The following is a 116,818-nucleotide window of genomic DNA, read 5'->3' as shown; positions in this document are numbered from 1 at the left end:
TAAATAAGTCTCTAAAACTTTCAAAATTTGATGTAAAATATTTCAGATATAGAGAAGGTTATAAAAATAATAAAATAATGAAAACTCTTATACCCAATAAGTAGTTTAAGATTCCAGGGTCTGGACTGCTTTCCCCCTGTTTCATTCAGAGTTGAATTTAGTGTTTTCTATTTCATTTTACTTTTGCTACCCATGCCTGTTTCCCTAAATGAGAGTAACATTGTTTTGCATGTTTCAAGCTAATTGTAAATGATTTCTCACCATATGCATTTTCATATAATTTACTTTTTATATACTGTAGTAGTGGGATTCCTCTGTGTTAGTATATGTAACTCTGGCTCATGTGTGACCATGCCACAGTTTATTATCTCTTTTCTTGGTCAACACTGAGGTGCTTTCCAATCTTTGGCAATTAAAAACAGTGCTACCATTAGTAGTCTTTTTTCCCTCTTTTTGTTAGTATTTTATACGGGTTTCCTTGGGTACCTGGCAGGAGTTTCTCAGGGTCTAAATCTAGACATAGAATTGCTGCATTGTAGTATATATTCTTCTTTAATCTTATCATATATTGCCAAAATTCGTCTCCAAAATTGAAGCAGTTTATGACCTCGTGAGCAGTATATAAGAGTTCTAGTGGACTTCTCTGTGGTCCAGTGGTTAAGAATCCCCCTGTCAATGCAGGGGGACACAGGTTCAACCCCTGGCCCAAGAAGATTTCACATGCCATGGGGCAGCTAAGCCCGTGTGCCACAGCTACTGAAGCCCACGAGTCCTAGAGCCCTTGCACCATAACTAGAGAGTAGCCCCCACTCACTACCACTAGAGAAAACCAGTGTGCAGCAACAAAGACCCAGGGCAGCCAAAATAAACATAAATAAATGAAATTAAAAAAGAGTTCAGGTTAGTGCTATGCCTTTGCCAACACTTGGCATTGTCAGATTTTATAATTTTTGCCTAATACTTTGTTTATTAATCCTCCCAGTAATCTTATGAGGTAGGCTTCTTATTTCACGTGAGGAAATTGAATGTCAGATATTAAATAATTTGTCCAGTCACAGCAAGTCATTAATAGAGTTGATTCTCATTCAAGTCTGCATGCATGCATGTGGGCTAAGTCACTTCAGTCATGTCCGACACTTTGCTGTCTTATAGATCGTAGCCCGCCAGGCTATTCTGTCCATGGAGTTCTCCAGGCAAGGATACTAGAGTGGGTGGCCATGTCCTCCTCCAGGGGATCTTTCCGACCCAGGGATTGAACCCTCGTCTCTTACATCTCCTGCATTGGCATTTGGGTTCTTTACCACTAGCACCACCTGGGAAGCCCCACCCAGGTCTACCAGATGCCAAAGCTCTTGACTGACAGTAAGTTACAGTGTCGTAGAGCTTCTGAATCTGTGACTGGAGATGAACATCAGCAGGTGTGAGAGATGACAGATGGACAAAGGACCAGGATTTTGGAAGGAATAGGAGAGGCTGAGGTGAGAGAGGAAGTATATGAACTATGAAATGGTAATGCCTTGTCTGTTGCACCAGCGTGCAAGCTGACGTAAGGAAAGGACAACAATGGCAGTATAAGAATGGCCACAACACATCGGGTTGGGGGTGGGGTGAGGGAAGGAGAGGGTGGGGCGAGTTGACAGAGTAGCACTGAAACATATACGTCACCATGTATAAAACAAATAGCTAATGGGAAGTTGCTGTATAACACAGGGAGCTCAACCTAGTGCTCTGTGAGAACCAAGAGAGGTGGGATGGGGGCTGGTGAGAGGGAGGCTCAAGAGGGAGGAGATGTATGTACACTTATGGCTGATTCACACTGCTGTGCAGCAGAAACCAACACAACATCATAGAGCAATTATTCTCCAATTAAAAATAAATTTAAAAAAGGCATGGCCACAGATCCTTTGACCCTCTTCCCATAGACACCGACTCTCAGCATCCCTTCTCAAGTTTGGGTGGGCTGTCTCTGCTTTGAGTCATAGAATTTGGCAGAAGTGACTGCCAATTTCCAGACACAGTCCCTTAGATCCTGGCAGCTTCCACCTCCCATCTCTTAGAGTATTTGATCTGGGGACAAGGTACTCTGACTACCTTGGGGCCACTGTGTTGTGACATAGCCCAGGCAGATGTATGGAGAGGAGCCAAGGTTCCCAGTCTCAATAGCCAGCCCCAACTTGCCAGCCATGTGAGTGAGCCACATTGGAAACTGATTCTCTTTCCTCACCTGTTACTGAGTGGAGCAGGGAAGAGCAAATCAGTCACCTCCAAATTCCTGATCCTCCAAATTATGGACAAAATAAAATGCTTATTTTGAGCTACTAAGTTTTGGAATAGTTTTGTTATGTGGCAATAGATAGCCAGAGCTGTAGTGAAAACAGAAACCGAAGGGAAGATTTTTTTTAAACAAAATTTTATTTTTAAACATTTTATTGGAATATACCTGATTTACAATGTAGTGTTAGTTCCAGTGTACAGCAAAGTGAATCCATTATACACATACATATGTCCACTCTCTTTTAGATTCTATTCCTATGTTGGTCATTATAGACTGTTGAGTAGACTTCCCTGTGTTGTACAGTGGGTTCTTACTAGTTATCTATTTTATACATTCGGCCACCTGATTCAAAGAGCCGACCCATTGGAAAAGATCCTGATGCTGGGAAAGATTGAAGGCAAAAGGAAAAAGGAGTGGCAGAGGATGAGATGTTTAGATAGTTATTCTGTGGCCATTCTGTGAGATAGTTATTACAGAGAAAAGAGTCCTGACCATGAGATCCGTGACCTGGACTTTTGGGGTCTTTAAAGCCATCGAAGATGAGTGGCAACTGAAGGGGAAGGAAAATAAAGAACAGGGTGATTATTATTGGCTTTAGAGATGGTAGAGATGCCTCTGCTACCCATTTCTGGGGTTTTATCATCTTTATTTATTGGCTATTCTCGGTCTTTGTTGCTGCACAGGCTTTTCTCTAGTTGTGGCAAACGGGGTCTACTCTCTTGTTGTGGGGCATGGGTTCCAGGGTGCTCAGGCTTCAGTAGTTGCAGCAGGTGGGCTCAGTATTTTGCTGATCCTGGGTTTTAACGCACAGGCTCAAGAGTTGTGGTGCACAGGCTTAGTTGCCCCAAGGCACATGGAATCTTCGCAGACCAGGGATTGAACCCCTGTCTCCTGCATTGGCAGGAGGATTTTTTTTTACTGCTGAGCCACTAGGGAAGCCTCATTTCTGTTGTTTTTTTTTTTTTGCTGGGATCTTGTACTTTTGGAAAGAGTACCCATATCAATGAACCATAGTTCAGTTAAACGAAACACAGTCTGATTGGCAGGCATAACTGCAAGGGTATTGACAATACCGCCATTTTCTGAAACCCTGGCATGCAACTCTGGCATTATCTATGCAACCCCATGGTCTATGGCAGCTTGGCTGACCCTGACTGCAGTAGGAACCTTGAGGCATCGTGTTGCCGGAACAGGCTAAGTGTTGACTTGCCCTCCCGCCTCCCACCACGGCCATCTTTCAGAACTTTCTGTTAAACAGAGCAGAGTTCATGGGTAGGAGCCAGGGATCTATTTGATGACACCAAAGTGCTGGGACCAGCAGATGAGAAACATGTTTGGAGAAGATAGAGAGGCTGTTACAGGCATTGCTTTTGCAAAGCCACTGGGCTGACGGCAGGCCAGGGCTTGTTCCTTGCCTGCTTCTTCCCCAGCAGCCCTCCTAGCATCAAGAAGAAGCCGAGCATTTCAGGAAGGACAGTGGTTATCACAGACCAGCCTGCAGCACCAGGGCACTTTTTGCTATGATAGTTGCAGAGTGTTTCCTGGACAAAACACTGTGACATGGTCCCTATCACTTAAAACTTGTAAGTGCTCTTTATGGAGAGGCTGGACTGAACAGGCAGAGAGATGCTGGTTTTGTCTGGGGATCTAGTTCCTGATATAGGTCACATGCATTTTTCTGGGCACATTTACTTTTCTTTTTTTTTAAATTATTTATGGCTGTGCTGGGTCTTCATTGTTGTGTGTGGGCTTTCTCTAGTTGCGGCGAGTGGGGGCTATTCTCTAGTTCTGTGAACAGGCTTCTCATTGCAGTAGCTTCTCTGATTGCAAAGCATGGGCTTTGCAATGAGGTTGGGCTCAGTATTTGTGTCCCACAGGCTTAGCTGCTCCGTGGCATGTGAGATCTTTCTGGATAAGGGATCCAACCAGTGTCCCCTGCATTGCAAGGCAGATTCTTAACCACCTGATCAGCAGAGAAGCCCTATATTTCTTTTATTTGTTTTTAGCCACACTGAGTGGCATGTGGCATCTTAGTTCCCCGACCAGGGCTCGAACCCACACCCTTCTGCATTGGAAGCGTGCAATCTTAACCACTGGGCCACCAGGGAAGTCCCTGGGTCTACATTTTTCTTAGGGGCTGACGGGGTTTTTGAATGCTGCACTTGGGAAGAAATGATAAAGCGAAAATTGCTCACCCGTGTCTGACTCTTTGTGACCCCACTGACTGTAGCCCGCCAGGCTCCTTGGTCTGTGGAATTCTCCAGATAAGAATACTAGAGTGGGTATCCATTCTCTTCTCCTAGGGATCTTCCTGATCCAGCAATTCAACCCAGGTCTCCTGCATTGCAGGCATATTCTTTTCCATCTGAGCCACCAGGGAAGCCCTTGAGAAGAAATGATAAGGATGTTATAAAGAAAAATGATGCTATGAATCTAAGATGTAAGGGACAAATTTCTCTGATAACAGAAGTATTTCTTTCCAAATTTCAGACTCCAGACTGCGTCTCTCTCTTGGCTCATCCAGGGTTCCTGGTGCAGTGGGCACATAGCAGCTCTTTCCTCTTCCTTCTTCCCCTTCCCAGCTAGCCCAGATTTCCAATGGGGACTTAAGTGATCCCAGCTCTAAGCTGATTTAGAGAAGCCAATTCTACCCTTCTCTGGGGTGGCTCAGATGATAAAGAATCTGCTTGCAAAGTAGGAGATTTGGGTTCGATCCCTGGGTCAGGAAGATCCCCTGGAGAAGAGAATGGCTATCCACTCCAGTATTCTTGCCAGTAAAATCCCATGGGCAGAGAAACCTGGTGGGGTCACAAAGAGTTGGACACAATTGAGAGACTAACACACACCCTTCTCCCAGATGGACCTGTGAACAAGTATGGTCTAATCAAAGTGAACGTCAGGACTTTTGCTGGGAATTCTAGGGCGAAGAGTTTTCTGCTGTGTGATTATTAGCACAGTACAATGGGAACCAGGCAGCCCTCAGTATCCATCTGGGAGTTCCAAGCACTTAACCAAGGATGCCACTAACAGCGCAGAGCCCAGGAAAGAAGCAGGTCCTTGAATGTCATGGAGCTGCTGGAGGAAGCCTCCCTATGGACTTTCTGTCACCGGGGCCTAGAAATTTCTTTTATTGTCTGAGTCACGTTTCCTATTTCTTGCCACAGAAACCATCCTCAGTGGTACCCTTGGGATACCTGTCACCCGAGTCTTTGATCTGAGCTTTTTGTCTCTGATGTAGAGGGAGACAGAATTCTAGAACCCCTGGGCTGTTGGCTCCAGGGACGAGGCAGCCCTGACCTATTTATCCCAACAATAGTCCCGGCAGAGGTGGACTCGTCCTTCCCAGAGGTGTTTGTGCTCACGCTCAGTCCCTCAGTCATGTCCAACTCTTTGAGACTTCATGAACTGTAGCCCACCAGGCTCCTCTGTCCACAGGGTTCTCCAGGCAAGAATACCAGAGTGGATTGCCATTCCCTTCTCCAGGACATCTTTCCAATCCAGGGATCGAACCCAGGTCTCCTGCATTGTAGGCAGATTCTTTTCCGTCTGAGCCACCGGGGGAAGCTCTTAAAGAGAAGCATAGGTACCCTGTGCTGTACTTAGTTACTCAGTCGTTCCTGACTCTTTGTGACCCCATGGACTGTAGCCTGCCAGGCTACTTTGTCCATGGGGATTCTCCAGGCAAGAATACTAGAGTGGGTTGCCATGCCCTCCTCCAACGGATCTTCCTAACCCAGGGATCAAACTCATGTCTCCCATATTGCAGGCGGATTCTTTACCATTTGAGCCCCCAGGGAAGGCCAGATACTCTGTAAATAATCATAATTGTCCTGTTCCCCCACTTCCTTCCCTCAGCCCCACCTAGGAATACAGCAGATCAAAGGGCTGCCTTCTCTTCCTGATTTTATCTTCTGTAGCTTCTTCCCTTTGGGTCTCAACAGATGATCCTGGGGTTGTGACTTCCAGATCCTATTAGGCGCCTTTCCTCTTATCAGTTCCAGACAGACCCATGCCTGCCTGTTCCACCCAGTGTGGGCCTCTTTGACATGACGGGGGAGGAGGGGGGTGCCTCCCATGTCCCAGATTCCACTTGGGTCTCTTTTGTTCCTTTCCATTCAATCACTCAATAAGATAAAGTATCCTCTGTGAAGAATAGAAAAGAAACTGAAAAAACAAGAGTGTAAACTGATTAAAGGTTCATTCAAAACTGCAATAATGAAAACTGTTTGGGACTCTTTTTTATATAGTCTAAGAATAAACATCAAATAACTGGAACTGAATAGAAAGTTCTGAAATGTCACCAAGTGTATATGATATATAAGAACGTATTTTGTGGTCTATGTAGTATTTCAAATCATTTCAGGGGAAGGATAAATCAGTGGTTGTCAATTTGAGGTGATTTTTTTCCCAGGGGACCCTGGGCAACATCTAGAGGCATTTTTGGTTGTCACAACTGGTATAACGCTACTAGAATTTGATAGTGATCAGAAATGTTGTTAGACATCCTGAGTGTACAGGACAACCCCCAAAGAATTACCTGGCCCCAAATATCAGAAGTGCCACTAGTGAGAAACCTTGGAATAAATGAGATATTTGGAAGAATCATTCAGGAGGAAAAAGAAATATGAAATTAGATTCTGAATCATATCATAACAAAATTAATTTCAAGTTAGGTAAAATATAAATTTTTATAAGTAAAATCTTTAATAAAATTTATAAGAAAACAGAAAAATTTTTATCCTTGTGTAAAGACTTTTTAAAACCACACAAACAAATCTAAAACAATAAAGGAAATACTGGTAGACTTCACCCTATAATCATGAAAAACACCATAAGATCATAAAGGCACTATAAAAAATACCAACTAGAGTTGCAACAAATGTGACAAAAATTGGCACTTTTTCCCACACTTTTTTCTTCTTTTTCAGATTCTTTTCCATTATGTGTTTTAAAATTTAATTTTTATGCATATTGGAATATAGTTGATTTACAATATTGTGTTAGTTTCAGTTGTACAGCAAAGTGATTCAGTTACACATAAACATACATCCATTCTTTTTTTAATTCTTTTCCCATACAGGTTATCACAGAATATTGAGTAGAGTTCCCTGTGCTATAAAATAGGTCCTTGCTGATTGTTCCCACACTTTAGCATCATTGGAAGAAATGAAACATCATTTTACAATGATTTTTCCCTCAACCTTATTGAGGTATGAGTGAAAAAACAATTGGACATATTTAAGGCTTACAGTGTGGTGTTTTGATACATGTATACCTTGTATGGGCTTCCCAGGTGGCGCAGTGGTAAAGAATTTGCCTGCCAATGCAAGACATGTCACAGACACACCGGGTGGATTCCCTGGTGGGGAAGATCCCCTGCAGAAGAAATGGCAACCAGCTCCAGTATTCTTGACTGGAAAATTCCCTGGACAGAGGAGCCTGGTGAGCTACTGTCTATGGGGTCACAAAGAGTCGGACATGACTTAGCGACTGAGCACACACACATACCTTGTGTAATGATTACTGCAGTAAAGCTAATTAACATATCCAACACCTTTGTGTGTGGAGGAGGTGGTGAAGGGGGAGCCCTTAAGATCTACTCTCAGGAATTCCCTGGTAGTTCAGTGCTTAGGACTCCATGCTTTCACTGCCCAAATTCAGTTCCTAGTTGGGGAATTAATATCCCACAAGTTGTGGGGCATGGCCAAAAAACAAAAAAATTTCTACCCTCAGCACATTTTAAGTATGTGATCTATTATTAATTATAGTTGTCATGCTTTATATTAGCTCTCTAGAACTTATTCATTTTATATTTGAAAGTCTGTACCTTATGACCAACATCTTCCCATTTCCTTCACTCCCAAGTCCCTGGAAAACACCATTTCTTGTTTCTGTTTTCCTAAGTTCGACTTTTCAAGATTTTACTTATAACTGATAGCATGCGATATTTGTCTTTCTGTGTCCGGTTTATTTTACCTTGCATAACACCCTCCAAATTCATCCATATGATTGCAAATGACAAGATTTCCTATTTTTTACAATTAATTTTTTTTGGAGCATACTTGATTTAAAATGTTGTGTTAGTTTCAAGTGTACAGAAAAATAAATCAGTTATACATATTCATATATCCACTCTTTTTTACATTCTATTCCCATATAGGTCATTGAGTAAAGTTCCCTGTGCTATTCAGTAGGTCCTTATTAGTTACTGTTTTATATATAGTAATTCAGTTCAGTTCGGTTCAGTCGCTCAGTCGTGTCCGACTGTTTATTACCCGATGAACCACAGCACACCAGGCCTCCCTGTGCATCACCAACTCCCAGACTTTACACAAACTCACGTCTATTGAGTTGGATATGCCATCCAACCATTTCATCCTCTGTCATCCCCTTCTCCTCCAGCCTCCAATCTTTCCCAACATCAGGGTCTTTTCAAATGAGTCAGCTCTTCGCATCAGGTGGCCAAAGTATTGGAGTTTCAGCTTCAACATCAGTCCTTCCAATGAACTCCTAGGACTGATCTCCTTTAGGATGGACTGGTTGGATCTCCTTGCAGTCCAAGGGACTCTCAAGAGTCTTCTCCAACACCACAGTTCAAAAGCATCAATTCTTCAGTGCTCATCTTTCTTTATAGTCCAACTCTCACATCCATACATGACTTATTGAAAAACTATAGCCTTGACTAGATATACTTTTGTTGACAAAGTAATGTCTCTGCTTTTTAATATGCTGTCTAGGTTGGTCATAACTTTCCTTCCAAGGAGTAAGTGTCTTTTAATTTCATGGCTGCAGTCACCATCTGCAGTGATTTTGGAGCCCCCAAAAATCAAGTCAGCCACTGTTTCCACTGTTTTCCCATCTATTTGCCATGAAGTGATGGGACTGGATGCCATGATCTTCGTTTTCTGAATGTTGAGCTTTAAGCCAACTTTTTCACTCTCCTCTTTCACTTTCATCAAGAGGCTTTTTAGTTCTTCTTCTCTTTCTGCCATAAGGGTGGCGTCATCTGCATATCTGAGGTTACTGATATTTCTCCCAGCAATCTTGATTCCAGCTTGTGCTTCATCCAGCCCAGCGTTTCTCATGATGTACTCTGCATAGAAGTAAGCAGGGTGACAATATACAGCCGTGACGTACTCCTTTTCCTATTTGGAACCAGTCTGTTGTTCCATGTCCATTCTAACTGCTGCTTCCTGATCTGCATATAGGTTTCTCAAGAGGCAGGCCAGGTGGTCTGGTATTCCCATCTCTTTCAGAATTTTCCACAGTTTGTTGTGATCCACAAGGTCAAAGGCTTTGGCATAGTCAATAAAGCAGAAACAGATGTTTTTCTGGAACTCTCTTGCTTTTTTGATAATCCAGCGGATGTTAGCAATTTGATCTCTGGTTCCTCTGCCTTTTCTAAAGCCAGCTTGAACATCTGGAAGTTCATGGTTCATGTATTGCTGAAGCCTGGTGTGGAGAATTTTGAGCATTACTTTACTAGCGTGTGAAATGAGTGCAATTGTACAGTATTTTGAGCATTCTTTGGCATTGCCTTTCTTTGGGATTGGAATGAAAACTGACCTTTTCCAGCCCTGTGGCCACTGCTGAGTTTTCCAAATTTGCTGACATATTGAGTGCAACACTTTCACAGCATCATCTTTTAGGATTTGAAATAGCTCAACTGGAATTCCATCACCTCCACTAGCTTTGTTTGTAGTGATGCTTCCTAAGGCCCATTTGACTTCACATTCCAGGATGTCTGGCTCTAGGTGAGTGATCATACCATCGTGATTATCTGGGTCGTGAAGATATTTTTTGTACAGCTCTTCTGTGTATTCTTGCCACCTCTTCTTAATATCTTCTGCTTCTGTTAGGTCCATACCATTTCTGGCCTTTATTGAGCCCATCTTTGCATGAAATATTCCCTTGGTATCTCTAATTTTCTTGAAGAGATCTCTAGTCTTTCCCATTCTATTGTTTTCCTCTCTTTCTTTGCATTGATCACTGAGGAAGGCTTTCTTATCTCTCCTTGCTATTCTTTGGAATTCTGTATTCAAATGTGTATATCTTTCCTTTTCTCCTTTGCTTTTTGCTTCTCTTCTTTTCATAGCTATTTGTAAGGCCTCCTCAGACAGCCATTTTGCTTTTTTGCATTTCTTTTTCTTAAGGATGGTCTTGATATCTGTCTCTTGTACAATGTCACGAACCTCCGTCCATAGTTCATCAGGCACTCTATCAGAACTAGTCCCTTAAATCTATTTCTCACTTCCACTGTATAATCATAAGGGATTTGATTTAGGTCATACCTGAATAGTCTAGTGCTTTCCCCCACTTTCTTCAATTTAAGTCTGAATTTGGCTATAACGAGTTCATGATCTGAGCCACAGTCAGCTCCAGGTCTTGCTTTTGCTGACGTGTAGAGCTTCTCCATCTTTGGCTGCAAAGAATATAATCAATCTGATTTCGCTATTGACCATCTGGTGATGTCCATGTGTAGAGTCTTCTCTTGTGTTGTTGGAAGAGGGTGTTTGCTATAACCAGTGCGTTCTCTTGGCAAAACTCTATTAGCCTTTGCCCTGCTTCATTCTGTACTCCAAGGCCAAATTTGCCTGTTACCCCAGGTGTTTCTTGACTTCCTACTTTTGCATTCCAGTCCCCTATAATGAAAAGGACATCTTTTGGGGTGTTATTTCTAAAAGGTCTTGTAGGTCTTCATAGAACCATTCAACTTCAGCTTCTTCAATGTTACTGGTCAGGGCACAGACTTGGATTACCGTGATATTGAATGGTTTACCTTGGAAACAAACAGAGATCATTCTGTTGTTTCTGAGCTTGCATCCAAATACTGCATTTCGGAGTCTTTTGTTGACTATGATGGCTACTCCATTTCTTCTAAGGGATTCCTGCCCACAGTAGTAGATATAACGGTCATCTGAGTTAAATTCACCCATTCCAGTCCATCTTAGTTTGCTGATTCCTAAAATGTCAACATTCACTCTTGCCATCTCCTGTTTGACCACTTCCGATTTGCCTTGATTCATGGTCCTAGAATTCTAGGTTCCTATGCAATATTGCTCTTTACAGCATTGGACCTTGCTTCTATCACCAGTCATATCCACAATTGGATGTTGTTTTTGCTTTGGCTCCATCCCTTCATTCTTTCTGGAGTTTCTCCACTGATCTCTAGTAGCATATTGGGTACCTACTGACCTGGGGAGTTCATATTTCAGTGTCCTATCTTTTTGCCTTTTCATACTGTTCATGGAGTTCTCAAGGCAAGAGTACTGAAGTGGTTTGCCATTCCCTTCTCCAGTGGACCACATTCTGTCAGACCTCTCCACCATGACCCAACTGTCTTGGGTGGCCCCACATGACATGGCCTAGTTTCACTGGATTAGACAAGGCTGTGGTCCATGTGAAAAGATTGGCTAGTTGTCTGTGATTGTGGTTTCAGTCTGTCTGCCCTCTGATGCCCTCTCTCAGCATCTACCATCTTACTTGGGTTTCTCTTACCTTGGATGTGGGGTATCTCTTTATGGCTGCTCCAGCAAAGTGCAGCCGCTGCTCCTTACCTTGGATGTGTGGTATCTCCTCTTGGCCAGCCACTCCTGACCTTGGGCATGGGGTAACTCCTCTTGGCTGCTGCTCCTGACCTTGGACATGGGGTAGCTCCTTTTGGCTGCTGCTCCTGACCTTGGACATGGGGTAGCTCCTCTTGGCTGCTGCTCCTGACCTTGGACGTGGGGTAGCTCCTCTCGGCTGCTGCTCCTGACCTTGGACATGGGGTAGCTTGCCACACAGCCACCGCTTGTGTATTGCCAATTCCAATCTCCCAGTTTATCCCTCCCCCACTTTTCCCCTTGGTACCTGTAAGTTTGTTTTCTATATCTTGACTCTATTTCTGTTTTGTGAATAAGTTCATTTGCACCATTTTTCCAGATTCCACATATAAACTATATCATATGACATTTATTTTTCTCTACCTGACTTACTTCACTCAGTATAACAAGGATTTCCTTTAAGGCTGAAAAATATTTTATCATATATGTGTGTTTACCCATTTTATTAGCGTTGATAAAATATCTCACAATTTCTTTATCTGTTCATCCATGGACAGACACTTCTGTTGTTTCCAATATCCTGGCTATCATGAATAATATTGCAATAAACATGGGAGTGCACATATTGCTTTAAGATACTGATTTAATTTCCCTTGGATATATACTAAGAAGTAGGATTACTGGATCATATGGCAGTTTCATTTTTAAGTTTTTGAGGAACTTCCCTACTGTTTTCCATGGTGGCTTTACCAATTTACCTTCCCACCACAAGTGTAGAAATGTTCTCGTTTCTTTAAAACCTCATCAACACTTGTAATCTCTTGTGTTTTTGATAATAGCTATTTTAACAGATGTGAGATATCTCACTGTGGTTTCGATTTGCATTTCCCTGATGGTTAGGGACGTTGAACAAGTTTTCATATACTTGTTGGTCATTCATAAGTCTTCTTTAGCGAAACATCTATTCAGTTCCTTTGCCCATAAAAAAAAATAATTTTATTTATTTTTGGTTGAACTGGGTTTTCATTGCTTTGCTCCGGCTTCCTCTAGTTCTGGCGAGTGAGGGCCCTTCCAGGTTAGGTGCACGGGCTTTAGTATTTGCAGCACCCAAGCTCAGCAGTCGCGGCTTGTGGGCCCTGGAGTGTGGCACCGGCAGTTGTGGCACACAGGCTTTGTTGCTCTGTGGCATGTGGAATCTCCTCAGACCAGGGACTGAACCCGAGTCCCCTCCATTGGCAGACAGATTCCTATCCACTGCACCACCCTGGAAGTCCCCTTTGCCCATTTTTTAAATTGGATTATTACTGTTTCCAGTTGAGTTGTATGATTTCTTTATACATTTTGGATATTAACCCCTTATCTGATACATGGTTTGCAAAGTTTTTCTCCCATTCTAGAGGCTGCCTGTTCGTTTTGTTATTTGTTTCCTTGCTGTGCAGAAACTTTTTAGTTTGATGTTATCCCCTTTGTTTATTTTTGCTTTTGTTGTAGATGCTTTTGGCGTCATCAAATAAATCATTGCCAAGATCTGTGTTGGGGGGACTCATTCCATATATTTTGTTCTAGAATGTTCATTGTAGCATTTTTTAAAGTCTTTACTGAGTTTGTTACAATATTTCTTCTGTTGTTTATATTCTGGCTTGTTGGCCTAGAGGATGTGGGATCTTAGCTCCCCCACCAGGGATCTAACCCATTCCCCCTGCACTAGAAGGAGAAATCTCAGCCACTGGATCACCAGGCAAGTCCCTCTAGTATTGTTATAATGGAGAAAAACTAGAGGACGCCCCAATGCCCAATAATCAGGAATCAGTTTATTCAATGGAATACCATGTGGCCATTAAAGATAGTGTAATAATAGTGTAAAAGAATATTTCACTTGGAAAAATGTTTACTCTTTATTCAGAGAGAAAATATTTAAAATGTTGTATTAGGGGACTTCCCTGGTGGTCCAGTGGCTAAGATTCTGCACTCCCAATGCACAGAGTGAGGTTTCATCCTTGGTCAGGGAACTAGATCCCACATCACAGCAACTAAGAGTTTGCATGCCACAGCTATGACCTGGTGCAGCCAAATAAATATTTTAAAAAGTTGTAGTAGTATCATATTTTTGTAAAAGAAAAAGTACATAGATGTTTGTGCTCAGTCACTCAATCATGTCCAACGCTTTGTGACTCCAGCCCACCAGACTCCTCTGTCCATGGGATTTCCCAGGCAAGAATACTGGAGTGAGTTGCCATTTCCTTCTCCAAGGATGTTCCTGACCCAGGGGTCATACCTGTGTCTCTTGCGTCTCCTGCATTAGCAGGTGGGTTCTTTACCACTAGTACCACCTGGGAAGCCGCTACACATATGTTTACATATGCGTAGAAAAAAAGTAGAAAAAATTCTACTCTACATATGAGTATTCTACTCTACATATGAGTAGAAAAAAAGATATTTAAATAAAGACACTAAAAATTGATGGGATCATTTCTGTTTGGGGGAATTGGGTGATGGGATTTTTTTCTGTGTGTTTTCAAAAAATTCTAAAAAGATCTGAATAATAAATGTTATTTCAAAACTTTCAAGCAACGTGGTTGTAAAACACTCACCAGGGACGGACTGAGTGTGCTCCTGCTGCTGCTGCTGAGTCACTTCAGTCGTGTCCGACTCTGTGCGACCCCATAGATGGCAGCCCATCAGGCTCCCCTGTCCCTGGGATTCTCCAGGTAAGAACACTGGGGTGGGTTGCCATTTCTTTCTCCAAAGCATGAAAGTGAAAAATGAAAGTGAAGTTGCTCATTCGTGTCCGACTCTTAGCGACCCCATGGACTGCAGCCCATCAGGCTCCTCCATCCATGGGATTTTCCAGGCAAGAGTACTGGAGTGGGGTGCCATTGCCTTCTCCAGAGTGTGCTCCTAGGTGTCTACAAACTTGGCCTCTGGAATTGGGCAGCCCCTTCCCCTCCTTCTCTGTGACCTCCTTTTTCCCACTGACTAAATGTGGGTGGATGAGCTTAGAGTCTCAGATGTCCACGGTTTGCAGTTGCTGTTGTCGGCTGACAAGCCCTGTGAGGATTTGTGCCAAAGCATTCACTCATTCTTGTTATCCATTAATAGCATGTGGGACACACATGTCTCTGACAGATAACTTGCCTTCAAATGACTCACATGTATGTCTATTCCCTCACTGGGCCTCTGCTCCAAAGTAAACATAAGGTAAATGCTTCTGGTGTGTGTGTGCTCAGTCGTGTATGACACTTTGTGACCCCATGTACTGTAGCCCCCTGCCAAGGCTCCTCTATCCATGGAATTTCCCAGGCATGAATACTGGAGTGGGTTGCCATTTCCTTCTGCAGGAGATCTTCCCAACCCAGGGACTGAACCCTTGTCTCCTGTATTGGCAGGTGGATTCTTTACCACTAGTGTCACTTGGGTGGTTCAGCAGTAAAGAATCTGCCTGCCAATGCAGGAGACAAGAGTTCAGTCCCTGGGTTGGGAAGATCCCCTGGAGAAGGAAATGGCAACCCAATCCAGTATTCTTGCCTGGAAATTTCATAGACAGAGGAACCTGGCAGACTACAGTCCATGGGGTTGCACAAAAATTAGACCCGACTGAGTGACTAAACCACCACTACCACCAAACATAAAGTAAAGAGGGGACAGGGCCCATCTTATGTTTTTTTTTTTTTTTTAAACATCTGTTACAATTTATTTATTATTTTTGTTTATTTTCATTTTATTTTGGGCCATGCTGTTTGGTATGTGGGATCTTAGTTCCTCAACCAGGAACTGAACCCACACCCCCTGCACTGGAAGCATGGAGTCTTAACCACTGGACCACCAGAGAAGTCCCAGGGCCCATTCTAGAGCCCAGCAAGTTGAATCCAGGCAGACGAACATTACCTGTGTGTGGTGTTTTTTTGTCCAGGGCCACTTGAATTGGCCTTTGCTAACCCCAGGGCCTTTGTATGTACAGGGGACCCAGAGCTCCTATTTATTTATGTATTATTTTTATCAAGTGAAACTGTTAACAGTTTTTCTTTTTTTGATTGATGTATCATTGATTTACAATGTTGTGTTAATTACTGCTGCTGCTACTGCTGCTGCTGCTAAGTCGCTTCAGTTGTGTCCGACTCTGTGCGACCCCATAGACAGCAGCCCACCAGGCTCCCCTGTCCCTGGGATTCTCCAGGCAAGAACACCGGAGTGGGTTGCCATTTCCTTCTCCAATGCATGAAAGTGAAAAGTGAAAGTGAAGTCGCTCAGTCGTGTCCGACTCTTAGCGACCCCATGGACTGCAGCCTACCAGGCTCCTCCGTCCATAGGATTCTCCAGGCAAGAGTACTGGAGTGGGGTGCCATTGCTTTCTCCCGGTGTTAATTACTGTTGTATGGCAAAGTGACTCAGTTATACATATGCATACATTCTTTTTTATGTTCTTTTCCATTATGATTTATTACAGGATATTGAATATAGTTCACTGTGCTCTGCAGTTGGACCTTGTTATTCATCCATTCTATATATACTACTTTGCATCTGCTAAATGCAAATTCCCAAGCCATCTGTCTCCCACTTCCCCTCCTCCCCCTTGGCAACCACAAGTCTGTTCCCAAAGCTCCTTTATATTATTAGGTCACTGAAGAAAACCAGGCATAGACTGACATGGAGAAAGAATCTATGGGTGAGAGAAACAAAAGCAGTTTCTGGGACAGAAAAGTCCCCCAAACTCCTGGGGAGATTATCTTGCTGGTTGATCATCAGGGGTTATCTAATAATTTGCTCCAAATCTCAGATTCGTTATCTGCATTGGGTGGGTTGGGGAGGTTTGGATTCCATGGCCTTTTCAGCTGAAAAATTCCCAGACTGTTAGGTTTGATGGGGACTTTTCAAGTCCACGGTCTTTGAGGTGAGAAGACAGGGAGAAGAATGGAAGAGAAAAAACAGGGTAATGACTTTGTCAATCCAGACAGCTGTCCACTGTGCCTTCTTGGTTTTCTAAACTGGCACTCTCCAATAGAAGTATTATAATGCAAACTCATATGTAATTGCAATTTTTCTTTCTTTTTTAAAAGTGTTGTCTGGAAACCCAGGCTTGAGAGGGGGTGCCATTACTTTTATTTATTATTATTATTTTACAAATATTTATTTGGCCGTGCTGGATCTTAGTTGCAGCACGCGGAATCTGGAATCTTCAGCTGTGGCACGCGGGATCTAGTTCCCTGATCAGAGACTGAACCTGGGCACCCTGTGTTGGGAGAGCAGAGTCTTAGCTACTGGACCACCAGGGAAGTCCCAATTTTAATTTTTCTAGTAGGTACATTTTGAGAAGTAAAAAGAAATAGGTGGAGTTAATTTTAATAATATAATTGATTTAGCCCAATATATCAAAAATATGGGGGCTTCCCAGGTGGCGGGCACAGTGAAAGAACCCACCCCGCCTGCATATGTAGGAGGTGAAGGAGACAAGGGTTCTATCCCTAGGTCAGGAAGATGCCTTGGAGTAGGAAATGGCCACCGACTCCAGTATTCTTGCCTGAGAAATCCCACGGACAGAGGAGCCTGGCAGCCTACAGTCCATGGAGTCATAAAGAGTCAGACACAACCGAGAGACTGAGCACACACATAGAAAATATTGTGTGATGAATATATAAATCATTGAGAGATCTTATGTTTATTTTTTGATACAAAAATACTGGTGTGCATTTTACACTTAGGGCACATGTCCATTTGGACTAGCTACGCTTCAAATTCTCAATAGCCACACGTGGCTAGGGGCTACCATATTGGACAGTGCAGCTTTAATCCCTATGAGGTAGGTAGGGCTTATTTCTCTCCTTATATAGATGGGAAAAGAGAGGCTTAGAGGATCTACAGTGCATCTAGCAGAGCAGAGAAAGGGCCCCATGCCCTTCCCTCTGCCCCTCAGCTGATTCTCCAATTCTACGCCACCCTCCTCCACAGCCTGAGGCACAGTCCATCCTCCTTGGAGCTCAAAGACAAGTGGGGAGAGAGAACCAATTCACTTCTAGTGCAATGACATGCCAGATAGTGCAGTGGGGTTCAGAGCAGGGAGAGGGCTGTGAGGCCTGGAGGAGACAGGTCAAGTTATCTTTCACCAACCGAATGGCCTGGGCTGGGAGTCATGGCTGGGTAGGTCTCCCTGATAAGCTGCCCAGACAAATAGGTTCCTAGAGACCCATCTCAAGGACCCATGGGCCAGACTTCCATGACCTGTGACTTTCTTATCTGTACACAGAATTTCAAGTTTCACTGAGGCTTGGCCCCGCCAGAGAGGCTTAAAATGCCCAGTAGCAAGAAGAGAAGGCATCCATAAAAATAGCAATGATAATATGAACACTAATAGTGATGTGTGAAACCACCCAGGGAAAAGTGGTTCTGCCCTTGGCAGTGCAGTATTTCCCCCAGCATCCCTGGGAGGCACACCATTCCCATATTGGAGGCCCTCCCCTTATTGTTCCAGTGCTGACATTCAGGGAGACCACCCCCACGCCAGGTTCCTGCTGATCTGCAGGGGGAGGGGGGAGTCTCAGAATGTCTTTTCTTGAGTGTAGCCAACCAAGAGACCACTCCATGTGATCCATGAATTTAGGTGATTTTTTTTTCTACCAAAGACCCTATAATGAAAGCAACTACCTATCAAACACGAACTGTTCGCCTTATGGACAAAAGTCTAAGGGGACAGAGTAGGGTGTGGGTTACACAGGGACGGACTGTGTGGCTGAGCCAAGTAGGTCCATCTACAGAAGAATGGATAAAGAAGGTGTGGTACATATATACAAAGGCATAGTACTCAGCCATAAAAGGGAACGAAACTGTATCATTTGTAGAGATGTGGATGGACCTAGAAAGTATCATATAGAGTGAAGTACGTCAGAAAGAAAAAACAAATATCTTATATTAACACATATGTGTGGAAATTAAAAACACGGTATAGATTATCTTATTTGCAAAGTAGAACTAGAAACACAGATGTAGAGAACAAATTTATGGATAACAAGGGGGAAAGGCATGGGCTAAAGGAATCAGGAGATTGGGATTGACATACATACACTATTAACACTATGATAAAATAGATAACTAGTGAGAAACTACTGTATTGCACCGGGAACTCTACTTAATGCACTGCAGAGATCTGAATGGAAAGGAAATCCAAAAGGTAGGAAATATATATAGATGTATGGCTGATTCATTTTGCTTTACAGTTGAAACTAACACATTATAAAGCAACTATACTTCAATAAAAATTAATTAAAAAAAACAATTTTGAAAAGATTCTTTCCCATATAGGCAATTAGAGTATTGAGTATACAGTAAGTCCTTATTAGTTATCTATTTAATATATAGTAGTGTGTGTATGTCAATTCCAATCTCGCAATTTGTCCACAGCCTCTACCCCCAATCCTCTAGTAACCATAAGTTTGTTTCCTACATCTGTGACTTTACTTTTGTTTGGTAAAAATATGGAAAGCTTCACGAATTTGCATATCATCCTTGTGCAGGGTCCATGCTAATCTTCTTCTGTATGGTTCCAATTTTAGTGTATGTACTGCTGAAGTGATCCATCTTTTTCATTTAGAAAAGTCCCTTTAACATTTCTCTTAAAGATAGTTTGATGGTTTTATAGGCTCTTGCTTGTCTGTAAAATTTTTGATCGCTTCATCGAATCTGAACCAAAGCCTTGCAGATAAAGTATTCTTGGTTGTAGTTTTTTCCCTTTTATCACATTAAATATATTATGCCATTCCCTTCTGGCCTGTAGACTTTCTGCTGAAAAGTCAGCTGACAGACTTAATGGGACTTTCCTTGTATGTCACTTGTTGCTTTTTCCTTCCAGCTTTAATGTTCTCTTTGTGTGTGTGTTCAGTTGCTAAGTCGTGTCCGACTCTTTGTGACCCCATGGACTGCAGCACGCCAGGCTTCTCAGTCCTTTACCATCTCCTGGAGTTTGCTCAAATTCATGTCCATCCAGCTGGTGATGCCATCCAACCATATCATCCTCTGCACCCTCTTCTCCTCGTGCCCTCAATCATTCCCAGCATCAGGGTCTTTTCCAATGAGTTGGCTCTTCACATCAGGTGGCCAAAGTATTGGAGCTTCTGCTTCCGCGTCAGTCCTTCCAATGAATATTCAAGGCTGATTTCCTCTAGGACTGACTGGTTCTTTATCTTTATTCTTTGCCATTTTAATTATAATATGTCTTGGTGTTTTCCTCTTTGAGTTGATCCTATTTGGGAGTCTCTGTGCTTCCTGGACCTGGATGTCTGTTTCCTTTCCCAGGTTAGGGAAGCTTTCAGGTATTATGTCCTCTAATACGTTCTCTGGCCCTTTCTCTCTCTTTTCTCCTCCAGGGATCCCCATAATGTAAATGTTAGTTGTTTGATTTTTGTGTCAGAGGTCTTTTAAACTGTCCCCATTTTTTATATTATTTTTTTCTTTTTCTGTTCAGTTTGGTTGATTTCCACTACTCTGATTCTAGTTTGCTGATTTGTTTCTTTGTATCACTGAAGCTACTGTTGATTCCTTCTAGTGTATTTTTCATTTCTGTTATTTATTTATTTTAAAAAATTAATTAATCATTTTTTGGCTGAGCTGGGTCTTTGCTGCTTTTGTGTGGGTTTTCTCTAGTTGCGGTGAGCAGGGGGCTACTTTTGATATGGTTCGTGGACTTCTCGTGGATGCTTCTCTTGTTGCAGAGCACAGGCTCTCAGCAGGAGGCTTCAGTAATTGCAGCACAGAGTCTTAGGTGCTCTGGGATATGTGGAATCTTCCCAGACCAGGGATCAAACCTGTGTCCCCTGCATTGGCAAGCAGATTTTTTTTTTTTTTTAATCACTGGACCATCAGAGAAGTCCATCATTATCTTCTTGAATCTGCATTCCCCTTGATGTTGCTCGTTTATTTTCCCATAGAAGGATAAATGCCAAATCTTGAAACTGAAATGAGGCTGCGGCCAACTCACACACCTGGTGCTTTGCTGATGAAGATGTCCTGGGCTTGGGGTTGGCCAAGGCCCTGGGCTGGGCAGTTGGCCCTGCTCAGAGTGATGCTCTGTCTCACTCTCCTTTCCTGCAGGGACAGTGGCGAGAGGAGAGTTACTCCAACTGCTCACTTTTGCCTGGCATCCGTTGGCACCAGGCCAAGGATGTGGATGGATGGATAGAGGCCTGGTTTGCTCTTCTCTAACACTTGGAAACTTGGCTTCCGATTAGTTATGGCCTGTATCCAAATGGGCAACAGCAGGTTCATCACTCATAAATACCATCAAACACACATACTAGAGTAAATATAACCCAGCGTATAAGACCCTCACTCAAAACCCCCTCCTCTGTTTTTTAAAAAATCGACTTTATGGACTTCCCTGGTGGTCCGTTGGTTAAGACTCTGAGCTCCTAATGCAGAGGCCCAGGTTCGATCTCTGATTAAGGAACTAGATCCCACATGCCACAACTAAAAAAGATCCCATATGCCTCAACTAAGACCCAACACAGCCAAATAAATAAATATTTTAAAAAAATCAACTTTATTGAACCCAAACCCAAATCCCAACCCTAACCTTGCATACAATAAAGTGCACCCATTTTAAGTATACAGTAGGATGAGTTTTGGCAAATGTATACACCAGTGTGAGTATCAGCATAATCCAGTTAGAGAATGTTTCCATCACCCCCACCATCACCAAATTTCCTCTTGTCCATCTGCGGTCAGTCTCTCCCACTTCTGCTTTGTGTCACCATAGTTTTGCCTTTTCTAGAATTTCATATAAATTTCATCAAGCAGTGTGCACTCTTTTGTGTCTGACTTTTGCAGTAAGATAATGTCTGTGAGATTCTTGTACATTGCTGGGTATATCAGTAATACTTCAGTTTTTGTTGCTGAGTACTATTTCATTGTATGGATATATCACAATTTTAAATTTCCCTCCTTTTGACTTTGGTTTATTCAATGTCCCCTTCCGGTGCAGGTGACCCTCTGGGCCACTTCTATGTGTGAACTAAGTTTTTTTTTCATTAAAAAAATGTATGTATTCGACTGCACAGGGTCTCAGTTGTAGCATTCGGGATCTTTAGTTGTGGCATTCGAACTCTTAATTGTGGCATGTGAAATCTAGTTCCCTGACCAGGGATGGAACCTGGCCCCCTTTATTGAGAACGTAGAGTCTTAGCCATTGGACCATCAGGGAACTCCCTGTATGTACTACACTTTTATCTCCCACCTCTTGCTGCTAACCTGGGCCCTTTCTCCCTATCCCTGTCCCCTCCTTTGCCTTAAGTTTGCTGCAGAGCAGAGCAACACTTGAGAGGCTGAAGACTGTGTTAAAATAACCATTTCCCACACAAGTAATATAAAGTAACATAAAGAGATGCCAAATTAAAAAGCTAAAAAAAAAATGTGCAGTTCTGACAGCCTACCACATCAAGACTCTAGCAGACTGCCCAGCCCTCACCACCTGCTTCTTCAAAAGGCTATGCTTTTTGCCAGACTGCATATTTTACTTTATCTTTTCCCTTATGCAGACACTGCAGTATATTTGAGGATATATCACATTTCTTTCTTAAGTAATTATTTTAAATGTTAAAAACATTTTAAAATAATATATGAATATGGTTTTAAAAGATTCAAATAATACAGAAGAATGTCAAGTGAGAAGAAAAAAGTCTTCCTCCCCACATCATTCTCATTTCTCAGGGTTGCCAGTGGGAACAGGTTTGTGAGAATCTCTGACAACATTTACAGTGTCTGATGTGCATGTTGTACGTAACCCAAATAAAACTGGGCCTCCACTTTGCAGCAACATGGATGGATCTAGGGAGTCATACTGAGTGAAGTAAGTCAGAGAAGGAGAAATATCGTATGACATCACTAACATGTGGAATATAAAAAGGAATGATACAAATGAACTTACAAAACAGAAAGAGCCTCACAGACTTAGAAAATGAATTCATGGTTGCTGGTGGGAAGGGATAGTTAAGGACTTTGGGAAGGTCATATACACACTGCTATATTTAAAATGGATAACCAACAAAAGCCTATTGTATAGCAAATGGAACTCTGCTCAGTGTTATGAGCCAGCCTGGATGGGAGGTGGGTTTGGGGGAGAATGGATACATGTATATGTATGGCTGAGTCCCTTCACTGTTTACCTGAAACTATCACCACATTGTTGATCAGCTATACCTCAATACAAACTGTTTTTGGTGTTAAAAAAAAAAATTGGGCCTCCACGTTCTTGCCTTAGAACAGTGGTATGTCCATAGGAAACACAAATCTGGCTTCACTTGTTAAATAAAATATTTATTTATTTGGCTGTGCTGGGTCCTAGTTGTGGCATGCAGGATCTTTGATCTTCATTGTGGCTTTCAGAGTCTTTAGCTGTGGCGTGTGAACTTTCAGCTGTGGCACATGGGACCTAGTACCCCTACGGGATTGAACCCAGGCACCTAGCATTGAGAGGGCGGAGTCTTAGCCATTGGGTCACCAGAGAAGGCCTTGGTTTCACTTTTCAAAATTGTCTAGGTCTTTGCTAGGCTTTACTGAAGCTCTCTTGAGAGCACTACAGAGAGAGGCTCACAGCGTCCACACAAGCAAGTATCTCAGTCAGGATTCTTAACTAGAAGCAACAGAAATCATTGTTTTCTGTTATACTAGACAATACTGGGGACTCACGTCATCTCTGGATAGCTCACAGCTGGGAGGCTCTGCAGGTGAGACCAATCCCCAGGTCATGTCCCAGAATTGCTCTGGTTATAATACCATGACGACGGATGAGGACTATGGCTGGCAACATTGGCTATGGCTGACAATATCACCAATGCCCACTCTGGACGCTGTTGGCAACTGCCACCCTGGAGAGTGAACGTCCTGCCACCCCGGCTGCCTTATGTTCCTAAATTCTGATTCAAACTCTGGATGAGTCTGTCTGTTTGGTGGAGCCAAGAGTTCATACCCTACCTGCAAGATAAATTGAGAGAGTGAGCTTCTGGCCTCTCCTGCTTTTCTTATATAGAGGATTTTGCCTTCTATTTTTTAAAAATTTTATTTCCTTATTTATTTGACCTCACTGCAAAGTTTGTGGGATTTAGTTCCCTGACCAGGGGACTGAACAAGGGCCCTCAGCAGTGAGAGTGCAGAGTTCTAACCACTGGACTGCCAGGGAATTCCTGGGATTCTGCCTTTTAAAGAGGGGGTTCTTGGGACTTCTCTCGTGGTCATGTCCCCATAGACTGTAGCCTGCCAGGCTCCTCTGTCCATGGGATTCTCCAGGCAAGAATACTGGAGTGGGTAGCCTTTCATTCCCTTCTCCAGGGGATCTTCCCGACCTAGGGATCGAACCAGGTCTCTTGTACTGCAGGCAGATTCTTTACTGTCTGAAGCACCAGAGAAGCCCCTCAGTACCACCCTGAGAAACTCCTTAAGAACGGAGTGCCACATTATTGCAGGTAATCCAGACTATCTCCTTGACTCTCCAGCTTGTTCATCCCTCTTCTACTGCCTTTGTGGGGCTCTCTTCTTCCTTACGGTGTACTGGGGAAGCTCTGAATGCTTATACTTTTATAGTTTTGTTCCTGCCACATACATATATGAGAGAGAACAAAGTAGTGTGCATTTTTTACACAAAGCAGTGTCATACTCTGTATAACATTTGCCACCTTGCTTCTAATAGCATAGTTTTAGATCATTCTGTTTCAATACAAATAGAGAACTACTTGTTGCTTTTTGGTGGCCAAATATTCAATGTGCTGTGCTTGGTTGCTCATTCATGTCCAACTCTGCGACCTCATGGATTGTAGCCCACCAGGCTCCTCTGTCCATGGGATTCTCCAAGCAAAATACTGAAGTGGGTTGCCACGACCTTCTCCAGGAAATAGTCAACAAACCATGAATAATTTCATACATTGTCTCCTGATGGACATTTAGTTGTTGTCAGTCTTTCAGAATTCAAATGATGTTGCAGCCTGTGCTTGTCTATTACCCCCCTGTGTAAGGAGGGACATGGCTTGGTCCAGTTGGGCAAGAATTCTGGCCCTTCACACCCTGGGGTGTGAAGTGATAGTGAGCTGGGTGGGCCTCCCAAGGGCTGCTTTCAGCGAGGGTGCCATATGCTTTGTGGGTGGATATGGAAACCTGAGTGAGACTTGGCAGGAAATCTAGTGAGAAATGTCACAACCTAAACAGTAATTATATGCACAGAGCTTTCTCTGGTGGCTTAGTGGTAAAGAATCTGTCTGCCAACGTAGGAGACATGGGTTTCATCCCTGGGTCGGGAAGATCTCTTGGAGTAGGAAATGGCAACCCACTCTAGTATTCTTGTCTGGAGAATCTCATAAACAGGAGCCTGGAGGGCTACAGTCCATGGGGGTCACAAAGAGTCGGACTCAACTAAATAAACAACAACAACAACAGAGCTTTACATTTCTTATTCCACTGAGACTGGCTGCCATTACCCGGAGCCACAAGACTTGATGAAACGGCCAAATTAGAGGAAGTGGTTGGGACTCGTTTGGCAGTTTGGCACAATACCGTTTGGACATTTGGATAATGACCGAGCAATTCAAATTCTTAATTTTAGGGATAGATTTAGAGGCTGGTCCTTCCACTGTCAGACTGACATGAAGATTTTTGGTTGCCTGACCTCTCAGCATTCACTTCTTATTCTGGATGTGGCAGCCCCATCTCCTTCTAGGGAAATACACATCCAAGGTCAGGTGGCAAGCAGTCATCTCTAGCCAGAGTGTGAGGCCACGTGACTCCATCTGGGCCAACGAGAGCTTCTCTCCTGGACTTTGACTCCTGCATGAGGTGATGGTAGAACCAGAGAAATGTGGCTGGTGTTGACTCATGCTAGAAGGCACCCCAATAGATGTCAGCTCAGTTCTGGCTCCCTGGGTCCTTTACTCTAACCTTTCTACTTTTCGCTTCTTCTGCTTCATTCCACCTTCTCATCAATGCCCTTTTCTGCTGAGGTTGCCAGGTTGGCTCTGTTGCTAGAGACCAGCAAGCCTGAACTTGATCTCTGGCTTCTGCAGGAAGGCTACAACAGTGACCTCAGGAGCCCTTCCCCCAACTCCCCATAGTCTGTATCCACCCAGTTTCTCCTGCTTTGGTCCAGCCTGGTCCACACTCTACCCCTGTTGCCGGCTCCATCCCTCCATCATTCCAGGTTCTTCCTTCCTGCTGTGGACCTGCTTGACCCAACCCATACCTCCCTCACTCCTGCACCCAACCTAGGGGCTATGGTCAGAGCCAGCCTTGCCCATTTTCTCCCTTAACCTCTTGTGCCAAGCCCACTTTTGCTCTCCCTCCAAAGCTTCAGTCTCTTGGTGCTCCCCCTGATATCAGGCCATCTAATCCCCAGAGATAGGGCTCAGTTTCTCCTGGACCCTGTGGCTTTTCCCCTGGCCACCGTGGGGACAGATAGCAGGGTCCTCTGGTCTGGTTGCATGGGACAGAGGGCAGAACTGAGAAGAAGGAAGATGGAGAGAGAGTGAATCATGGGGAGAGAGAGAGGCCTGTGAAAAGGAAATGAATGCATGCACTTTGGTGAGTGCCAGGATTCTGTGATTCGAGGGTCCCAGAAAGCTCTCCTTACTTTAGTACAGTTTTAGCAGCCTGAGTTAGTACAGGATCTTCATGCAAATAAACACAGTAAAATTGCAAACCCATTAAACTCTAGACACTGTTATTTGCATTGGTTTATCAGTAAGACCTAACAAAGAGCCAGCACAAAGAGGGATAAGACACAGATGTTTTACTTACTTTTGTTTTATTTATTTTGGGCTGTGCTGGGTGATGGTTGCTGTCTGCGGGCTTCTCACTGCAGTGGCTTCTCTTATTGCAGAGCTCAGGTTCTAGGGTGTGCAGACTTCAGTATCTGCAGCATGTAGGCTCGGGCTTAGTATTCCATTATAGGGATATGCCACATCTGGAAGGGCTGGTGAAAGCCTGGCCTGGGCAGGAAGAAGTTGGGGTGATTTTAAGGAACAGGAGGCAGAAGTGTTTGGGGAGATGGGGTGATGAGAGGGGAAAGTGAGTTGGGAGAGGGGAGGAAAGGGTGGAAGCCGGTTGTTGACAAGCTGTTCTCTGGGCTTTGACAGTCTCCAGCTCCGTCTGCAGAATGGGTCCAGGCAGGCGAACGGAGCAACGGCTGTGCGGGGTAACTTGGAAGAGAAGCCGGATGGAGAGGCCAGAGAGGCATCCTCTCACCCACCTCTCATCCCCAAAGTGTCCCGCCTTCCAGCCCAACCAGCGGCTCTGGGGAAACAGACAGCGAGCCCTGTGCAGGCGCTCTGGGTTTTCCTTCCTCCCCATCTATCCTCCTGCATTTCAGGGAGAGTAAAGACCCAGCCAACCCGCAGAGCATGAAGGCCAATCTGGCTGTAAAGTGCGTGCTCACTCGCTAAGTTGTGTGGGACTCTTTGCAATTCCATGGACTGTAGCCCACCAGTCTCTTCTGTCCATGGGATTTCCCAGACAAGAATACTGGAGTGGGTTGCCATTTCCTTCTCCAGGGGATCTTTCTGACCCAGGGATTGAACTCGCAGCTCCCGCATTGCAGGCAGATTCTTTACAGCTGAGCCACTGGGGAAGCCCAGGGACTTAAATAGATTCATCTGTTGATATACCTATCTAAGTATTTACACATCTTCATAACAGCATCATTCGTAAGAGCCAAAAGGTGGAAACATCCAAATATCCATGAACAGATGAATGGATAAACAAAATGTGGCATATCCCTATATCGGAATGCTATTCATCCATACAAAGGGGTGAAATTCCAGCAACTAAAAAGTAAAAATGGGTAGATATAACAAAACAAAAACGGATTCAGAGATACCAGATTTAGATACAGAGAACAAACAAGCGGTTACTAGTGGGGAGCGGCAAAATAGGGGTAGGGAATTAAGAGGTACAGACTGTTAAGTATGACATAAGTAAGATACAAGCATGTTATATATAGCACAGGGAATACAGCCAACATTTTACACTAACTTTAAATGGAGAATAATCTATAAAAATATTGACTCACGATATTGTACTCCTGAAACTAATATAATGCTACAGATCCCCTTTAGGGGAAAAAAGTGTTATGGTATAAAGTCCTCAGGCTTGGTCATATAAAGTTTTACAGTATAAAAAGGGGATAAAATTCTGACACATGCTACAATGTGGATGAACCTTGAACAAATTATGAGAGAAATAAGCCAGACATAAAAGGACAAATATTGTATGTTTCCATTCACATGCAGTACACAGAATAGGCACATTTGTAAAGACAGAAAACAGGAGCATGGTTGTCAGGGGTTGAGGGCCGGAAGAGGTGAGGAGTTATTGTTTAATGGGTACAGGGTTTCATTTTGGGAAGATGAAGCGTTCTGATAATCATGATAATTACATAACAATGTGAATATATTTAATGCCACTGAACTGTACATTTAAAAGTAGAAATTTTATATTATGTGTATTTACCCATAATGAAAACAAAATAATATGTGGAATATTGTTCAGTTGCTAAATCATGTCCAACTCTTTGTGACCCCATGGACTGCAGCATGGTAGGCTTCCCTGTGCTTCACTATCTCCCAGAGTTTGCTCAAACTCATGTCCATTGACTTGGTGATGCCATATAACCATCTCATCCTCTGTCGCCCCCTTCTCCTCCTGCCCTCAATCTTTCCCAGCATCAGGGTCTTTTCCAATGAGCTGGCTCTTCCCATCAGGTGGCCAAAGTGTCGGAGCTTCAGCTTCAGTGTCAGTCCTTCCAATTAATATTCAGAGTTGATTTCCTTTAGGATTGACTGGTTTGATCTTGCTGTCCAAGGGACTCTCAAGAATCTAATACAATCTGTTCAAAAGACTAATGTTTTCTGATCGGTCTTCCCCATCTCTTCTCCTTGTCCCCATTCTTGGTGTCACTCCTGACCCTAACTCATCATTGGCAGATATCACTGGATGCTTCCAGACATATTTTATAGACATGCTTGTCCTTAATCATATTTCAACTTTAAACAAATAGAATTACAGTGTTTACTATCCTGCAACTTCTTTCACTTGCTAATATCATAGCCATCTTTTTGATATTTTAGAAAATTATTTATTTACTTTTGGCTGCATTGGGTCTTAGTTGTGATGCACAGGCTCTAGTTGAGGCATAAGTGCTCAGTAATTGTGGCCCATGGGCTTAGTTGTCCCACAGCACGTGGGATCTTAGTTCCCTGACCATGGAGCAAACGCATGTCCCCTGTGTTGGAGGGTGGATTCTTAACCACTGGACCACCACGGAAGTCTCCCGTCTTTTTGTTTCTGTATAGACTTCATTCTGTAGAAGGTTGCATTTTGGGACACCTCATCATTTAACTAGTTTTCTCTTGGTAAACATTTATTTTGCCCTATAAACTATGCTGCATAAAAATCTTTATAAGGCACATTAATCATCTTTTATATACCTGTGGGAATATATCTGTTGAGTAAATTCCCAGAGAAGGGAATTCTGGGTCAAGGACATGTGTGTTAAAAGTGTTTATAGATATTACAAAAGTATTGTGCAAAAAGCATTCACCTATTTACATTCCTATCTGTGGATTCATTGTTCCTCCCTTTGGCCCTTCCTTATTTTCTTCCCTGCCTTTCCCCTCTCTCCCACTCCCTTTTCCCTTTCTTCCACCTAATGAACAGGCAAGCAAAAGCTTTACCTTTTCCATTGTAACATGGCAAGAATAAAAATAAAATATATATTACAATGTCTCATAGCTTGTTGGTCTAGCTGGTTTTCTGGCATCCAACTCTCGGCTATATTCATCTTTTTGCTTTAATTCACATCATGTTACTGCTGTAGGACTTAAGATATCTTGAAATGTTTGGGGCTTGTGCATTCCTTTTGTCTTGCTGATGCAAGTTTTTTTTTTTTTTAATTTTTATTGGAGTATAATTGTTTTACAATATTGTGTTAGTTTTTACTGTACAGCAAAGTGAATCAGCTTTATGTATACATAAAGTGTACATAGAGTGAGTGAAAGTCATTCAGTCATGTCCAACTCTTTGCGACCCCATGGACTATACAACTCTTGGAATTCTCCAGGCCAGAATACTGGAGCGGGTAACCTTTCCCTTCTCCAGTGGATCTTCCCAACCCAGGTATCGAACCCAGGTCTCCCGCATTACTGGCAAATTCTTTACCATATGAACCACCAGGGAAGCCCCTCTTTTTTTGGATTTCCTTCCCATTTAGGTGACCACAGAGCACTGAGTAGAGTTTCCTGTGTTCTACAGTAGATTCTTATAAAGTTTAAAATACATCTTTCATCCTAAGCAATGACTGCTTTGCTCAGGATATAATTTATTTTTATTTTATTTTTGGCTGCGTGAGGTCTTCGTTGCTGCGCCCAGGCTTTTTCTATTTGCAGCGAGTGGGAGCTACTCTATTGTTGCAGTGCTGGGGCTCTAGGCACTCAGGCTCGGTAGCTGCGATTCTCTAGAGTGAGAGCTCTAGAATGCTGGCTCAGTGGTTGTGGCCCATGGGATTACTTGCTCTGAGGCATGTGAGATGTTTCCAGATCAGGGATCAAACCCATGTCCCTTGCACTGGCAGGAGGATTCTTAACCATTGGACCACCAGGGACATTCACTCGGGGTATAATTTTTGTTTTGACTTACAATCACACCTTCTTTGTATGAAAATTGCCCTTTAAAACTATTTAAAATAGTTTTAAATTTAATTTTATGAATAAGTGATACATTTACATGGCTCATAATCCAAAAATATAAGTCGGTGTTAAAAGTCTGTCTTTGTTCCTTATTTTGCATCTGCTATTTCTACCACCTTTCCTATCCTCTGAAACCTTGTGTTCAGTTTCTTATATATCCTTCCAGTATTTCTTTATGAAAATACAAGGAAATAAATATGGATTCTTACCCCTCTCTTTTTACACAGAATATAGTTTATTACTTCTGCAACATTTTTTCCTTGCTAGTTATTGGCATACCTTGGAGAAGATGGAGAGTTTTCTCATTCGTTTTCATGGTTGTGTGTATATATATATGATATTCTATTATGGAGGGACCTTATTTATTTAACTAGTCCTCTATTGCATAGGAACTTGGAATGTCAGGTCCATGAATCAAGGCAAATTGGAAGTGGTCAAACAAGAGATGGCAAGAGTGAATGTCGACATTCTAGGAATCAGTGAACTGAAATGGACTGGAATGGGTGAATTTAACTCAGATGACCATATCTACTACTATGGGCACGAATCCCTCAGAAGAAATGGAGTGGCCATCATGGTCAACAAAAGAGTCCGAAATGCAGTACTTGGATGCAATCTCAAAAACGACAGAATGATCTCTGTTTCCAAGGCAAACCATTCAATATCACAGTAATCCAAGTCTATGCCGCAACCAGTAATGCTGAAGAAGCTGAAGTTGAACGGTTCTATGAAGACCTACAAGACCTTTTAGAACTAACACCCCAAAAAGATGTCCTTTTCATTATAGGGGACTGGAATGCAAAAGTAGGAAGTCAAGAAACACCTGGAGTAACAGGCAAATTTGGCCTTGGAATATGGAATGAAGCAGGGCAAAGACTAATAGAGTTTTGTCAAGAAAATGCACTGGTCATAACAAACACCCTCTTCCAACAACACAAGAGAAGACTCTATACATGGACATCACCAGATGGTCAACACCGAAATCAGATTGATTATATTCTTTGCAGCCAAAGATGGAGAAGCTCTATACAGTCAGCAAAAACAAGACCAGGAGCTGACGGTGGCTCAGACCATGAACTTCTTATTGCCAAATTCAGACTTAAATTGAAGAAAGTAGGGAAAACCACTAGACCATTCAGGTATGACCTAAATCAAATCCCTTATGATTATACAGTGGAAGTGAGAAGTAGATTTAAGGGCCTAGATCTGATAGATAGAGTGCCTGATGAACTATGGAATGAGGTTCGTGACATTGTACAGGAGACAGGGATCAAGACTATTCCCATAGAAAAGAAATGCAAAAAAGCAAAATGGCTGTCTGGGGAGGCCTTACAAATAGCTGTGAAAAGAAGAGAAGCAAAAACCAAAGGAGAAAAGGAAAGATATAAACATCTGAATGCAGAGTTCCAAAGAATAGCAAGAAGAGATAAAGAAAGCCTTCTTCAGTGATCAATGCAAAGAAATAGAGGAAAACAACAGAATGGGAAAGACTAGGGATCTCTTCAAGAAAATCAGAGATACCAAAGGAACATTTCATGCAAAGATGAGCTCGATAAAGGACAGAAATGGTATGGACCTAACAGAAGCAGAAGATATTAAGATGAGATGGCAAGAATACACAGAAGAACTGTACAAAAAAGATCTTCACGACCCAGATAATCACGATGGTGTGATCACTTACCTAGAGCCAGACATCCTGGAATGTGAAGTCAAGTGGGCTTTAGGAAGCATCACTACGAACAAAGCTAGTGGAGGTGATGGATTTCCAGTTGAGCTATTCCAAATCCTGAAAGATGATGCTGTGAAAGTGCTGTACTCAATATGCCAGCAAATTTGGAAAACTCAGCAGTGGCCACAGGACTGGAAAAGGTCAGTTTTCATTTCAATCCCAAAGAAAGGCAGTGCCAAAGAATTCTCAAACTACCACATAATTGCACTTATCTCACACGCTAGTAAATTAATGCTCAAAATTCTCCAAGCCAGGCTTCAGCAATATGTGAATCGTGAACCTTCTGATGTTCAAGCTGGTTTTAGAAAAGGCAGAGGAACCAGAGATCAAATTGCCAACATCCACTGGATCATGGAAAAAGCAAGAGAGTTCCAGAAAAACATTTATTTCTGCTTTATTGACTATGCCAAAGCCTTTGACTGTGTGGATCACAATAAACTGTGGAAAATTCTGAAAGAGATGGGAATACCAGACCACCTGATCTGCCTCTTGAGAAATCTGTATGCAGGTCAGGAAGCAACAGTTAGAACTGGACATGGAACAACAGACTGGTTCCAAATAGGAAAAGGAGTTCGTCAAGGCTTTATATTGTCACCCTGTTTATTTAACTTCTATGCAGAGTACATCATGAGAAATGCTGGACTGGAAGAAACACAAGCTGGAATCAAGATTGCCAGGAGAAATATCAATAACCTCAGATATGCAGATGACACCACCTTTATGGCAGAAAGTGAAGAGGAACTAAAAAGCCTCTTGATGAAAGTGAAAGTGGAGAGTGAAAAAGTTGGCTTAAAGCTCAACATTCAGAAAATGAAGATCATGGCATCCGGTCCCACCACTTCATGGGAAATAGATGGGGAAACAGTGGAAACAGTGTCAGACTTTATTTTGGGGGGCTCCAAAATCACTGCAGATGGTGACTGCAGCCATGAAATTAAAAGACGCTTACTCCTTGGAAGGAAAGTTATGACCAACCTAGATAGCATGTTCAAAAGCAGAGACATTACTTTGCCAACAAAGGTTCGTCTAGTCAAGGCTATGGTTTTTCCTGTGGTCATGTATGGATGTGAGAGTTGGACTGTGAAGAAGGCTGAGTGCCGAAGAATTGATGCTTTTGAACTGTGGTGTTGGAGAAGACTCTTGAGAGTCCCTTGGACTGCAAGGAGATCCAACCAGTCCATTCTGAAGGAGATCAGCCTTGGGATTTCTTTGGAAGGATTGATGCTAAAGCTGAAACTCCAGAACTTTGGCCACCTCATGGGAAGAGTTGACTCATTGGAAAAAACTCTGATGCTGGGAGGGATTTGGGGGCATGAGGAGAAGGGGACGACAGAGTATGAGATGGCTGGATGGCATCACTGACTCGATGGACGTGAGTCTCAGTGAACTCCAGGAATTGGTGATGGACAGGGAGGCCTGGAGTGCTGCGATTCATGGGGTCGCAAAGACTCGGACACGACTGAGCAACTGATCTCTCTCTCTATTGATGAGTTTATCTGATTTAGACTGAGTGACTGAAATGATACACAATGTGGCAGGGTGGTCCATGCCCTTGTCCAGGTGGTCATTTGGATGTATACAGGTCAATCTGGAGTGTCAGAGTGGAACTGCTGGGTCAAAAGATTTCTCTTAATTTTGAAGATGCTGCCAAATTGCCTTCCCAGAGGGACTGTACCAATTTACACCATTGTGAAGGATGTGTGAAGTTTCCTCTTTCTCCACAACCTCACCAACTGCGTGTATTATCAACTTGTTGGAGTTTTGCCAATCCAATAGGTGAAAATTGGTGTCTGTAGCTTTAATTTGCACTTCTCTTGTGAGTGAGTTTGATGATCTTTTAAATTTAAATTTAAAAATTTATTATTATTATTTACTGAAGTATAGTTGATTTGAATATTACATTGACAATCTTTTTTTTTTTTTACATTTGAAAGTCATTTGTATTTCTGTTCTTTGAAGTATTTTGCATTTTTCTCTTTGGGGTTATTGATAGTCTTCTAGGAGCTCTTTCTGTATTAGGGAGGTTTGACCTTTGTTTGTGATATGAATTGCAAGCCTCCTTTCCTACAGTTTGCCATGTGTCTTTTGGCTTCCCACATGGTATATTTTATTGTGGCTTTTTTTTTTTATTGTCATTGCTATAATTTAAAATTTTTTTGGAAATAATTTTAAACTTCAAGTTACAAAGATAATATGGAGACATTCTTATGCGTGTTTCCCAGCTTCTTCCAATACTGACTTCTTTCATAATCATTATATAATTACTGAACCCAGAAAATTTATATTGACCAACTACTGTTAACAAGTCTATGGAGTTTATTCAGGCTTTCCTAGTTTCTCACCTAATGTTCTTGTTCTGTGGCTTTGTAGTGTATTTCTTTTTAGCACTGAATTATATTCCATTGTCTGGACAAAGGAAGAGACTGTTTATCTGTTCACATACTGAAGGACCTCTTGGTTGCTTCCAAGTATTGGCAATTATGAAAAAAGCTGTAATGTAAATCCATGTGCAGGTTTTTGTGTGGACATAAATGTTCAATTCATTTGGGCAAATACTAAGAAGCATGATTACTGGATTGTAGGCTAAGTATGTTTAGTTTTACACAAAACTGACAAACGGTCTTCTGAAGTGGCTGTACCATGTGGCATTCCCATCAGCAATGAATGAGAGTTCCCTCTGCTCCACAACCTTGCCAGCATTTGGTGGTATTAGTGTTTTGGATTTTGGTCATTCTATTTGGTGTGTAGTCATATCTCTTTGTTTTATTTATTTATTATAATTTCCGGCTGCATCACATGGCCTGTGGGGGTCTTAGTTCCCCAGCCAGGGATCAGACCTGGGCCCCCAGCAGTTGAAGCTCAGAGTCCTAATCACTGGACTGCCATGGAAGTCCCTTTTCTTGTTGTTTTAATTTGCAATTCTTAAGGACATATGGGAATTGCAAATTAAAACAGCAACAACAAAAAAGGGACAGTTAGAACCAGACATCGACGGTTAAAACTGGACTTGGAACAATGGACTGGTTCAAAATCGGGAAAGGAGTACTTCAAGGCTATGTATTATCACCCTGCGTATTTAACTTCTATGCAGAGTGCATCACTCTAAATGCCAGGCTGGATGAAGCACAAGGTGGAATTAAGATTGCTGGGAGAAATATCAATAACCTCAGATATGCAGATGATACCACCCTTATGGCAGAAAGCAAAGAGGAACTAAAGAAACTCTTGATGAAGGTGAAAGAGGAGAGTAAAAAAGTTGGATTAAAACTCAACACTGAAAAAAAAGGAAGATCATGGCATCTGATCCCATCACTTCATGGCAAATAGATGGGGAAACAAAGGAAATAGTGACAGACTTTATTTTCTTGGGCTCTGAAATCACTGCAGATGGTGACTACAGCCATGGAATTAAAAGATGCTTGGTCCTTGGAAGAAAAGCTATGACAAACCTAGACAGCATGTTAAAAAGCAGAGACATTACTTTGCCAACAGAGGTCCATCCAGTCATGTGGACTGGATGTGAGAGCTGCACTGTAAAGAAGGCTGAGCGCCAAAGAATTGATGCTTTGAACTGTGTGGTGCTGAAGAAGACTCTTGAGAGTCCCTTGGACTGTAAGGAGATCAAAGCAGTCAAGAAAATCAATCCTGAATATTCATTGGAGGGACTGATGCTGATGCTGAAGCTCCAATACTTTGGCGACCTGATGTGAAGAACTGACTCATAGGAAAAGACCCTGATGCTGGGAAAGATTGAGGGCAGGAGGAGGAGACAACTGGGGATGAGATGGTTGGATGGCATCACTGACTCAATGGACATGAGTTGGAGCAAACTCCAGGAGACAGTGAAGGACAGAGAAGCCTGGTGTGCTGCAGTCCATGGGAACGCAAAGAGTTGGATATGACTTTGCAACTGAACAACAAGAAGCTTGGTTTGGACTCCAAAGTCCATGCCTTCTAGAAAGCCGAAGTACTTCCCAGGATCTCCATTGTTTCTCTGGAAATTGTATTCTCATATTATCTCTGATGTAAGCTATTGTTTCTATGAATGCTGCCCTGTTCCATGGTTCCAGATGGTAAATTTCAGCCCTTTAGGTATCTACAAAGGGACTAGCTTGCCCCAAGCATGTGTGGTAGAGGGGGCTTTACAGAAGATTTTGAGCAGACTGGGGATGTCGGGAGGACAGAGCATGGGTTAGGGCAGCTGGTGGCACACAGGCAGCTCCGTCATTAGAGTGTCCTTACTTGGGGGCACCACTAGCTTCCTTCACAAACTTTATTGCCTTCCTTCTATCTCCTTTTGTCCCCATCTCTCTAGCTCCCTCCTGGGTGCAAGACTCCTGACTCCTGCAAGAGAATTATCCCCATCCTTCAACCTCACCTTGCTCCAAGGGGCTTAACTGGCCACCCATAACAGAGCATGACCTGCACAACTAGATTCGGGGGCCTGTTGCTATTTGCTTTTCTGGATTTTCCAGTGCTTTCTGGGAACTCTGCTTTCTAAAACTGAGGTATAGGAATTAGGGCATTTCCTGGTGTGGGAGAGATGAAGAAAGAACAGATGGGGAGTCTGTGTGACATGGGTGGGAGCAGATTGAGAAAGGACAATTTTAAAAGATTCTAATTAAAAAAAATCTGGAGGGACTTCCCTGGTGGTCCAGTGGTTAAGACTCTGCGCTGCCAATGCAGGGGGTGTGATTTGATTCCTGGTTGGGGAACTAGGATCCCCCATGCCATGCAACATAGCCAAAAGATTTATAAAAAAGTTTGGAGACGGGGAGGAAATATAAACACAAGGAAAAAAAATCAAATTGTAAATAAGAGTATACAGTGAAGAGTCTCCCCTCTCCACCCGCAGTCCCTTAGTTCACTTTCTTAAAATAACCACAACTACTGGCTTCTTACTGACTTTTGGGAAATGTTTTATGCATATATAAGCATAAATTGTATGTATTAAGTGTAAGTATGCTCCCTCTTTAAAAAAGAAATAGTAGCCTGTTATACATAAGGCTTTTCTTTTAACTTTTGAAAATATAACAGTATATCTTTACTATTTTTAATGGAGCCACTTATAAGTATATTACATAAATACACACACATACAAGCACATATGTATTTTCTTGTATTTGAAACCTAGGTGACCCCCTTCATGCACTACCGGTGATGCTTTCTAGGGCATGGGAGTTTCCACAGGGAGAGGGATTCTGGTTGTCAAACATTCCTTTTTTGTTTTTGGCCGAACTGTCTGGCTTTTGGGGATCTTAGTTCCCCAACTGAGGGTTGAATCTGGGTCCCTGGCACTGGAGGCATGGAGTCTTAATCATTGAACCACTGGGGAAATTCCCTGCCAAACATTCCAGAGGTCACATTCCAGGATGTGATGGCAAGCTGGGAGCCTTGTATCTGAGAGCTCAGAGCTGTAGTTGGCTATATAATTTTTATTTTTAAATTTTCTTGGCTGTGCCACACAGCACGATTTATGCACGAGGCATGTGGGTGCCTAGATCCCCGACCAGGGATTGAACCTGTGCCCCTTGCATTGGAAGTTCGAAGTCTTAACCACTGGACTGCCAGGGAAGTCCCTGGTCAGTTGTATTCTTGCTCCCAGTTATTTCCTGTCTACTCTGTAGAGGGTTCTGCACACTTGGATGTGAGCTCTGTCCCCGTGGGAGGAATATATTGGTACTTCTTCCTCTCACTGGCTCTGGATTGATCACCTTCCTGGGCTAACGGAAGTGAGAGTGATGCTCACCATGTCTGTGTCAAAGCCTCAAAAGCCAAGGTGGGCTTCTTTGTTCTGCCTCTTTGTCCTTGACCATGAGAATGGAGTCGGGGTGGTTCCTTCAGCCTGGGTCCTGGAACAAGATGGCATATGGAAGACAGCCACAGTTGAGTCGTATCTGATGAGTAATTCGGGCGAGAGGGAAAGCTTCCTCACTGTAAGTCCCTAAAATTCTAGGACTGTTTGTTACAGCAGCCTCATCTAGTGAAAGCTGACTTACGCCAGGATTGTGCTTTGTTACAAAGTCCAGGTGACTCTAAGGAAATGATACCTGCTGACACTGGCCTCTGGGTTGGATCTGAGTCTACTACCAGTTAATAAAGGAGTTCTGGTTGTTATTACAAGAATCAAGACATGCCACAGGCACAATGATGGCTCTAACTTTGCTCATAGCAGTGCCAATGGCTTCAAATGTTCAGAAAGCCCTTTGGTCATGTATAATGAGAGTCTTAAATAAATTTTACTTCTGGAAATCTAGCCCAAGAAAAAAATTCGAGATGTATGCAGAGGTCCACTGTAAAGTTATTTGAAAAACTGGAAACAATGTCAATACCCCATCACAAGGGAAGAGTCTATACATTATTCTATATGATGGACACTATGCAGTCATTAAAAAGCAAGTAGCTGTGGACTTCCTGGCAGTCCAGTGGTTGGGACTTTGCCTTCCAATGCAGGGGGTGTGGGCTCAATCCCTGCTCAGGGAGCTAGGATCCCACATACCTCAGGATTAAGGGACCACAGCATAAATCGGAAGCAGTCTCATAACAAAATCAATAAACACTTTAAAAATGGTTCACACACACAAAAATCTAAAACTAAATCAAGTAGCTGAATATTTAATGAGATAGAGGAGATGTTTGTATTTTAGTACTGAGTGAAAGAAACAAGATAGGAAACTATATCCCTATGACAATTCTAACAAATTTAGGATCACACTGTTTATTTTTGTCTCTTTTTTTCACTTACATTATATGAATATATATTCCCCCCAAAAGTCAAACGTGTAAATATTTCCATACCCATGAGGAAATAAGGAAAAACAGTGGCTATCTCTGGGTAGCATTTTCTTGTCTGTATTTTCTGTATTTTCCAAACGTGCTCTGATGAATATGTGCTAGTTTTATAATCAGAAGTAAGTAACTGCTGTTTAAAAATAAGAATTATTCCGGTCACTTCTAGGGCTGTGCCTTTGCGCTGTGGCTGCCCAGGGGCCTTAATTGGGGCTCCTCATCTAAGAATAAGCCTGTGTGTTTAATTAGGTCACTCTCCTGCCGACCTAGAATCTTTGCACAGGGCTTAGCTTGTGCTGCCCAAACTCCTGGGATGCACCCTGCCTGAACTTGGAGCCTCACAGCCAGGAGCTGGGTTGCTGCCTGCCTTTAGCTTAGACTGAATTTGAGAAATGTATGATGCCTGTCTAACGTATCTCCCTTAAAAATTAACTGGGACCTAGTTGTTTTATTGAAGAGAAAATGAAGACTCAGGAAGTAAGTGTCCTACCCATTTTTGAAAGAAAGTGAAAGTATAAAAGTGAAGTTGCTCAGTTGTTCCGACTCTTTGCGACCCCATGAATTATACAGTCCATGGAATTCTCCAGGTCAGAATACTGGAGTGGGTAGCCTTTCCCTTCTCCAGGGGATCTTCCCAACCCAGCGATCAAACCCAGGTCTCCCACGTGGCAGGCAAATTCTTTACCAGCTGGGCCACAAGGTAAGCCCCACAGTTGAGACATGGCTAGAGTCCAAGCCAATTCGTCCCTGGATGGGCTCGAACCATGAACCTTTTGATTAATAGCCAAATGCGCTAACCGATTGCGCCACAGAGACTATCCATTTTTGGATGGATATAATCTTAGCTTCCCAGGTGGTTCAGTGATAAAGAACCACTACCAAGCAGGAGATGCAGGTTTGATCCCTGAGTTAGGAGGATCCCCTGGAAAAGGGCATGGCAACTTACTTCAGTATTCTTGCCTGGAGAATCCCATGGACAGAGGAGCCTGGTGGGCCACAGTCCATGGGGTCAAAGAGAGTTGGACACAACTTAGTGACAAAAACAGCAACAGTGTTGGCTGAGGATAACTGCTGTGCCTGGCAGCTATTGTTCATGGTCCCCTGTGGCCTGCCGGGTCTGTCCTGGGTCACATACATGGAGGTCCCGAGAGACTGGTGAGCAGACAGGGGACATTGAATGTGCCTGAGAGCTGGAAGTCCCTTAGAGAGGAGCTCAGTTCAGAGGAAAAGGAGCCCAGTGTGACCAGGCTTGTCCTAGAGGACCTCAGCTGTAGTGGGCCAGCCAGGGCTACTCCACTGATATGGTGTCACTAAAGCCTTTATCCAGGTTTGGTCCTTGTGAGAGTGTGCCATGTGGTGTGCGGTGTGTGTGTGCACTGTGTGTGTGGGGAGGTGTCCACAGTGTTGCCCAACAGAAGCTGCAGTGGATTTGGGGGCCAGACCTGGGCCAGACAGGGAGGAAGCAGCTGGAACCGGCAGTTTCATTGAATAAACCATTAATAATACGGTTTTTCCTGTGGTCATGTATGGACGTGACAGTTGGACTGTGAAGAAGGTTGAGCACCGAAGAATTGATGCTTTTGAACTGTGGTGTTGTAGAAGACTTTTGAGAGTCCCTTGGACTGCAAGGAGATCCAACCAGTCCAGTCTGAAGGAGATCAGCCCTGGGATTTCTTTGGAAGGAATGATACTAAAGCTGAAACTCCAGTACTTTGGCCACCTCATGCCAAGAGTTGACTCATTGGAAAAGACTCTGATGCTGGGAGGGATTGGGGGCAGGAGGAGAAGGGGATGACAGAGGATGAGATGGCTGGATGGCATCACTGACTCGATGGACATGAGTTTGAGTGAACTCTGGGAGTTGGTGATGGACAGGGAGGCCTGGTGTGCTGCAGTTCATGGGGTCACAAAGAGTCAGACACGACTGACAGACTGAACTGAACTGAACTGAACTGAATACAGTGCCACCCACTTTGCAAAGTAGGTTTTCATAGCTGTTTCACGTCATGTCACTGTTTTATTTTTTGCTTTTGTTTTTTGTAAATTTTTGTTTGTGCCACAGGGCATGTGGGATCTTGGGATCTTAGCTCCCCAACTGGGAATCAACCCCATGCCCCCTGCATTTGACTCTCAGAGTCTTAGGCACTGGACCACCAGGGAAGTCCCTACAATCACGTCACTATTGAGGGGCTCAGTTGTCCAGGGGGCACGTGGTTCCCTCCTTTCTCAGACTCCATCAGCCTCCCTGGGATCTGCTTCAGCCCTGGATTGCAGGGCCTGGTCCTCTCCTACACTGTTTCTCATCTGAAACCCTCAAGTCCATCATCCTTAACTTTTTTCTTTGAGGTGTAATGTACAGACAGTAAAATATATGAGTTCCTTCTCTTTTTAAAATTTTTATTTATTTATTTATTCCTGGCTGCTCTGGGTCTTCGTTGCTGCACTCCGGCTTTCTTTAGTTTCTGCAGCTGGGGCCCACTCTCAAGTTGCAGTGCACGGGCTTCCCTTTTACACTAGCCTTTCCTGCTGCAGAGCACAGGCTCTAGGTGCACAGGCTCCAATGGTTGTGGAGCACGGGCCTAGCTGCCCCAGGGCATGTGGAATCCTCCTGCCCCAGGGATCAAAACTGTGTCCCCTGCATTGGCAGGCAGATTTTTATCCAGTGCACCACCAGAGGAGTCCCAATACATGAGTTCTTATGCTTGACATTGTGTCCGTGAAATTCCCAAGTTATTGTGGGCAATACAGTTTATTCTCCTTCTAACCCCATTGGATGGATAAGTCACTGTTTATCTTTTCTGGTCTTGATGGGCCTTCAGGTTGTTTCCAGTTTGGGATTATTGTGAATAAAGATGCCACGAACATTCTTATACATGTCTTTCAGTGGATGCCATTTGAAATTTTTTTATTGGAGTATAATTGCTTTACCATGTTGTATTAGTTTCTACTACACAATGAAGTGAATCAGCTATTGCTGTTGTTCAGCCATTCCTTTGTGTCTGACTATTTGGACCCCATGGACAGCAGCATGCCAGGCTTCCCTGTCTCTCAGTTATATGTATACATATATCTACTTCCTCTTGGACCTCCCTCCCACCCCCATCCCACCCCTCTAGGTCATCACAGAGCACAGAGCTGGGCACTCTGTGCTATACAACAGCTTCCTGCTAGCTATCTGTTTTACACATGGTAATGTCTATATGAGCTTCCCTAGTGGCTCAGATGGCAAAGAATCTGCCTGCAATGCAGGAGACCTGGGTTCAGTCTCTGTGTTGGGAAGATCCCCTGGAGGAGGGCATGACAACCCACTCCAGTATTCTTGCCTGGAGAATCCAATGGACAGAGGAGCCTGGTGGGCTACAGTCTATAGGATTGCAAAGAGTTGGACATAACTGAGCGACTAAGCATGCACGCAGTGTCTATGTGTAAATGCTCATCTCCCAGTTCATCCTACCTTCCCCTTGTCCACATATTTGTTCTCTACATCTGTGTCATTATTCCTGCCCTGCAAATAGGTTCATCTGTACCATTTTTCTAGATTCTGCACATTATGCATTAATACACAATATTTGTTTCTCTTTTTCTGACTTACTTCACTCTGTATGACAGACTCTAGGTCCATCCACATCTCTACAAATGACCCAATTTCATTCCTTTTAATAGCTGAGTGATATTCCATTGTACATATGTACCACATCTTCTTTATCCGTTCATCTGTCAATGGATACCCAGGTTGCTTCCATGTCCTGGCTATTGTAAATAGTGCTGCAGTGTCTTTGAACTCACTTTCTGTCCTTCATCTTCTCTGTCACTCATCGAGACCCCAGGTCCTGCAGCCGCACCATCAGTCTAATTCTGTAACCCAGTCTCATTGCTTTTTTGGCCAGATCAGATCAGATCAGTCGCTCAGTCATGTCCGACTCTTTGCGACCCCATGAATCGCAGCACGCCAGGCCTCCCTGTCCATCACCAACTCCCGCAGTTCACTCAGACTCACGTCCATCGAGTCAGTGATGCCATCCAGCCATCTCATCCTCTGTCGTCCCCTTCTCCTCTTGCCCCCAATCCCTCCCAGCATCAAGAGTCTTTTCCAATGAGTCAACTCTTGGCATGAGGTGGCCAAAGTACTGGAGTTTCAGCTTTAGCATCATTCCTTCCAAAGAAATCCCAGGGCTGATCTCCTTTAGAATGGACTGGTTGGATCTCCTTGCAGTCCAAGGGACTTTCAAGACTCTTCTCCAACACCATAGTTCAAAAGCATCAATTCTTCGGTGCTCAGCCATCTTCACAGTCCAACTCTCACATCCATACACGACCACAGGAAAAACCATAGCCTTGACTAGATGAACATTTGTTGGCAAAGTAATGTCTCTGCTTTTGAATATGTTATCTAGGTTGGTCATAACTTTCCTTCCAAGGAGTAAGCGTCTTTTAATTTCATGGCTGCAGTCACCATCTGCAGTGATTTTGGAGCCCCCCAAAATAAAGTCTGACACTGTTTCCACTGTTTCCCCATCTATTTCCCATGAAGTGATGGGACTGGATGCCATGATCTTTGTTTTCTGAATGTTGAGCTTTAAGCCAACTTTTTCACTCTCCTCTTTCACTTTCATCAAGAGGCTTTTTAGTTCCTCTTTACTTTCTGCCATAAGGGTGGTGTCATCTGCATACCTGAGGTTATTGATATTTCTCCCAGCAATCTTGATTCCAGCTTGTGTTTCTTCCAGCCCAGCATTTCTCATGATGTACTCTGCATATAAGTTAAATAAGCAGGGTGACAATATACAGCCTTGACGTACTCCTTTTCCTATTTGGAACCAGTCTGTTGTTCCATGTCCAGTTGGTTCCTGCAAAAGGAGGTCTTCACCTGTGGCTCCCCCTTCCCTGCCCTCTGCCCTCATTCTACTGCTACTACCTCTTGCCACTGACATCCCACAGGGTCCAAGTCTCCAGTCCTGTGACCTTGGGCCTTTTCTGCCCCTGGTTTTTCTGTAGCACTGTCACTGCTCATGGTTCCTTCTTTCCTTCTGGGGTTGCTGGGACAGCCCTTCCTCCTACTTCTTCCCTGTAAATCTGGCAGCTCCCTCTCAGCTTCTTTTGCTGGGTCCTCTCCTGCCTCGGCCCCCACATGGTTGTTGCCAGGACTCTGTGCTCAGCTTTCTTCTGCTCCTGTCTCTCTGAGGGGCCCACCTGCCACTGGGTCTTCAGCTACCATAGTTGCTCAAGCAACATCCCTCATCCTCAATCTCACGTCCCCAAACCCAAAGGATTTCAAACTCATTTGGTGGCAGCCTTGATTGACCTGACCTGAGGTTGTTTATTGTCTTTGTGGACCTACTTCGTGTGAATGAATATTCATGGCTTGGCAGCAGGAATGCTAATGTTTTAGATTATGGGCTGTTGCATCAGACCTCAGCAAGTGTGTGATCATGCATATATACAGTAAATCATGTGTTACCTCCTTAGACTCAGAAAATACTGACTTCTGAGATATATCAGGCCCCAAGGGTGTCAGGTCAGCGCTGGTGGAGCCCGAATGCTCTCTCTAGTTTGTGGACGAAGGCTTTGTCTTAACAAGCCCCTGCTCTTCTTGCTGATATTTCTGGTTTGGTGGTCATATACTTGCAGGTTTCTCAGTGTCTCATCCTCATTTCCCTCCAGAATCCCCTTCGGTTAATCAGTCCCCAGGTCCTGATGAGCCCAGTGACTCCCTGGCCAGCTCTCCCTTACCCCCTCCTCATGAATCCAGGCGCTCACAGCTCCTGCCTGGGCCATGGAGGTCAGCTTGGCAGCTCCCCTCATCCTAGCCTGCCCAGCCTCCCCTGCTCTGACACCAGAGCGGCTTTGACACCTCATCCTGCTGAAAACGCTGCCAGGGCTCCCCACCAGCTGCGGAGTCCAGGTCAAGCTCTTTTATTAGGGCACAGGAACCTTCTTAATCTGGTCTTGCCCCCTCCCCCACCCGCTGTGGGCCCTGGGAACAGTTGTGGGTTCATGACCCCTCTTTCCCCCTTTTACAGCTGCAGTTGCTTGGCTAGGAATTTTTCATATAATCTCCGGGGAAGCTCCTGCTTACTTTTCAAGAGGCTGGTGGGCATCACCTTCTGGAATTGCCCTTATCCCAACAGACGTGCTTTCCTGTCCCTCCGGATGGCTGTGTCTGGACATTGTGGGCAGTATTGATTGGCTTGTGTGGGAGGTTGTGGGGGGAGGTGAATGTGGAGGGGTTGGGGGGGATGGGCATGGTGGGGATGGGAGTGGTGGGGGTAGGGTGAATGGTACAGTCAGCACCAATGGGCTCATCCCTTAATGCCCCAAGGCAGTTCAGGGCAGGTGCTCACAATATGCATAAAGGAAAAAAAAAGAGGTTTTACTCAAAAAACAGAGAATCTTAATGTATACATCATTTTCTGTTCCTTTTTCAGTTAGCATAAACATTTCTTGAAATTTCTATGTCATTTTATGTAGTTGAAATTTTATTATTGAAATAAAGATACCAAAAATAAATTAAAATTAAATATGGTCCTGCATTTTACCCAGACCCTCCCCTGGGTGATTCATATGCATATTAAGCCACTCTTCATTTGAATTATTTTTTTCAGCCTTTGTGTATGCGATTTGTTAATGGTTGACAAGCCTGTGCAAATGCAATTTGGGGTTCTGATTTTCTTTTCCCCATGTGGGAAAAGCATTTTCACGTTTTCTGAGTTAATCTTGACCACAATTAGCAAAGTTTGTGTAATAATTTATAAATAACAGAGTCTCCTCTTCTCTAGATGGACATTGAAGGAGCCTTTGATTTTTCATGAATTCTCTCTCTCTTTTTTTTAAATTAAGGTAGAGTTGATTTACAATGTTATTTAGTTCCAGGTGTACAGCAAAGTGATTCTTTTTCAGTTTCTTTTCCCTGATAGGTTATTGCAAAATATTGAGTATAGTTCCCTGGGTTATACAGTAGCTCCTTATTGCTTATCTATTTTCTGTTGTATACATAGTAAAGTGTGTATGGAGTTTCTCTGGTGATTCAGATGGTAAAGAATCTGCCTGCAATGTGGGAGATCCTGGTTTGACCCCTGGGTTGGGGAGATCCCCTGGAGAAGGGCATGGCAACCCACTCCTGTTGTTTGCCAGGAAATTTTCCTTGCTAGGAAAATTCCAGACAGAGAAGCCTGATGGGCTACAGTTCATGGGGTCGCAAAGAGTTGGACACGACTGAGCAATTCTCACACACCCACACACAGTGTGTATATGTTAATCTCAAACTCTTAATTTATCTGTCCCCCATCCGTGAATCCTCTTCTTGCATTTAGCTTTTTCTGTTTTCTGTATACTTTTAGGATGTATTCTCAGAACAGGATGGTTCCAAGGAAATGTACATTTTCATGACTTGATCTGCAAAACCAAGTGGTTTTCTAAAGCAAGTCTCATTTCCCTGGGGGACTAGTTGATGACACAAAACACTGTGCGCAGGAGGGGTGGTCATTCTAGGAACACGGCCTATTAGACAAGCTGACCTCCCATCCACTTGAGTCCTGCCTGATTCTGTTGCAGGAAGGCAGATCCCTTCCACAGCCCAAAACTGGGCTCTTGTCTAACACTCAGAAATGAATTGTCCAAGGAGACACAAATGCTGACAAAGCAAGAGATTTTATTGGGAAAGGGCGCCCAGGTGCAGAGCAGTAGGGTAAGGGAACCCAGGAGAACTGCTCTGCTGTGTGGCTCACAGTCTTGGGTTTGATGGTGATGGAATTAGTTTCCGGGTGGTCTTTGATCAATCATTCTAACTCAGTCTTTCCTGGTGGTGCACGCATCACTCAGCCAAGATGGATGCTAGCGGGAGGGATTCTGGGAAGTGGATGGACACGCGTTGTCTCCTTTTGACCTTTCCCGAATTCTTCCGGTTGGTGGTGGCTTATTAGTTCCGTATTCCTTATCAGGATCTCCTGTCATAAAACAACTCATGCAAATGGTTACTATGGTGCCTGGCCAGGGTGGGCGGTTTCAATCAGTGTGCTTCCCGTAACAATTCTATATGAGATGTGGGGCCTGGCCAGGCTTCAGAAGGATTTACCAGATGATAAAACAATAAAACATTGGGATATGACCCTTCTCTCCTACCCTCTGCTCATTTCTACCTTGGGCTGAACTCCTGACAATTCCTGGGCATTTCTGTTCTTACCCCTGAAGTGCATCTGGCTAATGGGTCAAGTGTAAGAGGGACCAGTAGCCCCAGAAGGGAGGTGACTGTTTTCCTCCTTTGCCCCCACAAACTGCAATGGAGTGGTGACTGATTCCCAAGGGCAGGCTACAGAGAACGCGCTAGGAAGTGAATCTCCCCCCACCCCTGCCGCTAAATCTTCCTACCAACCCACTGCTGGTGGGCTTCTCTGGTGGTCCAGTAACTAAGACTCCATCCGCACTCCCAATGCAGGGGGCCAGGGTTCGATCCCTGGTCCAGAGACTAGATCCCACATGCTGCAACTAAGAGTTTTAATGTCACAACTAAAGATCCTGAATGCTGCAATGAAGATCAGAGATTCCGTGTGCTGCAACTAAGACCTGGTGCAGCAGAATAAATAAATATTAAAAAAAAACAAACAGTGCTCATGTTGTCTGTGGTGGCGGCTGACCTTTAGAAGGAGGGGCGGTGAAAGGACAGGTGAAGCCTCCAAGGAGTGAGTGAGGTTCTAGAGCAAGTCCTTCACCCAGCCCAGCCTTTGTTGGCCTCTCTAGAAAAAGAGGATAATAATCATGGTGATAATATCTACATCACAGGGCTGAGGTGAGAAGCAAATGAGAAAATGAATTTGGGACACAGTCAGTCCTATCCAGACACTGAATATTTCCAGAGGCATGAGACTCCCAAGGTAGGGTGATCTCAGCTTCCTCTTGCACTCATTACATCTATCGTTGGCTGGATGTGTTGAATGACTTTTAAAAGCCGAGGTCCTGAAATTTTGTTATATATTAGAGTCACCTTGGTGGCTCAGAAGGTAAAGAACATGCCTACAATGCAGGAGACCTGAGTTCAATCACTGGGTCGGGAAGACCTCCTGGAGAAGGAAATGGCCACCCACTCCATTATTCTTGCCTGGACGAGCCCATGCACAGAGGAACCTGGAGGGCTATAGTCCTGGCGGGCTACTTTTGTGGTTGTGAAGAGTCAGACATGACTAAGCAACTAACACACAGAGTCACCCAGGGAGCAAAAATGCCCCATGGCTGAATCCTACCCTAGACCAGTTTCATGAAACTCTCAGAGAGGGAGGGGTTCCCCCCACTAGGCTGTTACTCAGCACTGGCTTTGGCCATCCTTGACTTCAATGTGCCCACCTGCCCTTGCCTGACTGCTTCCCATTCACTAGAGACTTCATTTTAATTTATTTATTTTTCTTTTGGCTGCTCTGGGTCTTGTTGTGGCACATGGGCTTCTCTGGTTGTGGCTCGCAGGCTTAGTTGCCCTGAGGCATGTGGGATCTTTGTTCCTTGACCAGGGATTGAACCCTCATCCCCTGCATTGGTAGGCAGATTCTCAACCACTGGACCACCAGGTAAGTCATATGTCAGAGGTTTTAAAACTCCCTTAGTCATTCCAACTTGCCAGCTAAGGCTCCACTCTTGTCACTGAAATATAGTGAGATGGGCATCATGCAACTATCTGAGCCCTTGTGAGCAATGCAGACTCCTGGGACCTACCCCATACCTCCTGAGTCAGAAGTTGCATTTTATTTATTTATTTATTTTCTTCTTTATTTTTTAAAAATTTATTTATTTTAATTGGAAGCTAATTACTTTACAATATTGTAGTGGTTTTGCCATTGACATGAATCAGTCTTGGGTGTACATGTGTTCCCTATCCTGAACCCCCTGCCCCCTAGAAGTTGCATTTTAACTAGACTCCTGGATGATTCACATGCATATTGAAGTTTGAGAAGCACTGAACTGGCCTCTGACTCCTGGCTGACCCTTCTCATGTGTCCTCCTCCACCCTGAGCCGTGGCAATCCACCCCTGGGTACATGGGACCAGATCATTCTTCTCTTACACTCCTTTGCTCTCATCACCTCCCAGAGAAAGTCTCCACCTGTTAGTGTGGCCTGGAAAGCTGGCCACAGTGAGCCCCAGCTGACACCCCAACTCTGTACCCCAATCAAGCATGTCTGTGACTCCCACATGCTTGCCAGGCTGTCGATCAGCACCCTTGGAGGTAGCCCTTGAGTGGCTAATTCCTCCTCCAGGAAGCCGTCCCTGACCTCCCCTGGGTTCTCTGGGCATGTTTAGTTACTAAGTCGTGTCCGACTCTTTTGTGATCCCATGGACTGTAACCAGCCAGGCTCCTCTGTCCATGGAATTTCCCAGGTAAGATACTGGAGTGGGTAGCTATTTCCATTTCCAGGGGATCTTCCTGACCCAGGGATTGAAACCAAGTCTCTGACATTGCAGTTGGATTCTTTACCACTGAGCCAGTAGGTTTCTCGTTTCACTGTTTCCTATTAATGAGCGTTGTTTGTCTTCTTCAGCTACTTAAGGGCAGGTAACACTTCATAGTTTCTCTAAAATTTTTATTTTATTTCTGGCTACGCTGAGTACTTCACTGCTGTGTGCAGGCTTTCTCTAGTTGCTGCTATGCTATGCTATGCTAAGTCACTTCAGTCGTGTTCGACTCTGTGTGACCCCATAGACGGCAGCGCACCAGGCTCCCCTGTCCCTGGGACTCTCCAGGCAAGAACACTGGAGTGGGTTGCCATTTCCTTCTCCAATGCATGAAAGTGAAAAGTGAAAGTAAAGTCGCTTAGTCGTGTCCGACTCTTAGCGACCCCATGGACTGCAGCCTACCAGACTCCTCCGTCCATGGGATTTTCCAGGCAAGAGTACTGGAGTGGGGTGCCATTGTCTTCCAGTTACTGAGAGCAGGTCTAATCTCTAGTTGCGGTATGAGGGCTTCTCATTGCAGTGTCTTCTCATTGCAGTGTCTTCTCTTGCTGCGGTTCTCAGCCTCTAGGCCACAACGGCTGCAATAGTTATAATGCTCAGGCTTAGTTGCTCTGTGGCATGTGGGATCTTCCTGGACCAGGGATTGAACTTGTGTCCCTTGCATTGGCAGGTGGATTCTTGAGCACTGGACCACCAAGGAAGTCCTCTTCATAGTTTTAAATCCAGCTTCTAGCAGAAGCTTGGCATGAAGTAGACACTTAATGAATGCACAGTGTCTGACTAGATGGATTTATGTGCAAGAAAACACGGCACGTAATACTGAAATGCACCATATCTCTGACTCTCGTGCAGCTTCCCTTTGCCCTGACCCTCTGTGCAAGCCGGCACTCATCCTACCTAGTCCCCTCCTGTCTCTCCTGATCACAGCAAGGAGAGGTGTGGGTCTCTGTCAGGGGTGGAGCCTGCCCCTGCCTGTGGCTCTCAAGCCCTGTGACCCAGCCTCAGGCATGTCTGGCAGGTCTCAGATGCCCTTCCAACATGCCCCAGGATGTCACTACCCTTATGACCTAAAGCGAAGAGGAATTAAAGAGCCTCTTCATGAAGGTGAAAGATGAGAGTGAAAAAGCTGGCTTAAAACTCAACACTCAGAAAACTAAGATCAAGGCATCCAGTCCCGTCACTTCATGGCAAATAGACGGGGAAACAAAGGAAACAGTGACAGACTATTTTCTTGAAGATGGTGTTTGGTAGCCATGAAATTAAAAGATGCTTGCTTGGAAGAAAAGCTATGACAAACCTAGACAGCATATTAAAAAGCAGAAACATTACTTTGCCAACAAAGGTCCATTTAGTCAAACTATGGTTTTTCCAGTAGTCATGTATGAATGTAAGAGCTGGACCATAAAGAAGGCTGAGCGCTGAAGAATCGATGCTTTTGAACTGTGGTGTTGGAGAAGACTCTTGAGAATCCCTTGGACTGCAAGGAGATCAAAGCAGTCAATCCTAATGGAAATCAACCCTGAATATTCATTGGAAGGACTGATGTTAAAGCTGAAACTCCAATACTTTGGCCCCCTGATGCAAAAGACTGACTCATTGGGAAAGACCCTGATGCTGGGAAAGATTGAAGGCAGGAGGAGGGGATGACAGAGGATGAGTTGGTTAGATGGCATCACCAACTCGATGGACATGCGTCTGAGCAAGCTCTGGGAGTTGGTGATGGACAGGAAAGCCAGGGATGCTGCAGTCCATGGGGTCATAAAGAGTTGGATGTGACTGAGCAACTGAACAACAAACCTGCCCCAGACCTGTCTTGGGGCCTTCCTGTAGCACCTCATCCTCTGCCCATCAGGATCACCAAGCTACATGGTTTACATTGAGTCTTGCCCCAAGGCCACAGGTGCGAGGCCTTGTACCACGGCCAAGAAGAGGAGCCCAGAACCAAGGTCACCTCTGAAGCTAAATGAGCCCCTTTGTAACTCTTGCCAAAAGCCCCGATCATCACTAACAAGCTTTATGTTGAAAAGTAGGCAAAGATGCCCACTCCAGTAATCACCCTGCATACTAAGTTGCTTCATTCATGTCTGACTCTTTGCAACCTCATGGACTATAGCCCACCAGGCTCCTCTGTCCCTCAATCAAGAATACTGGAGTGGGTTATCCTAACCAATCACCTAATGTCAACCTTCTGGCAAGAATTTTCTTTGTCTTGAGGCTATAAAAATTGACAATTAACCCACAAAAACTGTGGCCTCTTCCTGGTCTGTCAGGAGGTTGGCCCACTGCACTCACAGTGCCCTTGTTATCTCTGCTCTTTGTTCTTTTTAAACTCCTTTCCTTCCAAAATGCTCTTTGTCTGGAAATTCTTTTCCAACCCGGGCTCAGACTGCCTCATCAGTTTAGGGACAGGAGGGCACTATCTCCCAGGCTGTGGCTTCTTCTACCTCCTGCCAGCCTCAGATCCTGTGGGGACCCTGGGTCTGCAAGATTGTGTTAGGGGTAGACGAGGCCTCACCTCACTCCCTCAGGGGCCAATTTTTCCTAAAAGAGTGGCTCCAAAGTGCTGTATGATGTCCTGAGGGGGAATGTTGGCCCCTCGCCTCCCTACCCCCACCCTGTGCTCTTGTAGGATGGTCAGAATGGCCGAGTGGCCAGTCAGTACGCACGCATACACTCATGCCCACTTTCACATCTGCACTCACACCCACACAACAAACTCCCAGACACTTCCTTTATTTTGATGGTGAGAGAGACAGGATCTTGCAAGTTTCCTAACCTCTTACCCCAAATGTCTCCCTCCACGGTCCCCCACCCATTTAGGGGACTGGCCTTTGCCCTGGGTGGGGCAGGATTGGGGCAGAATTGTATGTGGGCCCTGACTCAGCCCCAGGCCCTTCTTGCAAGTGGAGTCACGTCCCTCCTTATTCACCTGGGGGTGACGGGTGATGTGTCCTTTGGCTGTTGTGGCCACATCAGAGGGGAGGAGCCCCCTTGGACCAGCCCGGGCTCCCATGGCCAATGGCCTGTAGGCAGTGCCCAGCCTCCACTGTCCTCGTGGGTCAATTTCTTTTCAGCCCCTAAGCACTGGGCACACTGTGGGCTACATGAAATCTCTTTCTCTTCTAAACTAATACAAATCCTACATTTCCAGAAGATCTCATTCAGGATGCCCCTTTGTTGAAAAACAAAACAAAACAAAACAAAACAAAACAAACTTCCTGGGATTTCCCTGGTGGTCCAGTGGTTAAAATTACATGCTTCCAATGTAGGGGGAGTGGGTTCCATCCTTGCTCAGCGAACTAAGATCCCACGTGCTGCATAGTGCTGCCAAGAAAAACAAACAAACAAACAAACAAAAAGTCTCTCTGATGACGCTTTCCCTTTGGCACGCCCACTGAAGATCCTGCTGTTGCCATGAGCTTCTGCCCTGCCTGGTGTTACTGGTAACATGAAAACAAGCTGAACCCAGAGTCTCACTTCTGCTGAAATGTCCCTGATGCCAAGATCCACATCTTTGACCTAGGGTAGAAGAAGGCAAAAGTGGATGAGTTCCCACTCTGTGGGCACACAGTGTCTGATGAGGATAGGCAGCTGTCCTCCGAGGCCCCAGAGGCTGTCTCTGTGTGTGCCAACACGTACATGGTGAAAAGCTGTGGCAAAGATAGCTTTCACATCCAAGTGTGGCTCTACCCCTTCACATCACCTGCATCAACAAGATGCTGTTCTGTGCTCTTAGGCTCTGATAGGCTCCAGACAGGTATGCACGGTGCCTTTGGAAAGTGCCAGGACCCAGTGACCAGGGTCCACACTGGCCAAATTATAATGTCCATCTGTACCAAGCTGCAGAGCAAGGAGCATGTGATTGAGGCCCTGGTGTGTGCTAAGTTGCTCAGATGTGTCCAAATCTTTGTGACCCCATGGACTGTAGCCTGCCGGGATCCTCTGTCCATGGGATTCTCTAGGCAAGAATACTGCAGTGGGTTGCCATGTTCTCCTCCAGGGGATCTTTCCCAGCCAGGGATCGAACCCGTGTCTCCTGTGGCTTCTGCTTTGCAGGCAGATTCTTTGCCGCTGAGCCACCAGGGAAGCCCTGAGACTCTGTTCATGGCCAGATTCAAGTTCCCTGGCCACCAGAAGATCCCTGTCTCCAAGAAGTGGGGGGTTTACTGAGTTTATTAATTATTTTTAAAAAATCTATTTATCTGCCTGCATCGGGCGGGTCTTAGTTGTGGCATTCGAGATCTTTAGTTGTAGCATGTGAACTGTTAGTTGTATTATGTGGGATCTCAGTTCCCTGACCAGAGATTGAACCCAGGTCCCCTGTCTCGGGAGCGCCAAGTCTTAGCCACCGGACCATTGGAGAAGTCCCGGGACTTACTAAGTTTAATGTAGATGAATTTGAAAACATGGTGACAGAAAAGTGGCTCATCCCAGATGACTGTGGTCAAACACATCCTTAATTGTTGCCCCTGGGCAAATGGTAGGCCTTGTGCTCAGGAGAGCCTGGCGCTGTCCCCTTCTTATCACACTCACCAATAAATTCTACTTTCCTGTTAAAACAGAATAAAGGCCTTCCTGATGTATTGCTCCACTTCCCATCTTGATCCCTCCACGTACCAGCCACCCCTGTGTGAGGAAGCCTGGTCTACAGAAAGTTTCTGGTGATTTTGAGAGGGTTTCTCCAAACTCAGGGGAACAAAATGCCCCTCAAACTCTGTACTGCAGTGGACCAATTGTGTGGAATAATGCCTCCGGCTGAAGGTGGAGGTGAAGTGTGAGCGGTGACTGACCTACCCCATGCCCTGGGCGAGTGTCAGGTGGCCACGGGGAACAAGGCCATCACATGCTGGGCTTGGACACCTTCCAAACAGGCACAGCCTGGGTGTGAGAGTCAACAGGATTGCAGGCTGAACGGTCCTGTTTTTACGCTGCCTCTGGGTGGATGGGAGGGGCCCGGCTGGGAGCTCAGAAGAAAGTGGGAGCAGAAGTGACCATTCTAGGTGGTAATGTGGCCACCTTGGACCTCCTTAATTAAAATATATATTTTTAAAAGTTGGAAATAATTCCAACTTTTATGAAAAGTTGTAAAAATAAAACATAGTTCAAAGAACATCTTTATTCTTTTTGCCAAGATTTACCTATTGTTGGGAATTCCCTGGCAGTCCAGTGGTGGTGTTGTTGCTGTTCAGTCACTTCAGCCGTGTCCGACTTTTTGTGATCCCATGGACTGTAGCCTGCCAGGCTCCTCTGTCTGTGGAATTTTCCAGGCAAGTTTACTGGAGTGGGTAGCCATTTCCTTCTCCAGGGGATCTTACCGACCCAGGGATTGAATCTGAGTCTCCTGCGTTTCCTGTACTGCAGGCGGCTTCTTTACTGCTAAGCCAGCAGGGAAGTCCCCAGTGGTTAGGACTCCACATTTTTCACTGTTGAGTCCCCAGGTTTAATCCCTGGGGCAGAAACTAAAATTCCACAAGCTGTGTGCCTCCCCCACCACCGAAAATAAAAAAGATTTACCTGTTGCTAACATTTTACTCCATTTGTTTTATCGTTTTATCATCTGTCCCCGCCAGTATGCACACACACAAATGGACACGCACACACATATGTGTACATGCATAATTTTTTCCCTAAACAATCTGAAGGTAAGTTACACATGTCATGACCTTCACCCTGAATACTTCGATATTTTCCAAGAATATTTTTCTTGTGGTGTCAACTTTAGAAATTGACCTAGAGCCAGTGCTTTAAGCTGCCGTTGATCTTCTAGTCCTATTCGTTGATCTTATTATGTCCTTGGGTTAAATCCCCTTCCCTGATTGAATATCTGAGAGTAGATACTACAATTAGTTGGCATGTCTCTTTAGCCTCCTCCTCTGAAACATTCCTTCTGCTTTTGTCTTCCGCGCTGTTGAAAAGTCTTGGTGAGGACTCTAAGCAGAGGTGGGTGAAAATGAGCTAACGTACCTCCTGCAGCCTCCATACTCTTGCCTCACCATCTAACCGTTGTTCATTTGGAATTACCAAGTATGGGACTCTTTCACTGAAATATTTTCTTCCCCCAAGATAATTTCTATCCCTTCAACAGTGCCTAACTTCATTTAGTTTGGCCATTTTGGAGAGAACAAACTTGTGTTCCTTTTTAAAAGAGGACATGCTACATCCTTTAAGTCTTTCTGGATGATCCACATCAAAACTCTAAATGGAAATCATCGTGCTTTGTTGCAAAACCAGCAATTATGGACCCTTAGGGCCTGTTTGGGTTTCCCTGGTGGCTCAGATGGTAAAGAATCCATCTGCAATGCAGATACCTGGGTTTGATCCCTGGGTTGGGAAGATACCTTGGAGGAGGGTATGGTAAACCACTCCAGTATTCTAACCTGAGGATTCTCCGTGGACAGAGACTGGTGGGCTACAGTTCATGGAGTTGCAAAGAGTCGGACATGACTGAGGGACTAAGCACAGCACAGCACAAGGCCTGTTTACAGCTCTGCACTAAATGATCGCAATTACTCTGCTCTTGGGTACTCATTTTTGTATTTTTTTTTTTCCTGATTCTGAGATTCTACTCATCTGCCATTTCTTACAGCTCCTGGTACACTTCTAGGGCTTTCCTGATAATTCAGAGGGTAAAGACTCCACCTGCAGGGCAGGAGACACAGGAGATGTGGGTTTGATCCCTGGGTCAGGAAGATCCTCTGGAGAAGGAAATAGCAACCCACTCCAGTATTTTTGCCTGGAGAATTCCGTGGACAGGGGAACCTGGCAGGCTACAGTCCATGGGGTTGCAAAGAGTCAGACACAACTGAGCAACTAGGCACACTTCTAGCAATTCTTTTTTTCTTTTTACAGTTTATTTTTATTTATTTGGCTGTGTCAGGTCTTGGTTGTGACATGCAGGATCTTTCTTTGTGCTCGGACTCCAGAATGCATGACTCAGTAGTCGCAGCTCAGTACTCCATGGCATGTGGGATCTTAGTTCCCTGGCCAGGTCACCTGCATCTCAAGGTGGATTTTTAACCCCTGAGCCACCAAGGAAGTCTCCAGAAATGACTTCTTTAAATGGCCTTGGGCTAGGAAGATTGGATAACCCAACATGCAAGAATTGTTTGTAAAGCAAGAATCCTAAGTGCTTTTTTTCTTTATTAGACACTTTTATTTATTTATTAAAAAAAAATCTTTTAAACAAAATTCACATTTTATTTAGGTTGAAATTAACTATGCAAAATTGATTTCCTTCACTAAAAATACCCACAATACTTTGTGTATTATTCCTAGGTAAACCACAAAACACTTATATTTTTAGGTTTTCTAGGTTTTGCTTGTAAATCAAGATGAGGCAGTAGACACAGTCATGTCTTCTGCTCAGCCAATAGCTTGATTGTCATGCCGCATTTACTAAGTGAATGATGGAAAATATCGAAGTTTATCATGAATTTTGGTTTGAGGAAGCCACAAATGTGGCAAGCAAACTTGACATTCAGATGAGACTCCAAGGGAAATTTTGCAGAGTTCAGCACAGTAACCTGGAATCTCAGTTTGCCTTTGAGAGCTACAGTAAAGAAACTCTAAGTCTTCTAACAGTGGACCACATTACTCAGGAACAGAAAGATATATTCTCAGAACAGTACCTCAAAGCTCTTAAAATGCTTATCTCTGGTACCCTCTGTCATGGGACAGTCTTTTATTTTTAAAGCACGTGAGTCTCCTGCTTTTGCAACCCTATGTTTGTTGCAGTCTGAGTTCTCTGCTACATTCTAGGTCGTTGTGGTCCTTGGATGCATAAATTCAAGAAGTGAAGATAGTACAATATAGATGAATTGTTCTTCCTTGATTATTACTGCTTTCTCTCTTAAAAAACAGGGGCTTCCCTGATGGCTCAGCTGGTAAAGAACTAGTCTGCCAATGCAAAAGATACAAGAGATGTGGGTTCGATCCCTGAGTTGGGAAAATCCCCTGAAGGAGGAAATGGCAACCCATTCCAATATTCTTGCCTGGAAAATCCCATGGACAGAGGAGCCTGGAGGGCTGCAGTCCCTGGAGTCTCCGTTGGACACAACTGAGCACCCAGGCACATGCACTTAAAGAACAGAAGGGACACCAGAGACTGTCCTGGCTGACTCCTCCCTCAAACGAGGAGGAGATGGGGGCCCAGGGTGGGGCCAGCAGGGTCAGCCGTGGTGTCTGAAGGTTTGAGGGAGAGGGGAGCTGCTGGACACCACTGATAGTGGGCAGGTGACTGGAGAAGGAACCACTGCCTTCTCACTCCTGGTGGCGATGGTCAGTGTGGACGGGGGAGAGCTAAGGGAGCCCAGAGGGGAGCCGCAGGCCCTGGAGCCGGACTGGCATCAGTGGTGAGATGAATGGGGGAGGGGAGGGGATCATGATAAACACCCCATTTCCTGACATACCCCACACAACATAGCAGCCCCGGGACTGACTCCTTCAAGTACACAGAGATGATGATGCTCAAAACACAGGCAAGCCCCTGCTCTCAAAAGGGAACATCCCCTTGTAGGTGGGCAGTGGCTGACCACATGGAAAACTGACTGTGTACGCTCAGTGGGGGGAGGGGCTCTCCCCCTCCCCCACCCCCAGACATGGTGCTTTGTGCTGCCCACCTGGGACAAACATAACATCTCTGAGCTTGGACACAGTGACCTCGATCAGGAAAGTGACACCCTCACTGATCAGGGCACATCCTTGCTCTTGGGGATGCCCCCAGCACACTCCCACAGTGAGAGGAGCCCTGCACACGCTGGCACTCCTGTTCAGATACACACATGTGCTCAGACACACACAGGCCCAGGAAGCCCTGGCCCTTGGAGTTTGGGGACATCCTCACCTTTCCAGGATTTTTGTCAACTGCAGCCTGGTGATGGGGAAGATTGGCTGCGGCTTTGACATGGACTACACTCTGGCTGGTAGCGGAGAGGGGGAGGGGTGGGGGGTGGGGGAGTGAGGAATTGGGGGCCAGGGGTGCCGGCTGGGGAATGGGCACCAAAGGCCTTGGGTCTGCTCGGCCTGCAGTTTACAATTCCCCAGCTTATGAGACACTCGCCTTCAAGTTGCTGCTGGAGCGCCTGGTGTGCATAGGGTACCCGCACGAGATCCTGTGCTATACCTATGATCCCACCTTCCCCACCAGGTGAGCAGAGCCCAGAGGGCGGGATGCTGAGCTGAGTCCTGGCCCTGGCACCCCATTCACAGCCTCTGTGCCCTCACCCACGGGGCTGGTGTTCAACGTGCTCTACGGAAACCTGCTGAAGGTGGATGCCCACAGGAACATGCTGCTGGGCACCCATGGCTTATCCTCCCTCTCAGAGTAAGGCACTGGCTGGGGGGCAAGGATGGTGCAGGAAAGATGTTGGGGCTGAGGGGTGAGTCAAGCACACAGCAGGGGCTTGGCAGTGCCACCTGGAGAAAGAGGGACAGGAAGATGGGGAGAGGCACGAAGGAGTGGCAGAGCCTGGCCGACCACTGGTGGGCGCTGTGGAGGAGGTGGCATCATGGCACAGTGCTCACTTCTTCCCCAGGGCGGAGGTCTGGGGCTTCTACCTCAGCAAGTTCATTCAGAGGGATGACCTGCAGCGGTTTCACAACCTCAACACGCTCTTCAACCTACCTGGTGAGGGCTGATGGGGTGAGGGCTGATGGTGAGGTAGTCTCGGCTCTGGCTTGGATCCTTGGACCAGAGACTGACTGCTCTCCCCACCCCCAGAAACCTACCTGTATGCCTACCTGGTAGACTTCTCTGGCTGCTCCCACTACATCAAGTGCATTCTGTGCCCCTCCCCTCCCCCTGCCCTGGGTGACCCAGCAGGATAGCGCTCCCCTTAGGGGCCAAGCCCTGAAATGGGGGCTCCAGCAAGAGGCAGCGGCTCCTCCTGAGGAACCCCTTCAACAAGGGCTTCAAGAACTCAGTGGGAAGGCCTTAGATGTGGGCGCCCTCAACTCTATAACTGATAGCCCCAAGGGATGACCCTCAGCACAGGGTGACACCCCTCTCAAGAGGGCTGGTGTCCTGCTCACTGTGGATGGAAGGAGTCCTGCTGGTAGGGCTCCAGGGCGGTGGTCACCTCAGGGGCCCATATCAGCCTCCCTCTTGGCTTGACTCAGCTGTGACACAGGCTATCAGCACGGGAACCTCTTTATGCCCTTCCGAAGCCTCTTCCAGGATGTGATGGATGCCATGGATTATGTCCACCTTTTGGTGAATGTCCCAGGACCCCAGGCCACACCCAGGTCCCCAGACTCCATAAGGTTTCACTCTGCTTCCGGTTGAGGATGGTGGTCTGTGTTCCTCCATCTTGGATGTATGCGTGTGCACGCATGCCTGTGTGCACATACACACATACACATATGAGCACGTGAACTCACAGCTCTGCTCCCTCCTGCAGGGCTGTCTCAAGGAGAAGACCTTGGAGGACTTAGAGAAATTCTGGAGAAGGATGTGAGTGGCCTTAGACTAGGGTCATGACTAAACCTTGTCCCCCCCTCCCCCAGGGCGGTGGGGCTGCTCCTCCTTTCCCTGGCTCTTTCTTCAAGATGTAGACAGAGCTCTGCACCCTGGCCTTGTTCCTTGCCTTCCTGCCTGACCTGGGGCCCCCTGCCCAGCCATGGGGCTGAAACCTGAGAACAGGCTCCCAGGGCAGCTCCGGGGAGGCCCCACTGCTGGAGGTGGCTCCTCTCTCTGCCCCAGGCATGAATCCTCGTCCTTCTGGACAAGATGAAGGAGGTGGGAAAAGTGTTCCTGGCCACCAACAGCAGCTACAACTACACAGATGTGAGTGTGTAAATGGAGGTGGGTGGAGGGGCGGAGCTCAGCCTCTGGGCCAGAGAACTTTCTTTTCTGGCTCTGGGGAAACTGAGGCCCTGCAGAAACAGTGGGGGTGAAACCCTCACTGCCTGGTTGGTATCTTGGGTTCCATTTCTTGACCTTTTAAGGTCTCAGTGAAATGTTAGTCACTGTCTGTGTCTGACTCTTTGTGACCCCGTGGACTGTAGCCAGGCTTCTCTGTCCGCAGGATTTCCCAGGCAAGAACACTGGAGTGGGTTGCCATTTCCTTCTCCAGGGGATCTTCCTGACCCAGAGATCAAACCTGCCTCTCCTGCACTGCAGGCAGATTCTTTACCCCGAGCCACCAGGGAAGCCTAGGGTCTCTGTGAAATTATCCATTTCCCCTCCATCTTGCTCCTGTGGTGCCCGGTGTGTCCTATGGGCTGAGGGCCTTGGCAGCCCCTGGTCCGACCCAGCTAGGTGCCCTAACTCCTGCCTTGTCCTTGCCAGGCCATCATGACCTACCTGTTAGGTGCTGGTGAGGTGAGTGCCATGGGCCTGGCTGGTGGAGGCTGTGTCTAGGGCAGGGAGACCAGGCCACCTTGCTGCAGGTCCCTCCCATGTCCAGCTCTCTCCTCCAGGAGGAACCAAGGGTATGGGAAGGATCGTTTTACCTGAGTGGGCCCGTCGGAACCTCCCCAGTGGGTGCTGGAACTTCCCCAGTGGGTGGAGACTGGTGACTTCAGCCAGGCTATGGGAGGAGCCTGGAGGGGTGGAGAGACCTTGGAAAAGTGACTAGATATTTGGGGACGGGCTGGATGGGGCAGAAGCGGGTGAGGGAGGGGGTGAGAAGTGGCTTTGGCAGGCCTGGGGGCAGGGAGTGCAACATACCTTGTGGGGACCCAGCTGGCTAATGGGTAAGCAGGGCTCCAGCTTGGGGGTGGGGTGGGGAGGAACCTGTGCTCTCGTCCTGTGTCCCTGGGTCTCTGACTCTGTGCTATGAGGGACTCCAGGGGCTGACACAGCCCACTCGACATCCAACGCTGGCCTCTGCTAATAGCTTTGGAGCACTTCCTGCCAGCATGGCTGGGGATGTTGGATGGTCAGAGGCCCCGGTTCCTGAGCCTCGGGATGTCCCATCTAGCTGAGAGGCCAGGGCTGAGATGGGGAGCTGGCGAGTTTTCACCGGTCCAGAGCCAGGCATCCCGGTCAGGTGTGGGTGGGACAGCTGTGGGTGAGGACCTGGCTGAGAGCCTGAATCAGATTTTCCAGGCTGAGCGCGTGTGTTGGCATGTGCCTCTCCATGTGGCCCGCCACGTCTCGTCCTCCCACCTGCAGGCTGCAGCCAGGCCCTGGAGGTCTTATTTGATCTGATCGTGGTGGACACACAGAAGCCCCACTTCTTCGTGGAGGCCACAGTACTGAGACAGGTCAACACAGTAATGCAGGGGTCGAGGCCTGTCCTCCGTGACCCATGGACTGCACTGTGGGGAGGGAGCCCGCCTCTCAGGCTTGACCTGCCCTTGGTGGTGGCTGCTCTGCTGTCTGTCTGTCCCTGGAGGCAGGGATCCAGGGAGGGGACTCCTTCAGGGCCCTGTGGCCCCCTTCTCTCGTTACCCCATAGCTACCCCTGCTAGTCCCAACCCCCCACTGTCTCTGACCAGGGCACCCCTCTGCCCCCTCCAGGACACGGGCAAGCTCTGTGTTGGTACCTACACCAGCCCCCACCAGCACTGTGCTGTCTACTCTGGAGGTACCAGCTCCCCCTTCTCCCTCCCTCCCTCCCATTCCTCCTTAGCAACCCACCTTCAACTAGAAGCCCACATCCCAGGCCTGCCCGCCAGGACGGGACTAGGAGCCCCTGTCCCCAGCCTGCTCGCTAGGACAGGAAGGACTGTGAGTGGGCCTGTCCTCCCCTGGTCCGGCAGGGTCATTGGACGTGGTATGTGAGCTGCTTGAGGTGCGGGGGAAGGACATCCTATACATTGGGGATCACATCTTTGGGGACATCCTCAAGTCCAAGAAGCCGCAGGGCTGGCGGACTTGTCTGGTGGTTCCTGAGCTGTCCTGGGAACTGGGCATCTGGGCCCAAGAGAAGGGTGAGTTGTAGGGGGCAGACCAGCAGGGGGCACTGGCCAGCAATGCTAAAGCCTGCACCATGGTCATTATCTCCTCTCTCCCATGTGGGGTCAGTAGTGACCATGATCATACTGTCTGCTCTGTGGTTTATGAGAGTGGATCTATTTATTCATGAGGAAACAGAGACCCAGAGAGGTTAAGTGTCTTGCCCAAAGTCACACAGCCTGAAGGCATCTGTCCCACAGGGCTCTCCCTGCTCTGCCCTGGGCGGAGTCTCCCTCAATGTAAGGAGAGGGGCAAGGATGTTATGCATACAGCTGGGCCCGGGGCAGGGGAGTGGGGTTAGACTCCAGTGATCTTTCCACCCTGACCTCACTAGCTGAGCTAGGCCCAGGACAAAGTGGGCAGGGCTGTCATGCCCCCTGTCACCTGTCTGCTTTTCGCAGCGAATGGAGATGCTGAAGAGGCTGGATGTGCATCTAGCGGACCTGTACCAGTGAGAGCCCTGACCTGTGACCCCTACCCCAGGAGGGGAGCAGGATGGAGGGTGGTGGTCCATGTCCACACCTGGCAGCAGGGTCCACACCAGGTTGCTCAGGAAATCACGATCTGTTTCAGACTGGGCTTCCCTATTAAACTGGACTCTGACCCCCTTGAGATGCTCACACTGACCGCTAGGCCCTTCCTCCTGAACCACTGACCCTGTCACACGTGGGCACACACCCAGCTCAGCGCCCCCACTGGGTGCCTGCAGAGTGCCTCCCACCCCATGGCATCTGGGGAGGTTGTACCCGGAGACTCCGGGGCCCCCAGCTCCTCTCCTCCTGGGTCAAGTGGCCATTTTTGCACCAGGCACACAGATGGCAGCAGTTACGGCCTGCAACTCATCAACTCCACCAAGAGGGAGTTTCAGGTAAGAGCAGGGTGCTGAGGAGGAGGGGATGGGCCTGGCGGGGCGGTGGGTGAGGCATGTGACTCCAGGTTGCCTGCCTGGATTAGCTCTTTCCCAGGTCTCCAGAGCCCTATTATGACTCCCGCAGTCTCCAGGAGTGCCACTGGGCCTTGTTAGCCTGTGCCCTCTGCTGGCCCTCGTGCTGAATGACAGCCGTGTGCTCTTGAAGGCTTGAGGTCCTTCCATCTCCACCATTAACCTTGAGAACTGCCTGCCTCCTGCATTGGGTCCTCAAGTGACCGACTGCCTGGCTCATGTCTGGGGTCAGCCAGGCAAAGGGCCTGAGAAGACCCTTTGGATTTAGGGTGGATGCGCTGGTGTGTCTGGGTAAGGAAAGGACAGGTTCCCTAGTGTCATTCCTGACCAGTCACCAGAGGTGGAAGAATCCCACAGGGGTTCAGGCCACTCGACCTTCCCAGGCCCAGTGGGGACCAATAGTGTAGGACCTTGGCTGAACCTCTTGTGGGGAATTCAGTGCTTTCATGCCATGTGATCCTCCCACATCCCCTCGAGGGGGACTGGACAGGGATCGTCACCCTTATTTTATAGATGGGGGAACTGAGGCACAGAGAGGGTAACAAAGACATCCTTGGTCACTCTGGGAGTAATATTGGACCACTTTTCTTTAAAAAAAAATAAACTATTTGTTTGTTTTTGACCTGGCTCTTCACTGTTGTGCATGGACTTTCTCTAGTTGTGGCATGTGGGCTTCTTACTGTGGTGGCTTCTCTTGTCACGGAGCACAGGCTCAGTAGTTGTGGTGCACAGGCTTAGTTGTCCCCGAGGCACGTGGGACCTTCCCGGAGCAGGGATGGAGCCCGTGTCCCCTGCACTGGCAGGCAGATTTTTAACCACTGAACTACGAGGGAATGAATGCTTTTCTAGATTCTGAAAGCAGGGCCTGTAATGAGGTAGGGGCCTGCTAGTGGGGTGGGGCAGGAGTGGGCCTGGGTGTGTGGGTCTTACCAGAAAGTAAGTGACGCTGAGAGTGTAGAGCAGGCTGGTCGCTCTCCAGGACCAGGCAGGAAAACAGGGAGTGGGACCTGGGGCCAAGGAGAGAGAGCCGCCCCACCTCCCAAAGCCCGGGCTGGCTGAGCGCCATGGCAGCTCCTTCCTTCCCTGCGGTGGGCGAGGGCCTCAATGTCTTTAGGGGACTGTTTCCCAGGAGGGCAGAGCTGGGCCTGACCCTGGCAGACAGGCTTGCTTGTGGGTGATGCAGGTCCTGTGCGTGGGGGTGGGGGTGGGAATGGGATCTCGAATCAGTGAGCTGCCCCTCTGCCAGAGAGTCAGCCGGGAGCTGGACCTGTGCTACAGTGTGATGGGCAGCCTGGTTCCAGTGTGGTTTCCACCAGACACTCTTCTCCAGCCAGCTGATGCACTACGCCGACCTCTACACAGCCACCTGTCTCAATTTCCTGTACCGCCCACTCAGCTCGCTGTACCGGGCAGCTGGGGAGCTGGTATGTCCCCGCGGAACCTCCCTAGCATCCCTGAACCTCCATCTCAGAAGGACCCATGGATGCTTGGCCCTGCCAAGAGCATTTGAGATCACCAGACCCCCTTCTCCCATCTCCAGGCACAAACGGGCCAAACCCTTGCAGATAACTGTCTCATAAAGAATGCTCTGGAGGGGTTATGATTCTATAGATAAGATGCCTCTGCTGAGAAGTTTTCCTCCTGCTCAATTTTAACTCCTGCTTTAAACTGAGACTGCATTATCTCCCTAGGACACATGATACCGCTTTCAAGGAGGAAGGCTGTGGTCCCCTTACCCTCAGTAATCGCAGTACAGTGATCGCAGGGAAAGTGGACGAAACAGCAGACTGCATAGTAAACACTCCAGCTGGTTTTCCTCTGGAAGACCTGGAATGCTTCTCAGTCAAGAGCAATGAGGTGAAGGCGACAGTGACGCCACAGGGTTCATGGAGGGCATGAGACTGACCAGTGCAGAGCTCCCCAGGGCATGCATGTCCCTTCTCCCAACGAGCGGTCATTATTTCCATCTTAGATGATGTACCATCTGCAGTCAAGGATCTAGACTTGAAGCTAGTTCTCTGGGGTTCCGTGAACCCTATTTTTCTTGCCACTCTCAGCTGCCTTCCTGATAATTGAGAGCAGGAGAAACCATTTTATGTTTCTGGGCTGGGTTTTTTTTTTTTTTTTAATTGATTCTGCTTAATGCTTAATATAACTCAGCAAAGTAGGTTTTCTTCTCCTCATTTTACCACTGGTGAACTGGAAGTGCAGAGAACCTAAATTACTTAGGTTCAGACTGCTGCTAGGTAGACTGCAGAGTCAGGATTTGAATCCAGGGCCACTTTGTCCACTGCGTCACACTGCCACACTGAGCTCTCACTGTGCAGCCTCGTCTCATCTCTGGGCTTTTAAATGAGCAGGCTGGAGGATTCCTGTAGGCAAAATGGGGGGTCTGAGGCATTATCGTGCAATTAGACACCGTTGCTAAAGTAGAGACCAGACAGATGAAGAAACAGCATCAGGAGAGCCCAGGTGAAAGAGCTAAAGAAACCTGAACTTACCCAGCAGTGCTGCCTGGGATTTTTGAGGAAGTCCATCTGCCAGAAACTTCCTCCTCCTGCTGACCCTCTTGGGCTCCCTTTTCTGTAGCATCACTGGGCAGGAAGCTGGCAGCTGTGGGCAGAGGATGCGTTGGGGGTACTGATGTGTAACTGGGGACTCTGGAAGGCCTCAGCACTGCTGGAGCTCTTCCACCTCCGGTGTTGGTCCCTACAGGTGCCCCATGAGACAGCAGTGGAGCAAGAAAGGGCTGCTCTGGTTCCCGCCTTCAGCTTCTTCTCTTGCAGCCAGAGGGTGAGTTACTGGAAAGTGAGGGCTGCCAGCTGACTGGCCGGGGAGCTCAGAGACTTGGGGGCTCCTCTTGGGCTAGAGCAGGGGTCCCAGTGGAGCAGTATCAACCCGAGGGGTTATTTGGGAGGTCTGCGGGAGCTATTTTGTCTTCTAGTGCAATCATTCCTGAATATTCATGTAGGAATACATGTTATTTTATTATACGTTGCTTTTCACTTCTTGTTTGTTATAGTTAAGGTATGATATTGATTGTTAAGATTATAGAGACAATCATATTGTCTATGAATCTCAATTCAGAATCAAGAAGAGCAAATGAAAATATTTATTTAATTGAAGTATAGTTGATTTGCAGTGTTGTGTTAGAAAGTATTTGGTTTTAAGACGAGGCAGGGGGTCTGAGAGGGCCAAGAATCACTGGCTCTCAGACTCACAGGTCCTGCTCAGCTGACTGAATGGGGTCCCATATCTCCCCACATCTCTTCTGGATCATTCCTCTGACAGATCCATCCTCATTCTGGGACAGGTGACAGGACACAGACTCTCCCCGGCCAGGCTTCCTCAGCAGGTGACTTTTATGGACACAAAGTGGAGGGGCTTCTTCTTCGCCCGCTCTGTGACTCTGCCCTCTGAGTGGAGACCCAAGCTTTCTTGAGTGGCAGGCTTGGCTCCTCACCTAGTTCTGCAGCCCCGAGCCCTGCAGGAGGGTTCCTGTTTCTACCCTGGCATTCTTAGGGCTTGATTTTCAAAATGCCCATCTTATCGGTTCCCTTTAGTGTGGTGGCTCCAGGCTCAGTGTACATTCTTTCCATCAGTGTTTTTCACCAGGTGCCTCCCATATGCCTGACAAAGTAGAATCTGAATTATGAGCCACTTTACTCCTGCCCAGGAGAAGCTCAAAATTCAAGTACATCGATAACATTAAATGGCAAGGACCTAAAAGAAGCAAAAGAAGAACTGAAAGTCTTAATGACCCAGATAACCATGATGGTATGGTCACTCACCTAGAGCCAGACATCCTGGAGTGTGGAGTCATGTGGGCCTCAGGAAGCATCACTACGAACAAAGCTAGTGGAGATAACGGAATTCCAACTGAGCTATTTCCAATCTTAAACCAGTGGTTTGCAACTATTTTTTCCCTCCCAACCCACCAGGGGACTAGACCCACTCCCCTCTGTAACTGTGGGTTCTCTGGGGATGTGTTGGTTACTCTATCCTCTCATCTCCATCCCAGCACAGACTAAGGCATTTGGACACATTTTCTACCCCTGGCTGGGAGTCACTGTGTGAACCTGGGAAGGTTCCATAACCAGCTTTCTTTGTTTCTTGTAAGGCTGAGGGCAAAGCGAGAAGGACCAGGAGGGCTGCATGGAGGCAGACTGAATCCAGGACATGGCTGGCATCACCATCCTCTTCTATGAGATATTTTTCAGATAACAGGAAAAATATGGGAAAGAGAGAAAGCAACCATATTGAAATCTAAATGTAACAGATCTGGAGCCCAAGAGCCCCTCTTTTAGGGAGGAGGAAGGGGTCTTGTTCTCCCTGGCTGCTGGGCCATTTTTGTGTACTAAGTGGAACTATTTAACCCAGTTCCCCTGAGTGTATTTCTCATCCATTTTTATTTCTATCAATTTTTTAAAAAATAGTGTTTCTGTGCACTTTTGATTCTGTTACTAGTAACGACAATGGCCATCGATGACTTCATTAACTATTCTTTCCAGTCACTGTGAAAGACAGCGAGATAGTTTTTGAACTTGATGTATATACATGCATTAAAATCTATGAAAAGTCCTACTTGTGATTTTAAAGCTTGATTCTTCATTCTAGTTGGAGCTCCTCCATGGTGTTAAGCCCTTGCCCTTTACTGAATTTGAATTCACTTTTCTTGTTAATGGTATCATCTGGAGGCTTTTGTTGTTCAGGCTCTCAGTCGTGTCTGATTCTTTGCAACCCCATGGACTGCAGCATGCCAGGCCTCCCTGTCCTTCATTCTATCTCCTGGAGTTTGCTCCAATGCATGCCATCCAAACATCTCATTCTCTGTCACCTCGTTCTCCTCCTGCCCTCAGTGGAGGCTTAGAAGGAATAGATGTTTGAAATGAAAGCATGTGATCCAGTTCACTCGTTTTATTTTCTGTGGGTAAATAGGGGAAACATTTGGAATATCTGAGGATAAATAAGGGACAACAGGCCCTGTGCTCAGAGTTCACACTTTTTGACATCTCCTGTGCATTTCAGAAGCTTCCAGACCTTTCATTATTCTTCCTGTGTCGACTTTTGTGCCTCAGAGTCACCAGGGGCAAGTTTTCGAGGAAAGGACTAGGTACCCCTGACCTTGTGTCTTTATTTTTTAAAGAAACAGAAAGTATATTTTTAGCTGTTTTCAGTCTTTTAAAATATTTATTTGGCTGCACCTGGTCTTAGTTGCAGCATGCAAACTCTTAGTTACGGCGTGTGGGATGGAACCCAGGCCTCCTGCATTGAGAGTGCAGTCTTAGCCACTGGGCTCTCAGAGGAGTCCCTGGTCTTGTGTCTTTAAACACTAGACTCTTATTAAAGGCCTGCTGCTGCTGCTGCTGCTGCTGCTAAGTCGCTTCAGTCGTGTCCGACTCTGTGCGACCCCAGAGACAGCAGCGCAGCAGGCTCCCCCATCCCTGGGATTCTCCAGGCAAGAACACTGGAGTGGGTTGCCATTTCCTTCTCCAATGCATGAAAGTGAAAAGGCCTAGAGGATAGTATTTTACCAGCAAAACTGCTCAGACCCTAGGGTGCATGCTTTTCTTTGAAATCCAGTAGCATTATAAACGGAGAAGGCAATGGCACCCCACTCCAGTACTCTTGCCTGGAAAACCCCATGGATGGAGGAGCCTGGTAGGCTGCAGTCCATGGGGTCACTAGGAGTCGGACACGACTGAACGACTTCACTTTCACTTTTCACTTTCATGCATTGGAGAAGGAAATAGCAACCCACTCCAGTGTTCTTGCCTGGAGAATCCCAGGGACAGGGGAGCCTGGTGGGCTGCTGTCTCTGGGGTCGCACAGAGTCAGACACGAATGAAGCGACTTAGCAGCAGCAGCATTATAAAAAGTATTTTGTTAATACTACAAAAATGAACACTTAGAATTCCCTCCTAGGGCAGAGAGAATGCAGAAATGGCCTGGGGGATAAGCAGCCTGGCAGAAGATCCTTAAGGGGTCTGAGGAAGAGATGAGGCAGAGGGAGGGGAAAAGGCATGGGGAGGGGGAGGGGGAGGGGGAAGGCAGACCCGAAGAAAGAAGAGGTGGTCAAGGCCCCTTCCTGTGCTTCTCCTTCTATCTTACCTCTGCTCCTCCCTCAGGTCTCAGGGGCCTCCCACCTCCCTGATCCTCTTTCTCAGGATCATCATACTCTGACATTTGTGATGCTCTAACATGTGTCCCCACTAGACTTGTGGCTCCATGGGGACAGGTCATTTGGGTCACCATGGTATCTCTGTTGTCAAGTGTCCTGTTTTATTGCATGAGCCACGTAACCTGATTTATCATTACTCTGGGTCGGCATGTAGACTTGCAGGGAAAAGAGTGGGGCTACAGATATATCATAAAGACAAGAGGAAGTGGGGAAAGGCTAGACAGCTTTGGATTAGAACTCTGCTCAACTCCTAGGAAGTCATCTGTATTTCTATCTGGGGGTTGTTCATTTGATGCAGTTTGTGTGTGTGTGTGTTAAAAAAAAAAACAAAACATTATGTCAGGACTTCCCTGGTGGTCCAGTGGTTAAGACTCCACCTTTCAATGGAGGGAGTGCAGGTTCAATCTCCGTTGGAGAACTAAGATCCCACATGTCATGCGGCAACTAAGCCCACGTGCTGAAACTAGGGTTGACATATATATGCTGCTGCTACTGCTGCTAAGTCGCTTCAGTCGTGTCTGACTCTGTGCGACCCCATAGATGGCAGCCCACCAGGCTCCTCCATCCATGGGATTTTCCAGGCAAGAGTACTCGAGTGGGTTGCCATTGCCTTATCCCATATATATGCTATCATGTGTAAATATTAATAGATAGCTAGTGGGAACCTACTGTATAGCAGAGGGAGCTCAGCTTGATGCTCTGTGATAACTCTGTGATGACCTAGAGGGGTGGGATGGGGTGGGGAGCATGAAGGAGGGAGGTCCCAGAAGAAGGGGATATATGTATATATATAGCTGATTCATGTTTTTGTACAGCAGAAACTAACAATATTGTAAAGCAGATATCAGTTCAGTTCAGTTCAGTTCAGTTGCTCAGTCGTGTCCGACTCTTTGAGACCCCATGAACTGCAGCACGCCAGGCCTCCCTGTCCATCACCAACTTCCCGAGTTCACCCAAACTCACACCCATTGAGTTGGTGATGTCATCCAGCCATCTCATCCTGTGTCGTTCTCTTCTCCTCCTGCCCTCAATCTTTCCCAGCATCAGGGTCTTTTCAAATATGTCAGCTCTTCGCATCAGGTAGCCAAAGTATTGGAGTTTCTGCTTCAACATCAGTCCTTCCAATGAACACCCAGGACTGATCTCCATTAGAATGGACTGGTTGGATCTCCTTGCAGTCCAAGGGACTCTCAAGAGTCTTCTCCAACACCACAGTTCAAAAGCATCAATTCTTCAGTGCTCAGCTTTCTTTATAGTCCAACTCTCACATCCATACATGACTACTGGAAAAACCAAAGTTTTGACTAGACAGACCTTTGTTGACAAAGTAATGTCTCTGCTTTTTAGTATGCTGTCTAGGTTGGTCAGAACTTTCCTTCCAAGGAGTAAGCATCTTTTAATTTCATGGCTGCAATCATCATCTGCAGTGATTTTGGAGCCCCCAAAAATAAAGTCAGCCACTGTTTCCCCATCTATTTGCCATGAAGTGATGGGACCGGATGCCATGATCTTAGTTTTCTGAATGTTGAGCTTTAAGCCAACTTTTTCACTCTCTTCTTTCACTTTCATCAAGAGGCTTTTTAGTTCTTCACTTTCTGCCATAACGGTGGTGTCATCTGCATACCTAAGGTTATTGGTTTTTCTCCCAGCAATCTTGATTCCAGCTTGTGCTTCATCCAGCCCAGTGTTTCTCATGATGTACTCTGCATATAAGTTAAATAAACAAGGTGACAATATACAGCCTTGAAGTACCCCTTTTCCTATTTGGAACCAGTCTGTTGTTCCATGTCCAGTTCTAACTGTTGCTTCTGACCTGCATACAGGTTTCTCAAGAGGCAGGTCAGGTGGTCTGGTATTCCCATCTCTTGAAGAATTTTCCACAGTTTATTGTGATCCTCACAGTCAAAGGCTTTGGCATAGTTAATAAAGCAGAAATAGATGTTTTTCTGGAACTCTCTTGCTTTTTCAATGATCCAGCAGATGTTGGCAATTTGATCTCTGGTTCCTGTGCCTTTTCTAAAACCAGCTTGAACATCTGGAAGTTCATGGTTCACATATTGCTGAAGCCTGGCTTGGAGAACTGTGTGAGATGAGTGCAATTGTGTGGTAGTTTGAGCATTCTTTGTCATTGCCTTTCTTTGGGATTGGAATGAAAACTGACCTTTTCCAGTCCTGTGGCCACTGCTGAGTTTTCCAAATTTGCTGACATATTGAAAGCAGCACTTTCACAACATGATATTTTAGGATTTAAAAGAGCTCAACTGGAATTCCATCACCTCCACTAGCTTTGTTTGTAGTGATGCTTCCTAAGGCCCACTTGACTTCACATTCTAGGATGTCTGGCTAGAGGTGAGTGATCACACCATCATGATTATCTGGGTCATGATCTTTTTTGTATAGTTCTTCTGTGTAGTCTTGCCACCTCTTCTTAATATTTTCTGCTTCTGTTAGGTCCATACCATTTCTGTCCTTTATTGAACCCATCTTTGCATGAAATATTCCCTTGGTATCTCTAATTTTCTTGAAGAGATCTCTAGTCTTTCCCGTTCTATTGTTTTCCTCTATTTCTTTGCATTGATCACTGAGGAAGTCTCTCTTATCTCTCCTTGCTATTCTTTGGAACTCTGCATTCAAATGGGTATATCTTTCCTTTTCTCCTTTGCTTTTGGCTTCTCTTCTTTTCTCAGCTATTTGTAAGGCCTCCTCAGACAGCCATTTTGCTTTTTTGCATTTTTCTTGGGGATGGTCTTGATCCCTGTCTCCTGTACAATGTCACAAACCTCTGTCCACAGTTCATCAGGTACTCTATCAGATCTAGTCCCTTAAATCTATTTCTCACTTCCACTGTATAGTCATAAGGGATTTGATTTAGGTCATACCCGAATGGTCTAGTGGTTTTCCCCACTTTCTTCAATTTAAGTTTGAATTTGGCAGTAAGGAGTTCATGATCTGAGCCATGGTCAGCTCCCGGTCTTGTTTTTGCTGACTGTATAGAGCTTCTCCATCTTTGGCTGCAAAGAATATAATCAATCTGATTTCAGTGTTGGCCATCTGGTGATGTCCACGTGTAGAGTCTTCTCTTTTGTTGTTGGAATAGGGTGTTTGCTATGACCAGTGCATTCTCTTGGCAAAACTCTATTAGCTTTTGCCTACTATACCCCAATTAAAAAAACAAAAAAGAGAATCGGTTGTCTCATATTGGACAGTACAGGACTTGGCTGGCTCTGGGCTTTAGCCCGGGGATCAAATGATGTCACTGGATGTCACCACACTTTCTCCAGCTCTCAGGCTTATTCCATTTTGGTGCCATTCTCAGGTAGGTTCTTTTTCTCCATGGGTATAAGTAGATTTACAGATTCCCATCCTATTTCTTTGGCAACTCTACCAGGAAAAGTCTCACTGGTTTTGTGTGAGCCACAATTCCATTGTCCAGTCAATGTCATTAACCAAGAGGTACTGGGTGCTGGTTGGCCTGACCTAGGTCTTATGCTCTGGTGGGTAGTCCATTCCTCTTAAGCTACAGACTGTGAGCAGGAAACAGGTGGTCCTCAGGAAATTAGGGTGCTGTTTTTTAAAGATAGCTATCTATTTTTATTTATTTGGTTGCTCCAGGTCTTAGTTGTGGTATGTAGGATCTAATTCCCTGACCAGGGATTGAACCCACGACCTCTGTATTGGGAGTGTGGAGTCTTAACTGCTGGACCACCAGGGAAATCCCTAGGGTGTTCTTATTAGGACTGCATGCCCGGCAGGAATGATGGATGTCTTTTATAGCAGGAATAACCAGTAGCTAGTAAACAGTAATAACTGTCATACCTTCTCCCTTCCTTGTCTTCTAGTTCCCAGGCATTCTGCACCTGATGTCAGCACATAACCCTCCCTATTTATCTTCAATACTCACACTCCCCTCTCCTAAGAAGCTGTCCCTACATATTAGACTTAATTCTGTTTAAAGCCTGTATCTCCGCCAATTCCCTGTGAATCTTCCTGCCAAGCAATTAAGGGCCTGCCTTCTTTCCTTCCCACCTGCTCTGCTTTCTAGGAACAGTTATTTACTGAACAAGAAGGTTACTGAGAACCTGCAAAGAGCTCCAGAATGAGGGTGTAGTTTTCTGCAGCTGCTGTACCATCCACTATCATTTCCACATCCTTTTAGATCTTGAAGATGCTACTTAGTCTAATCAGGCTGTTTAAATCCTCTAATTTGTCAGTTTGAAAACTACACATTATTAGATTCCAATAATTCATCCTGCATTGTCAGAACCCAGAATGGTACCGAGACATCCTGCTAAGAACTGGCAACGGTAAAGTTGCTCTTTTGAGAACTAGGAGGGATGTGCTTGACTCTTGTTGTCTGCTGATTTTGAATATTTGATTTCTCCCAGTCCCATTTTCAGTTTCTGTTCCTTCTAAGCATTATTTGGCCTCACAGATCAAGTGAGTCTGTCTATGAGGGGAGGAAAGGGCTGGCTGCAGGGATTCCTGCATTTTCGTTGTGGTGATAGTCTATTTCTCATTGACAGTTAGTCTATTAGCTGCAGGGTTTTATAGCTCAGTTTTATGAATCTTGTTTTTATAAATCTTAGAGATGGCTGCTTGCCTCACAGTGGGAACATCCACATCCTGGGTGAAGCTGGGGGTCAGATCAAGGTGAGTTCTCCAGGGTAATGGGTGTTCCCTGTGAGGGCTACTGGTGTTTCCCAGTTGATGTTGTTTAGTCACTAAGTTGCGTCTGACCGTTTGGGTCCCCATGGACTGTAGCCTGCCAGGCTCCATTGTCCATGGGATTTCCCAGGCAAGAATACTGGAGTGAGTTGCCATTTCTTCCTCCAGGGGATCTTCTTGACTCAGGGATCAAACCCAAGTCTCCTACTTGTCAGGCAGATTCTTTACCACTGAGCTACTTGGGAAACCAGTGTTTCCACAGACACACCCCTAATTCTCTAGGCCAAGCTACCATCACAGTTTTCTGTAATAAATAAGATAAATAAGCAGGAGTGAACAAAGGTTAATTTTTTAAGATAATATAAATATTAAGAAAACAAATCTAAAATACATCGACTAGGTCCTTCTATACATTATATTTACACTGATTCTGATTGGGAAAGGCAAATGGGGAGTCTCTGGGGCTTAGGTGGTCTTCTCAGGCCAGATGTTCCCTACAGAGCATAGAACTGAAGAGGCAAGGGTCCTCTCCCTACTGCTCTCTGCTACTCCCTTTTGCTTTTATCTGAAGCATTTCTGAATAATAAATGTAAACTAGGTTTGAATATAAAAAGCTTAATGACCACCCCAATTCAGGATTGTGTATCATTATAGGAAACAAGGCACAGAGAGGATGGGACTTACCCCTCATCTCCAGGGATCTGTGAGGGAAGTCAAAGATCACACAGAAAAGTCATTTGTGATCTCTGAGCCAAGGCACGGCTGGTGTAAACTCATCAGCTAAATGAGGGCATTTGACCAGATGGTGGGTTACATTCCATCTAAGTGGGGATGGCCAGTGTCTACGCTCAGGTCTTTCAGGGTGCGAGGACCTGCCCTCTCTGCTAGGGTGGATGCAGGAAGGAAAGTTTATTGTATTGTGGATCTGACCTCCTGATATAAAAAGTAACTATGGTGGGATTAAGCTAGGTCAATAAAATTCAAAAATTTTCTGTACTTGTGGGATAAATTAATTTTCAAAAGTTGGAAATATATGTATGCTGTAAAACTGTGGCCAACTCCAGTCTTAAATAAACCAGACTTTCCTGCAAGGATATAAAATTTGAGAGTCGGTCCTGATGAATTACTTTTCAAGTTCCAGGGGCCCATGGCCTGCATCCACAATGCCTCTCTATTATACAGTTTCTCCCAGGTCACCTGGGTAAGTGCATTTCTTGTCTCATGGAGGCTCTGAAATGTCTCTTAAAAAAGAAAGCACTGAGAAATTATGATTCAGAGACTGGAAACCCTAATGTTACAGGCAAAGCCTCATTTTTGCGGAATATAAAGCACTCAGTCTCTTCCACTTCTAAGAGCTCGTTGAGAGAAGCCACCACGAGGTCATGTTCCTGCAGCATTTCCGGGTAGCGGGACACGGCTCGTTCAATCCTGGCTGAACGCCTCACGGGTGTGATCAGCTTCATGTCCTGCACCTCTGGCATCCCATTTATCCTAAGAGAGCAAGAGGTGCATTTAAAACCCTGTAACTCCTTTCAAAATTCTACTTATTATTTTCTTCTTATTCTCTAATAAAACATGAGAGAATTTCAACGTTGGCTGATACAAGAGATGTGTCTAGGGCAGCTCTCATCCTAAGATGGACGTTCCCTGAATGTTAGAATGAACTGGGTGGACTCCACCATCTGTTCTCAGATGGTGTCAGCAGAGGGATTTCATTGAATGAAGTGCTAAGTGTGGTTTTGTTTGAAGTCAACTACTTGGCAGTTGGTGTTTGTTTATTCCATGAACTTCCACAGAGTTGACATCCTTTGGGGAAATTGGGCCTAACACCAAAAAAGGCTGGACTAAAGAATTTAAAGACACTTTCTAGCTTTGACAGTAAAATCCAAAAACATCTTTGAAGATGGTGGACCAAACCACAGATGGAGACTGGAGCAAATTGGGCATCTTCCTGGTAAAGGCTTTAATGCATTCCTATAACAGCCTGAAAGATAAGCTGCTGAGACTTTCCATGGAGTGAATCCTGGCCACAGGATACAAAATCACAGATTACATTAGTCTTATAAAACTCATAGCCAGTCTGCTGAAAATGCTCCTAAAAATTCCCGAGCCAGTGAGAGGTGGCTTTCACATCAGCAGCTTAACTTCACCCACCCATAAGCGGAGTATAGTGGGGAAATGATACATCTGAGAGAGGTGTTTAGAGTGGAAGAAGCCCAGCCGTGCTCCCCAGGAAAGTAAGACAAAGAACTGTGGTCTTGGTGCTTTTGTTTGAAATTTTCCTTTCAAGAGCATGAACAATGACATTGATACCCTGACACAGTTCCTTAAATTATTATGGATTCTGTCTTAAACTTCCACTTGTTTTAGAACCAAACACTTGATACATGAGCAAGTGATAGATGAGCAGCCTCTAACTAGTACAGTCCTGACCGCCCTCCTTGTTCTTACAGGTTATCCATGGCCCCTTCCTTCCCATAGCTCCAGAGGTTGCCCTTGCTGAGCAATTAGTGCAGCACCCCCACTCCTGACCCCCAGGAAAGGTGGATGGGATCTGCCATTGCAGGACAAATGAGGGTGAAGGGGGAGGACTGATTTCAGGAGGAAGGGGTGACTCCTCTCCAACATCCCTCCTGAGTCTGGCCACTCCTTCCTCACAGGAAGGTCAGATCTCCTTGGAGGTGCTGTGGTCGAGGGGTGGGGGAGGTGGGTGTGTGTACAAAGGACTGTCTCCCTGGCATGGGCTCCACCCCTCCCCTCCCCCTCTTCCCCTTGGCACCAAAGATTGATTAGATCACCTAGTCCTCATATGAGGCAGGAAGTATTCATATCACTAATCTGCTGGTATTCCGGATCTTCAGAGGAGAAGCTGACAATTGGATTTAATTTAGACCTGCGAACACAAAAGCTTTACAGTGTGCTTACCGAGGGATTGGGGCGATCTGTAATTTGATACCAGGATGACCATCCTGTTCTGACTTTGTTATTTGGGGTGTTACTGACATCTGTTCACTCTCTTTTGGGGAAAGGCAAGATGCCCCAGATTCCGTCTTCTTGGCCAGCTCTTCTATTGATGTTATGTTAGTTTCAGCAACTAAGGAGTTAGAGGTCATTCCTATGTATATAAGGTCAAAAGGAAAGACTTAGCAATTTAATATTGAAGCTAAAAAAAATCAATACAGTGAAACAGGAATATCTCCATGACTTCTTAGTGATCCTTATGGATTCCATATGCTAAATAAAGAGTAAGTGATTTAGAGTGGGACTTACAACTAGTTTTTCCCACTAAGCCTTGTAGTAACACCCTGCTGCATTAAGCCTCCTCCTAACCAGTCCTCCACACAACCTTTGGGCCTGTGAGAATAGATCCCTGCTACCCTTTCAACATTCTGAATGCATCCCCGGTCTCTTACTCACTCTTGAGGGAGCTCCCCTAGTGACTAACCATTGGCCTCTTCCCCTCATTCCACACCTTGGGTCAATTCTCCTAACTCATTAGGGTTAACCCACTTGACCTTCTGATCCCCTCCAACCCAGGGATGACCATATGGCTCTCACCTTGGACGTAGGTGTAAATGTCTTGTGTTAACACAATGTGCATCATAGCCTAACCACCACAGCAACCAAGATGAAGGGAAGGAAATTTGACTGAGACATACTGTGGCTGGAGGCTGAGACCCCAAGAGAGGCCAACATGTGGAAAAGGCATGAATTCCTGTCTCTCTCTCTCTTTTTTAATCCTTTAAAGAACACTGCCATATATTATAAATAAATATCTGAATTGTAGCATCATTCTCAGTAAGAGTATCATTGAGTATATATATACTACAACTTATTCCTAAAAGTAATGGGTTAGTTGGCTATAATTCTACATGGCTTGATTGAACTTTGGTTCCCCAAAGTTCAATCTACTCTTAATGGAAAAAGATTTGTCACCTTTTAAGATTATATAAGTAAATGCATTTAATTTTCTCAAGGTGTCTTCCCCCCAACCCTGATCGTATCACAAATATATATAATGTGCCACTCGCTTTATTTGGCATATTTTTCATAAGGGTTCTCTAAAGGTTTTGGCCAATAACAGGAATGGTGAATGAACTATGTGAAATGATTCCTGAAATGGCTATGTTATAAAGGTAGAACATGAATTTGGATGTATCCGGGTTGGTGGGCATGTAAAAATTAAACACATAACTTAAACTAAAGCACCTCTCCTCTCTGGCTCAGTCTCTCCTGGTAAAGAGCCTCTTGTCTTCTCTGCAGGGAAGCAAGTCACCCTGGTCTAGGATGCTCTGGTGGGAACCTTTGTTTGGTGTTGGAGCAGTATATTTACTTGTAATAACAGAAATCAATCAGCTGATGATGAAAGCTGAAAGGTCCACACCAGGGAAACCAAGAAGTGAGAGGCATTTCAGGAACTTATAATTCTTTCCCTATTTGTGTTCCTCAGTGACCTTTACGTGAGTAGCTTGAGGGAATGAGTTTAAATACAAAATAGCAGTACCTTCTGTGGTTCTGTTTCGGTCTTGCAAAATATTAAGGACAACTTCCCGCAACTCTTGTATTGGCTAAAAGGAAGAAAATACATGAATGATATATTAAAAACATTCATGGAAAAAATGATCCAAGGAATTTATGATGTTGTTTAACATCAAATAGACTTTTTATAACAAGAATGTTTCCCTTTTTAATCTCTTGTCTAATTAAAAGGCTTCAGTTTTAGCTTTATAGGAAAAATAAAGGAAGAGAAAAAATACTGGTTAAATGCTGGCATGCTTGACTTTAATGAAGTGATGAATTTATGGAACGTTGTCTATAATAAAATTTCTTTAAATCAAATTAGGTTTCTTATTGACTAACATGATCCCGTCAAAGACGTATTCCCATATAAAGACTCTAACCCAAAGATATATAACTAAGCTATACAGAAAATTGATATGTTTTCAGTGTTGTCTTAACTGAATTTTTGTTTTCATCATGAAAGTCATATATGTCCATACAGACAACTGAACAATAGGTCAAAGTTAAAAGGGAAAACTACCCATAATCCCATCATCTACATATAACCTTTAGTTAGCATTTTAGACAATTTCCCGCCAGCTTTTCCTTTAATTCTTTTATTTGGTAATGTAATATAAAAAACACTAAACTAAAATCTATCACAGAAAAGTAATTTTCTGATAAAATTATCTGAGATAGTCTTCCTTTTTTCCCCCCCTTCCTTTTTAAAGTATGTAAATGATGCCATGAAACAGAACATCACAAACGAACTATACTTTCTCATAGGAACACAGTATTTGGAGGCTGGTCTTCCTGACCTGGGACCCTGTATCAAATAAATAACAGATATAAACTGAAAATAGAGCATAAAAGCAAAGCTGTCTATACATTTTTACAAAAGCTAAAATACTTAAGAGCTAAATGCTTAAGGAAATGGGAATAAATGTACAAAATACATTGCAAAGCATCTTAACTATATAAAACACTCATTAAGTGTATATTTTCACAAGCTTCTAGTTAAAGATGATAGACTGAGTACACAAATATGCCTAATCCCTCTTGAAACTCTTCTGAAATGATTTTAAAAAGGGGTTAAAAGGAGGCAATAGCCACAGAGAATAGAAGAAACAGCAATAAGAATGTAGAAGGAAGAGGTAGCCAGCTTGACCAACGAAAGAGTCAAATTCTATGCTGGCAGTTTGGCTGAGAAAGAATCTGATTCAACCTCAAAGCCTCTGAAAGGCTCAGGAATTGCTGGAGGGCTCTAGAGCATCTGTCAAAAAGCAGTCACACCTGGGAACTGCCTGGCAGTCCAGGGATTAGGACTTGGTGCTTTCATTGCCAGGCCTGGATTCCATCCTGGTCAGGGAAGATCCCCAAAGCTGGTGGTTTGGCCAATCAGTCAATAAAAATCATTAGACCTCCAAATCCACCCTGTATCCCTGAACTCCATGCAGACTGGTGGCTCTGTCCCGCCCACCTTCATCCCAACAGGGCACCAGGCACATATGCTCCAAGTCTCCGGATGATATCATGCAAGACTGAGGGTGGGAGTGTCTGTTGAAAAAAGGGATAAATGGAAGTTTCCATGCTGAAGGTTGAGACTCCCAGCTCCCTTTTCTCCAATAAAGGGGAATTGGTAGCCTGATTCCTGGTTCTCGGGAAGGAGGATAAATGAGCCTTCTTCAGAGAATATGACCAGCCTTAGAAGAAAGATCTCTTAGATCTTTCTTAGATCTTAGAGGGGGTTCCTCAATCAGCTGACTCAGCCAGATCACTCTATGGTAAAGCCTCATCTGTGACCAGAGTTTTTAATAGTTTTTAAAACCTACTTCATACACATACAAATGGTCCAGTTTCACCAGCATCTGAGTAAAGCCTCTAATGAATAATAGAGAATACAACCTTCAAAAAAAAGTAGATGAGAGAAGAAAAAGCATTGGAAAAGAATCAGGCAGTACAGGAAGAAAAGGTAACTTGATAGTTCTGGTGAAAGGAGATCCCAGAATGACAACTGATAAAGATGGGGGTGAAGAACCACCAGTTGGCCACTCACCACAACCAGAGAAAGCCCGGCAGTGCAACAGTGAAGACCTAGCATAGCACCACCACCCCCCCACCCCCACCAAAAAAAGAAGAATAACCTGAGGAGAAGAAATCAACAGAATGTAATGTTTTGAAAGTATTGAAAAGTATAGATAATTATAGAAGAGTTTGGAAATACTAAGCAAAGGGAAAACAAGAAAATAATTTCAGGAAAATTAGAAAACCATACTTAGAAGGCAAAGTAACCATAGTATGTACTACATGGATCAGTATATACTTCTCACCTATTTACATATTATAGGGAAAAGAGTTTTAAAACTATTTGATGCAGTCTTTGTTAAATTATATAGAGACAGTGGTTTTATTAGGTTTTAGAATTACAAGTTATTTCATGAAATGGCTCTGAATGATTGATCTATGGATATTGATGTGTTGGGTTTAATATATTTTTTAGGTTCTTTATGGTGAGGTATGAGTATTGGAGGAGAAGGCAATGGCACCCCACTCCAGTACTCTTGCCTGGAAAATCCCATGGAGGAGTAGCCTGGTAGGCTGCAGTCCATGGGGTCTCGAAGAGTCGGACACGACTGAGCGACTTCACTTTCTCTTTTCACTTTCATGCATTGGAGAAGGAAATGGCAACCCACTCCAGTGTTCTTGCCTGGAGAATCCCAGGGACGGGGGAGCCTGGTGGGCTGCCGTCTATGGGGTCACACAGAGTTGGACACGACTGAAGTGACTTAGCATAGCATAGCATGAGTATTGGATTTCTAAGTATTGGATATTGATGTTATACTATAATTTTCTATGCTATTGCTTTCCATAAGTGCACATTTCTGCAATGAGTTTTAAGTGAGACATATTCACTTGACACCACCCTTATGGCAGAAAGTGAAGAGGAATAAAAAGCCTCTTTATGAAAGTGAAGGAGGAGAGTGAAAAAGTTGGCTTAAAGCTCAATATTCAGAAAACTAAAATCATGGCATCTGGTCCCATCACTTCATGGGAAATAGATGGGGAAACAGTGGAAACAGTGTCAGACTTTATTTTTTGGGGCTCCAAAATCACTGCAGATGGTGACTGCAGCCATGAAATTAAAAGACACTTACTCCTTGGAAGGAAAGTTATGACCAACCTAGATAGCATGTTCAAAAGCAGAGACATTACTTTGCCAACAAAGGTCCGTCTAGTCAAGGCTATGGTTTTTCCAGTAGTCATGTATGGATGTGAGAGTTGGACGGTGAAGAAAGCTGAGCTCTGAAGAATTGATGCTTTTGAACTGTGGTGTTGGAGAAGACTCTTGAGAGTCCCTTTGACTGCAAGGAGATCCAACCAGTCCATCCTAAAGTAGATAAGTTCTGGGTGTTCATTGGAAGGACTGATGTTGAAGCTGAAACTCCAATACTTTGGCCACCTCATGCAAAGAGTTGACTCATTGGAAAAGACCCTAATTCTGGGAAGGATTGGGGCCAGGAGGAGAAGGGGACGACAGAGGATGAGATGGCTAGATGGCATCACCGACTCAATGGACATGGGTTTGGGTAGACTCCGGGAGTTAGTGATGGACAGGGAGGCCTGGCGTGCTGTGATTCATGGGGTCGCAAAGGTCAGACATGACTGAATGACTGAACTGAACTGATTCACTTGACAAGAAAGTGACTCTATTTGTTTACATGTGACACTATTTTCTAGAAAATAAATATTTTAATTAAAATGTTCATGAAGGACATATTGTACTTCATATTTTGCATATAACTTTATGAAGTAAATTAGAACCTTTAACATTACATTATATAACTGCCATTTTGCAAACAGAGAACTCATATGAAAGAGGAGTTTTAAGAAGTCACCCATTTAAGACAGATACTTACTGTGGCCCCATTTCTAATGGCCTCTTCGTAGAGCCCAATAACATCAAAGGTGCCTTTGCTTGCCAACAACTTTGCTTTGCAGATCCAAAATTTAGCAAATTTTTCAGCCTCAGGAATACTGGACAAAATGGCAAATACTTCATTAGAAAGTACACCCTGGAAAAAAGAAAAGTACCCAGAGGTAATTGTTACTTGCTGTTATTTTCACATCTCCTAATACTTACCATAGCAGGTATGCAGAAATCAGTCTGATAAGTGTTTTTTTTTTTAATTAAAAATATTCAATTTTACTGAAGTAGTTTATATAATAAAATGAACCTATTTAAATAGTTTTGAGGAGTTTTTGCACTGATGATTAAATTTTAAGAGACCAAATAGAAAAATGTTTATCATAGCTCAAAGTAAGAAATTGTTCTACCTGTTTATGTAAAACCAAAACCTAACCAAACCCTAGAGTAATCAACCTTCCATGTACTTTTTACATAGTCATAACAACGTGAACATTGAATAGTGACCAGAATTTCTGCTTAACTAACAGAAGCATAAGGATGCATAGGTGTGAAAGGGTCATGGGTGTACATATGTATGTGTTGGGGATCCATGCACGTATATGTGTGTGTGTGTGTGTGTGTGTGTGTGAGTCATTCAGTCGTGTCCAACTCTTTGCAGGTATATATAAAGAAGGTTACACCACATACCAAGGAACTTTATAATGGCTTCATAGGTTTGGACCCTTTCTGCCTTGTACTGAGAGCAGCGCAGTGACATGGACTAGAAGGAAAATGGGAGCTACTATGCTCAGAAATCCAGGTAGTGGCACACTGAACCAAGTAGCACCTCCTACTCTTCCTGACATGGGAAAGACACAGGGGTAAGCTCACAGTCAAGAGTCACTAATTTCTGAGGAAACCAACACTGCATGAAAGAGGCATAAAACGCAACAACCAGAAGAATGAACACTGCTGCAAACAGCTGAGGGCGCAAAGAGGAATAAATTTTAAGAGTGTTGCAGTCAATATCTTCAGAGTGATAAAATACTGCCATCATAAAACTAGAATCAATGCTATGAAAAAGAATCAATAGATGGGCAGAACAGTGGCACTGTTGAAGAATAATCAGTGAGCTGAAAAATCCAGCTGTGGAATTCTTCCAGAACCCAGTGAAACAGAACAAAGAAATGAAGTATATAAAAGAGTTCTGGAGGACACATCTATACTCTATATTGGATATATTTATTAGATACATCTATATTGGATATATTCCAATATCCATGTAACAGAATTTCTTCAAAGACACAGAAAGAACAAAGCTGAACATGCATTGCAGTTATAGAAGAAAATTCCCAAGGATTGAACAGAGAAACAAATGTTCAGACTGCAAGGTCCCCAGAGAGCTAAGCAAGATGGATGAAAAAAGACCTATACTAAGAAAACCAAGGATAAAAAGAAAATCTTAAATTCTTCCAGAGAGGGGGGAAAAAAAAACAAGATTACCTACAGAAGAATGAGAGATTGACACAAGACTTTACTAAATCAACAATTCCAGATGCAAGAAAGAAAATGAAACAGTAACTTTCAAATCTTCCAGGAAAAACCATCTGAATTTAGACATTTCCCCCAAACTATGAATCCAACATGAGGATGAAATGATGACATTTTTATAAGCATAACAACTCAGAAAGTTTACCATTCAAAAACCATAAAGTTATTAGTGAATGAACTTTAGAATTCAACTGGAAGACCTGAAACAAAAATAGCCACAAAGAAGAATATGATATATAACTGCACACCATGTTTGAACTCATACTTAGCACTTTCTTTTGTGATTTCAAATTATATGCTTTCTTTATGAAATGAAAACTGGATCAAAGACATGAAGAAAAATAAACCAAAAAATACTGCATGTAAATTGAGTTACTAAATAAAATTAAACATATATGTAATTACATATATGTTTAAATAAAGTTAAACATATATGTAATTATAATAAATGTACATGGGCTAAATGCACTTTTTAAAAGCAGAGAGTTTTCCATATTTTGTTAGAGAAATTAAACTATGTATTCATATGAGACATACCTTTAAAAATAGAGAGATAGGGAAAGATTGTAACAACAACAAAGCAGGTGTGGCAAGATTAATATCAGATAGAAAAATCAGAGCAAGTCATGAATCTTTATGCACTTAACAACATAACTTTGAAAAATAGAAAGTAAACATTGATAGAAAGACAAAGTGACATTATGAAATCACAGTGCTAGTAAAAGACTTTGGTATATTTTTTTCAGAGAGCAAAAAAAAGCAAGTAAACGAACAAAAAAATAATCGTGCTATTTAAAATTTCTAAGTTTGATCTAATGGATATCCATGTAGAATTTTCTATTCAGCAGAGAATACATACACTTTTCAAACACTTTTGGAACATTCACCAAGGCTGATCAGACATTAAGATCAGAAAGAAAATTTCAACAAATTCCATAAAGCAGAACACATATAGGCTACATTCACCAACCACAATGCAGTATAATTAAAAACTGACAGACAGGTAGCCAGAAAAACAAAAACAAACAAAAAAACCAGATACCAACAAAACCAACTACCTATCTGGAAGTTAAAATACTCTTCTAAGGTAACTTCTGGGTTGAAGACCTCAAAATGGAAATGTCAAACTAGCAACAAATGAGAACGTGTCAGTTATTGAGCTTCAGTGTCTTAGCTCTAAACCCACCTTTTATCCTCTGCTTTGTGATACAGAATTCTGTAAGTCTATAAATCACTTTGTTTTGACAGCAGTTCCTTGATGGGCTCAGCCAGTGTGGGGCAGTAGAGGAAGGCTGCAGGCTGGAGAAGAGAGGGGACTTCCTCTTTTTCGTTTGCTTTCATCACCCCAGGCTCTTCACTCTGGCAGCAGCAGTTGGTTCTAGCCTCTACCTTTTTCACCCTGGCATGCACGGATCCTGTCTCACTGTGCTCCTTCAGAGGCAAAAGCCCCAACTGGGTAGTTAGCATCCTTTTCTCCAGGTCTGAATCCCAGCCCCGTAGGCCCCTCCTGCAGCTCCTGTGGCGCCAGCATCCTTAGAGTTGGAGTCCCATTTACACCAGGGTTTGTCTCTCCCAGCTTCTAGGTTCTGACGTCCCCAACCTCTCTTTGTTCCCCTAGACCCAGTGGATGCTGCTAGCTGCTTCCTGCAGTTATTGCCACTGTTACCTGAGATTCTTTTCTGCTGTCCGTTCTGTGTGCGGCACCCCTATCTCCTTCGATGATTCCTTTATCATTTCTGTGCACACAGGCTCACAAAGTACTTTACAGGCAGCATCTGTGCCTCTTTGTAATGTGTCCATAGAGTCAGAAGGGACTGGGCATTTTTGACCCCCAAGGGCAGCCATTAATCAATGACCATGGAATGACTAATGCCACAGTTTCCTTGCCCCGATCAGGACAGCTCTGAGAGATGAGACCGGCACTGTCTCTGCAGCTCCCAGGTGGGACTGTGACGCAGCGACTCTCCATGAACTCTGCTTGAGACCATGCCTTGCCTGCCCTCTTTCTCCTCCTGGTCCCACATCCCCAAATCCCCTTCCAGTTGTCCCCTGGAGCCTCTTCCTAGTAAACTACTTCCACACAAATTCTCCTTGTACGGTCTGCTTCCAGGAAACTCACATAAAACACTGTGAAAGTGATTTTCATATTACATTCTTTCTACTGAGATTGCTTGTGTTTCTGTTTTCCTGACTTGACTCTTGACTGATATGAAACATTACCTAGTCAAACCTGAAGGATAAGACCAAAGCCAAGTTTGGAGGCTAGGCCTTGCCTTTTGACTATAGCTTCACCTCCAAATGTCAAATGTGAACTCTTTGGACCTTGATACACAAGGAAGGCAAAGTTCCTTTTGGATCATTCTGGATCCAGACTGCTTGGGTTAATTTCCCAACTTCTCTGGGCCTCAGCTTCATTTATAAAGTGAATATAGTAATAGTTTTTATGATAATTATATGAGATAAGTGAAGTGCTTAGAACAGAACCTGGCATACCAGGAGCCATTATTTAAATATGTATCATTATTATTATTACTATCACTCCTCCCTATTAAAAGGAGTAGCTAAATTTCTGCTTAGACAGAGGTTGTCTCCCTGAAACTATACTTAAGAAAAGTGTTTAAAAACCTTAAGACTTGGCAAAGCTTTGGAAGATTATCGTTCTCACTCACCCTTTCAATGAGCTGCAGACATTCTGTCAGAGTGTTGTTAATTTTATTGGACAGTTCAAGTTGTGCTTTCTTTTCTTCCTCTTCTTTTTCCATACTCTTCCAGAATGAAATATTCATTTCCTCTATTATTTTCCTTTTTGTTTTAAGCTCCATAGGAGGCCGTTTATAGATTTTCCCCTTAGATTTCCGCCATTCTTCCAACTGTTTCCTGTTATACAATTAAAACAGGGAACAGGTTTAAGGTTTTTTTCTGGTACCTGGATAAGATTCTAACATACGATGAGCATAGATTAGCACTGCACACCTTCAACTGCAAAGTCGGGAGAATGTTTTGAAAACAATTTACTAATTGCTACGGAGGCACTGGTTGCTCCCACCCTTCAGAAGGTAGATGCCAGATGGAGTACTAGGATTACAACATGTGGTTAGCATCTCCATCTTCAAATTTCTTAACTTCCTGATTGTTATTCAGTCGCTAAGTCATGTCTGACTTTTTGCGACCCAGACTGCAGCATGCCAGGCTTCCGTGTCCTTCACTATCTCAATAATTCCCTGATTATTCTTTAATATTATTCCCTGAAAATTTTTATTTCACCTGTATGCTACTTCTGACAGTTGCTTTCTTAAGACATCCCTCCATCTTCACGATCACTAACTCAGCACTCCATTTCTCTTCTCATAAGCTCTGTATCTGCCACTCAACCAGATGTACCAAACCTATATTCTGCACTCAGTAGGGTCTTGGCCACTCAAAGCAACCCACTTGGCCCAGTTTCTTAAGCCTCTCCTCATGACACAGGACCCCTGCTTCCCCTAACAAGGGCAATAATTTCAGGGCTCTTTTCTTAGGTAGCTAGTCTCTGATGGCACCAAGTCCTAGGCTGCACCCTCCCCATACTGTTCCCACTCTGCACTCCTGCTTTGAGGCAGTCCACTCTTGGGGGTGGCACCAAAACACGAGGACCCAAGCATCTGAGTGTAGGCTCTTCTGCTTCTCTAAATCACAACTGCACTTTCATGACTCACAAATGTACATTTCAGCCCAGATCATTCCCTAGGGCCCCAAACTTTGTAAAACCCTCTGCCTAATTGATATCTGTTGTTTGATGTCTGGCAGGTATTTAAAATTTAATATCGTCCAAAACAAAGCTCTTTATTTTCATCTCTAAATCCTTTCCCAGAGCCTTCCCTACATTGGTAAATACTAAGCCCACTTACCCAGCTGCTAGGGCCTAAATCCAGGAGATGTCGTGAGTAGCCCCTTCTTTCCTCGCATCTGACACGTCATCGTGTGGTCAGTACTGCTTCTGTCCCCACTGCTACCATTGGTCCAGTGCACCATTACCGTCTGCCTGGAGTGCTGCAGCAAGCCTCCTAAGTCACCTCCTTGCTTCCACTCTAATCCTTTTCCAATTTATCCTGTGCACAGCTGCTGGTGATCTTTACAACATAAACCAGAGTCACTGCCAGGAACTTCTCATGGCTCTTGGTATAAAATTCAAAATGTTCTCCATGGCCAGAGCCGCAGAGCAATGTGCCCCCTGCCTACTCCAGACTCACGTCTCACCACTCTCCTGCTCACCCCCTGCCATCCAGGAGCCCTGGCTTCCTTCCAATCACCTGACCCAAACTCATTCCTGTCTCAGGGCCTTGTATTATCAATCTTTGGTCCTCTACTCAAATGATACCTCCTTGAAGAGGTAATTTTCTGTAATTAATCTTATTTAATCAATGTGTTGATTTTCTATTAATATCTTCTGCACTGGAATGCAAGGTCTGTGAAGATGGAAACCTTGGATGGCCTAGTGCCTAGCACGGTGTTTGGAACACAGTAAGTGTTTGATTGCTGTAAAATTCACCTTTTCTGGCACACAGTTCTGTGCGTGTCAACAAATGCATGAATATCATGTCACCATGATTACAATCAAGATATAACACCCTTAAAGATTCCCTGATGTTTCTTGGTGGTCAGCCATGCTACCCACGTCCAGCCTCCAGCAATCACGGATCTGTTTGCTGTCCTTATTTTGCTTTTGCCAGAAAATCAACAACTATTAACGCTCTTAGAATTTGCCTTTTCTAAAGTCAACTCATTCCCAGGACTTGAAAGCCATAGATTTGTTATTCTAGTACTTTCCATATACACACCAGAAAAAAACCGTTCCCTAAGAGTAGACTGCGACTGTGTGCACACCACTATATCTCTCAGTTCCTGACACATTGTAGGTGCTGAAGGAACACCACAGGAATGAGTGAAGATCTATTCCCTCTACAGACTCCTTCTCTTTTGGTCATCAACGCTGGCCAATTGTAATCAGACTATCTTATGATCCACTGTAGGTTATGTGGTCTAGACTGTGAGCTCCAGGGTAGGGACCCTGGCCTCCTCGTTCACCAGCTCCAGGTCTCTGCATTCAGTTTTCTCTCTGTTAAGACTTGTCTTTCTTCTGGTCACTGTCCTTTTTCAGCCCAGTTGTCACTGTTGAAAGTACCTCCCCCGACCTTTCTATCTAAAAAAGTCATCCCGGCCTCCCTCTCTCAATCACCTCACCCTGAATCAAGTTGTTTATTTTCTCTTTCTTCAGGGGGCAGAGAGCTTGTCAGTTGTGTTCAGGGCTGTATCAGAAAATAAATCCTGCCCTCACTTCACTCTGCTACACCTTTTAGCTACCATCGTATTTTATGTGGTCCTTTCGCCCTTGTCAGGAATCTCCTTATTTTCTACTCCAACCAAGTATACCGAGGTGCTTCTCCTGGGATGTTCACCACATCGTGAGAACATATATGGTCCTGTGCAGAAAGTGTATGAAGTCCTTTGGCTCAGTTTCAAGCATCACCTATGTTAATACCTGAGGTCCTGATTTCTACCATCTGAACTCTATGTGAACTGCTTAATTCTCTCTGCTTCAGTTCACTTTCCAAAACTTGGCCTGCTCAGACTCATAGAAGTTGCCTGCTCCTTCTTCCCTGATAACCTTTCTGGCTTTACACACTAGTTGGCTTGATGAGGGATTACCATCTCTGCACTTCCTATCTATGCAAGTTCACTACTCTGGCTGCTCCCACCCTGCCTCTGTTCTGTCCCTGTGGGGCAGGCACTTCCTGCATGAATAATCTACCTCTGCAACCCCTACTTCTTGGTCAACTATTTTGCTTGAATTTCTTTAAAAAAAAATTAAAAGAAAACTAAAAAATAAATTATTTCAAGCATACAGAAGATTACAGAGTACAATCTCCACCCAGTTCTATCAAGTCTTAATATCTGCTTTGAATTTTTAAGAGTTATAGCTAAAAATTACCCAGGAGCCATTATTTATGACCCATTTCCTGACTTTAGCACTCCTGATAGTCAATTTGCCTAGCCATCTTAATTTGCAAAAGTATGGAATTAAAATAAAGTACCTTCGATCCTCTGCCGCGATCTTACATGGATTAGTTTGGGCCCCATTCGGGACTCCTCTTCCACTTATGGCTGGGCCACCAGCTTGAGTCCGGGGAGCTGTCTTGTTTAGAAAACATTTCTCGGGAGGAGCGCTTTTGAACTTGGAGTCCAGAGTCCGCGCTCTTTGTTGACAACTGTTGTTGCATTTATTCCCAGTGGCTCCATTTGCTCTTATGCTAGGGGTGCTTGGAATGACCGAGTTAAAGCTGCCAACAGTCAAATTTGGCCTTTGGCTTATGGCTTTTGATTTCTGCAGTGCATATGATGTCTGAGGTCTACAACAAGCCTGAGTGGGTTTATGATCTTGCTTAATGTTTGGATGTCTGTGGTTACACCCTCCTTGAAGCACACTGGGGTGTGTACTGGGTTTGCTGTGTTTTACTTTCTGCTCAGTAACAGTGTATGACTGTAACTTAGCTTCATTTGGTCTTTCATACTTACTTCTATTAACCTTTATAGACTTTATGTCCTTAACCACTGTTTTCTTTGTGGCTTGAGTCCTATTAAGTGTCTGGACAAAGTGAGAAGGGAGGGTTTTGGGGGGTTTTCCCCCTGGTCTTATAAGGTCTGCTACTCTAGAGAGTTTCTGAGACTTCCCTGGTGGAACACTGATTTGTGTTTCTTCAACAAATGGTTTAATAACTCCCTCTTTCAGAGCAGCACTGTTCACTGAGCTTTTGTCCAAGACTTCTCTAGTAGAAGCCAAACTGCTTTTGGTTTGATTAGTTTGGGGCTTATTTATGGTCCAGGATTCAGGATTTGGCTTCCTTTCCGAGTTTGGTAAGTCTTGGGGCAAGTTCTCTTTATTCATCTCTTTTAGACAGCCACCCAGGGATTCATTTTCAACATGGGTATTGTCCACAGGGTCTGTACCTTTAGCAGTTCTTTGATCTGTTACCTGCTGCTTTGTAGTTTTCAGTTTCTGTATATTAAGTGATCCCATGGTTTTTCTTGGCTGTTTTCCATCAGTGGACGATCCAAATCCACGCAGCTGTTGACTATTGCCAGGAGGCTTACCGTTTGGGTTAGAAGAAACACTTTCTGAAGTGAGCCTTTTGCCTAGTTTTGGTGGCTCCAACTTTGGCCTCTGGGACCTGGTGATATTGGCAGGTCTGGATTGCAGTTTAATGCTGATGGATCTTGTAGTTTTGACAGGCAAGGCAACATGGTTGGTAACATCTTTTTTGGGTCCAATAGTCTAAAAATACAAATAAATTAAAGGTAAAAACATTAGTCCATTGTTTTTAAAGTAAAAAAAAAACCAACTAGTTATTTTGTTGATAACTTAAGAAAATTGACTTGACAAAACAAAGATTCACTAACAGATGACTTTTATAACTTGAGTTCCTATTAGAAATATATTAGAATTAATAGAATTCTAATAGAATTCTGCAGATCTGCAGTGAACACACAAAAATTGCTGTTTGACAAAATAAACAAGTACTTGCTGAGTGCTCACGGTATCCCAATGATGTATCCTTCCTGGAATTCCAGAAAGATACAAACATAATAAACTTATGTTAGGGTACCTCCTGAGTTCCTCCTCATACTTTCGTTTGTTTTTTTTGTTTTGGTTGTATTGAGAGGCAAGTGGGATCTTAGTTCCCTGACTAGGGATCGAACTCGTGTACCCAGCAGTGGAAGTGCTGAGTCTTAACCACTGGATCACCAGGGAAGTCCCTTCCTTGTACTTTGTATTGCTACACTAATTCTCTTAAAACAACACTGCCTTTGAAAGGTCAGAGTGTCACTCAAGGAACACTGTCTCATCCTGGAGATTAGTGGTATGGAGTGGTGGGAGATGCTGGCAGGCCTGACATACTGTGAGACAACTCTGAATAAGCATCAAATCTCAGTAGAAAGTGAGTCATATCTGTGAAGTTAGGACAGGGTTTTAAGGTTAGATTCTACATTATTCATAAGTAAATACTTCAGTCATGTGACTTAATTTTGGGTAAGAAAGGGAGGACTAGGTAGCAGAAAACTGAAAACTAGGGAGGGGTGTTTAGAATTAATATGGTAAAAAACAGAAACAGGCCACTGAGGATTCTACAGCATCCACACTGAAAGTGATTACTTAGAAGGGAGAATTTGTCAGAGATTTATTGACTATCTAGGGAAAGATATGTCAGTGCTAGAGCTACGACTTTCTGCTTTTGGTTTGGTTAAATGATGAATAATTACTATGTAAGTTTCGTGAATGTGTAACCAGACCCACTTGGCATTAAGGGCAAAGACTAATTTCTACTTACAGATTTAGAAGGTGGAGGATTTGGGCAATTATTCTTGGCTTTTAGGTAAGGCCTAAAAAAGATGAAATAAGATTAATTCTTAGTACAGAAGAATCAGCAAGGCTTGGGAATACAGTGATTAAAAATATTAAAAAATATTATGGTTATAATTTTAAATCATTAGCATTTCCATGTGGTAAAAAATTCAAAAATTAAAATTAATAAAAAGTCTCCTTATCAACCTTTCCTTAGTCCTATTATTCCACTCCTTGGTGACCATGACCACTCTTACCTATTTTTTTTCTGTGATCCTTTCATAGATGTCCTATACATAGATACAACATTCTAACAATATTAATAAAATATGTTTTCTTCATATCTGCATAGTCTTACTCATTTAAACATCATTCTCTGAACAATGCAATGTGCCAGTCACTAGAGATTCAATGCCAAATAAGTGCTTCTTTAAAACACATGTTTGTTTTCTATGAGTCTGTTTTGCAAATAAATTCATTTGTATTAAATCAGCTACACTTCAACTTAAAAAAACTTGCTTGTTTTTTAAGTGTCTTCAACTAGTTAATTTTTAGGTGAGGAAAGCGATATAAATAAAAGAACATAGAGGCACACATGAAAACTAGCTAGTGAGACAGAAAAATTAAAAAAAAAAAAAGAAAAGTAGAGGAGAATTTAGATTCAAACTTCACGGATCATAAACTGCCAAACAGGAACTTTGATCAGGACTTGATGTTTGTTTCTCTGGTCTTGGATGCACATCCCAGGAGGGCAGGGACTGCTTTGTTTTGGTAAGCACCTTATCTCTAGAACCAAGAGGGATTGATACATTATAGGTATTAAGTAAATTGTTGAATAAATGAATTAAGTTTATTTATTTAATCAAGGAAATCAAGTCAAGTAAAAACTCAAAGTAAAAGAAGGCAAGAATATACAATGGAGAAAAAGACAGCCTCTTTATTAAGTGGTACCAGGAAAACTGGACAACTACATGTAAAAGAATGAAATTAGAACACTTCCTAACACTACACACAAAAATAAACTCAAAGGGACTTCCTCGGCAGTCCATTGGTTAAAACTCTGCGCTTCCAATGCAGGGGGCATGAGTACGATTCTTGGTTGGGGGAACTAAGATCCCATATGCCATATGGCTCAGCCAAAAAAAGAAAAAAACTCAAATTGGATTAAAGATCTAAATTTAAGGCCAGAAACTAATAAACTTAGAGGAAAACACAGGCAGAATACTCTTTTACATAAATTTCAACAAGATCCTTTTTGACCCACCTCCTGAAGTAATGGAAATAAAAATAAACAAATGGGACCTAACTAACCTTAAAAGCTCTGGCACTGCAAGGGAAACTATAAACAAGATGAAAAACTCAAAGTAAAAAGAAGCTAAAACAAAGGCTGAAAGCTAACTTAGTTTGTAAAAATTTGTTTTCAACTAAAAATTTAGCAACACGTTGGGGAAAAAAACATATCAGTGCTAAGGTAAGCATGGTGACACCATTGAGATGACAAGATGTCAACAAAAGAGAAAAGTGAGGCCGTCATATTCTGTTCACCTCCACAGTCAGTGCTAAGAGGAATACCCAAGCACATTCTCAGGCTAGAGGATGGGGATGTGCAGTTTACAGTGGATGGATTATATAACTGGTTTTCATTTTAGAAAGCAGCACCAGGACCAGGACCATCCCTCTCCTAGCAAACAAAGCAGAGATGGGAGAAGCTTCCAGCATTGTAGGTGCTACTGTAGACCCTTCTCTCTCACCTTGGGAGACTCACAATAATACTGCTTTTAATCTTTGCCAACATTTTTATCACACCTGCACCAAAATGCCCTTTTTGAATAATCCTAGGATCCTAATGCAGTCTGAGCAGACTGCAAACAAAAGGGCTATGTTTTGGCAGAGCTTTAAATTGCCATTAGCAACCAGGGCAGCAGGACTTGCATAACTGTGGGAAATAGACTCACTTGGTGTTTTGGCACTTCAGTTTTCCCTTGGCTGCTAGGTACTCCTGCAGCTTTCTCTGCCGCTCTTCTGCAAAACAGGCAAGCAAACAACAGAATTTTAGCTCAAGATTTTAACAAGCTTACTTATATTCCAAAAGAAGGCACTTTTCTGTATTGACTTTGGTGTTGGACCATAATGTTTTAAAGTCCCTAGCCTTACAGACTTGCCTCCAGGTTCACATCAACATTGACAATAAAATTCATATGTCTCATTCTATGCTAAGCTCTTTACACTTACATTACTTCCTTTAATCTGCACAAAAATCCTGTAAGGTATTTTACAGTCTGAAATTTAAACATGGATAAATGCTATACAGGGAATTTCCTGGTGGCTCAAGCAGTAAAGAATCTGCCTGCCAGTGCAGGAGATCCTGGTTTGATCCCTGGGTCAGGAGGATCCCCTGGAGAAGGAAATGGCAACCCACTCCAGTATTCTTGCCTGGGAAATCCTATGGACAGAGGAGCCTGGCGGGCTACAGTCCATGGGGTGGCAAGAGTCCGACATGACTTAGCAATTAAACAACAACAACAAAATGGTATACAAAGCCAGATTTTGAAACCAGGTTTATTCAACCCAGAGCCCTTGCTCGTATCCACTGTTTTCAGCTACAACCTATCAAGCTTTGCATGAAGAAATGCTATTACTGGCCCACCTGAGCTGGTGAGTTCAGGGCTTTATTAATCCCTTCTGACAGGAATGATGATTTTTGCCCACAAACCCTTTCTTTTGGAACTAAGGACAAAATAGCTAGGCTGGAGGTTCATCACAAACATCTATCCATACAGTGACTTTCTTTCTAAGCAAGCCACCTGTGAGGGGATGAAAAGTTAATATTTCTCTCTTTGAGAAGTTTCATCCTGGTAGTGGTGATAAAAGCAGGTCAAAGAAAGAACTATGGGAGTCCAGAGGCAGGAACTGAGTGAGGGGAGCGGGTCATTGGAAAAGGCTAAAATTAAGATGGTTGTGGTGTGAAAAAGACCCTTGGGAGTCTCTTGGACATCAAGGAGGTCAAACCAGTCAATTCTAAGGGAAATCAACCCTGAATAATCACTGGAAGGACTGATGCTGAAGCTGAAGCTCCAATACTCTGGTCGCCTGTTGCAAAGAACCAACTCACTGGAAAAGACCCTGATGCTGGGAAAGATTAAAGGCAGGAGGAGAACGGGATGACAGAGGACCAGATGGCTGGATGGCAACATCGACTCAATAGACTTGGGTTTGAGCAAAGTCCAGGAGACAGTGAAGGACAGGGAAGCTTGGTGTGCTGCAGTCCATGGGGTCTCAAAGGGTCAGACATGCTTTATCGGCCAAACAAAAATAACAGCTGTGTTTTGATATCTGGTTCTGATCTTTCCCCAGGAGACAGCTGTGTTGAGAGGGCTGATGGAGCTGAGAGATGTGGCTGGAATCCCAGTTCTATGATGTCTAGCCAGTTAGCAAACCTTGCTGTTGCTGAGCAGGTAAAATGGGGCAGAAATGCCCATTTTTAAGGGCTGTTGTGTAAAATGCCTAGGGCAGTGCTTGGGCCCTGGAAACAATCAACAGGTGTTATTGCAGAAATTAACAAAACTGTGCATTTTGGAGCAGGTGACAGGTATCTGAGCAGGAATATTTAAAAAGTCAACAAAGGGCTCCAGACACATTTAGGAAAGTCAGGGAGCCCAGGACCTTCAGCATCGATGCAGATTTAACCCATCAGCCTCCAGGGCGCGTGTGTTGCAAGAAGACCTCCGCGTCTGGGTGAGACCCGCCTTGACAGCTGTCACAGCCCGCTCGGGCGGGCGGCGTTACCCCGAGGGCCACACCCCGGCTCTGCCTGAAGCCAAATCTAGGCCGCGAGAGCGCTCGGCTTTCCACTGGTTGTGCGATCTCGGGCAAGGACCCTCGGTTCTTTACCCAAACGAGGTGACAATGACAGCTTTTTGCAGAGCTGCTGCGGGACTCTTTGGGAAGGTGCCTGGAGGCGTGGCCCCGCGCACAGCCTCCCAGCCCCCCAGCCCCGTTTTCTCACCGAGGCCTGGAGCGTGGGCTTGGGTCAGCCCCCGCAGAACCAAAAACGCCCACGGGGAGACAGAGGCAGGCAGGCAAGCGATCGGGTCACTTCCGCTCACTCGGGGGCCTCCCTTCGTCCCCGCCCGTAAGACAGCTGCTGGAGGTCATACTCACCCGCGGCGGCGGAGAGTCCAGGCCGCACCATGATTCTCAAACGACAGTTTTTCTTCAAAGGCCGCGCCTGGAGAGAAAGCCGGAGCGCCGCGCTTGCGTCCGCTCTCATTGGCTCCCGTGGGTTTGAAACCTGCCAATCGGAAATAGGGGAGGGCGGGCCCAAAGGAAATAGAAGCGTTTCGGTTGGCTCTACCCTTCAAGCCCCACCCTGGGGCCATTTGATTGGAAGAATGTACAGGGAAAGGGCCGTTGGCGTTGAAGATGGCTGGTTGGGCGGGAGGCGGAACCCTCCCCACCCCTTTAAAGATGAGGTTTCTGGGTTGCTGTGGTTTCAGTTACGAGAAAGGTGGCCAGGACTGGCGACGGGGAGCTGCACCCGGGCCCCACAGACAAAGCTCCTCCTCCGCCGTTTCAGGTCCTTAGGTTCACATAAAAATAGTATAAAACCAAAATGATGAATTTGGCAGCTCCTCACGAGTATACTTCCTACTTTTTATGGATCTCTGAAGTTAAATGATCTTAGTTCTTAGTACAGCAGTTCCTGGGTGCTCAGTCGCTTAAGTCGTGTCTGACTCTTTGCGACCGTATGTGCTGTAGCCCGCCAGGCTTCACTGTCAATGAGATTCTGTAGGCAAGAATACTGGAGTGGGTTGCCATTTCCTCCTTCAGGGGATCGTCTCCACCCAGAGATCAAACCCGCGTCTCTTAGGTCTCCTGTTTGGCAGGATTCTTTGCTATTAGCGCCTTCTCTGGTGGCTCAGAGGTTAAAGCGTCTGCCCGCAATGCGGGAGACCTGGGTTCAATCCCTAGGTCGGGAAGATTCCTTGGAGAAGGAAATAGCAACCCACTCCAGTACCCTTGCCTGGAGAATCCCATGGGGCTACAGACCCCACCCACTCCAGTATTCTTGCCTGGAGAATCCCATGGACAGAGGAGCCTGGTGGGCTACAGTCCATGGGGTCGCAAAGAAGGGAAGTTATGACCAACCTAGATAACATATTCAAAAGCAGAGACATTACTTTGCCAACAAAGGTCCGTCTAGTCAAGGCTATGGTTTTTCCAGTGGTCATGTATGGATGTGAGAGTTGGACTGTGAAGAAAGCTGAGCCCCGAAGAATTGATGCTTTTGAACTGTGGTGTTGGAGAAGACTCTTGAGAGTCCCTTGGACTGCAAGGAGATCCAACCAGTCCCTTCTGAAGGAGATCAGCCCTGGGATTTCTTTGGAAGGAATGATGCTAAAGCTGAAACTCCAGTACTTTGGTCACCTCATGCGAAGAGTTGACTCATTGGAAAAGACTCTGATGCTGGGAGGGATTGGGGGCAGGAGGAGAAGGGGACGACAGAGGATGAGATGGCTGGATGGCATCATCGACTCGATGGACATGAGTTTGAGTAAACTCTGGGAGTTGGTGATGGACAGGGAGGCCTGGCGTGTTGCGATTCATGGGGTCGCAAAGAGTCGGACATGACTGAGTGACTGAACTGAACTGAAAAATTAATAAATAGGAACCCCCAGTAGATTAGGGAGACCAGCAGGGGGAGATGTCATATCCTGTGACCATAAGTAAATAAGTGAAAGTTGCTCAGTTAGTCTGACTCTTTGCGACCCCATGACCTGTAGCCTGCCAAGCTCCTCTGTCCATGGAATTCTCCAGGCGAGATACTGTGAACATAGCAAGCCCCATAATAAGAAGAAAGACTCCTTTTCCCTGACAAAGACTTGCCAGTGAAAAGCCAGGGACTCAGTTTATTACAATCCCCTTTCCCCAACTTTCTTTCTCCCCTCTTTATAGAGCATTTTTCTTCACTTGACTTGAATGCGGTGGCTTGCTGTGGTTGCAGACCTCAAATTGCAATTTATGTAATTCTTTATACTGAAGTTGTTTCAAAGTTTAATGAACAAATTATCAACTGCATGCAGTATTTTCCTTGCATTAGTTTCTACAATTAAAAAAAATAGTGTTAAAACTTCTGTTTATAAAAAAAAGAGACATATTTCCTTCTGAATGAAGTCAGCATCCTGTCAGTAAGGAAGAAGGGGAGATGGTGATTGTGTGGACTACTAACAGTGTTCATCATATTCTTCTCTCTCTGATGTCACTTTTAAGATTTTACCTACTATAAACCTACTGACATCTTCCAAATCTGTATCTAGTTCTAACTTCTCTTGAGTTCCAGACACATCATCATCTGCACATTTTACATGGGTGTCCTGCCATTAGCTAAAATCATGTATCTAAAATGGTACTCATTATGTTTTATCCTGGAGCTTAGCACTCCATGCGTGCTCAGTTGTTCACTTGTGTCCAACCCTTATGACCCCATGAATTGCAGCCTGCCAGGCTCCTCTGTCCATGGGATTCTCCAGGCAAGAATGCTGGAGTGGGTTTCTATTTCTTCCTCCTGGGGATCTTCCCCATCCAGGGATCGAATTCATGTGTCCTGCATCTCCCAGATTGGCAGGTGGTTCTTTACCACTAAGCCACCTGGGAAGTATTTCCACCAAAAATACTGATTAAGACACCACTGCTCACCCACTACACTCAGTGCCCACAACCCTGCATCAGGCCACCGCCGACCCATGCCTCCGTAAGAGACTCCTGAATACACATGGGCAAGTCTGGGTCAGTCTCTTTTGGGTCACAGCTCCTTTCACACAAGGTTCTGTTTGTGCCCTCCAAGAGTCTTCTCCAGTCTTGTGTAAGTTCTGGTGACTCTATTGTGGTGTTAATGGCAACCTCTTCCAAGAGGGCTTATGCCATACCCAGGTCTGCTTTACCCAGAGCCCCTGCCCCTGTTGTAGTTCACTGCTGACCTGTACCTCTGCAGGAGACACTCAAACACAGTTCTGTCTCAGTCTCTGTGGGGTCTCTGGGTCCTGGTGTGCACAAGGTGTTTTTGAGCCCTCTTAGCATCTCTTGGACGTGGGGTAGCTCCTCTCGGCCATGCTTCTGCGAGGTCCGTCACAGCTGGCATGCTTCTGCCATGTGGTCCATCGCAGCCAGCGTCAGTTTTCATTCCAATCCCAAAGAAAGGCAGTGCCAAAGAACGGTCAAACTACCACACAACTGCACTCATCTCACCCACTAGTAAAGTAATTCTCAAAATTCTCCAAGCCAGGCTTCAGCAATACGTGAACCGTGAACTTCCAGATGTTCAAGCTGGTTTTAGAAAAGGCAGAGGAACCAGAGATCAAATTGCCAACATCCACTTGATCATCGAAAATGCAAGAGAGTTCCGGAAAAACATCTATTTCTGCTTTATTGACTATGCCAAAGCCTTTGACTGTGTGGATCACAATAAACTGTGGAAAATTCTGAATGAGATGGGAATACCAGACCACCTGACCGGCCTCTTGAGAAACCTATATGCAGGTCAGGAAGCAACAGTTAGAAATGGACATGGAACAACAGATTGGTTCCAAATAGGAAAAGGAGTACGTCAAGGCTGTATATTGTCACCCTGCTTATTTAACTTCTATGCAGAGTACATCATGAGAAACGCTGGGCTGAAAGAAGCACAAGCTGGGATCAAGATTGCTGGGAGAAATACCAATAACCTCAGATATGCAGATGACACCACCCTTATGGCAGAAAGTGAAGAGGAACTCAAAAGCCTCTTGATGAAAGTGAAAGTGGAGAGTGAAAAAGTTGGCTTAAAGCTCAACATTCAGAAAACTAAGATCATGGCATCTGGTCCCATCACTTCCTGGGAAATGGATGGGGAAACAGTGGAAACAGTGTCAGACTTTATTTTTCTGGGCTCCAAAATCACTGCAGATGGTGACTGCAGCCATGAAATTAAAAGACGCTTACTCCTTGGAAGGAAAGTTATGACCAACCTAGATAGCATATTCAAAAGCAGAGACATTACTTTGCCAACAAAGGTCCATCTAGTCAAGGCTATGGTTTTTCCAGTAGTCATGTATGGATGTGAGAGTTGGACTGTGAAGAAAGCTGAGCGCCGAAGAATTGATGCTTTTGAACTGTGGTGTTGGAGAAGACTCTTGAGAGTCCCTTGGACTGCAAGGAGATCCAACCAGTCCATTCTAAAGGAGATCAGTCCTGGGTGTTCATTGGAAGGAATGATGCTAAAGCTGAAACTCCAGTACTTTGGCCACCTCATGTGAAGAGTTGACTCACTGGAAAAGTCTGATGCTGGGAGGGATTGGGGGCAGGAGGAGAAGGGGATGACAGAGGATGAGATGCTGGATGGCATCACTGACTCGATGCACATGAGTTTGGGTGAACTCTGGGAGTTGATGATGGACAGGGAGGCCTGGGGTGCTGCAATTCATAGGGTCGCAAAGAGTTGGACACAACTGAGCAACTGAACTGAACTAAGCATCTCTGGTGGGTGTGGGATTTGATTCTAAACGTGACTTTGCCCTTCCTACAGTCTTGCTGGGGCTTCTTTGTGCTTGGACATGGGGTATTTCCTCAAAGTCGCTCCAGCGCCCTGCAGCCGCTGCTCCAGTGCTGCGCAGCTGCCACTCCAGTGTAGCAATGTGTGCATGGGACCTTTTGAAGGAGGTCGCCATTATCTTCATTACCTCCATCACAGTTTGGCCCCAGGTGGATGAAAGGAAGGGAACACAGCCCCACCAATCAACAGAAAATTGGATTAGAGATTTACTGAGCATCCCTCCCCATCAGGACAAAACCCAGTTTCCCCCTCAGTAAGTCTCCACCATCAGCAAGCTTCCATAAGCCTTATATCCTTCCCCATCAGAGGGAAGACAGACTGAAAACCACAGTCACAGAAAACTAACCAATCTAATCACATGGACCATATCCTTGTCTAACTCAATGAAACTATAAGCCATGCTGTGTAGGGCCACCCAAGATGGTCGGCTCATGGTGGAGAGCTCTGACAAAATGTGGTTCACTGGAGAAGGGAATGGCAAATCACTTCAGTATTCTTGCCTTGAGAACGCCATGAACTGTATGAAAAGGCAAAAAGATAGGACACTGAAAGATAAACTCCCCAGGTTGGTAGGTGCCCAATATGCTACTGGAGATCAGTGAAGAAACAACCCCAGAAAGAATGAAGAGATGGAGCCAAAGCAACAACAACACCCAGCTGTGGATGTGACTGGTGATGGAAGTAAAGTCCGATGCTATAAAGAGCAATATTGCATAGGAACCTGGAATGTTAGGTCCATGAATCAAGGCAAATTGGAAGTGGTCAAACAGGAGATGGCAAGAGTGAATGTTGACATTTTAGGAATCAGCGAACTAAAATGGACTGGACTGTGTGACTTTAACTCAGATGCCCATTACATCTACTACTGTGTGCAAGAATCTCTTAGAAGAAATGGAGTAGTCATCATAGTCAACAAAAGGGTCTGAAATGCAGTACTTGGATGCAATCTCAAAAACAACAGAATGATCTCTGTTTGTTTCCAAGGCAAACCATTCAATATCACAGTAATCCAAGTCTATTCCCTGACCAGTAATGCTGAAGAACCTGAAACTGAATGCTTCTATGAAGAACTTTAAGACCTTCTAGAACTAACACCCAAAAAAGATGTCCTTTTCATTGTAGGGGACTGGCATGCAAAAGTAGGAAGTCAAGAGATACCTGGAGTAAAGGCAAATTTGGCCTTGGAGTACAGAATGAAGCAGGGAAAGGCTAATAGAGTTTTGCTAAGAGAATGCACTGGTCATAGCAAACACCCTCTTCCAACAACACAAGAAAAGACTCTACTCATGACATCATCAGATGGTCAGTACTGAAATCAGATTTATTATACTCTTGCAGCCAAAGATGGAGAAGTTCTATACAGTCAGCAAAAACAAGACTGGGAGCTGACTGTGGCTCAGATCATGAACTCCTTATTGCCAAATTCAGATTTAAATTGAAGAAAGTAGGGAAAACCACCAGAGCATTCAGGTATGACCTAAATCAAATCCCTTATGATTAAACAGTGGAAGTGAGAAATAGATTTAAGGGATTAGATCTGATAGACAGAGTGCCTGAAGAACTATGGAGAGAAGTTCATGACACTGTACAGGAGGCAGTGAGTGATTAAGACCATCCGCAAGAAAAAGAAATGTAAAAAGGCAAAACGGTTGTCTGAGGAGCCTTACAAATAGCTGAGAAAAGAAGAGAAGCCAAAAGCAAAGGAGAAAAGGAAAGATATACCCATTTGAGTGCAGAGTTCCAAAGAATAGCAAGGAGAGATAAGAAAGCCTTCCTCAGTGATCAATGCAAAGAAATAGAGGAAAACAATAGAATGGGAAGGACTAGAGATCTCTTCAAGAAAATTAGAGATACCAAGGGAACATTTCATGCAAAGATGGGCACAATAAAGGACAGAAATGGTATGGACCTAACAGAAGCAGAAGATATTAAGAAGAGGTGGCAAGAATACACAAAAGAACCATACAAAAAGATAATCAGGATGGTGTGATCACTTACCTAGAGCCAGACATCCTGTAATGAGAAGTCAAGTGGGCCTTAGGAAGCATCATTACAAACAAAGCTAGTGAAGGTGATGAAATTCCAGTTGAGCTCTTTCAAATACTAAAAGATGATGCTGTGAAAGTGCTGCAATCAATATGTCAGTAAATTTGGAAAACTCAGCAGTGGCCACAGGACTGGAAAAGGTCAGTTTTCATTCCAATCCCAAAGAAAGGCAGTGCCAAAGAATGCTCAAACTACTGCACAATTGCACTCATCTCACATGCTAGCAAAGTAGTGCTCAAAATTCTCCACGCCAGGCTTCAACAGTATGTAAACTGTGAACTTCCAGATGTTCAAGCTGGATTTAGAAAAGGCAGAGGAACCAGAGATCAAATTGCCAACATCTCTTGGATCATCGAAAAAGCAAGAGTGTTCCAGAAAAACATCTACTTCTGCTTTATTGACTATGCCAAAACCTTTGACTGTGTGGATCACAACAAACTGTGGAAAATTCTTAAAGAGATGGGAATACCAGACTACCTGACCTGTCTCCTGAGAAATCTGTATGCAGGTCAGGAAGCAACAGTTAGAACTGGACATGGAACAGACTGTTCCAAATCAGGAAAGGAGTATGTCAAGCCTGTATATTGTCACCCTGCTTATTTAACTTGTATGCAGAGTACATCACGAGAAATGCTGGGCTGGATGAAGCACAAGCTGGAATCAAGATTGCTGGGAGAAATATCAATAACCTCAGATATGCAGATGACACCACCCTTATGGCAGAAAGTGAAGAACTAAAGAGCCTCTTGATGAAAGAGGAGAATGAAAAAGTTGGCTTAAAGCTCAACACTCAGAAGACTAAGATCATTGCATCTGGTCCCATCACTGCATGGCAAATAGATGGGGAAACAATGGAAACAGTGAGAGACTTTATTTTTTGGAGCTCCAAAATCACTGCAGATGGTGACTGCAGCCATGAAATTAAAAGATGCTTGCTCCTTGGAAGAAAAGTTATGACCAACCTAGATAGCATATTCAAAAGCAGAGACATTACTTTGCCAACAAAGTTCCGTCTAGTCAAAGCTTTGGTTTTTCCAGTTGTCATATATGGATGTGAGAGTTGGACTGTGAAGAAAGCTGAGTGCTGAAGAATTGATGCTTTTGAACTGTGGTGTTGGAGAAGACTCTTGAGAGTCCCTTGGACTGCAAGGAGATCCAACTAGTCCACCCTAAAGGAAATCAGTCCTGAATATTCACTGGAAGGACTGATGTTGAAGCAGAAACTCCAACACTTTGGCCACCTGATGCGAAGAGGTGACTCATTTGAAAAGACCCTGATGCTGAGAAAGATTGAAGGCAGGAGGAGAAGGGGATGATAGAGGATGAGATGGTTGGATGGCATCACCAACTCAATGGACATGAGTTTAAGTAAACTCCGGGAGTTAGTGATGGACGGGGAAGCCTGGTGTGCTGCAGTCATGGGGTCGCAAAGAGTCGGACATGACTGAGTGACTGAACTGAACTGAACTGAACTGAGCTCACCCACTCTGCAATAGCGGGAAACTGCGAATCATCTTGAACTACTCCTTTCCCATTAATTCCCACATCTAATTCCAAGATCTCTTGATTTCAACTTTTTCCAACTCAACATACTTTGTATTCATGCTTTCCAAAAGGATTCATTAGTCTTTAATGTGGTTCTGAATGTGTGAATTTGTATAAACACATGAACACACATGCTGCGTTTAATACAAGTTTTAAATGAACCAGGGAATATTATCATTCCTAATGCCATTTATGCATACTGATAAGCTAAAAAAGAGGAGAGAAAAAGCATAAAATCTGGGTTTAGTTTTGTAAAGTAATACTAATTATAGTTATTTTTATGAATTCTTATCATTTGTTCCTAATTATACCATGAAGTAAACTAATGGTTAAAATGTGCCAGATTTATTTTTTTAAGCTTTATTCAATTATGATTGATAATAATGTGTCAGTTCTCATTGTTGATGGTAATGTAACACTACGATTGGATCATAACTTTTAGAACCTAGAAGGAACATTGCTTATGTTCCAGAAACGAAAGTTTAGATAACGCTTGTTTCATGGTTGCTAAAGTTAAGTTCATCCCATTTTAGCTAGTAGGATTTGATAACAGATGAAACTGAGTAACACAAAAATGCCAAATCAAGTTTAAAGGCAGAGGAGTGAAAGATTTTGGCCAATTACCATCTCAGACAAACAAGGCAATTAATATAAATTTATTATCATAATCACAGGGCTCCCAGGTACTGGAATACAGAAGTTCATGACAATGGAAAAGGCACTTTGAACCAAAGTGCGTTAGTACCTCGGACTTACTCAGCCTAGAAAACACTGTCTACTATTATTGAAGATACCTGGTCATACTCAGAGATTGCAAGGAATTGCCATAAATATAATAATATGTTATAAATAATGATATCTTAGAAATAATGCTTATAAATATATATGCATATAAATAATAACTTGAAATAACATTTCATGCTTTGCATTTTTCTTGAGGCTCAGCTTCAAGAAAAATTTTACTTAAATGAACTCATTGGCATAAAATACTGTTGAGGTAGGAGGGCTATAGTCATCATTACCTTGATTTTGAAGATGGTCAAACTGAGACCCCGGAGAAGGCAATGGCACCCCACTCCAGTACTCTTGCCTGGAAAATCCCATGGACAGAGGAGCCTGGTAGGCTGCAGTCCATGGGGTCGCTAAGAGTCGGACATGACTGAGCGACTTCACTTTCACTTTTCACTTCATGCATTGGAGAAGGAAATGACAACCCACTCCAGTGTTCTTGCCTGGAGAATCCCAGGGACTGCGGAGCCTGGTGGGCTGCCATCTATGGGGTCGCACAGAGTTGGACATGACTGAAGTGACTTAGCAGCAGCAGCAGCAGCAGCAAACTGAGACCCCAGAAACTTATAGTATTTGATAAAGGGTCCATCAGTGGCTTAAAAGTAGAAGCTGAGCAGTTGGAATGAAATTGTGTGTCCACGGCTTATTCCAACTGCTGTCATGGGTATTAGTATTCTTATGCCTTAGTTTACTCATCTATAATATGGAAAGAACCTTTTGTAGCCACAGATAGTAGCCTCAGTCCTCCCAAGATTATTGTGCAGAATAATAATTAAATTGATTGGTAGTTTGCAAAGTATAGGGTGTTCTTTAAATAACAAGCAACATTATATGTTAGTGTTGGACTTTGTGTTCTCTCTTACAAAGAGAGTAAACATTCATTTAGAATTACAAAAGCTCAGCACATGCTCAGCGAGTGACTAACACTGAAGGGCTCGACTCCTTCATGTACATAGTACATACGGATGGTCACCACTTTACAAGTAAGTAGAGTGCACAGTCAAGGCTATTTTTCCAATATCTGAAAGTCAGTGATCGAGGGCGGCCCACTTGCCATGTGCACCAGTTTTTCTTGCTTTGTGGCAATAAACAACTTTGGATGGGCAACTGATTTGAAGTAGTCCATAGAGCCATGCTTTTCCCAGAAGAAGAGGAGGTTGGTCTCATCTTTGATGATTTTGGGTGTCTCAGGCATCTCCTAGGATACAGAGAACAAAGATCTGTTAGAGAACAAGAAGATGCTAAAAAAAGAAGTGACCTCAATCCTTTGGCATTTGGCCTTCGTGAGAAACACAGCACTTTAGGACTATGACTACGTAACATGATGATACAAGTTCTTCATTTGTTCATTCCAAAAGCGTTCATTACATGCCTATTAGATGTATGGCCCCATCTATTCATAATAATTAATTTCCTTAGTTAAGTGGAGAGAAATCCAATTTCATCATGCAGATTGCCAAGTACACTAGTGTCTCGTTGTATCCTGGCAGGTAGGGTGAAACATCGCCTCTAACACGGGCATAAAGCATTATCAAATTAGTGCTCAAATCTGAGCACTAATGACTCTAAGCCCTGAAAACCTTTTGACCTCTAAATGTCCAAAGCATACTTTGGGAAAATAATTTAGAATTCAGACATGTTTATCTCTGTATTTAAGTCAACAATTGAAAGTAAAAAAAAAAAAAAACCCACCTCAACACACACAACTTCCCAGGCATATCAGCAGTCCTTTGATATGCAATCCTTTGAAAGGCAATCCTTTCAAGACAATTTTTTGACAGTTGTAATCTCTTTAGATCATACTCCTCTTGTGAGTATGAGAAAAGTCTAAAAGTGCTTTCATGGAAAAACAAAATTCAAATTCTAACTTGAGATGCTTCTCTGTTCTTTTAATCTAAAAGAACTAAACATCCTTTTGAGGTTTCCCTGGGGTTTTCAATGTCAACAAGGATTTTGTTTTCCAAACCTATTTTTCTCCTGTTTTTTCCCCCCATCTCAGTAAATGGAATCTCCCCTCTTCCTTCTGTTGGTTCAATTTCCCAAATATAACCAGATTCTGTCTCCTTCTTTTCACTTGTCTCACAATTCTCCTCACTCACCCCAACTGTTATTACAGCATCCTAATTGGACTCTATTGCCTCCTTTCTATTCTATTCTCCAAGTTAGAAAAAATATACAAAAACAGGACACTTCTCAGTTTGAATTCCTTTCCTCTACTTATCTTTCCTCTTTTGCAGAGTACCCTAGCTTCCAGATCCTTGGGTGTTCCTTCTGATCTTTAAAACTCGCCTGTAACCTCTTGAAGGTCTAGGGCTAGGCGCACTCAGACCTCTCTATTTGGAATGCTCGCCCCATCACCCCTTTGATGGTATACTCCTTTCTATTGACAGCTCTCATCTCACAGGGAGCTCTGTCTAAACAGTACGGTCCTATTTTCTCTCTCAGCACACTGTTCATTGGCTTTACAGCATCTTGCCCTTTTTTTTGCTGGTCATTTGGCTCATCTACTGTCTGTGTCCCTTGGAAGATTGAGTTCTATAAGACTTTGGCTCACTACTGTCTACTGAGCTGTTTGACACTCTGCTTGAAAACCGGAAGGCTCTCAATAAACAACGTTTGTTGAATGAATTCACGATTGAAGCTACTGCCCTACTCTGTAGACATCACTTTCATCTCACTTGATCCAGGAAAGAAACACATGCACCCACATAAATCCTAGTTAGGGAGGGACTGGGTGGTGAATTATACATTTAGTGAATAAGAGTCATCTACTAGTCAGTGGAGAAACATTTGGCTGTAGTGGGCATGTGTTTATGTCTTTATGTTCGGACGGGAAGGTGGTAGTGGAGATGAGGCTGATGACACAGAAAAATGGCACCGATGAAGAGAGGGAGGAGGTGGAGTCAGAAGGCCAGGGTTCGGGGCTTGGCTCACAGCTTTTTGCTTTGTACCCTTCGACAGGTGATTCATCCTCCCTAATCTCAGTGGCTTACTGAATTTCTTAGAGGCAGACTCCATTGTCCTAACGCCTACTATCACGTAGGTCAGGTAAGTGTCAGTAGAGCTCAAAGAGGGATGGAATAAATAGATGCCCAGGAATGGGAGGTGAATAAGGATCAGGCAGGGAAAAGAGCAAGAAGAAGGCAATTTCCCTTTTATGTACTTTGCCACTGCCATCTTGCTCCATCTTGCTGTCTCACAGATCCTGCCTAGAACTGCCTCTGGGGATAGTGGGTCAGAAGTAGGATGGGAAGGTAGGTAGGCAGGTGAAACTGTGGTAGGAAGGAAAGAACTGGGTCATCCTGCTATGGGTGTCTGCCTCTTGGGATCATCTACAAATGCATGGGCTGTAAATGAAGGTAAATTGGAGACTGGGAACAACTGACCTTTAGCAAGACGGGTTCGTCTTCATTTTGAGCACTCACAAACAGTTGAGTTTTTGAGATTCTTAGAGTCACAGGAAGCTGAGAATCCTCTTCTGATACATAAGCAACCATGTCAAATTTCACTGGCAAAGAGAAAAGCCAAAAAAGAAAGTAAATCCATTGTATTTGTATAAAATCAAGTGTTCATGAAGATGCTGTGTGTGTGTGTGTGTGTGTGTGTGTAGTTATGTCCCCAACTATGATGTAAGTACCTGAAGCTCAGAAATGGAATTTATATTGATACATCTTTGTATCCCTCACAATGTCTGCCATATTCACTAGGCAAGTAAATACCTAATGACTTTAGAATTTTCTATGTTGAACGAATGTTTGTGGGTGGAGTATTATTGAATCTCTTATAATTATGTTAATGGGATAAGACCCTGGAATTTGTGAAGTCATGAGTAAAATGGGGAGATTTAGGGAAGCTGATCCATTCATATGTTGCTAAGAATAGTGAAAAGCAGTTCAGCTTTCCTTAGAAAGCAATGCTTAATAAGAGCTGTAAAATTATTTATGCCTAGAAATCCAGCATTTGGAATATGCTCCAAAGAAATATCCTCATAGGAAAAGAAATAATTTATACAAAGACATGTGCAACTGAATTATTTAGAGGAAACCCTGGACACCTGCATAGCAACATGACTGAATATCCTAGTGCCATTAAAAATGGCAAATAACATATACTCTGTCCATATATGGGCAAATTATGTGAAATAATATCAAATAGGAAAACAATTTATTTTGTAGAACACAAGATAATTTGTGAATGTCATAGAGTTGAAAGCATGTTAGCTGAAATATACCCAATCAGAAACAGCCCTGCTTGTTAGCACAGAGTAACCTCTTTTGATCTCTGGAAATCATATTGTTTACTGATGACATGTCCTTAAGCTAAAAATATGTGCAACATGGAAGCTGGCTCGGTGTAACAAAATTTCTTGGATCCTAAATTTCATTCTTCAGAACACATGCAAATCTTCCTGTTTTTTTTTTTTTCCTTTAAAATTATTGGGTGCTTTGCATCACAATTATGTTATCAAAGATAAGGATTCTTTCTAGTTTGGTGTTATTAGGAAGTTTGATCAGCAGGCTCCTCATTGGCTTCTGAGTAAATTTGGGTAAGTCATTATATATTTCTGAGACTCAGTTTCCTTACCTTTAAAATCTGAGGATAAGAGTGTCTCAGAGAACCAAGGGAGATAATACCTCAGAAAGCTTTTTACTGCACTTAGTGCTTTCAGAGCTAGGACACTTGTTAAAGCTTTCAGATTTGGCTGAAGTTTCTGGCCTAACCCAGAAGTTTTTTTTTTTTTTTAAACCGGGGGTGAAGTGCTTCATGTGCAAAGCCAGGAATCTAGAAAGGTTTATTCTTTAAAAGCAGAAAGCTTAAAAGAAATGCAGAAATAAAAAGGTGAGAAGAGGGCTTCCCTGGTGGCTCAATGGTAAAAGAATCCGCCTGTGAATGTGAGAGACAAGGGTTTGATCCCTGGTCCGGGAAGATCTCACATGTGGTGGACAACTATTTAGCCACTGCTTGAGAGCCCAGGAACCACAACTACTGAGCCCTTGTGCTACGACTGCTGAAGGCTGAGTCCCCCATAACCCCATGCTCTCCAACAAGAGAAGCTACCATAATGAGAAGCCAGAGCACTGCAGCTAGAGAGTAGGCCCTGCTCCCCACAACTAGAGAAAAGCTCTTGCAGCAATGAAGACCCAGCACAGCCAAAAATAAATACATTAAAAAAATCATTTTTTTTTTTAAAGATGGGGAGATGACAGAATTGTCCATTTACCTGCCTCCTCCAGATTATTTAATGTAGTAGCCGTCAGGTATGGACCTGACATATCTCGAATTATACTTTGATTGAGGGCGTCGTTCAGGATGCATTCCTGGCGGATGACTCTCATAAAGTTGTATTTCACGTTACTCTGGAAGCTGTAATGTGCTGATCTGGGCTTGATGATTTCTAAAACCATTATCACAAGCTTAGATTAATGTCCAAGTACAAACACAGATGATGTATCTTCTCTAATACAAGCATACAAAGTAGTTATTGAAGGCACCTGAAGAATATCCCAAGGGAGGTGAGGAAATTGACATAGAAGTGAAATCACCCTATCAGCGGAATTATTTCAGGATTACCCCTGTGGTTGCTGCTGCTGCTGCTGCTAAGTTGCTTCAGTAGTTTCCGACTCTGTGCGACCCCAGAGATGGAAGCCCACCAGGCTCCCCTGTGGTTACTTATCTCTAAAAACTTTGATTCTTCCGGCAATGGTGGGTTTTTTTTTTAAGAGATCACATGTACAACTTTTTTGGTTGTTTGAAGGTTTGGAAGTAACTGGGAAGACTCCTTGTATTCTTCAACTACATTTTCAAATGAATGCACCCTGAGAAAAGAATCCACTAAAAATTTTATATGTCACTGAGGTGCCAGTATAAATGTCTGCCATCTTTTTGCTTTAAAAAAGTTTTTTTTTTTTTTCTATCTACCACCTTTCTGAACGGTGGTATGTTTCAAAGCTTTACAAATCTTCATGGCTCTGAATAATTTTACTTCCAGGAATCTTTTATCACTGAGGAAATATATGATGACAGAAATCAAGATTTATTACAGAAAAGACTGTAAGGAAAGTAATGTAGTGCTAGCAGTGGTAAACTCTGTGGGGTAGTGTAAGTAATTTTATTTTTTTTCCTTGTATTTTCTAGGTGAACACGTGTGATCAACTGTTACTTTAAAAATATTAGATTTATAATTCACGAAGAGGCTTGTACAGAAGAGGCATGGGAGAAAACTCATGACATCTATAGTCAGGTAGAAGTGATATGATTTGATGCTCTACCCTTACACACTGTGAGATTTTGGGCAGGTCACTATCTCACTGAGCTTAGTTTCCTCACATATAAAATGAGAATGCAGGGTTGTCTGAAGGTTAGAGATAATGCAATCATTAATAAGTTAGTAGTGTTTGTAGTATTAGCAAAAGTAATAATAACAATAATAGCGAACATTTATTAGGTATTTTCTATGTGCCAGGCATTATTTTCGTTCAGAAGCTAGCAAGTGTTGACTCATTTAATCTTCACAACAAGTAGGGGCTTGGATTAACTCCATTTACAGTAGAGGAGACCGAAGAACAGAAAGGTTAAGTAACTTGCCCAAGACATAACTAGTATGTGGGACAGCATAACTTGTAAGTGGTCACTCACTAACGGTATATAATTACTTTCTGCCAACAGGCTAGAAGTCACATGACTTAATCATATGGCCACCAAGTAAGCCTGTGAGCACATATGCTAAGCTCAAGTACCTACTGCTCTCTGCCCTTTGCAGAAGGATAAAAATTAATTTTATTTCTTATAATTATCAAATGGGTGGTTGCCCTCTTGTTACTCTGATTTTAGGTTTTATTTTCCCCTGTACTCTGCTGTCTGCATTTTCTTGAAAACAGAAAACAAGGATATTATTGTGTTTGACCCCTTACCTTCTTCTGTGTTATTGGCAATGGCTTCCAGGTCATCATCGGTGATGAACTGATTTAAACTCAACCGTCTCTTCTTCAGAATCTTCCCACTGGCTGCCACCATCACCACATTCTCCTTGAAGCTAAGCTTGGATGTCTTAGAGGTTTCCGAGGTACCCAGGGACATAAACTTATTCATCTGGTCCTCACGAAGTGGCTCATAGCTTGCATCATAGAAGGACTTCTGCGATGAAGGAAAATAGAAACTAAGAGGCCAGTGAACAAGACTCCTTTACAGTAGGAGTTTTATTCAACAGTCTCAGAGAGAAGAGTGGCCATTTTGGCCTTGGCAACCCACGTTTCATTGGACTTTCTCTCCCCCCACTCTCCTTCCCCCTTTCCTCTGTATCCCTCCCCTTTCCCCTTTTCCTCCCACCTCTCCTTTTAGGATTTCCCTCAAAGGATGTGATCTTGGCAAGGTTTTTTGTTATCCCTCTTCAGACTCAAAAATGAGACCTTGTTATACTTAGTGAAGTAAGTCAGAGAAAGACAAATACTGTATGTTATCACTTACATGTAGAATCTAAAAAATAATACATGGCTTCCCTGGTGGCTCAGTGGTAAAGAATCCCCCTAACAAGGCTCACTTCCACAGGAAGCTCTGTGGAGCAATTAAGCCCCTATGCCACAACTGTTGAGCCTGTGCTCTAGTGCTCGGGAACCACAACTACTGAGCTCACACGCCGCGGCTACTGAAGCCCATGCGCCCTAGGGCCCACGCTCTGCAGCAGGAGAAGCCACCCCATGGAGAAGCCCGAGCACTGCAACAAAGAGTTGCCACTGCTTGCTGCAACTAGAAAAAAGCCCTCGCAGCAGTGACCCAGAACAGTCAAACATAAATAAATAAAATTATTTAAAAAATAACTTGAAAATACAATGAACCCATATACAGATTAGCAATAAACTCACAGACATAGAAAACAAACTTAATGGTTACTAAAGGGGAGAGGGAAGGTGAGGAGGGATGAATTAGGGGTATGAGATTAGTAAATTCAAACTACTATGCATAAAATAGATAAGCAACAAAGATATACTACATAACACAGGAAATTATATTCAGTATCTTGTAATAACCTATATCAGAAAATCATCAGAAAAAAATGTATCACTGTACTCTACTCCTGCAGCTAACACAGTATTGTAAATCAACTACACTTCGGTAAAAAAAAAAAAAGATGTTGTGATGAGACAGGTCTTCAAGTGATGCTAGTGGGTAACTTAGCCTTCCTGTTAGTTCTTCCCAGAAGGCTAAACGTCTACTTGACAAGGCTCAAATATTTTAGGAATACTCCTTTAGATACAGATACAGCTTTTAGAGTCACTATCAAAGACACACAAAGCAGGACCTATACTGTTTTGTGGTCTCTTAGCGAAATAACACAGAATCTGAATGACTGCAGATTTTTTACTTTCAGTTGGCCTGCTTCCTCCACCTCAGCTTCATGGACTATTAGATCTAGAAAGCGATCTCTAATCTCTGGAGCTGATGTTAGAGAGGATATCCACAACATATCATTTAAGACCCCTGGGGAAGTAGCCCAAGGGGGCTGGCCCGGGAGGGCATAAGCAACTTTCTGATGGAAGGCTGACCCAGGAGATTTCATTCTTGGAGTTTCAGGTTCGTTCTGCTCTGTTCTGGGAAAATCCACTGAGATGAAGGGTGCCATCAGCTGTTAGTCTAGAGAAGGAGCTGGCCTCACTTATCATGAAGAAATGAATCTCTCTGGACTTCTAGTGAAGGCAAAACAAATGCATCTAAGATTCAAGCTGTTGCTGTTCTAGTAGAGAAAATACTGTGTACGGATAGCAATCTTCTAAGAATTACAGTCATTTGCTTACCTGATTGAGAGAGAGGTGGTCAATTTCAGAAGTGTAGTCTTCATTTTCACTGTTAAACAAGATGATGAGAATTTAATTCTGTTTGTTGTATCACTACATTCACTGGGCAACATATTTTAATGACCAAACTAGCCTTGGGTAACACACATGCATAGCCATTATTGTCATCTTTGAAAATTAAGGACTTCTATGCATTCACATCCATACAGTAATTTGTACCTGATAATCTGAAATTAGTAATCATCAGGCCAGGCCTTGAACTTTACTTGTATTCTATCGATAAAAATGAGGCTTGGCCAATTTACTATATAGCACAGGTACTGTAACCTATAATGGAATATAATCTGAAATACATATATACATATATAACTGAATCACTTTGCTGTACACCTGAAACTAACACAACTTTGTAAGCTAGCTATACTTCAATTAAAAAATTTTTTAAATTAGCTCCCCCTTCACCAAAATAAACAAATAAATGAGGCTTGGCTAACGGATTGAAGAGTGGTAATTGAATTTCAGGGAAAAAATTTAAACTTAAGAGAGAAATCCTTTTGAAGCACTTCATCTAAATTTGAATCAAATAGGTTATTTGTTACACTTTGCTTTCATGTATTCACTAAAACAGATTTAATCACTTATACTTTGCAAAACATGCAGGCAATATTTCCACTGTCTACTTTGTGTTAGTGTGTAGGTAATGTGGAACACTGCATCTGTTTAAGGTGTTCTACAAGTTAAACTTTTTATTTATTATCTTTCTTTCGCGTCTGAATGAGACTGACTGCGTAGGTTTCACATGCTCAAATTGCTGTGAAGCCATTTCCCATTCCAGATTGAGATCAAGAAGTTTTCCTAAGAAAGGTTTCTCTTTCTGACAATCTATTACTGTAGCAGGGCATGTGAATTTGACTGAAGCTGGGTCTAAGTAGATGTTGAGAATTGCTAGGAGTCAGGAGACCTTAAAAGTAATCTTTCTAAAATGGTCATCTCCCTGTCAACAATTTCACCTTGGTTTACCTACTAGATGCTTAATTTCCCTGAGTCTTCTCTGAATCTGCCCTGACTTCAGAGATAGAACACATCTCTACAGCCTCTACTGGTCTTGCCCCATTGATAGTTACTGTAATCCTAGCTGAATTCTTTCTTTCTTTTTAAAAAATATTTATTTTATTTACTTGGCTCAGCCAGGTCTTAATTGCAGCATGTGGGATCTAGTTCCCTGACCAGGGATGGAACCCTGGGTCCCCTGCATTGGGAGCACACAGTCTTACCCACTGGACTCCCTGGCAAATCCCTCCTAGCTGGATTCTAATGTGCCTTGCTTCCCTCATTAAGTCACAAGAGACAGAATCTCTTTTCTACCTGTAACAGTTCTTCAGGTCTTCAAAGAGGTCAGGGACTTTGGCCATCTTCACTTCTGCAACAGAAAACACCAGTAGCTGTCCGTCTGGCCATTGTGTGAATAAGACACCTGCAAGGGGAACCACCTCCCTTCTAAGACACTTAATGAATGACTGAGCTCACACCCAGCATTCTTCTTTTCACTCCCTTTGAATGATCTGCATATGTATTTGCCTCCTCTGCTAGACTGTAAACTTCTGTTAGAATCTCGGTATCTCTTAGGCATCCAACCCAATGCATTGCATTTGGTAGGCATTTGATGAAAATTTGAATAAGTAAAAAATCAAAACTGAAAAACCTCAACAAGCATGAAATATTTAATTTATACAGTTGCAAGAGAGAGAAAGAGTTAGAAATTCCCAGTTTTCTCTGAATAGTTTTTGATAGCAGAGAGTACCCCCAAAGGAAGGCTTGGCTGTAATCTCATGCTCTCATAGGAAACCAGTTCCTCTGTTGCTCAATTTCCCACCAGCAGAGAGAGAATCATTTTCTGAAATCTGACTATGATTCTAATTCACCCGCCAAAGCAGAGTGGGACGGCAAAGGAAGGAAGAGGCTTCAACTTCAGAGAGGGCAATTTGAGAGATCACAGCCAAGGAGGAAAAGCAAAAAATACTATAAGAGCCAAACATGTGATAAGGACGATACCTTTGCTGAACCGAGCTAGCAACAATGAGATGACTGGCTCCCTCGTCTTCGCGTGGAGGCTTGAACTGAGTCAGGCTACTTCGCCTTTTGTCTGCTCCGGAGTGGGCGTGGCCACGATTGCGATTGCGTCACTGGGAATTTACAAGAATTCTGTTTTGTATGTCAGTTCATTCAACCTATACCGGTCCAAATAATGACAAATTATATACTTGAATATAGTGTTTCCAGGAAAAATTCCTAGAGATTCCAGGAGTTTCTGACTTGATTCATTTATTTATTGCTTTTGCTGTTAACAGTTTTAAACGTGTGGTCTTAGAAAAGGGGGAAAGAGCAAGAAATTTAAATTTCTAAAAGTATTTGGTGGGGGAGGGAGGGAAAAGTCCTCAAAGCAGAATTGTAGATGGTTAGAGTTGGAGGGGTGCTTAGAAGCTTGTGTTTCGGCTTAATTCGTTTATTGCACCCCGGGGCTGAGTATGACTTGACAGCCCCTGGCAGCTAAGGAGTGGGTCTTGA

General features: G+C 44.1%; 3 protein-coding genes, 2 non-coding genes and 1 pseudogene across 8 annotated transcripts; 2 read left to right on the top strand and 4 right to left on the bottom strand.

The window, feature by feature from the left end:
- Positions 1-19,277: 19,277 nt before the first annotated feature.
- LOC138990092 (U6 spliceosomal RNA) lies at positions 19,278-19,381 on the bottom strand. The gene has a single exon (XR_011466258.1). It is a non-coding gene; the product is annotated as a U6 spliceosomal RNA (small nuclear RNA).
- Positions 19,382-39,781: 20,400 nt separating this feature from the next.
- TRNAN-AUU (transfer RNA asparagine (anticodon AUU)) lies at positions 39,782-39,855 on the bottom strand. Its single transcript has one exon. It is a non-coding gene; the product is annotated as a tRNA-Asn (tRNA).
- Positions 39,856-52,919: 13,064 nt separating this feature from the next.
- On the top strand, positions 52,920-53,932 carry LOC102287111 (large ribosomal subunit protein uL16-like; annotated as a pseudogene).
- A 3,814-nt stretch (positions 53,933-57,746) lies between these two features.
- NT5DC4 (5'-nucleotidase domain containing 4) lies at positions 57,747-68,439 on the top strand. The gene is given in 18 exon segments (XM_005890000.2): positions 57,747-57,823; positions 58,323-58,393; positions 58,500-58,617; positions 58,699-58,794; positions 59,006-59,097; positions 59,191-59,245; positions 59,589-59,682; positions 59,870-59,922; positions 60,135-60,255; positions 61,588-61,612; positions 61,615-61,688; positions 61,936-62,002; positions 62,178-62,348; positions 62,522-62,523; positions 62,775-62,824; positions 63,181-63,241; positions 66,032-66,109; positions 68,395-68,439. Coding segments are annotated over 18 exon segments (1,350 nt in total).
- Positions 68,440-74,495: 6,056 nt separating this feature from the next.
- CKAP2L (cytoskeleton associated protein 2 like) lies at positions 74,496-96,747 on the bottom strand. 3 transcript variants are annotated; one of them, XM_070379484.1, is made up of 10 exons: positions 96,659-96,730; positions 94,453-94,519; positions 93,170-93,283; positions 92,484-92,535; positions 90,192-91,429; positions 86,790-86,997; positions 82,580-82,735; positions 78,667-78,730; positions 77,088-77,277; positions 74,496-75,653 (listed from the first exon to the last, which is right to left on the bottom strand). In XM_070379484.1, exons 1-10 carry the CDS (start codon positions 96,687-96,689, stop codon positions 75,428-75,430), a joined length of 2,346 nt encoding a protein of 781 aa, XP_070235585.1. In that variant the 5' UTR covers positions 96,690-96,730; the 3' UTR covers positions 74,496-75,427. The 3 variants fall into 3 exon arrangements, with proteins under 3 accessions (XP_070235585.1, XP_005890048.2, XP_070235586.1); XM_005889986.2 differs by lacking the exon at positions 93,170-93,283 and having other exon boundaries at positions 96,659-96,747; XM_070379485.1 differs by lacking the exons at positions 92,484-92,535; positions 93,170-93,283 and having other exon boundaries at positions 96,659-96,715.
- Positions 96,748-105,101: 8,354 nt separating this feature from the next.
- IL1A (interleukin 1 alpha) lies at positions 105,102-116,395 on the bottom strand. Of its 2 annotated transcripts, none has more exons than XM_005889987.2 (7): positions 116,306-116,395; positions 115,619-115,673; positions 114,254-114,302; positions 112,376-112,598; positions 110,686-110,859; positions 108,851-108,972; positions 105,102-106,662 (listed from the first exon to the last, which is right to left on the bottom strand). In XM_005889987.2, the coding sequence occupies exons 2-7, from the start codon at positions 115,663-115,665 to the stop codon at positions 106,471-106,473; spliced, it is 807 nt and encodes a 268-aa protein (XP_005890049.2). In that variant the 5' UTR covers positions 115,666-115,673; positions 116,306-116,395; the 3' UTR covers positions 105,102-106,470. The 2 variants fall into 2 exon arrangements, with proteins under 2 accessions (XP_005890049.2, XP_070235584.1); XM_070379483.1 differs by having other exon boundaries at positions 115,619-115,727; positions 116,306-116,343.
- Between the last annotated feature and the right edge of the window lie 423 nt (positions 116,396-116,818).

Source organism: Bos mutus, chromosome 11 (assembly GCF_027580195.1).
Source record: "Bos mutus isolate GX-2022 chromosome 11, NWIPB_WYAK_1.1, whole genome shotgun sequence".
NCBI classification, from domain to species: Eukaryota; Metazoa; Chordata; class Mammalia; order Artiodactyla; family Bovidae; genus Bos; species Bos mutus.
Note: the sequence above shows the minus strand (reverse complement) of the source record. Positions and strands in the feature narration are given on the sequence as shown.

Excerpts from the sequence above, each read along its gene's own strand:
- IL1A (XM_005889987.2), bottom strand. The coding sequence starts at position 115,665 with ATGGCCAAAGTCCCTGACCTCTTTGAAGACCTGAAGAACTGTTACAG. Across the intron at positions 110,860-112,375 it reads TGCCAATAACACAGAAGAAG|AAATCATCAAGCCCAGATCA; the intron begins GTAAGGGGTCAA and ends TAATGGTTTTAG. Across the intron at positions 106,663-108,850 it reads ACGAACCCGTCTTGCTAAAG|GAGATGCCTGAGACACCCAA; the intron begins GTCAGTTGTTCC and ends TCTGTATCCTAG.
- CKAP2L (XM_070379484.1), bottom strand. The coding sequence starts at position 96,689 with ATGGTGCGGCCTGGACTCTCCGCCGCCGCGG. Across the intron at positions 92,536-93,169 it reads TGTTTGGCAGTTTATGATCC|GCCTTACCTAAAAGCCAAGA; the intron begins GTGAAGTTTGAA and ends CATCTTTTTTAG. Across the intron at positions 75,654-77,087 it reads CAGATCGCCCCAATCCCTCG|GATAAATGGGATGCCAGAGG; the intron begins GTAAGCACACTG and ends TTGCTCTCTTAG.